A 144,179-nucleotide genomic window follows, 5' to 3' on the forward strand; every position below is an offset into this window, starting at 1 on the left:
TATTTTATCAACTCTGAAAGGATGAAAGTCAAAGTCAACCTCAGCGAAATTTGAACTCAGAATGTAAAGATGGACAAAATGCTGCTAAGCATTCCATCTGCTGTGCTAAGGATTCTGCCAGCTCATTGCCTTATAAATATTATGGCATATTGATTTCAAATTTTTAGCACAAGGCCAGCAGTTTCAGAGGAAGGGGTAAGTTGATTACATCAGCCCCCAGTGCAAAACTGGTATTTATTTCATTGATCCTAAAAGGATGGAAGGAAAAGCCAACCTTGATAGAATTTTGAGCTCAGAATGTAGTGATGGACGAATTACCACTAAACATTTTTTCCAGCTTGCTAATGATTCTGCCATCTTGCCACCTTAATTAATAATAATAATAATAATTCTTTCAACTATAGACACAAGGCTAGTCAATTACATCAACCCCCAGGACTCAAGTGGTACTTATTTTATGAACCCTGAAAGGATGAAAGGTAAAGTTGACCTTGGCAGAATTTGAACTCAGAATGTACAGATGGATGAAATACCACTAAACATTTTGCTCATCATGCTAATGGCTCTGCCAACTCACCGCCCTATTAAATAATAACAATAATAATTCTTTTTGCTATAGGCACAAGGCCTTAAATTTGTGGGGAGGGTACTAGTTGATTACATCAACCCCAGTGTTTCACTGGTACTTAATTTATTGAAAGGATGAAGGTAAAGTTGACCTCGGTGGAATTAGAACTCAGAACATAGCGACAGGTGAAATACTGCTAAGCATTTCATCCAGTATGCTAACAATTCTGCCAGCTCCCTGTCCTATTAAATAATAGTAATAATAATTATTATAATAATAATGGTTTCAAATTTTGCCACAAGGGCAACAATTTTGGGGGAGAGGATGAGTTGATTACATTGACCCTAGTCTTCAACAGGTACTTATTTCATCGACCCCAAAAGGATGAAAAGCAAAGTCGACCTTGGTGGAATTTGAACTCAGAACATAGCAACAGGTAAAATTCCATTAAGCATTTTGTCCAGCATGCTAACAATTCTACCAGCTTGCCGCCTTAAAAATAATAACAACAACATGTTTCTGTGTCCAGTGTAACCATCATCTATTTCTATTTACCTCCAACAAACACACTGCATTTTAATGAAATAAGGCCGAATATGGGCTATAAGCATTCCCAGAATCACCTCACTGAGGCACACACACACAAACACACTAATTGTAGTAGTATTGTTATAATAAGATAATAAATTACTAGAATGTGACTGGTTTATTTATCAACAATCTTGGAAATTTGTTTGTCAAAAAGTGTAAATATCAACCGCTAAGTAAATACTGCTTAATGTCTTGATACAAATATGACAAATATTTGGCAGTCAGAAAAGCCAAATGGAAATACAATAAATAGGAAATGAAACTAATCTTGTTATCTATGCAATTGGGTCTGTTTGAGATCATCTGTGTGTGTGTGTGTGTGTGTGTGTGTGTGTTGTGTGTGTGTGTGTGTGTGTGTGTGTGTGTGTGTGTGTGTGCGCGTGTGTGCACGTGAGGAGGGGTGAAAAACCTGAAATTTAAAGTCAAGTTGACTTGATACAGAAAAGAAAATATTTCAATCAGAAACGGTTCTTATTAGTCTATTATAGGTCATCATTGTTTCCAGAATAGGCATAAGGCCAGAAACAAGAGGGCATGGAAGTTACTTGATGATATTGACCCTAGTAACTAATTGGTACTTTATTATATCGATATCAGAAGGATGGAAGGCCAAGTTAACATTAGTTGAATTTAACCTCAGAATGTAAAGATCTGGAACAACCACAAAGCATTTTGCTCAATTCTCTAATAATTCTGCCAACCCAACACTCTTCTGTTTCTAACATAGGTACAAGGCCTGAAAAGTTTTGGAGGTTGGGAAGTCATCGATTAAATTGGCCCCAGTACTTGACTTTTACTTCATTTTATAAACCCCCACCCAAAAGACTGAAAGTAAAATTGACCTTGGTAACACAACCTTTTAGTGTTTAAATTATTCTGTCAAAAAATTAAAGCTTATTTATTCATATTGTTTTGAATTTGTCATGTATTGTCTCATATCTTTGAGATTTCGATGATGTGATTGTTTATTTTTAGGATGACATTGTAGGGTAGGTGTGAGGAGCTAGACCTGAATAGTTTGAACTTAAACAGGAGGCATATTTGGGTCAGATATGGCTGGATTAAATGCTTAAGGGTTAAAGTTGGAATGTAAAAAGCCAGAAGAAATACCACAATGAACCTGCTAATCTGCTACATTTATAACAATGTGAAAAATGTGAATAATGTGAAAAATGTGCCTGAGACATCACATTTCTGTTGTCTCTCATTTATTTCCATAACTACTGCCAAAGATCATAATAGGATCATACTAGATTTGCAGGTAACTAAAGATTACTATAGCTCTCCATTGTCTCAGCTTGTCTACGATATTATGTTGCTTTGAAGAGACTCTTTTGAATGATTCTTCTCAATTGCCTGAGAAAATTTTGTCATGAGAGAAAGCTGTACAATAGCAAATTTCAGTACTTTGGTGTCTGTTGATATACCTGTCCATTTTATGCTCTTTCTGTATGTAGAGAAGTTTTCAGAATCACTTTTGAACTAAAGCTTATATTTTTTATCATATACAAGCAATCAATGCCCAACTCTAACATCTATTAAAGAAAAACTGAAATCGCAAGCAATTTATAGTTTGAATTTCACTGGAAAGTTAATGGAATTTATTATTCAAAGAATATTTTATCATTTCATGGTAAAGTAAACGATGCCAGCTGAATTTTGTTCTGGTTTCTTTTGTTGACCTTCAACTACTATACATAGAAAAACAAAAATCAGTTGAAGTCCTCAACAACCTCAAATTGTTAGTTATTTTAGTTATTAAGCATGATACTGGTTACTTCTTTCTAACAAGAACAAATTTATAACGTGAGCTAAACTCTATTCCAAAGACCACTTAATGTTTTATTCATTCTGACAGACTTGGAGCTTTTTCACTGCTTCTCATAAATCTTATATTTCAAGCAAATCATAAGCACTAAAATATGTCAATATGGTTTAAGATCATAACTTCATAGTGAAATGAAACTGTAACAATATTGATTTCTAATGTAGACACAAACCTCAAATTTTGGGAAGGTTATATTTGATTAAGATCAATCCAATTCTTAATTGGTTCTAGTTTTATCAACTCCAGAAAGATGAAACTTCAACAAAACTGTAACAATATTAACATAGGAAAACATACCTTAGATAAGAAAAAGAACTAAAACAGAAAATTTTGTTTTGATTCATCATGAAATAAAATCATAGATTTTGAAGGTTAAAAAAAAAATGTGTAGTTTGAATCTTCAGGGAATAAATGATAAATGTGTGTTGGAAAAGACAGAGAAGCAGAGTAACCTTGAGACACCATTAAGTTAATAGGATTATGTGTGTTTACATATCCAACTGATCAGCTCTAGCTGTTTACATTCTTTTTCTGTCAATAAAAAAAATAGTATCAAGAAAAATGGAAACTGGTCTGCTTATTCCTAAAGTTTCCAGAGACTTCAATTTTCTTCCTCTGTACATTTCTTTTTTCCTTTGTTTTTTTTCTTTTATATTCTTTCTCTTGTATTTGTATTAGCTTGTGTGTGTGTGTGTGTGTGTGAGTGTATGTGTGTGCGTGAGAGTGTGTGAGTATGTGAGTGTATGTGTGAGTGTGTGTGAGTGTATGTGTGAGTGTGGTGTGTATGTGTATGCATGAGTGTGAGTGTGTGTGCGTGAGTGTGTGTGAGAGAGTGTGTGTGTGTGTATGTGTGAGTGTATGTGAGAGTGTGGTGTGTGATTGTATGTGTGAGTGTATGTGAGAGTGTGAGAGTGTGTGTGTGAATGCATGTGTGCATATTTATGTGTGTGTGTGTATATATGCACACACATTGAAAATAAACTATTTTACTTTGTCTAGGAATCTCCTTTAGATTTGTAAGCAAACCACTTTAAAGATGCATTGATTTCAAATAATGTTGTCTATTCTCATCAAGGATTTTTAATAACAAGGAACCATAAATACTACTGGGCAAAATTCTTAATAATAATAAAAGGTTGTGTTATTATATTGAAATACTTACAAAGATCATTCGAGAAATTTATGACACATATCTGATTTTAAATTATTTTATAGCAATTAGTCAGTGTGGCTGTGTAGTCTTTTTTGTTCACTCTCTTTTTAGCTACACAACCATGAAGACCTTCTTTTGCCAGTGCCCTGCTAAAAGAATGAACCTGAGTGCTGGAGGTTTAAGTTATATCCAGTAATAGCTGGCAGCTAGATTTGGTCCTGTTTCTCAATGATATCAGCTTTAGATACCTGACATTGTTTTTATTTTGAGGGTCTGTCACATTTTCTATTTTCAGTTCCTTCAGTTTCACATTTCTTCTTGATTTCCTGTATAGCACATTTTGAGATCCCAGCTTTCCTTGATACTTCAGATTAAAATATTCTTTGTTTATGATAAAAGACAACCTTATACATTTTAGAATTGAAATCACAAGCAAGTTCGTGTTTTACCACTTGTGTAGTGCTTTAAAACTCTGAGAAAACAAATTACAGTCCTATTAAATTATATGTAAAAGGTGTCTTGAAATTAATGTGTATGTATACTTTTTTCAATCTCCTGAAACATTAAGAATGCTTGGAGAATTTGGTATTGACAGATATACAAAGTTTACAGCAAAACAAGTCCTGTCAGGAGATATAATTCCCTTGATATCCTGCTACCAATTGATAATCTAGTATTTGTTGATGTAACTTTACAATATTCAACATGAACTTTGACTCATAATGACACTAAACTGAATTATAATGACACTAAATATTATATGAAGTCAATAATATACTCTATAATGCATTATTAGAATTCCTGCTCAAAGTTGGTTAAAAATATTAAAATATTATCTGCCCAAAACTTTTGCACAGTAGAGTGTATTAGCAATATACAAACAATAACAGACTTAATAAAAATGTAATATAAATTGAAATTAACAGTTCAGATACATGGTTATAACAGTTTATTTGAATGGGAGATATTTATAAAACCAGCTAGATTCATTTTATTGGGGAGACTACCTATTTTGACCCGTGCTTCGCTTGGGTTTTGGTGGTGGTGTTGTCTCCTTTTCCCTTTCTTCTTTTGTTCGTCTTCTTTGCCTGGTTCTTTTTATTGCCCTCTTCTTTACTCCCCTTTCTAAAATCCCCCAAATTTTTACACCCACAATTGAAGATAACCACCTCTAGCCCCTGCAGCAACACGAAAAGTCGCCATTATTCAAATAGCGCAACCTGTCTATCCCATAAAACTCTATTTTTTCCCATATTCCTCACCATGGCAACCAAACAGTAGCCCCAAGCGACTTGCAACCCTCCTCACACCATGGCCCACCCCATTTTACTCCCCCCCCCAGTGTAAATTTTGGCACCAATCCGACCCCATCTACCCTTAAACCGTTCCCATCCCAAAATGAGACAAAAAAAAACCAAGAAATCAAACAACCTTTTCGCATTTCAGCTTTATAGATATTGATAGAATCACCATCATCATCATCATCATCATCATCATCCTTTGACATGGTTGAACAACTAATCCCAGCCAGGTGGTTCATCCTTTTGACTGCTGAATACAAATCATGGCTCATGAGATTTCTGTTCAGGTGATTTTTCTGAGTCACCATTACACCCCTTTTATGCCAAGCCATCAGAAGCTTACCCATTTACAGCTGAGTGACCTGGAGCAATGTGAAATGAAGTGTTTTTTCTCTTGAACACTAAGTGCAGTCAGTTTAGGAATCAAAGCCACAATCTCTTGGTTGTGAGTGTAAAACCCTAACCCCTAGGTCACATGCCTTCACTAGAATATTAGTAGGATGCAAGGAAGTTAGATGTCAAAGAATTATCTGAAACAAAAAAGGAGCAGAGAGAGGGGTTAGAAAGATCCTTTGACGTTTTTTAAATTTTGTTGAGATGTTGTTTTGGTCGTATACCGATTTAGTATGTCATTTAGTTAAGAAATATACGGACATATATCCATTATATAAAGCTTTGAAGCTAAAAGGCTCGCTTTGTAACCAGCCATGCGGATCTTGGTTCGTTCCCGCTGTGTAGTACCTTAGATAAGTCCTTCTAACATAGCTTCGAGTTGATCAAACGTCTTGTGAGTAAAATTTAATCGAGAGAAACCATCACCATCGCATACACACACGCGCGTGCACACGAGAGATGCTTTAGAACACATATACCTTGCATTGTATTTGTTCTACCTGAGTTACACGTACACTCATTTGTTGATCTCGCATTGTAACGCAGTAAACGGTTGGAAATCTGTAACTAACGACGCTATTATTCACAAAATACATGATATAAAATTAAATTTTATCTGAATATAACAAATAAAAATTGAGTAATAACAATAATTAAACGCTTTTTATCCATAACCTAGAAAAATTATTCAATTTGTTTCGTGTTCAAACCTAAGCATACGATGACTGCTTTAGTGTTTCTTTGTGGAGGCACTGGAGTGATCTCCCTTGACAGACATCATGTCGGCTCAACCACAAATATCCTGTTTCTTTAATATTTTCGACTGCATTGGCAGGTATGTTTATTATGTAAGATATGGTGCGATTTGAGTAAAATGTGACTGCTATTTTTCTGCAGGTCGAATAAAGGCGTCATTAGCTTGTCGTGCTCTCATAGTTTCTAAAATACATTAGCAACATTAATGAAGTGGAATAGTCATAACCTTAATTGTATTCTTTCGGGACCTAAATAGTATACTTTCTTTGGGAGTTTAACTTCTACCCTTCAGGTTGACACGTTCAAATAGTATTTTTATCGATGTAATAAAATATAGATAACTTACGTTTCACATTAGGCAAAGGGACTAAATTTGTTAGTGAGAGTTATCTCCCATAGCAGCGTACACTTTTAGTTCTGTGATTTTGTGGATGTAGATATTAACACGACAATGTGAGGAAACTGGTACGCTAGTCTTTCTCCCAAACAATAGAAACCCATAAAACTATGTAAGTCAGTCCGCTCACTTAATTCTAATCATATCTATTTAATTAACAACCAATTAATTGCGTCGATTTATTCGATATGAATGGGGTGAAATGCAAGAAAGTAACATAAAGGTAATTTCTGTCGAGCATTGTCAGTGATGATGTGGCTTTGATACCTGACAGGCTTTGAGAAAAGTATAAACTTTGCACTAGATCATTAAAAGCACAAAATATGATCCCTGGGTTGCACTTTTTCAACAAATGATTTGTCTGAAATCGTGTTCTGAGACAATAATAATGGTATCGTGGGTTTCGGTTTGCATCAGAAAATGTAAACAAGGTATCAGCTACCGCAACCAGCAAACTAATGTAACAACTCTCTTCACTCAGATTTCGAGAAAATCTGCAAAGGATCTGAGCATTTCCAAACAGTAGTTTGCAGTGGATGCACTATCTTCCTAGTTACCCCTATCTTATAGTACTTAAGGCTCCAACAACAACAACAGATACAACACTCACCTTCTTCAATAACCAGTTTTTATTTCCCTCTTCAAATCCTCAAATCTAACCTTCTTTTTCTAATACTATCATCACCAGAGTGTGAAATATTAATGATAAAACAAGTTTCCCCACCCCCTCTTTATTCACAATCACTATATCCAGCTTTTGATGTTTAATTTCATGATCACATTAAATCATTACATCTGACAGTATCCTTATCTTGTCATTCTCAATTACTTTTCCCAAAGTCTACCCATTTCGTGGCTTTGTTCTCTACAATCCATACTTGTTATTTCTTATGTGGATCAGCTTCCTACATTTATTCACAATATGCCATACAGACTCACCATTATCACAGCACAACCTACACTTGTTACTTTCAACTGAATTGTCAGTCCTGCATTTTGTGTAATTAGTCCTAAGTGTTTGTTCCTGTACCACACACGTAAGCATTTCTGACAACATGACCAGGTTGAAGATTGCTGCTATTAAAGATTTATTGAAAATGGAATAGTTTGCAGCAGTCACAAACATGTTTTGCACCATGGACTGGTTTCATGCGAGGCAATTTTTTTCACAGACTGGTGGATCATGTGCATAACAAAACACAATAAACTGTATAATAATTTAATTATGACGTATATCATACATGCATGATGCAAAAACACCCTGCAAACTGTAACAGTCAATAAAATAAAATTTTCATAATTCAATTTTTCTGTGAGGACCAGTCAGGCCCATCACCAGACCCCCTGCCTGGGGGTGCTACAGAAAATTCTGGGTGGATTTTTTGGTAAAAATACTAAAGTGGAGTTTTGAAAGAAGTGTATCACTAAATCTAAGGGTACACTATTGAATAGTGAGGGACTGCTACCATCCAGTGCACCTCCTTAACAATGGGCACAGGCCCAACACCAAATGATACACAGCTTGGTAATGATCTGCAATCCAGTGGTTGGTGACCCTTGCTTTAGAGCATAGCTTCTCATATTTTAATTTTTTTTAGTATTAAAGATCAATGAGTAATAAAGTGTCATAATATTTGTATGTTCTATTCTCAGCATCCTTTCTCTTAAGCATTTGTGTCCTTTGTTACAACTATGTAGGATTTGTAAGTATAATTTTTATATCATGCAACTCTTGTTGTGCCTCAGAATGATATTATACAAATGATTCAAAATATTTTCACATAGTTACTTTCACAAGAATTTACATATTTGGTATGTTACTTTAGCTGAGAGCAGGGATCTTTAAAATTCTACCACTTAAATAGGATATATATATATATATATATATATATATATATACAAGGAGGTGCTGAAAAGTTCCTGGCTTTAAGGGTGTCACAAAAAGCCAAGGTGAAGGCCCAACCTTCCAAGTTCTTTTACAAGGCTTAGAAAAATGGAAGGACCACTGCAATAGGTGTGTGAATCTGAGGGGGGAATGTTGAATAAAATTATAATTAACTGATGCTCCTGTATTTTCTTTTACCCAAAGTCAGGAACTTTTCAGCACCCCCTTGTGTGTGTGTATATATATATACACACAAACACACACACATACATGTGTGTAGATATAGGTGTTTGCTTACCAACCAGAGAGTTCTGGGCTCAGTCCCACTATGTGGCACATTGGGTAAGTGTCTTCTGCTTTAGAACCAGGTCAAGCAAAGCCTAGTGATTGTATTTGAAATCAGAAACTGAAAGTTGTCCATTATGTGTGTGTGTGTGTGTTTGTGTGCATGTGTATTACTGTTTTCTTCCTTCAACACTGTATGATAGTTGTAAACAAGTGTCACCATTATGCAAGCAGTGTCCTTCCTTTCCAATATTCTGTGATAACATGTCCGGCCATGAGGGAAAAATACTTTACTTGGAAACATGTGAAGGTCCGCAACAGGAAGGGCATCCAGCCATAGAAAATCTGCCTCAACAAATTCCATCCAGCCCATGCAAGCATGAAAAAGTTGATGTTAAAACAATGTAATGAGTTGGTTTTAGCCTCTGGTGAGTCCTAGCTGTGTTCAACCATTCTTTACAATAAGACATGTATCCTAAGCTTTAAGATTTAGAATAAATGAAATGTTATAAACAATAGTGAAGAATTTATTAAGACTTCTAAATAGAGCATGTTGAATGTAAGCCAGCATTATATAAGCTCAATACTTCAGGACAATAAAAACTGGTAGACCTGCAAAAGTTGTTTTTCCTTGGAAGCAAATCATAACATTACCAAAAAATAGGAATTTTTTTTTACATGGGTAAATAAAATTGTAAATCTTCTGGTTGAAATATAGCCAACCAACTCATCACCATTGACCTCAGAAGAATAAAAGAAAAAAGATTTGAACTCAGAATACACAGGACCAAAACTAAATACTGTAAAACATTTGATGTTCTTTGCCATTTTTGTCATTTCAGTAACTTAAAAGGTTGGAGGGAAAGTTAACATGTATTTTTACATAAAAAAAAACAACTTTATTACACCTTTAAATTGTACATTGTATCAAATTGAAATCCCGTGATTTATATATTTTTTACTGGTTTCAGTCAATAGATTGTGGTCATGCTGGAGCAGCACCGTTCAAGGGTTTCAGTAAATTATATTGATCGCAATACTTAGTACTGTACTTACTTTTATTAATTTCTATTTTCTGAATAACCGAGTTCACTTTGAGTTATGTTCCTTTACCGATGTATCTCCCCTCACCAAATAGTTACTCTCTTTTCTCTCTTTTATTTGTTTCAGTCATTTGACTGTGGCCATGCTGGAGCACCACCTTTAGTCAAGCAAATCGACCCCAAGACTTATTCTTTGGAAGCCTAGTACTTATTCAATTGGTCTTTTCTGCCGAACCACTAAGTTATGGGGACATAAATACCCCAGCATCGATTATCAAGCGATGTTGGGGGGACAAACACACAAACATACATATATACGGCGGGCTTCTCTCAGTTTCTGTCTACCAAATCCACTCACAAGGTTTTGGTCAGCCCGAGGCTATAGTAGCAGACACTTGCCTAAGGTGCCACGCAGTGGGACTGAACCCGGAACCATGTGGTTGATAAGCAAGCTACTTACCACACAGCCACTCCTGTGCCTAAGGATTTCCACTGACAGAAACACACACATACAAGATAGACAATTCATTATTCAGTGACATGCTTGAATAGTAAACAAGTTCAGTTTAGTATGCTAAGACGTTTCTGATCCTCTGGATTGACCTAGCAAATACACATCCATCGGCTGATTATGCAAAGCATTGGATTTTTTTTTTTTATACATTCAATTATGTATGAAAGAACTTTTAATGCAGTACTTGGTTTTTATAGCATATAAGTGACCAAGTTCACAACATTCCTTCTGGAAGGATGCCAGTCCATTGCTGAGTTCAAGGTGAGAAGTTTTGGGGGCAGAGGACAAGTTGAGTACATAGACTTCAGTACTTGACTGGGACTTTATTTTATTGACCTCGAAAGGATGAAAGGTAAAGTTGACCTCAGCAAGATTTGAACTCAACATAAAGAGTTGGAAGAAATGTCCCTAAGCATTTTGTCCTACATGCTAACAATTCTGCCAACTCAGTACTTTGTTCGTGCAATTTATTACCATATCATGATCAACTGGTAAGTACTGGGGTCAGGTAACTTGAGTGGATATACCATTATGTCCCTCTGTTTCGTAGAAATAGCAGAAAGATTGGTAGAGTATTTAGCTGTTCATGTCCCATGGCTATCTACTGACAATTTTTCTCCATCTTATAGGAGCATAACACAAGTATTTTTTTATACACCCCCAGTTAAAATAAATACCTCATTGAAACAAATTAGCATGTTTTACAACATAAAATCCCCAAATACAATGATTAAATGACACCTTTTACTGTCATCACTATGAACTGGAAGATGCAGATGGAACTAAAGAAAATCCTCCTGTTCACAGGCCATATTGCAATAATGAAGCAATACTCTAACCCCGTGTCATGACCTAACAGAATAAAACATTTTGATTGTTAAATTAACAGTATCTTCTGATACTGTTAACAAGGGATTGAATGGTGAGAGCACTGAAACAAAGTGCTTAAAATATGAGACACAAGGCTGGCAGTGTACAGGTGGGATGTTGTGGGCTTGTAGTTAAATCTATGATGTCACACTTGGTTGGCATTTGACTTGAGAAGAATAACAGAAACAGCAATTTGTAAAATACAAAGAATGCTTCATGTAGATATATAGTAGGGATATGTGAAAGAAAGACTAAAGCTGAGAGTGAAAATAAATTCCCAGTAAGAAGTAAAACAAAATAATCATTGGGTGATTGCAGAGGCTCCTAGTTTGGTAAGGTGGTCACATGTGTTACAGGATGAAAGAGCAATATATAACAATAAGGACCAAAATAACCTGGACATTCCCTTGAAGCATCAATGCAACTCAGTACACTTGGAAGAAGACATACTGTTGGACGGTGCCCCAAATCATTTTGGTCTCTAGTGAACAGCTAATGAAGAGAATGTCCTACAATGCAAGCTGCAAGTAAAATATATACAAAAGTATTATACATACATACATACATACATACATACATACATACATACATATATATATACATATATACATATATATATATATATATATATATATTATATATATATATATATGCAATGTGGACTGCCTTCCTGATCTTCGTTCGTGAATCCAAGCCATGATGATGATATATATTTTGTTGAATTTACAATTTAAAAATAGGATAAAATCTTTATAAGAATTTATCAAGTAGTTAGTGTGAAAAACCTTATAAGGGAAAAAATTAATTATTCCCTTCAAATATATTTATTTATATTAAGGGCATTACTATACATAAATGCCTCATGCTAGTAGAGACTCTTAAAGTCAAAACTACCATAATAAACACATTGTACAGTAATAGCAGACAGATTGAGCATTTTACTCTCAGCTATGATATTTAGTTTTTAATTTGGAGATTGATGTCAGTGGGCAGTTTAGCTTAATGCTAGAGTATTCAGCTGTTCATGTCCCATGGCTGTCTGCTGACAACTTTTTCCATCTTGCACTTAATATATATATATATATATATATATATATATATAGACACATGCACGCACACAAAATTTGACTGCGTTTGTATTTCACAAATTGCTGCTTCTGTTATTCCTCTCAAGTCAAATGCTAACCAAGTGTCATCCATTGTTGCGGAATTGCTCATAGTCAATAGAAATATCCATCTTATAGTGGTTATGACTGTTGCATACCAACCATCATATACACCCCTTAACTAGTATCAATACAGTAAAGACAGCAAAGTATGGAAGTAACTCCCCATTCTCTTTTCAAGGCCTATGAAGTAACTTGAACTTAGTACTATAAGCTAGCAGAACATCAGATCAGCCATACATCTTCCTAAGTGGTATTACAAATTAGTGGAGTGTATTCAATGTACTGCTTTAGGGCACTGTACCTAGATGCCAATAATGGTATCAAGTACACTTGTTATCTACTACAGTGAATAGATGACAAGTGTACTTTGGAACTGATAAACTTTATTGCCACTCAAATAAACAATGTTTTTGTAAATTTTGAAAATGAAAAACTTGAATGGATTTCTGAAAATAAACTTCTGCATTAATTTGTAAATTAGGCTAATTTTAGAAATAATTTAGCAAAGATGTCTCACATAAAATTATGGTGGAAGCTTGAAAGATATGAAAACTAATACAAAAGAATTTGTTTTGAGTTTTGGTTGTTTTGGATCCATCCATCCATCTGTCTTCTCTGACCAGCATTCCTGGAAGGTCATGAGGGTTGTGTCCTTCATAGGATCCTATCAGAAGCAACTGTCATTAGACTTTCTGATTTGATTCTCAAAGATGATCAACCGAAACTATGGATATTATCTTACCTTTTCATTCTTGGTCTACCCCTAGGTCTCCTGCTAACTAAATCAAAAGAATGATATATCGAGCAAAGTTCATGTAGCAATTCTTGAATATAGAGGTTCACTTTCACTTTATCAAACTACACCTAGTATTATTTTGCCTGGTAAAGGTGGGGAGCTGGCAGAATCATTAACACACTGGGCAAAATGCTTAGTGGCATTTTGTCCATTTTTATGTTCTAAAGTTCAAATTCTGCTGGAGTCACCTTTACCTTTCATCCTTTTGGGGTTGATAAAATAAGTACCAGATGATCACTGGGGCTGATGTAATCAACTTATCCCCTACCCCAAAATTTGAAATCATTATTTTGCCTGGTAACTTGGGACTAAATAAAGTATTTATTTATTTTTTATTTAATTTGAAGAGAGTTAAAGCAAAATCTATGTAAAAGAAACACAAAAATGAACATGAAAAAATAATTTTATAATAACAAAAATGAAGAGCTCTTTCATTTCACTTTAAATTAAGTAAAGAAAAATTCCCAATAATACATGGTGAAGTGGTTAGAATTCTTGGCTTTCACCCAGGTAACCTGAGTTTGATTTCCAGCATGAGGACATCATACAATTTTTTCTGGTGGGACAATTAAATTAGATATGATCTGGGTCAAAACATTATATGTATTAGTCCCAGATCACCAGCTTCCAAATACCATGAAATGATATGGGCTGCAGTTCAACAAAGTGAAAGTGGGCCCCTATATTCAGGGATTGCCCTGCATATGTGTAAAGAAGCTGCTTTCCCATAAATAATTACAAACTAAATATTGGCTTAAATCAAAAGTTAATACCTACATTAGTTGGGCCTTTGCTGTCACCTTTTTTCTTTTAGTTGCGCAGTTGTCATATCAAAAATAACTGGTTATACTGAAAACTAGCCAGAGTTCTGGTTTAAGCACCCCATAAAATCCCTCATAACTTTCTGTTTTGGGGATTTTTCAGAAATTTTTGCAAATTTGTGTTTTGCATATAGGAATCCATACAATTATACAAAATGAAGTTTTTTTTCAATGTTTTAAAATCTACCCTGTATCCCATAAATCCCCCAAATTTCCACTCTTCTTCCATTTTTTTTTTTCTTTTAATCAAGAATTTAAAATATGGAGAGTCTAAATTTTTTGCTTAAATCCCAGTAATGGCCCACCTTTGGGTGCAGCATCATTCCATCAAATGTTTATGGGCAGAAAAATATTGAAAAACATCAATACATGTCAGAGTGACAAAGAAATGAGAAAGACATAAGATGGTCGTGAAATGGGCTAAAAACAGCAGCTGAATTGCCCTGAAATCAATTTTTTCCTGTGCATAATCGTATGAAGTCCCGTGTGTAGAATTTTCTGAATTCTCGTGTACAAAAATTTTCTGAAAATTCAAAAAAATTAAATTGGTGGAATTCTTCTTTACGCACGGTATATAACCCTCATAACTCATCATTTGATGGGGGGGAATTTTCAGAAATTCTTTACGAATTTATATTCTACACATGGGAATTAACAAGACTATGGGGGGAAAATTGCTTTTAATTTTTCGAATTTTCTTATTAAATCACAGTTTAAAATACGGACAGTCAGAATTTTTGGTTTAAATCCCAGCAATAGACCATTTAATGCGTTTATGGGGTGAAAGATACTGAAAAACATCAACATGTCAGAGTGAAAAACAAACGTACGAGGTGGTCATGAGATGTGCTAAAAATAACAGCTAAATAGCCCTAAATCATGCAGCAACTTTTTTTTTTGCGATGCGTGGTGTGCATAATGGTATGGGTTCCCATGTATAGAATACAAATACGCAAAAAATTTCTGAAAATTCCAAAAAATTCGGAATCTGAAATGTTATTCTTTGCAGCGGTTTTCCACTGCTCAGAGAACGAGAGATTTTACGCTGTCGCTCGACTCGCTAGAAATAGCAGATAAATTTTCACCTCGCCACCCTATCATCTTAAAAAAATAATGAAAAAAGAACACCTTGAATAAAGTAGTGCTAGATATACTGAGTAGAAATAAAAGACGGTATGGTCTAAACATCATTGTTTTCGTGAAGTCCCATGTCAGCCCTAAGCAAGCAGACGTATGATTCGTGATATTCGAGCCGTGATCATCTCGTCTTATGCTCAAAAAAGTATTCTCTGAGTTGCCATTATCCAACTAGTTTTATTTTCAGGCAGAAAGTGTGCTTTGAGGAAGAATTGCTTACTACTTCTAACTTGTCGAGTCATCACGTAGATGTTTCCTCGTTGAAAATTTAGTATCGATGGCAGCAAGAATTGTTAAACTACTCAGTAATTTTACCATGAAAATTTAACATTCTGTACATTGTTCACTCACTTTCTGCAGGTGTGTCGGGCAAGCAGAGCTATTGATTTTGTTCGATTAATTATTGACAAAGGCAGAAGCTTTATGAATGACAAAAAAAAATGCTTCATTAACATAAGAAAATTGAGGCGACCAGCTGTTGTGGACGGCCTTAACTTTTGTTTGTTTCTGATTGGTTAAGATTTCGATATAGTAGCCAATCAAAGAAAGTATTACAGTTTCAAATCAGTCACACCGCTTTCACAATCTTTCCTTTTCCGGTTAGCTTGTCGTGTTGACAACAAGAAGTCTTCCTTTGTAGATAAGTGATCGGGTCCCATCCTCAAGAATAATTCACGCTTTCTCTCAGATCATCGGACATGGGAAGACTATTAAGAAATTTCTTTCTTTTCCTCTTATTGGTATTACCATCAACAATTAACTTCCTGAATACAGGTAAGTTCTTTGATAGGAGTTTTAAGCACTAGTTTGGTATTTGTACATACGTGGCATTCTGTGTCTGGGTCGCTCTTATCACGCCGTACTGTAGCAGAAACAAATACGAAAAGGAGTTTTTTCTTCTTTTTAATGCATGTGTAAAGTAAAGAGTCCTTCACTAAAATGTTTAAAGCATAACAATAATTAGATTTTGTTTTATTATTCCATTAATTTCCTAAATGATTCATATCCTGTATTTTGCGATGTCGGCACTTTTTCTCGATGTCAACTTTGGAAGTGGTTACCGCCTTCTGTATAGCAAGCATGGATCATCTCTAAATTTATCATATTTACCGACATACAATTTCTTAATTATTGATTTTCGTTGTTATTTATTAATTATATTATACGAAATACCTTTCTATAGTTTCATTTTAATCGAAATTACTGGACAAATGCCGGCCGGTTTCGATATAATAGTGTTCACAATATGTCTAGCAGACAGCATTAACTTTCGACTTGTTTAAATTAATTAAATTACAGAGAAGCGTTTCCATTAAAGACGATTCAGTCTTTAATATGTTCTTCTCTGTTTTGTCTGTCGTTTTGCCACGACCTTCACTTGGTAAACTTTTCTTTGGATCTGGATGGAAACAGAATGTGTTTAATGCCTCAGCAATCCATCCAGATATGGCAATTCCCACGAACTTTTCTGTTGGATTCGCACATCACATTGGTGTGCAATAAATATGTTGATCGGTTCTGGTTCTTATGCGAGAAAGACGATAATTTTGTAGTTTTGTTAACCACATTTTCGGTCATTTAAAAAAAAAATTTAATTTTTAATAAATATAAAAAAAAAAGCTTAGAACAAAGTTATATACGATGCTTCTTCCAGTTCAGTTCTTTTAATTTTAAATGTAAGTGAATCAAGCTTAATTATAAATACTCGTATTTAGGAATATTTCCCTGATTGTGTGGTGGGAGTGTGTGGGAGCAGACACATGCCCTAGAAGTTTTGTTTGGTGACTTTACTAAGTCCATTTACTTACACGTAAGCAGAGTGTTCCTTTTGTGCCCCCACCCCTCTCTCGTTCCCAGTATAAAGTTATTTCTGTTACACTCCTTCTTTTTTAGTATATGCATGTGTTTCTCAGCTGAATATCTAATTTTTTTTTTCCTATTCTAATATTTTCTTGGAACTTGACACAATTATTTCATGTTCTGAAAACACCTGCAAACTGGTTCTGGTGGTTTTTAGTTAAGATGTATCGAACGTGTCACATGATTGTTTCATCTTGTTTCAGACACAATTAGCCTTTTCTTTGACAACACGATGGCGATAGTCCCGTTATATTACAATTAAAGTGATATAGCATGGATATATCAGGATTTGTTACGGGAAAACGTATTTAATTTCAGTTACATATTGGATTGAAATAACTGAGAAGGCGGCCATATGGTTGGTTGTTTTACTGTTGATACAGGACAGACCTCGATTAGTTTCATATTTTAGTTTTAAACGATAACTGTCTTAGATTTTTAAAACATATTTCCATCGCTATTTGAGACGAATAAGTTGGTTTGCTTCTGTATAAACTCAGATTTATAGAAAATACAAAGCAATTTTTCGCTTTTAGGAAAGTCTTAAGCAACGAATATTTTCAATAATGAAAGTAAGATTGTGTTCTGCAGGGAACCAGCATCCTGGGTAACGTTCTCAAATATTCTGTGATTACATTAATAATTGTGAACAAAACATAGTTATCAACTAGCTAAAGGAAATACACATTTCTTCATCGCCTTTGATTAAGCTTTGGTGAGGATATGAAGCTCACAGAAGATCCACGAATCTCAGAGATGCATAATTTTTTTAGAATAGCAGTTCCTTTTATCATTGGTAATAAACAAGCACCTTTCCTGTTTTTTATACCCATTTTGACATGGTATAAACACTTTCATGGCGACTCGGAGGCGAAAAGTGCCCATTATTCCATATCTTTAAATTTTTCCTTTCTTTATATTAAAAGAAACTGTATGGAATAGGATTTAATAGAGATTTAACAGCTATTTCTAGCAGCCCGGACAGCCACGTACAGTCTCTCTCCAGCTGTGAAAAACATAAACCACTCCACGTTTTCTATATGCAAATTAATATTTTCTTCTGCATGTGGTGGCCCAATTTTGGTGAACTTTGTAGTCAATCTACAATATTTGGTTTGTTTATTTTTAGCAATTTGTTTTTCTTTTAAGTGTACAACATTTATCTGGATTATCCAAATATCAAATTTCAAAAGAAATTATAAGATATTTGTTTACTTCGTTTTTGGTCATATCTGCTCCGTGTATAGACACCATGTCTAACAGTATTTTTGTGGATAGGCGAAGTGAGATCAGCTGAGCTAGATATTGGAATTTCATCAGGTGCTGAGTGCCCTCTTAGAAATACACCTTATTAATTCCACTATTGCTAAATCCCAACACAGGACTGAAACTAGTCCAACCAATCCCTCTTTTTCTAACCACAAAACTATATACATACAGACAAGGTATTTAAATCTGTCTGTACATAAAAATCTGCATTTATATTCTATTATACCATTTAGCATTGAAATATAATAGAAAATAAGAGTACTGACAGTACTCTAGCATGGCCACAGTTTTAGAGCTGAATCACATAAAAGAATAAAGAGAAAAAACATTACAAAATCTGTATATTTAGAGGTGGAAGTAACAAAAGTCATATACTTTTCAGTATTTTGTAAGATTTCTGGATAGTCTTTATAAAATAATTTTCTTACATGAACACCCACAACACTTTAATTATATAATAAAGAACAACTATGCTGGTATGGGTAAGGTACAGTAAGGTACAAAATTCTTACATTCTCTTGATTGTTTCATTTTGTCATTTTATTTCCATGACTATATTATCCTTCTCTCCTTCTCTTTGTAAGATGGTAGCTTCCTGAGCAGATATATTAGTCTTATACAACATTAAACCTAAAGTTAAGTTAGAGCAGCATGGAAAATAATATGGGTTTCAAATTTTAGTACAAGGCCAGTAATTTGTGGGGAGGGAGTAAGTTGATTACCTCAACCCCAGTGCTCAACTGGTGTTTATTTTATTGACCCTGAAAGGATGAAAAGCAAAGTTGAAAATGATATTGCAAATAATAATGGTTTCAAATTTTGGGCACCAGGCCAGCTATTTCGGGGTAGGGGTAAAGTTGATTACATCAACCCCTGTGTTCAACTGATAATTATTTTATCAACCCTGTAAGGATGAAAGGCAAAGTTGACCTCAGCGGAATTTGAACTCAGAACATAAAGACAGACAAAATGACACTAAGCACCTTATTTGGCATGCTAACAATTCTACCAGCTTACCACCTAATATTGCAAATAATAATGACATAAGAATAGTGTAAATTTCATGTCCTTCTTATAGTTGAGGTTTTTCTAACTCCCAGAAAGAAAATCATGGCAATGCTCTTCATTGTATAAAAGCTAATGTTCATATGACTCTTTGATCCACCTGCTGTGCTTACCTTGGATCGTAGGGTGACCTGCTGTGCTTGAGGAGACCTATTGAGTCAAGTACATCAAAATAAAAATCAAATGGAAACTGTAGTTGTGATACCCGTGCCGGTGGCATGTAAAAGGCACCATCCGAATGTGGCCATTGCCAGCACCGCCTTGACTGGCATCCGTGCCGATGGCATGTAAAAAGCACCAACCGATCGTGGCTGTTGCCAGCCTCCTCTGGCCCCTGTGCCAATGACACATAAAAAGCACCCACTACACTCACAGAATGGTTGGTGTTAGGAAGGGCATCCAGCTGTAGAAACACTGCCAGATCAGACTGGAGCTTGGTGTAGCCTCCTGGCTTCTCAGACCCTGGTCGAACTGTCCAACCCATGCTAGCATGGAAAACGGACGTTAAACGATGATGATGATATATATATATATATATACACACACACACACATACATATATACAATATGGAGCTACAATAGATGGCATGAGGTTCTCTGGGTATCCCTGTTGTTAAGTGGGGACAGGTAAAATTTGTGGAGGATGTGTGTCTTATGGCAGTTGATGCTGTGTTAGTTGGATAACTGAAAGCTGAAGGATGCTCAAATAGATAAGCTCCTTTTGCTGACAAATTTTTCATGCTAATTTTCTTCATAAAGATTGAACTCTATATTGAATAATTTTTTCTTTTCTTTTTTTTATATAAAATATGTGCAAAATATACAGTAGTAGTCACCTATTGTGATCACTTTATGACAGTCTTTTATTATCAATGATTAGCTTACATTAAGTAAAAGATATAACAATCTCTTTCCCTGAACGACTTAAGTAACCATGTATCTCCTCTAAAGCAAAACACCTGTTTTTGTCTCTATCATAGTTTAACTTCTTATCTCCTAGCATGAAGCCACCTCCTTCCATACAACTCCCCCTCTCAGTTGAGGGATCTTTGTCTTGCAAGTTATTTGGTCATCTTGCCAGTGCTGGTGCCATGTAAAAAGTGTCCTGTACATTCTGTAAAGTGGTTGGCATTGGGGAGAGCATCCAGCTATAGAAACCATGCCAACACAGACAGTAGAGCTTGGTGCAATCCTTTGGCTTGCCACTTCTTGTCAAACTGTCCATGCCAGCATGGAAGGAGGATGTTAAATGATGAGAATGAAGAGGAGAAGTATTAAGCCTCACTAATTTTGATGATTATTATTGTGTTTTTATAATAAGTAACTGCCAGTGTATCAATTAAAAGTCACTTCAGTTGTTTTGTTGCTCTGGGTCAGCTTTAACCAAACAAACCTATCACATGCAAGTAGTAAGCCAAATGACTAGGCACACTTCACAGATCTGTTATACTAAACATACCATGTCCTTGCCCCAGCTAAACATGCAGTGATTGTTGGTCTGTATTGGGCTCAGTGTGACCATGTTGTATTCTCTGTCCTGCCTACATTTTTACACACACACACTCCCAAGGACACCTGCAATTAGTTGGGCTGTTATAAGGTATAATAGGAATTTAGGTTATATTTTAAGGAGACTACTTGACCTAATCAGACCAGTAGAACAAGCAGCCAGACAATAAAAATTATGGATCATCACTCATGGTTTACTAAAACTAGTTGTTAAGTTTTTATAACTTAGCAGCATAATTAGTGCTAGGAGTGGCCAGCGATGGAGTGAAGTAGGTGGAAGAGATTTAGGAAACTGGTTAGTAAAAAGAGATATGTGGTGAAGAGTGAAGTCATATGCAGTGTTCTTCTGAAATGTGTTGTATGATAATGGAAGATGAGCAATGAAAATAGGATTTGATGTAACTAGAGTGGAGAATTAAGAATTAAGGAGAAAGTGGCTATTATTAGAAACATTTATGTGATGCATATAGACGAGGACAGCTTAGTAAAGAAGTACTGATCTCTAACTGCAGAGGGAACCTGTGGGTGGAAGAATGAGGCAGTGAAATATGATCTTCGGATGTTGAGTTTCACAGAGATGATGACAAGTGACCAAGACTTACTGTGCTTAGGACACATCAAGTTAAGTGAAATCACAGTCATGACCAGTGATATGTGAGAGACACTAATGCCAGTGACATGTGGGAGGTACCCATGCTGGTGACACATAAAAGGCACCTGTGTCAGTGGCACATAAGACACCCTGTGGAATGGTTGGTATTAGGAAGGGCTTGCCAGCTCCAGTCAAAGCATCTTACCCATACCAGCATGGAAAACGGACACTAAATGATGATAATTTACTTTAATGTATGTGAGGGAGAACTGCAAGTGTTTGGCTATGTAATTCTCCTTATCAAGTCTAGTTTAAATTCTGGTAAATTTTGTTGAACCAAAGCTAGAAAACATTTCTTTGATTCTTCATTGTACTTTATAAGGTCAATATACATGCATGTTTCTTGCATTAGTGAATATCTCCACATGTTTTGAAAAAAAAAAAAAACGTTTTTCATCTGTTGTACCCTTGACCTTCTTCAAATTGTATTTAGTAATGTTCTCAGAATTTGGAACCCTTTGTTAAATCTATGTGAGCAGATTGTTCTCAATTTGTTGTCTATACTAAGGATATTCACCTTATTAGTTATTCTATAAAGCTTGACTGACCCACTAGCTAAGTATATATAGCTTGACTGATCCACTAACTAAACGACTACACTTGACATGTAACACTATATTTACTCAAGTAACACTATTTTATACTTGATTTTAACTGCAAAAACTGGGGTGCAGCTTATACACAGGGCAAAGCTAAAACAATGAAGGGGGAAAAATTTTGTACCAAGATTTAAAATTAGAGTTGTGATTTATACATGAGTAGATATGGTTATTATTGCTGAGATAGTGAATATAAGCATTAAGTGTAGTAGTTTAGCTGGTGAGTATGAGTTCAGTCTCTGGGTTAGTCAATCTACATACATTGAGGTTCAGACAAAATACTACAGGTTGTATCACAAGTACTAGAATAATACAGAGAATATCCCTACTGTTCACAATGAAATGAGTACAATCTATTCTTGTGGATTTAAGAAATGGTTTCTTCCAAATTCCGAGAATATTACCAAACTCAGTACAAAGAAGTCCAAAAGGTATAACAGCCAGAACATGATGCTAACAACCAAGATGAAGATGTTAGACCAAATAAATCAGTGTAATGATATTTCCTTATCTCAGAAATTTAGACAAAATTTGTAAAAACATCTATGTGTATATAAATATTAACCAACTAAAATTTGTTTTCTATAAGATACAAGATGATGATTTATTTTCAAATGCAGAAACGTCGTTAGAACAGCAGAACTGCTGTTCTAACAGTGTTTCTGCATTTGAAAATAAATTATTATCGTATTTGTATCTTGTGAAAACATGTTAGTATTTCAGAAGTGTATATACCAAACAAATATGATTTGATCTGAGATTGTGTGTTGAAACTAAAACAATTATAATATGAAAAATACATATTAGCCATTTGAAAACAAAAGCTGTTTACTAAACTTAAACGTTATTAATTTGACGTCAACATTTTTGTTGCACAACTGCAGCTTGGTCACTGATGCAGTTCCACTGAATCTATCAGTATGCCAGTGTGTAAAATCTTTTTCCCTACATAGGTATTTTCTGAAATTCTGTAGGTAAATGGCAAAGTACAGCCCTAATTTATATACTGGTATAGTTCTTCAGTGGCTTTCTCTCCTCCTCCTCTTATTCCTAATGGACTTTGTATTGCACCAATCTACATACAACAATACAATAACTCCCTGTGTGATGTTGAACAATGTTATTTTACATCTAGCGATACAAAAGGCTAAAATCCAAGGAAATGAGTGATTGTATGAACAAAAAACAGTTGTGTTTAATATAATAATAGTTTCTCAGACTATTAATGTCAGTGTTAGAAATGAAACTTATTTTTATTTGCCTCTTCACTGTATTTCAATCATGAATTACTGATGTAAATATTAAAATGTCTTCATCTCTTAAAGTTGAAGTTAATGGTCCAAAATGTATAAATAGTTTGAACAATAACTCATCTCAGGAATGACATTTAATGCATATAATCAAGAAAATAACTGTACCAATCTTAGCTTATTTTACAAATTTAATGTGTTTTGCTGACCCATCTGCTCATGGTCTGAAGGGAAATAGATAAGATAAACCTAAGGCCTAGCATGCATGTATCATACCATTTATTTATATAATGAATAAATTGTATTTATAGAGTCTTTACAAGTTAATTAGCTCTTCTGTAATCTAATATTTCTTTCAGATGTGAAACATAAAACTTTTGACTAACAAGCTACTGTTTGGGAGTCAGTGTATGTGTTTCAGAGTGTTAAATTATATATAAAGCACCTCCCTATTGGGTTTCTCTAATAGAAAGGGTTAAATTTAGAACCCTTCTTCCAGGAATAGCTTCAGTGAATGATATTGTAAAGCTTCCAGTACAAGTATAGCTCTAAGGCATTTGGCAGAGTGTATACAACATCTTGTCAGTAGAATAAACAAAGTGACTTTTTTTTTTTTTTTTTTTTCCCCCATGGCTAGCAATATGAAAGCTAAATTTAACCATTGGTATCAGTACAGCCACAAGTGCTAATTTATTGTATAAAGCTTTTGGAAGAAGAATATTTGAAAATGAGGAATAAATTGCATATAGAAACAGTAATACTTTTGTACCAATCTGTAGATTAAGACTGGGAATTCAGTTTCTAATCTCAGTGCAAGGTCAGAAATTAGAGGAAAGGTTGCACAGATTTATCATCCTTGGTGAAAATCTAGTTATAATGAAGAAACTTCTTTGGAAACTGCATTATCTTTTAACTTGTTTCAGTCATTAGACTGCAGCTGTCCTGGGATATTGCCTTGAAGGGTTTTACTTAAACAAATCAACCCTAGTACTTTTTTCCTGTTTTGTTAAGCCTGGTACTTTAATTTATCAATCTCTAAGTTATGGGGACATAAACAAACCAACACCAGTTGTCAAAGACGCACATATTTTACATGATGGGCTTCTTTCAGTTTCCATCACAAAGCTTTGATTGACCCAGGGCTATAGTAGCAGATACTTACTCAAAATGCCATGCAGTAGGACTGAACCCAAAACCATGTGGTTGAGAAGCAAGCTTCTTACCACACAGCCACACTTGCACCTATATCAGTATTTCAATTTTACTTGCACCCTCACCAGATTTAGTGTAAGGTCTCACTTCCTAATACCTATAGAGCAAAATTAAATTTGTCTTTATTTTTGAAATTATCAGTTTTTTGTCCATAGATATCATCAATCCACATAATTTATAAATTTATTGTCAGTGGATTTGATATAAAGACACTAAAAAAAGCCCACTATATGTACATGTGTGTGTGTGTGTGTATGCTTGTGTTTCCTTGTCTTTACATCGTGTGATAGCTGTAAATGAGTGACACTGTCATACAAGCAGCCATTCATTTCAGATATTCTGCCACAGCATTATCTTGCTTGGAAACAGATGAAAGGTGACAACAGGGAGGGCATCTGGGTGTTGAGAATTACTCCAATAAACTCTGATTCATGTAAGTATGGAAAAGTGAGCATTATGACACACGCACACACACATGCATTATATATATATCAGGTCATTAAGAATGAAAGGTCTGATTTTCTTATGCACCAAATTTGACAGTCGTTAACTCTAATGTTTTAACCTGACAATTCTTTGTTTTACAATGCTGAAGGGTTACATCATCACTTTTCGAAATGCAATTAATGGTGTCTGATTATATTGTGGGTTTTCTCTTGTAAATCAATTTTTGTGAATCTATGGATAAATCAAAAATTTGTATTGCTTATGAATATGAGTTCCATCATGGAACCAATACATCCCAGACAGCTCGAAACATCAATGACGGAGATGTGAATAAGTGCACTGTATGTCGATGGTTTGAGAAGTTCCAGTCTGGTGTCTTTACTCTTGAAAATTAGCCCTATGGTAGATGTGAGACCAAGGTGGATAATGATGAGCTGGAAACTGTCATGGAAGTGGATACATCTCAAACTATGCGTGAGTTAGCAGCAAGGTTTGATGTTTCGATTCCAACTGTATTGGACCATCTGAAAGAAATCGTTATGATAAAGAAGCTGGACAAGTTAGTACCACACAAACTGAATGAGCATCAAATTACATGTTATCTTGAAACCTACTATTTCACATCATATTGTTACATGTGATGAATATTGGATTCTTTTCAACAATGGCAAGCGTTTTGCATAGTGTTTGAATAGACAAGTTGCCAAAACACAATCCAAAGAAAGCCAGTGATGTCCATTTGGTGGTCCAGCAGATGTATAGATCAACCAGTTGGATGAAATGATGAGCGGACCTGTAATTAAACAACCATGATTGGTTAATAGAGACAGGCCAATTCTCTTGTAAGATAATGCTTGACCATTTATTGCACAAAGAACGCTACTCAAATTACTGGAACTGAACTTGGAAGTACTCTGTCATCCACCATATTCACCAGACCTTGCATCAACTGACTGTCACATTTTTCAGGCAAAATTGTGTTGATAATTTAGGTGTATACTTTGATTAACATCATTGCTTTTTGTTGAGATAAAGTAAAATAAACTTTCGGTTCAGAAATTTCATTCTTAATGACCTGATATATATATATATATATATATAGATAGATAGATAGATCCAGTTATTGGACTGCAGCCATGCTGGGGTATCATCTTGAAGGGTTTAATTGATTAAATGATCCCAGTACTTTTTTTTTTTAAGCCGAATACGTATTCCATCAATCTCTTTTTGATGAACCACTTAGTTGCAGGAACAAATTTAAATACTCACAAACACACACACACACATATATATATATATATATACATACATATTTTACAAACAAGTAAATTTTTAATGCAGCAGCACTGTGAAAACAGCAGAAAGATTACATATTTTATACCCTTTTAAGACAGAAAAACTTGCTCGCAAGCTGTCTTATTACGGTAAAATACCCAGTCTTTCTGCTGTTTTCACAGTTTTACTGTATTCAAAATTTACTTTCTTGTCTGTAAAATACCAAACACACTTGATGCTTCCAAAGTTTGTTAATGTGTGTGTATTTTATTTGACTGGTAGACAGATAATTCTGTTTTCACCATTTTTGTACTAATGTCCTTCCATACATAGTTGTTTTTTTTTATATGGGTTAGGTTACCTAGTTTCTCTATTCCTAATTAGTTTTAAATAGACACTGGAAACAGCCCAGCTAGTAAAATATCATTCCCAGTCAGTATCAGCATCATTTTAATTTTCCCTTTTCCATGCTGACATTGGTTGGACAGAATTTTGTTGAGCTGGATTTTTCTATAGCTGGAAGCCCCATCCTCTTACCAACCCGCACCTGCTTCCAAGTAAGCTAATATTTCCCCATGACCATAAAAGATCAATGAAGGGCACCACTTTGCATGATGGTAACATTTGTTCACAACTATCACATGACATCAAGACAAATAGACAATAACACCACACATACACACATGCAACAGGCTTTGGTCGGCCTGGGGCTATAGCCCAAGGTACCACGCAGTCAGATTGAACCCAGAAGCATGTGGTTGGGAAGCAAGCTTCTTACCACACAGCCATACCTGTGCCAATGATGTGAAAATGTATGAGACTGTAATGTTCACATACAACTATTATGCGTAATAATTCAATGAATGAGTTGAGAAATGAAGTGATTTATCAGCTGATATAATGGGTAGTATGTCTCCTTCTCTCTCTCTCTCTCTCGCCCCACCCCCTTCAAACATGCACATCAAAGGTAATTGGCTGCTTTGATGCTTTCACTATGTATTTCACTAAAGCAGTACTTGACAGCTGCTTTAGTTAGTTGACTACCAAGCAGAAATGTACAGTCTATGTTTAACCATCCGTGTATAAATTGCATATGGCTACCAATATAATTCTACATGTATTTTGTTATTTATTAAATGATATAGAGGTTCATCATCATTATTTTATGCCTGCTTTCCAAGCCAACATGGTTTGGGTTAGTTAGGCTTTTTTTAATTTTTGTTTTGGTCTGCAGCTAGATGTCTTTTCTAACTCCAACCATTTAACAGTGTACTGAGTGCATTTTATTGTACCACCAGCACAAGAGAGGTTGTCATGTCTTCAACAAGTCTGAAGAGTTCTCTCAACTCTACAATGTGTATTTTATTCAATTAATCTCTTTAACCAGTCCAAAGCATTTCCTTAAGTTTATCCAAAATGTCCATGCTTATATTCAGACTTTTAGTTGGCCCTTGTTTTATATGTTCTGAGTTATATAAAGCTTCCTTTCATAAACTCTGAGTTACTCTGGCAGTTGGTTGAAATAAAAATTGTGAGCATCATATATGATGCATAGATACCAGTGAAGTATATCCTGTGTATCACATGTGATACACAGGATAGACAAAGGGGTAGTTATACTTTGCCACAGATAATTGTCTGCAAAACTGAATATTTATTATCTGTAGATTTTCTATAGGTGCCTGCTTGCTTGCTTATGATTTACAAATTTACAAGGCAAGAGTATAGTCACATACATTACCTTCAGTATATTACTACTACTTAGTTTATTTGACTCTAACCGTATTCAAATTCTGAACATATTGGGATAAAACTAACCATACTTATAGTGTATGATCTGTTTCTCTTCCATTTCCACCTTTATTTCCTTTCTGTGCTGCACTGCACATTATTCCATTCTTGGATGGCTCCAGAACCACTTCAGTTTTTTCTTCAAGAAAAGAGGTTGCTAGTTCCTCCTCACTTAATCATGACCCTTCTCATGACACAACTGATTCCAAGAGAGAACAAGAAGAAAAAAAAATCAATCCTAATATTTGACTCATACTTTACCTCTCAACCCAGGAAGAATAAAAGGCAAAGTTGACCTGATATTTGAACTCAAAATGCAGGGAGCTAGAACAAAAACCACAAAGTATTCTACTTAGTACTCTAACAACTCTGCCAATATGCTTCCTTACCATTCATACCACCACTTTTTTTGTAATGGTGAACTTTATAACCTGTTGTTGCAACTGTGATAAATATTGCATCAGCATTTTTTTTCTTTCTTTCCTCATTTTACATCAGTTTTATCTTCAATCTTCACTGCTTGCTAACCACCCACTCATTTATTTATTTATTTTTACTTCATTTTGATCTTAAATAATAATTTAGTCACAGATCTTTATTGGTGTTCTTATTATTCTAACCCAGTGTAAGGTAGCATGCTAGTAAATTTGTTAACATGCCAATTGAAATGCTTGGCATTTCTTTCGACTTTACATTCTGAGTTCAAATTCCACCAAGGTTGACTTTGCCGTTTATCTTTTCTGGGTCAGTAAACACTTAGGTTGATGTAATTGACTAGCCCTAAGACCAAAATTTCAGGCCTTGTATTTCAGCCAAGTGTTTCTCAACCGTTTTTGTTCTATGCCTCACTTCGGTTTTCCAAAATAATGTGTGCCCCACCATGATATATGTATATATAATATCCTCTACTTGTTTCAGACATTGGATTGCAGATATGTTATAGTATCACTTTGTAGTGTTTAGTTGAACAAATCAACCCCAGTATTTATATTTTTCAATCTGATACTTATTCTTTCAGCTTCTTTTTGTCAAATCTCTAAGTTATGAGAATGCAAACAAACCACTACCAGTCGTCAAGTGGTGGTGAACAAATGCACACATGAGCTCCCATGCAGTTTCCATTTACTAAATTCACTTACAAGACTATAGTAGAAGACACTTGCCTAATATGCTGTGCTGTGGGATTGAACTCAAAGCTATATGCTTGTAAAGTGAGCTTCTTAGCCAGAGCCATACCTACACTTGTATTCAAAAGATGCTTTAATTAAAGCTTTATTGCAAGTTTTATTTACTTGTTATTTACTTTCCATTCTGAAGTCTGTGGTTTCAGTTCTTTTTTTGTAGAACCATTTCACTTCATTACTTAAGTAAGCTAAAGCAGGAACCACCACATGGTTGCTTCTCTTCCATTTTAACATGATGCAATTTGTCTTATTAAAAATAGAAGCAACCACTCTCATTCTATGATTATGAAGGACATCCGTCTGTGAAGATAATTCATTGGTTTCACATTTTGGTGCAAAGCCAGCAAGTTAAGGGGGGGTGTAAGTTGATCCTATCAACCCCAGTGTTCAATAGGTACTTATTTTATCGACCCTGAAAGGATAAAAGGCAAAGTCAGCCTCAGCAGAATTTGATCTCAGAACGTAAAGTCAGGTGAAATGCCACTAAGCATTTTGCCCAACATGCTAACAATTCTGCCACTCGCCACCTTATCTGTGAAGATAATTTATTTAAAAAATTAATGTACAAATATCAAAATTAGCAGAACTATTCCACATATATTATTATGGAAAAACAAATGTAAATTTACTTAAATATTCTCTTCCAGTGACCCATGATTCAATTTTTAATCTTTATGGCTCTGTTATTTTCCAGCTCATAACACATATAATAAAGGGGCTCCTTTATGGTCATTCTGCCTGCTAGTAATAACAGCCAAAACTCCCCAACAACCTAAAAGATACATTGGAGAGTATCATTCCTAATGTACAAAAGCAAAAAAAAAACTGGAAAACTTTTGACCATAGACCTGCTCAATCAGAGCTTAGGTTGAGCTGTACAAGTACTTGAATTTGTTTCTTATTGCTGCACTAGACTGCATGTCTCTCAAACTTTGTCATTAACTGCTACAAGAGCAAAGGAGATGCACTAGAGTTAGAAACTACATGAGTGTCAAGTTTATGGACCAGGTTGTGAGAATTAGTGAAAGAGTTACAGCAAAACTGATTAAAAATAAAAGTATCCTTGATGAGATGCAGTATGGGTTTATTCCAGGAATATCCTCTTAATGAAAAAACTGCAGGAAAAGTACTTAACTAAGAGTAAATTACTGTAACTCATATTTGTCAACATAGAAAAGGTCTTTGACAAAGTGTCACACACTAATCTGGTGGTCACTAAAGAAACTAACCATCAATGGTTGTGCAAACCATATACAGTGGTGTACTTAGCAATGTGTACAGCACAACCATGAATTTAGTATGTAGGTAGTGGTCCCTTGAAGCTCAATTTTTTTAGCCTCTTTAGTTTATCACTGTCCTCCAGACCATTACAGAAGAGTTTAAGACTGGTCAACTGTGGGAACTTGTATATGCTGGCAACTTAGTTCTTATAACTGAATCGAAGGTTTAGAGAAGACATTTTAGATATGGAAACAAAACCTAGGATTGGCAGACCCTCTCTTTTATGCTCATTTACAACTTCCTTGGTAAATTTTCTGTAGTAAACCATGGAGGGTTTACTATGAGACTTGTTGCAGGCAGATGATTTGATGTTAATAGCAGAGAGCATGGATTGATTGAAGGGGGAGATGAATAGGCAGAAGGTCTGTATGGCAGTAAAACGTATGAATGTGAATGTTAGAAAAGCGAAGGTGATGGCAAATGATAAAGCAGGTGGTTGAGGTGGCAGAACAGGGAATGTGTGCAGGCAGGTTCTTCAGAGCTGTTGTAGTATGAGGGGATTATTAATGAATAGGTGCAGGAGTGGCTGTGTGGTAAGTAGCTTGCTTACAAACCACATGATTCCGGGTTCAGTCCCACTGTGGCACCTTGGGCAAGTGTCTTCTACTATAGCCTCAGGCCAACCAAAGCCTTGTGAGTGGATTTGGTAGGCAGAAACTGAAAGAAGCCCGTCGTATATATATATATATATATATATATATATGGGGACGTAAACACACCAGCATTGGTTGTCAAACGATGTTGGGGGACAAACACTGACACATAAACATACATATATATATCATCATCATCATCATCACGGACGTTAAACGATGATGATGATGATGATGATGATATATATATGTATGTTTATGTGTCAGTGTTTGTCCCCCAACATCGTTTGACAACCAATGCTGGTGTGTTTACGTCCCCGTAACTTAGCGGTTCGGCAAAAGAGACCAATAGAATAAGTACTAGGCTTACAAAGAATAAGTCCTGGGGTCAATTTCTTCAACTAAAGACGATACTCCAGCATGGCCGCAGTCAAATGACTGAAACAAGTAAAAGAGAATGTGGTAGTTACACTTAAGTATGACATGTCTAAGGTTAGAACCGTAGATGGGAGGGAGGGAATGTGAGTTAGCTCTTGAAAGAACATGAAGATAGAAGGTGTGAAGACATTTTGTTACCTAGGTGATAATTTGAATGAAGAATGTAAATTGAACTTAGTAAAAGTAGCTAGAGTAGATGTGCATGAAAGAAGTTCTAGGAACTGAGAGGTATGATAATGGGAAAGGAAATGTCACTGAAACTGATGAGAAAGTTATATGCTGTATGTATAAGAAGCGTCAAGACTGATAGGAGTAAAGACATCAGTGATGAATATGGAGCAACAGAGGAGAGAAATGAGAATGGTTTAGTGAATGAGTGTTGTTGAGAGGGAGGAGTTTAAGCAATGAATTGCTGAGAGTGATGGAAATAGAGTCACTGATGGATAGAATGAGAAGACTAGGTCGTATACTGAGGAAGGTTAAAGGTGACAGAAATGAATGTGGGAGGATGTAGAGAAAGGGGGAGCAAGACAGATGTGGTTAAAAATAATAGAAGGAGGCTGTCCAAGGGATGTAGAAGTTAGGGCAAAATGACATGTCTAACCTCTGCTTTGGCAGGGAAAATAGCCTTGAAACGTTTGTTTCCAAGGGCATCCTGGCATTAGGAAGGGCATCCAGCTGTAGAAACATTGCCAGATCAGACTGGGCCTGGTGCAGCCTTCTGGCTTCCCAGACCCCAGTTGCACCGTCCAACCCATGCCAGCATGGAAAGCGGACACTAAACGATGATGATGATGAACCCTTTAGCATTCAGATTACTCTGTCAACTGTAATACATATTCATTCACATTGATTTGAATTAATCCTGCATTATCTTTGTAGTTTTGAGATTTCAATGGTGTGCTTGCTTATATTTTGAATGACATTGTTAGGTATAGATGAGAGGCCAGATTTGGCCAGTTTTAACATAAAACAGGTAGAAAATTTGGGGCCAGATATGGCTTGTATGCTAAAAGGTTAAAGGTAAAAAGAATAAAGGATTGAGCTTTTAAGTTTTCTTTTTTTGCATTCTGTGTCAGATTAGACCAAAGATAAAAAAAATTATTTCATGCATTTGTTAAGAGTGAAGAGTGAGAATAACAAGAACTGTTTAGTTTGTGCATGCAGAATGACTTTGCCTTTAACCATGTTGGATTATTAAAATTAAGTTTGTTATATCCTGATTTCAGTTTATTGACTGGGTAACCCTTTCTTACAATTTTTTGATCTTATTTCAACACCAGAAAGGAATATCATATTATATGAAGATGGGGAAAAAATGTTTGTCTTTTTTTTTCTTTTTCTGTAGGAGGTTGCCAGAATGGATTAGCAATGGCAGAAGATGCTGATCCTGTTGAAGGGGAAGAGGAAGAAGCCACTGTAGAAACAGATGATGGAGCAAGCGAAGAAGCAGGGACAGTTGAAACAGAATCTGCTGTATCAGATAAAGTGAGTCATCCCTCTTGAGGTATAGTGGCTGATGATTGTCTTTTTCCATTCACTCCATAAATAGTAAAGTATCAAGTTAAGTCACACAAAAGTTATTAAAGTGTCAAGAAAGCAGTGGATTGGCAGAACCAATTGAGGAACAACCAAAATATGTCTTGCAGTCTTTACTTACATGCTTTTAACATTTTGTGTTAAAATCCTGCTGATATAAACCTTGCTATTCATCCTTCCAGGCTTAAGAAAGAAATAAAATACCAGTCAAGTACTGGGGGCCTCTTATAGTTGACTATACCATGCCTTCACCCAGATGTGTGGACTTGTACCAATGCTAGAAGTCTGATAAAAGATCAGTGTGATCTGGTGATAACTCCATTTCATTCATTAATTTTACTATGATTGTTGCATGCATGCGTATGTATTATGTGCTATTCACATAGTAAAAGTAAAATGCTTAAGTTGATGTGTTAATGATGACCAGCACTTAATACCTGGTATAGGTGTCTTGTCAGTGTCCTATTTAACTGTGGCCTATAGAAACCAGGTTATCTTGTGGCTAATATCAAATGCAATCAACCGACATCTTATTGATGAGGAGATTGATCTCATCTGCTTCAGAAACTATCTTTGAGATCTTTTCGTTTGCAGAGATTTTTTATCATGCTATCTGTATTCCTGTAACTGGGTTTATTAATAAGGAAATATGAAGGTTAACAACTTTTAAAAATTGGAATCCACAGTTAATGAATTTATCAAAGTATCCATTGAAAAGCAATGAGGTTTTGCTTTATAGTTTTGAAATAGGAATTGAAGAAATAGTTTAATAAATGGACAACTTATTCAATTTAAATCTTATTGGTGAGATTCAATTTTGTCACTTTTGATCATTTTTAAGAGTTTCTGCAACTAAAACTTTTGTCTTCTACTTATAAACTATCATGTTTAAATTTATTTGTTTTTACTTCAGGGAGAAGAAGAAGATGATGATGATGAAAAACCATTGAGTGCATCACCTTTTGCTGATACTTACATTCTTTTCATCAAGCCAGTGACATCTACAGGTGAGGATATCTTCAGAGTAATTATTTGAAAATATTCTGCCTTCATGTCAGAAGTTTAGAATCTGATTACTGAGCATATTTAATTATCAATATTAATTAATTTTAGACTTAACCATAAATTATTAATCAATAGATAATCAATACAAAACTTTAGCTATCAAACTGAGCTTACATATTCTGTCACAATTCATAACTCAAGTATATTATATAGTTATAATATTAGTATAATTTCTATATAATGCTTTTGTGGCTTCATAGATAGGCTTTAAATGTTTATATAATTGTTGTGAATATTTGGACTGTAGCTACTAGTTATAAAGTTAAATTTTATAACTATGGACACCTTCTTTACATTTGACGGATATTTGTCAAATGTAAATAACGTACATAATTCCTCATCTCTTAAATATAGAACTGTGTAATACCTTATAATGATTAAGAACTTTCTTGTGCTTAAAAGAGTAGTTAATAATACTGACCTAGTTTTAGGCTCCAGTTAAAATATTTTACTTTTCTCTTGAAGTATTTCTTAGTCTTACCCAGAAACACTAAATACTATAACAGTCCATATATTTTAGCAGACTGGAGAGCCATGGTAATTAGTAGTCAGATGTTGGCTAATATAACTACCCTACTCTCTCTCTCTCTCAGCCACAGAATTTCTGAAAGTAGTGTTAGTTTGTTATGGCCCAACATTTCAAGTGGTAGCACTTTATTTAGTCATTTCATCTATTTCATATATAGAACTGCCAGCTGGAAAGCCTGTTCGGATATTAGTTGGTTTCACGAATATTGGCAAGAATGACTTTACTGTTGACACTATGGAAGCTTCTCTTAGATATCCTCAAGACTTCTCATTTTATATCCAGAATGTAAGTGTCACAATTTCCTGAACTATAATTTATTTGTGTGTGTGGTTATGAGTTTGAATTTTTTTTAAAACCCAATGTCAGATGTCTGTGAGATGTTATATATCTATGTTGGTGATTATATCTGTGAATGATCACACAGGGCTGTGGAGTCAGTGCACAAAACCTTTGACTCTAATTCTTTGATTTATAATTAACCACTGACCCCACCAACTATGCCTTCTCCCTTTTTTTTTAATCAGACTAACCATATTTCTTACAAACACAAATTTGGCTAGTGTGAATCATTAAGGTACTTTTTTATCACCCTAACTTGTTTAAGTTTGGGGTTTAGAGGCATGATGTTGCTTTTTTTAAACATAATTTGATAAGTTAAACTAATTAGAACAAAACATACAAAATTAAAAGAAGCAGTTTTAAGTAATGGATAAAATAAACTATTAAATTCTATGAAAAATACTTTGTGTACTATTTCTAAAATCTAGTGTGCCAAAGTTAAAACTAAAGGAGCTGAACACTTAAAGCAATTTAAGCAATAACCATTTTGAAAGAAATAAACTAAATTAGATTCATAACCCTTTATTTCTGAGAATAAAGCATTCTTTGATTATAAAATTATAATCATGAAATAAAAATTATGTTGTAAAATATTGGAAAGTTTATCCTTACAGAATTTATTATAGAAACATCACCATTTTTATTTTCCAACTCATTTCCAAGTGAGGTTGTAATCTCCCAGTCTATTAAACAAATAAATGTCTGGGCAGGTTTTAAGTGTGGAACTGGAACACCATTTAAAGAGCCTTTGTTTACAAAGGTGGTGAACTGGCAGAAACGTTAACACGCTGGGCGAAATGCTTAGCGGTATTTTGTCTGCCGCTACATTCTCAGTTCAAATTCCACCGAGGTCGACTTTGCCGTTCATCTTTTCGGGGGTCGATTAAATAAGTACCAGTTACACACTGGGGTCGATATAATCGATTTGATCCATTTGTTTGTTCTTGTTTGTCCCCTCTGTGTGAAGCCCCTTGTGAGTAGTAAAGAAATAAGATTGTGTAACATGACATGTAGCCTGGAAACTCTTTCAAAGTGGACTACATACAAGCTAATGGTGCCAACAGGAAGCCATTGTTTACAAACCAGTGAACATAACGGAAACACACACACACACACACATACATGAAAGGCTTCTTTAGTTTCTGTCTACCAAATCTACTTACAAGGCTATAGTAGAAGACACTTACCCAAGGTGCCACTCAGTGGGACTGAAACTGAAGCCATATGGTTGGGAAGCAAATATCTGAACCACACAAGAATACCTGTGCCTACATTACATCAAAGCAACAGCTAAACCAAAATCCAAAATCAACTGATATTATATTCTTAGAAACAGTATTTCTTCTATCAGATCCTTTTAAATAGAAGTTCTCCCATCTAATTTGATTATTTTCAGTGCAGAAATATCAAATTACTATTTGTCAAACTGGAAATTTTGAGACATTATATTACAATTAACATTTAACTAGAGTTCATACAGTTTTACTAACTCCTACCCCAGCAATCCAATAATTGCTTCTGAATCTGATTCCACAGCTTTGTGATCACACAGAATATTTGATTGAATAGTCAGTCTATATTTTAACTTAGATATTCATTTCTTTAATCTCAGACAAGCTTCTGTATAACCAGTTTCTTGTTCAAAGAAATTCTCATCATCTGCACTATTAATGTTTGCTTGTTGATAGATTGACAACATTTTCTGTTGTAAATTAGATCCAGATGCTGGTTTTGCTTCATGCTTTGACCTCTGACTTCTTGGAATAGTTTTGTGGTTAAATTATCAAGTAGAAATATATTTTTTTAAGAAAACCTTATAACAGGTTGAATTGTTTACTGTATTTATTAAAATTCTATTCTAGGAGAGCAAGATGTTCCAAGGTAGGTAATGTTTTTCTGTCTGTGACTGGTTTCATTATTAATAGTTAAGCTTGCTGTATGCTTCTTTGTGTTTGCTACTGCAGCTTTGCTGTAAATTATTGAGACCTAAACCATTAGTTTCCATGAAGTCAGCAGCATCACTATTATACTTGTTACTAAAACTGACGAATGTTGTGTAGAGTGGCATTATTATTGTCAGTTGTGTAAATATCACACAAGAATATTTTACATTAAGTAAGTAAAACATTATTTATCTATTAAACATTAATTTCTTTCAGTTCACCACAGTTCGTTATAACCAAGCTATAGAGCCCAAAAGACAGGCCAGCTTTGAATATGAATTTATCCCAAATGAAGCTTTACATGCTCGACCCTTTGGACTTGTTGTGAATATAAATTACCAGGATGCAGTGAGTTTAAATTTGATAAATAATCTATTCTCAGTACTGTAAAATTGTGGTAAATAGGGGTACAGGAATGTCTTTATCTCCAATTCATTATCATTCATAATGAGTAAATTATTTTCATACTCTTCTTTTTCATTTTTATTAGCTTTTAATCCAGAAAAAAACCTGTTACTATTATCACTATCATATCACTAGTTACATTGTCACTATCATATCTACCATTATCATTATCATTCAATGTATTCGTGTTTTGTAGTCAGAAAGACAACTCTATCCAGTTGTCTTTCCTTACCATAACCTACTGAGGTTAATTAATATTATTGTTATTGGTTTCTTAAAGCAAATTAAATGGTTTAAAACTTTAAATTCAACAATAGCAATAATTATTATTATTATTATTACTATTATTATAATCCTTTCTACTACAGGCACAAAGCCTGTAATTTGGAGATGGAGCTAGTCAATTACCTTGATCCCAGTGTTCAACTGGGACTTACTTTATTAACCCTAAAAGAATAAAAGGCAAAGTCAACCTCAGCAGAATTTGTAGGGGAAGAAGCCAGTCAATTACATAGACCCCACTGCTCAACTGCTGTTTATTTTATCAACCCCAAAAGAATGAAAAGCAAAGCCAACTTTGGTAGCATCTGAATGATAATGATGACAATAATAATGTTAATGTTGAATTTGTTGTTATCATTGATTATTTCTTTAATCCTTCAACATTTATACTGGCTATATCCAACTCAAATATTCTACCTGTTTTATGGTTCAACTTGTCCAGATCCAACTTCTCACACATACCTTAAGGTGTTGTTCTAAAAAATAATCAAATCTTCAAAATGTCAAAGCTACAAGATAATGCATGATTAATTCAAAACTATGTCACCTTTTTTTTTAAGGTGGTAGGAGAGGCTTTGGGGAAAATTTGACTGCTTTTTCTAGCAAGACTTGACTGCCAAAATATTAATTAACTGGCTCAAATGATTTCAGTTTGCTACCCATGCCAGCATGGTAGGTGGATATTAAACAATGATGGTGATGATGTGTTACCAGAATTTTAATAACATTGTATGCATCTGCTACTTGCTTATCCAAAAGTCATAAACAACATTCTGTTGGTATTTCTCCAGTTAGTAAATTTCCTGTCAAATGCTTTTTAACATTACATAAATCACAACATTGCACATTTAGCTATATTTCACTATACAAACACACACACACATTCACTAACCCAAACTCTGAGATCTCACATTCCCCCCTTGTTCATTTTCTCCCCATCCACATTTCTGCCTTTACCCCTATCTTTTGTTTTCTCTTCTCTCTCCCTACCTACTCTCTATATGACCCAATGTGTATCTCCACTTCCAGTCCTACTCCCTTTTCACATTTAGCCTGCAATATAAACAGGTATCATAAATTCAGTATCATTTGTTTCTTTTTCTCTTTCCTTTCTGATTTCACTTCCTTGTCTTTGATAAAAAGTATAACCCAAGCTGTTAAATCCTCTTCTAGTTCTTTTAATGGGCATATTTGTTTCCATTGTACAGTTTTCAATTGTTTCGTTTCATATTTCTTTACTTTTTCTACCATGAATTCACTCATTATTTACTTGTTTGTCTCGCCTGTACCTCATAATATCATTTTGTTTGTGTTATATACCTATCTATCTATGTAGGTATTTAACGAGCTTTAATTCAAACTAAAATGCAAGGATACCTGAGCTTATCTGAAATGCATTTTATGTTCCTTGTTTAACAAATACTTTACAATATACCTAGGCATAAATTGCATCTATTATATCTAATACAAATATCAGTTATGCCAACAGATAATAGAGCTTGGTGCAGTCTTCTGACTTGCCAGTTCCTGTCAATCTCTCCTATCCATGTCAGCATGGCAGATAGATGTTAAACAATGATGATGATGATGACAACCTTTTGATTTTCAGATAGTAAAATGTATTTACAGTGGAATATATGATCACTTGATTAACAAGACATATCTCAGAATATTTGTTGGTCTAACACTGTTTTCCTTCTAGCATTTAGTAGTGAGTAAATTAGAAACAAAAATGTTTTTTAAATAGAAATTGGAAATAACATTTAATGGTCAGCATGAGCAAAGATGATCATCATCATTTAACGTCCGTTTTCCATGCTGACGTGGGTTGGATGGTTTGACTGAAAACTGGTAAGCTGGGGGAGCTGCACCATGTTCCAATCTGATTTGGTATAGTTTCTACAGCTGGATGCCCTTCCTAATGCCAACCACTCCAAGAGTGTATACATGCCATTGGCACAGGTACCAGTTACAAAACACTGGCATTGGCCTCAACTGCAATCTCACTTGGTTTAATAGTATATTGCCAAAGGTCTCAGTCGTTTGTCATTGCCTCTGTGAGGACCAAAGTTCGAAGGTTGCTTTTTACATGCCACTGGCATGGATGCAAATTCTTTTCCTGTGACAAAAATGTCACTTGTACTAATATAGTTGAAATAATTACTCCATTATTTTAGGCAACTAGCCTTTTCAGCACACATTAGTTAGTTTTGTACACCAGTGGTAAACTATATATGTGCAGCGTTGCACAAGCACACAGCTTAGAGAAAATAAGGATCTAACAGACTAGAATTGATTTCTTTTCAGGAAGGTAACTTTTACCAGACTGCTGTATTCAATGAGACTGTCAATATTGTTGAAACTGATGAGGGCCTCGATGGGGAGACGTAAGTAATATGTATTTCTATTCACACACACACACTAGTATTATTTCAGATCTGTCAGGAATATACAGGTACCTGCTTTTTTCAAGAAAGGAAGCAGAAACTCTGTCTAATTAGGTCCATATTCTTACAACAGTGGTTTCCACTAAAGACAATCTCCCATCCAAAAGCAGACATCGTACTATAGGCTTCTTTTCACCTTCTGTCTACCCAAGTTCACTCACAAAGGTACAGCCCAAGGTACAGTATAATGGCATCGAGTAATTATGAAACAAACTTCTTAATTCTATGGGAGACAACCATGTGCACACACTACAACTGCTACTTTCAATTTCTGTCTACCGAATCCACTCGAGGCTTTGGTCAGTTTGATGCTATAGAAGAATACACTTGCCCAAGGTGCCACACAGTGGAACTGAACTTGGAACCATGTGGTTGGAAGCAAACTTCTAACAACACAGCCATGCCCAGACTATATATTGTGTTTGTGGAGCCCCAATAAGTTTTTGACTAGTTGCTACTATATCAAAGAAGGCGTTGGTAGGATTTGAACTCTAAGCATAAAGTGCCAGAACAAATACTACTAGATATTTTGTCCAGTGTTCAAACAATTTTGCCAATCCATGGCCCTAAATCATTATTACCCTAATTGTTGTTTCCAATTTAGGTGCAAAGCTAGCAATTTTTGAGTTGGGTTGTATAGTCAATTACATAACAGTTTATTTTATCAACTTTGGAGGAATGGAAGTCAGGATTGAACTCAGAACATAAAGAGTTGGAAGAAATATTGCAAGGCTTTGTGTCCAGTACTCTAACAATTCTCCCAGTTCACTGCTCTAAATCATGTGTTAAAATATTATTATCAATTTTTGATTTAAAATGTGAAAACTGCCTAAGAGTTGTCTTTTGTTTTTGTATTAATCTTCGTTCCCACATTGTCATCATTTCATACTCGCTTTCCATGCTGGCATGGATTAGGCATTTTGACTGGAACTGATAAGCCAGAGAGCTGCACCAGGTTCCAGTCTTGATTTGGTAAGGTTACTACAGATGGATGCCCTTCCTAATGCCAACCATTCTCAGAGTGTAATGTGTATGTTTTATGTGCCATTTACATGACACCAGCAACAGCCACAACTACAATTTCACTTGTTCTCAAGCACAGCCGATTTTGAAAGGTGTCAGTCACTTGTCATTGCTTCCGTGAGGCCTGACATTCAAAGATCACACAACCAGCAAAGGCCACAATTATGATTTCATGGATTCCATTTACATGGCACTGGTAACGGCCAATTATTTGTAAATTAACATAATCCTTTCAATACTGACCTGAGGCTGTCCTTGGTTTTGTGCTACAAAACCTCCCTTTTGAAAGTGTTCATATTTAAATTAAAACCTTTCATCACAATTTATGTATGAATCTGTTCCTTTTTAGTTATGTGCCAAACACCAGTTTAATAATAACTGTTGTCTTATTAAATCCTTCCAAATACTTATTTTCAACAATAATTAAAAGTTAGGAAAATGGTCACAAAAGAATTAATGTAGTTTATGATTTGTGGATGTAGTTTGATCCTTCTGTTTCACATCTTTATTTAATTAATTAATTTCTTTTCTTTTTTCAGTTTCTTTCTCTATGTTTTCTTGGCTGCTGTCATTGTCTTGATACTCGTTGGAGCCCAGCAACTTCTTGCTTCATTTGGCGTAAGTAGAAATAAAGTCAATTTTCATGATTTTTTTTTTTTTGTATTGCATAATGTCAAGATGAACAAGGTACAGCTTTTCTGGTTGTAGGGTTTAGATTCATATACTAGAGCAAACATTGCTGCCTCTTGTTTCTTGGATCAGAAGTTTTCTGAAAGACTACACTATTACATCATATCAATGGGGCTCTCTCTGACCTGCATTCTAACAACTTTTATGTACCTGAATGTCTCCCACACTCTTTCTGTTCATTAAAGGTAACAACATTCTGTGGTCATTAACAACACCCATTCATATACAGCTGGCACTTTGCTTTACACCTTCTTAAGCTTACACTTCACTCCAAACATACATTAAATAATGAAACTCTTTAAGATTATCTTTCGATTGGAGACATGACAGCTAATCTACACATCACAATACATATCAAAGGAAACAGTCTTTCCCTCACCCTCAATGGTTGTGAACAACAAACATCTAAAACATTAGATACTCAGCTTCACATTCTTCAATAACTGCATCAGGAAGTACTTTGGCCTTGATCTGATCAGTTGCTGACCCTACAAAGCTGATCATTTTGGAGTTCAAATCACACAGTTGACTGTACTACTGCACCCACTTTTAATCTAAGCTGCTTCCAAAAGGTCATTTGGCTGATTGACAAAAATTCTGCAATCACTACAGATGCAGTTTCTTTCAACACTATTACAGTAATCTCTGAACTGTTTTCTCTCTCTCTTATATATATATAGGGAGAATTCACAAAAGACAAAGACAGGTGTTGTACAAAACAAACAGATGTATTAGTATAACGTTTGGGATGTGAAAAAGTCTTTAACGTTTCGAGCCTATGCTCTTCCACAGAAAGGAGTACAGAAAGAAACAAGGAGAGAAAATAAAGAATGTGTAGTGGCTCCTCCTACACCACCACAAATTTTGCATTAAATACTTTGCCTCATCCTTCATTTCTGGAGCTCTACATTTTTTCCAACATAAACCTCATCAAAGGGGGAAGAGCAGTATCCTATCTTATATATAAAGAACTGTACTAAAAATCATCAATTTCAGAAATTATTACTCATTAATTTTTGCCTTGAAAGTGTAGAAATGATTTGCTGAGATACTAATTAACAGAAAGTTTTATTTAAACTTCAGTACATAGCATTTAATGACAAAGTAAAGAAGATAAACTCATTTCGTTTCAGAGAAAGACGAGAACAGTAAAGCCAAGAGTGACTGTAGAACTTGGTACAGAGAAGAACGATGTAGATTACGAATGGCTCCCAAAGGAAATACTTCAAGAAATGAGTAAGTAAATCTTGTTTCAATGTTCTTCAGTTTGATTGCCATTATTTGGTAACTAGATTGTTAAATTTTGTATAGCTTATAAAACAATAACCATCTAATTAAAACCAAGATTAAATTTAATATTAGCAATAATCTTTGAAATAAGTCAATGTAATAGAAGTTTTACATTGATCTCATTAAAAATTCTGGAAATCTGTCAGAAATACAGTTTTCAGTTCAAACTAAACCCTTGGAGGCAATGAAACAATATACAGATTGTGATCTGAATATGAGACTTAAAATGCAGAATATTTGAATTATTCTAAAATGATGTAAATAGCAAATTTTTTATTCAAAGTTTCTGTCTAATTATCCATTAAAACAATGATTCATTTGTTTGTTAGTAACTAACAAAACTATTAATCTCTTATTTCATAATTTTAAGCCTACATATCTCTGAGGCAGGACACAATGAGAGCATCCCTATTTTTATCTCTTAATAAGCAAAATAACTCTTTACTTTCCTTTGGTGTTACTTCATTTTTAATCTTAACTAGTGTAAAATAACATGGTTAATTAGGTTAGGTGAATAAGATAGAAAATAGTCAAAAAAAAAATCATTATTAACATAGTTGAGGTAACCCTGAACTTACTTGCTTATATCCCATCCAGTTTCTTCTGGGTTCAGATTCTAACTGTCATCCCTCTAGTATTGACAACTGTTGAATTTATGATGTTACCATGCACAAAATTGGTCCACAGTCCAGTTTAAAATAAACGTTTAAGTATTTTAGTTACTTCTTAGTTAATAATGTCCATAATCTAGTTATAAATTACTAATTGGGACTGACTTGTTTATGTTATTGTTATGTTCTTAGTTATGAAACATTGTAACTTAGAGCCTTCTGGCTTGCCAGTCCTCACTCAAACCGTCCAACCCATGCCAGCATGGAAAATAGATGTTAAGCGATGATGTAACATCATTGCTTTTTCAAACTTGGAAAGTATTGAAAGCCTCTAATTGTCAAACTGTGCATGTATTATATATATATTTTTTCTTTCTTTCAGACCGATCCCCCCGCAGAGGGACCCCAAAGGTATCACCAAGAAAGCGCCGTCAAAACAAGCGCTTTACAGGAGCTGGAGAAGAATAACCGAGTTGTTGGTTAAACCAAGATTAACAATTCTTAAATTTTCTCCTTGCCATGTTGTTAGGAGAGAAACTTTTCTACTTCTAAAAATAAAATTTATTCCACGAAAAAAGTCCAAGTTCCCTCAAATTATAAGTAGGATTTTCCCTTTGTATGAATGTTGAACTAGAGGAATAAAAGGACTTAATTTCTAACTAAATTCTTCATTTTCATTTTTCTAACCAACTATTTTGTTTACTTCATAAATGTTGTTATCTATGTATCATATGTAATGTATATACTCTGTTGATAGGCCAGCTACTATGGTATTTGTCCTGAAATAACATATCTTGTGGACGTGCAGCATTAAAACACTATATCAGAGGGAGTGAAGGAAAAAATCATCACTGCAGCATATCCATAGGAAAGGCCACAAATTTTCCAAGCATGTGGTTATTTCTTTAATATAATCAAAAGGATTTGAAAGGTTAAGAGCTAAAATCAAACATATTTCCTTGTGCCAAAAGGAAAGAAATTAATTACAATTAAGTAATTAACATTTTCTTAATTTGCTTGTCATTGTCATCATTTTACATTTGCTTTTCCACATTGGTATGCATTAGATGAGTCATCACAGTTCCAGTCAGCTTTTAATCAGTCTTCATGTTGTAAGTTCTATTTTTAACTTGATTTCTATGGTTAGAATCCTTTACTATCACCAGTCACTTTACAGAGTGAATTGGATGCATTTTATTGTGACATTGGTACAAGAGAGATTGATGTGTTCCAGCAAGACTACCTTGCAATTCTGCTCTGCCATTCACCAGCAGATTTTCTCGTGCCAGGCAGATGAAAAGAGTGAGTATTGAAAGACAACCAGAGCAAGTTGATTATAGTAGAAGACTAATTGAATACAACCAAAGAGGAAGTAAAGGTGGGAGAGTGACAGACAGATGAATGGTGATTGCTGATAGGGAGATTTAATAGGAAAGACTCTGACAGCATGATAGAATATTTATTTTAATTGTAAAATAGAAGAACCACTTCTTTGGGCCCATTGCTTGAAGTAGTGTTTCTTAGTCTCCACATTTAGTTCACTCTGCTAATCAAGATTTTTAAATATCATAAAAGTTTAATTTTCATCAACTGTCACCAGTGTTAAGTATATTTTCATTTGAAGGCTCAAGAAGAAAGTCTTTGATATAATCTTTCTGTAGTAAACTGTAAAAAACAAGAACATTATATATTGAACAATACTTTTTTTTCCCTTAAATTTAAATATAAATTAAATAAAAAAGTAGTTTTAATTTTTTTGTAATTAAATAAAAAACAAAAAAAAATTATCTAAATCAAATATAGGGAGGAGTATTGAATAATTAAACTAATATTGAAACTCAATTGAATGTTCTTTTTCATTAGTTTGAATTATATTTCAGTTTACAACAGCGTTTTAATTTTATTGAAATTACAAATCAAAAGTAATAAAAAAAATATTGACATTCAGATTCAAACTAATCTTGTGGTACGATAATTAAAAACTGCTGGTCAAACATTATTTAAAAAAATTCTACACAAACCTTATATTTGGTTGAGTCATTTGAATTGGTAAAAGATCTGGTTCATTCTTAGTGTAGAAAGAAAGAGAGGAAATAATTGTCAGACATGAATTGCTTATTTTCGTAGCTTTGGTTAATGCAACATTTTGGATGTTAAAACCAATACTTATGAGGCAAAAAAGAAAAAAAAATACATTTCAAATTATTCCTCTCAAAGTACACTGCTATTTAGAGAAGTTATAAGGAACTTCATATTGATTAATCTGCTAGAAACGGCAATGAAATTTCCTTCAATCACACAGCCATCTTAAAGGAAGGACATATAGAGGCTACATTATAGTATCAGGGGTGGGGGGAGAATGGTCATTTGTCTGTTCAATGTGCGCTATGTGGGGGTCTACACAACAGCTGCATTTACCTGGAAAATTGCAGGAAGAGGTTTCAAACTTTATCAATAACTTACATTATAGAAATAGGTCAAACTAGTAGAACTTAATTTGAAGGTAGAATTGGTTCAGCATCAGACATAACGCCTTTTTCTTATTTATCACATTTCTGTTAAGGTGGTGAGTTGACAATGCATTTACAAAGAGCCATTTGCACCTCATTAAATAAAATTAACACTCATGACTCTCAGTGGCCTACTGTAAGATGCATGAACAACAAGCTGTTATTTCACTGTTGTTCCAAGTTAGTCATTACAGAACAACTAAGGTAGTATAAAAATACCTTAATAAGAATTATCAAACTTGAACATAGTTCAGGCTTTAAAATATACCTTTGACTTGTTTTAGTCATTAGATTGTGGTGATACTGGGGCACCACCTTGGTACTTTTTTTCTTTTCAAGTACTAGTACTTATTCTATTGGTTTCTTTTATTGAACCACTAAATTATAGGATGTAAACACACCACCATTGGTTGCCAAGCGATAGTGGAAGACACACACATGTACATACAACAGGTTTCTTTCAGTTTTCGTCTACCAAATCCACTTACAAGGCTTTGGTTGACCTGAGGTTATAGTAGAAGACACCTGCCCAAAGTGCCACACAATGGGACTGAACCTGGAATCATGTGGTTGGAAAGTAAGATGTATCTGATGATCTTAATTTATCAAAAAGACCACTATCTAATGAAGTACTCAATACATTTTAAAATGCAGTTTATTTTATTTTGATATTGACTCAAACTACTTGACCTCTGAAGATGTATTACAGAACAAGAAACACCAAATATTTATACATATATACACTAAATTTAGTGTTTCTTGGCCCCTGATACATCTTCAGAGGTCATATAGTTAGATCTTTGAAGATTTAGAAAATATGAAACAGTAAATTTTGTATAAAGTCAAAATAAAATAAATACAAACCTAGCATTTTAAATTGTATTGAGTACTTTATTGGATAGTTGTTTTCTTGATAAATTAAAGATCATCAGATACATATGTGTGCATATATATATATATATGCCGGTGGCACATAAAAAGCACCATCCGACCGTGGCCGTTTGCCAGACTTGTCTGGCACCTGTGCAGGTGGCACGTAAAAAGCACCCACTACACTCATGGAGTGGTTGGCGTTAGGAAGGGCATCCAGCCGTAGAAACATTGCCAGATCAGACTGGGCCTGGTGCAGCCTTCTGGCTTCCCAGACCCCAGTTGCACCGTCCAACCCATGCCAGCATGGAAAGTGGACGCTAAACGATGATGATGTGTGTGTGTGTGATCCAGTCCATGTTAATAGATTGATGAAATTTAACAGAGAAGCAGTGGCAGGGTAATTTCATTATTAAGATGTAAAGAAAGACCTTCAACTCAGGATTGCAAAGTAATGGAACAATAGTTAATTTATACAGGTACGTATTGGTAAGTTGTACTCATTGGTAAACATCATCTGTAAGTTGTACTCATTGTGTTTTTCAAAAAACTTGATGGGATAAGTGACAGTTATGTGAAATGTTGACATAATATCCTTACTTGTAACATGTTACGAAGATCAACTGTAACTCTAAAGTCATAAATTCTCCGATTTGGGACGTATTTAAAATAGCAAAGCAAAAAATTTAAAATTTTTAAATCCCGCTAAATTTTACTTCAGGAGCCTTTACCTTTTTGATACCAACCTGCCTGAGACTGCCTTCAAATCTATGATATAAACATCCTGTTATCTAAATTAAAACTATCCACCAAAATTCTATGTTAAATTATGTTCCAAACACCAGCTTAATAGTGACAGCTATTTTACTAAATTCTACATTATTTTCAAAATCAATTGAGACAAAGGTAATGTGTTTTAACAGAAATATAGTGAAGATCAACTGATTTCATATGTTGAAATTAAATATGTTGTTGGTGTTGTAATTCCATTATGATAAAAGTATTTACTCACCATTTCTCGTGCCATGGCTCGACAACCAAAACATAGGTGATCAGAGATATCAACATCATTGCTAAAACAAAGATAACAGATTTTCTTAATAGTATGCATGGTCAAGATGGAAAGGATAAATCTCATTGAAATATTTTTTAAAAATTGTAATTTAGAAGGGATCTTCTCCAGAAATAATGATTAAAAGAATATGATGGGATTTAACAAATGCTTTTTGCTTTGATAATTTCTTTCAAAATAAAGTACAGGATATCACCATCATTTAACATCCATGTTCCATGTTGACATGAGTTAGATGGTTTGAACATTCGAGCGAGGTCGTTGCCAGTGCCGCTGGACTGGCTCCTGTGCAGGTGGCACATACAAAACACCATTTGAGTGTGGCCGTTACTAATACTGCCTGACTGGCCCTCATGCCGGTAGCACCCACTACACTCTCAGAGTGGTTGACATTACGAAGGGCATCCAGCTGTAGAAACTCTGCCAGATTAGATTGGAGCCTGGTGCAGCCATCTGGTTCACCAGTCCTCAATCAAATCGTCCAACCCATGGTAGCATGGAAAGTGGACGTTAAACGATGATGATGGGTCCAAGGACTGCATTGTGTTTCAGTGTTTCCTTCAGCATGGCTTCTGTGGTTGGATGCCCTTCCTAATGTCAACCACTTGTGTGCTTTCTTCGTGCCACTGGCACTAAGGAGGTCACCATGCAGCTCAAGATTACAAAACAAAGGGAGATGAAGGGCTAAAGTGTGAGAGAAGGTGGGAGCTTGAGTGTAGGTTACACAACCAAGTGGTTCTAGGTTTGATCTCAGTGTGAATCAAACGAAACTGAGTGAAGTTTGGCAGACAGAAACTACACAGAGAAGCCAGCCAAATTCATATGTTTATATCATCATCATCATATATATTATAATCACACACGTATGTAGATTGTATTTAATTCTGTCCCTTGATATTAAGATGTACTTTGCCCTTTTGCTTTTTAGTAACAGAGTATTGAGAGTGGTATAATGAACTAAAACATTCAAATGGTGATGCCCCAGCATGACCATAGTCCAAAAATTGAAACCAATCAAAGAACACACAATTCACCTGACACAGATAGAAGGCCCTGCTCGATCTGTAGAAAAGGCATAGGCAGAAACTCCATAAGATATACCCAGTGTAAGCTATGGACACATAGGAGGTAGAGCAACATCAGAGGAAGATTAACAGGAAAAATAGTTATTGTGTGTGAAATTGCACAGGTACAATTAACACTAAAAATGTACAGGAAACAGACTCCATCAAATGCCATGGGGAAAACTAGAAATAGTCGATAGCTTCTGTTACCTTGGTGACCAAGTCAGTAGTGGAGGTGGATGCTCCAAGAGCATAGCTGCCAGAATAAGAGTAGGCTGGGCAAAGTTCAGAGAGCTACCTCTGCTGATAACAAAGGGCCTCTCTCTCAGAGTGAAAGCAGACTGTATGATGCCTGTGTACAAACAGCCATGCTACACGGCAGTGAAACATGGGTTGTAACTGCTGAAGACATGTGTAGGCTTGTAAGATATGAAGCTAACATGCTTCGCTGGATGTGTAATGTCAGTGTGCATTCACAACAAAGTAAGCATCTTGAGAGAAAAGTTGGGCATGAGGTATCAGTTGTGGTGTGCAAGAGAGATGACTGCGCTGGTATGGTCGTGTGATGCATGTAGATGAGGACAGCTGTGTGAAGATGTGCCACACTCTAAAGATGGAAGAGGTAGACCCAAGAAGATATGGGATGAGGTGTTGAAGCATGATCTTCGAATGTTGGACCTCATGGAGGCAATGACAAGTGACTGAGACCGTTGGTGATATGCTGTGCTTGAGGAGACCCGTCAAGCCAAGTGAGATTGTAGTTGTGGCTGATGCCAGTGACACATAACTGGCATGTAAAAAGCACCCTTCAAACGTTGGGTGATGTGCTGTGCTGAGAAGAATTGTCAAGCTAAGTGAAATCATAGTCATGGCTGATACCAGTGCCGTTTGACTGGCACCCGTGCTGGTAGCATGTAAAAGGCACCATTCAAGCATTGAACCTCACAGTGGCAGTGACAAGTGACTGAGACCTTTGGCGATATACCATGCTTGTGTAAACCTGTCAAGTTAAGTGAGACCATAGTTATGGCCGATGCTGGTGTCACATCAATGGCACCCATTCCAGTGACATGTAAAAAGAACCCACTACACTTTTGAAGTGGTTGGAATTAGGAAAGGCATCCAGCTGTAGAAACCTTGCCAAATCAGATTGGAACCTGGTGCAGCTTACCAATTTTTCAGTCAAACCATTCAACCCATGCTAGCATGGAAAGCAAATGTTAAATGATGATGATGACAAACACAACAGAACTTACAACCCCAGATACTGTGGAAACTAACTAAAACAAAACAATGTAAAGCATCCATCATAATTCATAACCTAATTACTCATTAATGCAGAAATTGCAAGTACTATTCAGATATCTTTTACTTTTTTCCAGTCACTAGACTAAACTGCAGCCATGCTGGAGCACCACCTTGAAAAATTTTAGTCAAACAAATCGACCCCTGTACTTTTTTTTGCTTGTTTATTAAACCTTGTTCTTATTCTATCAGTCTCTCTTGCCAAGCTGTTAAGTTATGGGAATGTAAACACACTAACACTGGTCATCAAGCAGTGGAGGACAAACATAGATACACACACACACTACAGACTTTCAGTTTCCATCTACCAAATCCACTCATAAGGATTTGGTTGGACCAATACAAAAGTAGAAGACACTTGGCCAAAGTTCCATGCAGTGGAACTGAACCTGGAACCATGTGCTTTGGAAGCAAACTTCTTACAACAGAGCCAAAACCTAATTACCATACTGTTAAAAATGTAATTGCTATCATTACCAATTAAACAATTTTGTAAATGTAACTGAATATATATATATATATATATATATATATATATATATACATATCGAAGCAGATGTGTGGCTGTATGGATACATAGTTTGCTAGTAACCATTTGATTTCACATTGTATCCCACTGCCTGGCACTTTGAGTCTTCTATAATCTCAAACTGATGAATGCTTTATAAGTGAAATTGGTAAATGAGATGGAAACTAGTTGTTTGTTTGTGAGTGTGTAGATAGATAAATATGTGAAAGTACATGGCCTAGCAGTTAAGCAATTGCACTTACAATTGAGACTGTAAGTTCAATTCCAAGACTGGCTGCATGTTGTGACTTTGTGCAAAACACTTCACTTTACATTGCTCCAGTCCACTTAACTGTAAATGAATGACCCTGCAATGAACCAGAGGGAATGCTGGCCTGCTCGCCTGGCCAGCAGGGTGGTATCATTCAAAAGTTAAAATGATGCAAAGCGCATTGAGACCAATGATATATAACAACATCCGATAGTCTGATCAATCATGCGATATATAAATATATACATATGTAAGTGATGGTTGTAAATGAACATCAGCATCATATAAGCGAGCAGTTCATCATCATCATCCTCATCATCGTTTAGCGTCCGCTTTCCATGCTGGCATGGCTTGGACGGTTCTACTGGGGTCTGTGAAGCCAGAAGGCTTCATCAGGCCCAGTCAAATCTGGCAGTGTTTCTACGGCTGGATGCCCTTCCTAATGCCAACCACTCCGTGAGTGTAGTGGGTGCTTTTTACGTGCCACCTGCACAGGTGCCAGACAGAGCTGGCAAACGGCCACGAACGGATGGTGCTTTTTATGTGCCACCGGCACGGGGGACAGGCGAGGCTGGCAACAGACACGAACGGATGATGCTTTTTACGTGCCACCGGCACGAGGCCAGTCGGGGCGGCGCTGGTAACGGTCGCGAAACGGAAGGTTCTCTTACATGCCACCGGCACTGGTAACACATCTGCAATTTCCATTGATCGATTTCGATCTTCAGTGAAAAACATGTCTGGCACACAGGAAAATATCACTTTACTCAGAAACAGTGGGGGTTGGTAACAAGAAGGGCACCGACTGTAAAAAATCTGCCTCTTCTTAACCCATGCAATCATGGAAAAATGGACTTTAAAACAATGATTATGATGAAATCATGGTCTGATGGAATGGTAACTTCTCACAGATTGCAACATGCCCACAAAATTTGAGAATATTTAATTTCCTTACAATTAAATACCCTGTGGCATACTGAACTGAATATTCTAACAAGAGACACATCAAACTACAGTAGATATAAACTCACAAACCTCACCATAAACCTTTGTCAGTCAAGAGGTCAAAAAAGTTAAGAACCTCCTTGTTAATATTCTGTAAAGGGAAAATGTCTAAATAAATGTAAACCAAGTTGGGGTTTTAAATTTACCTGTTGCAGTTACCTTCACCATTTACTTGCTGTTCTTGAATGCCATTGGAAAGATTATATGATAAATGGAGGGCGTTGAGAGCAGATGCTTCAAGGACAGCAGTATCTAACCAACCCTGTAACACAAAGCAGAGAAATAATCAAGTAAAACAATTAAGTACAAGATTGTTAAGAGAAGGAAAAATAATTATTATAGAATATCAATATATTTCATCAATTATCAGACTATCTGTAACATTTTTATCCAGCAGTATACATATTTACAATATTTATCTTTTACTTTTTTACTTGTTTCAGTCATTAGACTGTGGCTATGCTGGGGCACTGCTTTGAAGAATTATTTTTAGTCAAATGAATCAACTCCAATTCGTTTTTGTAAAGCCTGGTATTTATTTTATCAATCCTTTTTGCTGAACTGCTAAATTACAGGGACATAAACACACATTGTTTGTTTTTTGCTTTTTTTGCTGAACAGCTGTTATGAGCTGAAACACACACACAGATAGTGGGCTTCTGCACAGTTTCCTCCATCAAATTCATTCCCAAGGCATTGGTTGGCATGGAGTTATAGTAGGAAACACTAATCTAAGGTACTGTGTATTGGGACTGAACCCACTGAACCCCATGGCCGTGCAGTAAACTTCTTGACCTCAAAGTTTTACAATTTATTAAGACCTTTTTTTTTTCAGACACAGATATCTAAAAATAATCCAAGGATAAATTTAGCTTCAACTTTCTATTTACTTTATATCTTTAGAATTTTCTTTGATCCACAGAAGCAATGAAAGACACTTGCAGCATTACTGCAAGTGACCAAGAGAACAAGATACAGCGATGTGCCCTCGTGAGCCTCACCTTAGGCTTTTGTCAGTCTAGAGGTCAAAGACGTTAAGAACTTCATTGTTAGCAAACCAGCTTTTTCAAAAGTCTTGTATGCTATGGGCTGGAATTGTGAAATTCCTTCAATTGGCAATATTTCCATGACTTATTCCATTCAAACACAAATGTAATAGCATTTATTAAATAATTATTGAGATGGACTTGTTTAGTAAGTGAATTCACCTGAGTTGATGAATGTCAACTAAAATAACTGCACTGTGATGTCATGATACATGGATGGATATAGGATTTAGAAGTTTAACAGATAATCAAGAAGATATCTAAAGGATTTTCAATTTTCAGAATTAAAATATACAAATTCAGTCCAGAATGAAATCTAAAAAAAAACATAAATTGTACTCACCTTACAAAGAGTACACTTGGACCGTACTTCATTATTTCGTTGTACATCTAATTTTTCACTTGTCCTGAAGAGTAATAGAATGTAAAACAATTTTTACACAGGAAAAATACAACAGATTTATACATAAGAGTATTAATTTTCTGTTTTATTTTATTTTAAAATGGTACAACACCTGAGATCTTTGAAGAAGCAAGAAATGAGAGCTTGGATATAAAATATAGATATGATATTATTTCTTTTTACTGATATGTTGAAAAAATGACTGTGTGATATTTATGCTTATCTAAAATACATAAACAGTTCAATTGAAGTTAAATTGTTTGAAGTAGGATTCAAAACTGGGTTCACCATTTTTATAAAATGAAAATATTAACCCTTTTGTTACCATATTTCTGTTGAGATGCTCTGTGATTCTTTCAATTAATTTTAAATATAACAAAGAATTTAGTAAAATAACTTAGTTATCATTAAACTAGTGTTAGGAACATAAATTGTGACTAAGGTTTGGTGGAAGATTTTGATTCAGAACTTTTGAAAACAAGACATTTGTACTACAGAGCCAGAGGCGGTTTCATGCGGGTTGGTATCAAAAGGGTTAAAATCTATTTTTGTGATAACATTTCAGATGTTACAACCTCTATCATAAAAGTTGAATAAACTGGACTTCAGTCAAACTTTCCATGTCAAGTTAAATCATCTGATCTAAGCCAGGTAGAAATCATTGATTTAGACCTCAGTCTTTCATAAGCCCTAGGACTCAACAAGCCAGAGTCTAATCCAGTTTTCATAGTGACTGAGATTACAACATTAGGCTGCCAGTCTGTTGCAGGTTTAACTTCCCACCTAATGCTGGAAATCATTCACAACAGAGATGACTGGAGCAACATGAAATGAAGTGCTTTTCTCAAGAATACAATGCACTGCTCAGGCCCAGAACTGAAACCACAATTTTATGATTGTGAGTGCAATACACCTAACCATTAAGGTCATGTATCTTCACAGAAATCATTGAGTGCTGGACTAAATCCTTTAGTGTATTTAATTATTGCTGCCCCTCTCCTGGATTAAAATCCATTCAGATCAATTTTGCCTTTCATCTCTCTAGGGTCAATGACTACCATAACCAGTAATAGACTAAGTAATAGTCAAGTAGACAACCCTTTAGCATTCAGATTTCTCAGTCAAATGCAATGCTTATTTATTCACATTATTTTGAATTAATCATGCACTATTTCATAGCTTTGAGATTTCCATGATGTGATTATTTTTAGAAGGACATTGTAGAGTAGGTGTGAGAGGTTGGATCTGGCTGTTTAAACATAAAACAGGTAGACTATTTGGGTCTGATACGGCTGGTTTGAATGCCCTAGGGTTAATGATGCTTTCTAACATGAACTTAATGACTTAAATACTTTTATGACTTTTTATAGTCTACCTGTATTATTATGTTCAAAGTAACTGGATCAGTCTTCTCACACCTACCCTACAATGTCCTTCTAAAAATTAAACAACCACATCATTGGAATCCCAAAGCTACAATGATTAATTCAAAATAATACATTTGACAGAGAAATTTGGATGCTTAAAAGGTTAATCTTATGAGTAGTATGATAGTAATATTCTCATAAGTTTAAAGACGACTTTTCCATGCTGATATTAATAAAACAGGTCTACAAGACATTTTTATGCAGCACCAACACTTCAAGATAGTGGAAATTGTTAATTTAATCTCCAAATATCATTTTAGTGCCAAGTCTAATAATACAGTACTTGACTGAAACATTAGTGTCTTTAGTTTTAAAGCTGAACTTACCGAGTAATGTTGCAGACTGTTGATGGATATTCAACATGGAGTTCGGTGACAAACTTTTCTGTCAGCCGTTCAATACTTGCATTACAAGAACCCTAAGTTGCAAAATTAAAAAGAGAGTTTGAGCCTAGTATCAGTACTGATGGAAATAAAACTAATTTTTTGGAAAGAAAAAACAAAACAAAGCATTTCAGTAAATTAATAATTAATGGCCATATATATGTCTAAGTTTTAATTTACTTAATATGAATTGTCCTAGATTCATTAGAAGCTATAAATAATAAGATTTTATCTTTTCAAAAATATAATCATAAATATAATAGGCACAGGCATGGCTGTGTGATTCTTGGGCAAGTGTTTTCTACTATAGCTCTGGGCCAACCGAAGCCTTGTGAGAGGATTTGTTACACAGAAACTGAAAGAGTCCTGAGTGTGTGTGTGTGTTACTGTCTCCTTGCCTTGACATCATGTGATAGTTGTAGATTAGTGTCATCATCACAAGCAGTGTTCTTCATTTCTAATCTTCCATGAAAAACATGTCTGGTCATGGGGAAATATTATGATCTCTCTTGGTAATTCAGCACCTATCAATAAGTATGGTTATCTTCCTCATCTTAGGCATGTCCTGTCATGAATGCAAGAACACAAATGTTACTCTATCTATCAGCATACATTCCTTTTATTCTATCTCCCTGGCAGTCACAAACATGAAACTACTATCATACAGAATGGACTGAAGATTTAAAAACAAGCTATGTACACACAAACAACTTGACAGCAGTATATATCTTATTCACTGTAAAACTTGCATTATAATTAAAATATCATCTTCAACATTGTAACAACATAATAATTGATATATAATAAATGGCCATTTTGATAATCAATTAATGCTTATCTTTAACCATTTCTCTAATGCTTCTTCACATTAAATTCTATCATTGCAGATTATTGGATAGATATGTAACAGGCTTCCTTTAGTTTCCGTCTAGCAAATCCACTCACAAAGCTTTGATTGGCCTAGGGTTATAGTAGAAGACATTTGCTTAAGGTTCCATACAGTGGGACTGAACGTGGAACTATATCTTGTTGTTGTTGTAGTTGTTGTTGTTCATATCAAGTTTGACCATGCTTCTGTTGGTGACAGTGACAAAACTAAGATGTATTTTAATCTTGGGGCATTGCTATAGTCAAAACAAAACTTTACATGGTTAATCTACTCAGAACAAATATGAAAGGTTAAAAAAAAATTTTTTTAAGTGTCAAACCTACCATAGTGGTCAAGGAATAGCATACAACAGGTGTAATGTTATTGGTGTTGTTATACATGGCCACCTCTTTACTGGTCAAGTTTCTATACGAAAAGAAAGAATATATATATATATATATACATATGTGTGTGTGTATATTCCCGGTTCTATGTAAAAAGCACCAGTGACGGTGTCACATAAAAAGAACCAGTGATGGTGCCACGCAAAAAACACTCTGTACACTCTGTAAAGCGGTTGGTGTTAGGAAAGGCATCCAGTGATAGAACCAAGCCAAAACAGACTAGTGAATCTGGTGCAGCCCCTCGCCTTGCTAGCTCATGTCAAATCATTCAATCTATGGCAGCATGGAAAACAGACATTAAATGATGATGATGATATATATAGGGAAAGAATTCACAAAAATTAAAAGACGAAGACAGATGGTGTAGACAACAACCAGATGTATTAGTTTAACACCCAGGAAGTGAAAAAGTCTTTAATATTTTGAGCCTACGCTCTTCCACAGAAAGGAACACAGAAAGAAACAAGGAGAGAAAATAAAGAATGTGTAGTGGCTAGCAATCTATCATGGTGAATGCCAGACAGAGGGGTCACACAAGAGAGCTAGGAAGAAGGGGAGATATTAATAGTTTCATACTGTAGAGATATAATAGTTTGGCAGATTTATATAACATGTCATGTATCTTCAAGCAATCTTTCAGGCTCAGTTCATACCGTTAGGCACATGACATATTATATAAATCTGCCAAATTATTGTATCTCTAAATCATGAAACTATTAATAGCACTTTTTTAAAATTCTTTGAATATCAAATGATATTTCTCTCTCACTGGATGGATTACTTTTTGGTTGATCCTACCTATAACAGAATAATAGTAAGATATACATAAATATTTATGAGCAGAATTTAGGCTAGCTGAAATATGTTTGTCCCATATCTCAGCTACTAAAGGCAAATGCACTGCAGTTACCATGGAGAAAAAAATCTCTCTTATGGTAAAAAGGTATGAAAACACCCAGTTTGTTCAGTGTTGCCAGTGGGGTACGAGGTAATCTGGCCATGTGGAAACAGGTGAGGGTTAGCAATAAGTAGGGCATCCAGTTATAGAAAATCTGCCAATAGTTGTTGTAGACAAACAACGGCAGTAATTTTATTCAGCTGAATACACCTCATTGATTGGTTGAAATTACCAAAATACTACAACTTTAATGTGAAATAACTTCCTAAATATAAGCTTTTCTCAAAAACGCTAAGAGTAAAAGATGTTCTGTATGACACATTCTACCAGTGTCCGAAGTTTCAAAGTGTTTAGTTACAAAAAATTATTTTCTAAATCTGCCGGTCAAAAAAGGTAAAGATCCAAACAATCAATACAAATTAAGATTCCACCTCTTTAGAACCAGTAAATATTTCAGCACTAATCAATTGCGGGCTCTCTACAAAGCTCATATATGACCCATGTTAGAGTACGGCTTACATCTATGGGGCAGTACTGCTGCTACACACACACAGCTGCTTGACAATGATTTACTCACCAACAAACAGCTACCATGATTTCTAAAGTTACTTGAGTATTTTTTAGTCTGCCTGCTTCTATCTCTATTACAACAGCTTTAGTTATTCTGGACCTATGATCTACACTAGTGGTTCTCAACTAGGGTCCATATGATCCCTGGAGATCCATATAAGATTTTTGTGGGGTTCACATAAGCAAAATAGTAAAATGGGTCCACAGTATTATTTTAAGGGTCAATGAAAAAATGATGCATTTATTGCAAGAAACAACTAAGTTTCTTTCTTTAATGTTTTACATAGTTCAAACTACAGAAGTAAATTGAGATGAACAAAATAGTAATTTTGAAAGAAGTGCCTCTAAAATTAATTTTTAAACATCAAATGCCTATGCGAGTCCACCAGAATAAAACAGCAAGCAAAGGAGCCCATAGATGAAAAATGGTTGAGAAACACTGATCTACACTGACCAGCTGGACCCTCAGTGTAAAGAACATGGTAAGCAGGGTCTAACTCAGAAATTGAGCAAATTGTCCAAACATGGTTTTAAATGTGCATCATCATCATCATACATTTCCAGTCTTCTGTGAAAAACATTTTCTGGTCATGTGGAAACAGAGGAGGGTTAGCAACAAGTAGGGCATCCAGCTATAGAGAATTTGCCTTAACAAATTCTGTCTGACCCATGCAAGCATAGAAAAGTGGATTTTAAATGATGATGATTTTTTTTGGTTTTTTCAAAACATTATTTGAAAGTTGTGTTCAAGTACTGGGCCACTAGCAATGTGGGCACAAATTCAAATTTCCCTTGAGACACTGTGTTGTGGTCTTCAGCATGACACATAATTATGTCTTGTAAGTGGAAAATAGGCAGAGTTGTCAGAGCATCAGGTGATATACTTTGTGGCATTAATTCTAACCTTTTGTAAATGATCTACTTGAGTAACATCCCTTTAGCATTTCAGCCAGCCATGTCTAACCCAAATACTCCACCTGTTTTTCAATCAAACTGGCCAGATTCAGTCTCTCACACTTACCCTACATTGTCATCCTAAAAATATACAACCACATCTTCAAAATCTCAAAGCTATGAGATAATGCATGATTAATTCAAAATAACGTGAATAAATAAGCATTACATTTGACAGAGTAATCTGAATGTTAAAGGGTTAATTTGTGGCCCAGTTTAACACACACCTAGTCCTTGGGTGATTTTAGCCTGTTCACACTGTGGTGTGCACCCGGGTACCTCTTCAGTTTAAGGACACTGCTTCCCAGATGCCTCAGGGTATATCACTCTTTGCTACCGACTAAAGGATAAGAGGAAAAACCTCTTCTGATTGAAAAGAAAAAAAGTGGGGGTTCATTGCTACTTTATAGTTGAATGGTTAGTAGAAGGAAGGGCATTCAAGCCACCAGCTGTGAAATACAGAACTGAAATTTAATCCACACAAGCATGGAAAACTGGAACATAAAAACCAACTTACTTCAATGGCCGGACTGTCAGAATGTCATCATTTCTGTCATCAGAAAACCCCTGGAAAAAGAAAGAGGGAGCAACATTTACAATATTTTCTTTTTTTAATTCAATACTTATGAAAAAAATTAAAAAGCACTAACAGATTCACAGAGGAATGGGAAACAAGGCCTGTGATATTCATATCTTTGTTTTTGAATGGGATTAGCAGTGAAGTGCATGGCAACGGGAATTGAAGTTAAGTGTACACTTGATTAACTGAAAGCTAGATACGATTACTACCACCACCATCGCCATCACTAAAAACAACAACAACAATAATAATAATGGTTTCAAATTTCAGCACAAGGCCAGAAGGTTTGGGGGAGAAGCTAAGTCAATTAAATCAACTCCAGTGTTCAACTGGTACTTATTTTATCAACCCCAAAAGGATGAAAGGCAAAGTCGACCCTGGTGGAATGATAATAATACCAACACCCATTGTCTATGCTGGCATGGGTTGGATGGTATAACCAGAGCTGGCAAGCCAGGGAGCTGCACCAGACCCCAGTTCAATTTGGCATGGTTTCTACAGCTGGATGCTTTTCCTAATGCCAACCACTTTACAAAATGTGTCAGGTGCTTTTATGTTGCACTGCATAGGCGCTTTTACATGATGCTGCAAGGGTTGCTTTTTATGTGGTGCCACATGAGCACTTTTATGTGGAAACACACGGGTGTTTTTACGTGGAACTGCCATAAGTGCTTTTTACGTGGCACCAGTCCAGGATTCGTGCAGGTCAGTCCTCACCACCAGGGGTACTGGTCTTAACACTTTTGCTGCAGAGTACGGGTCTTCTTGAGTACAGCAAGGTGCCAGGCATCTTGGTTTTCTTTGTCATCCTGCCTGAAAGGTTCAGTATTCTGAGGTGAACATTCAGCATCTTGAGTGAAGAATGACCTCACTTTTAATACTATTAAAAGATATCCTTCATGTATTGAGATATGAGAGAAGTTAGAAAAATACATCAAATATTGTTGCATATATATATATAGCTTTATGTTAATCCTGTCTCTGTGGAAACAAGGATCTGACATAAACAAGTACATTCAGTTTTACAAAAAAAAAAAGAAAAACATGGCTATTGTTAATTTGTAAGATCAAACAATATAAATTAGGGTTATTATATTTCTGTCTCAAGAGACAACATTGTTTTGTGCGATTGTTCAGTGAGAATTTGAGCTGTAGCCCAACATGGGACAACCACCTCACAGGATGCTGACCCCCACTTTTCACAGTGGCACTGAAGTAACTTCTACATGATGTATGGAGATCCTGAGTTTACCCAGGTGCTAGAACCCATCTCCTCTTGGCCTCATTGATGTGGTTCAATGGAGACAGAACTCTGGTTTGGCTGCAGAAGTTGTAGAGAAATTGCTGAGCCATTCTAGAAGTTTCACTTCAGATTTATTGTAAGATATACTTCCTAGCCTTTATCTCACAAAACAGTGAGACTATTTACCAATATCTAGAGATCTCTAACTTAGGACAAAGGCCCATACTAGCTACAGTCAGCTGAAGTCAGTTGAACTTGCGATGTGGCTCGTTGTTAGTCACTCTGAAGTTATGATTAAGGTCGCTATCCAATCCTTAAATGGATTAAACATATTTAATGTTTAGTATTGACTACACAGAAGTGCTGATCACTTAAAGTGGATGGAATTTGTGGAAGTAGGAGACCCAGGAATACATGGGACAAAATATTGAAGGCTGATCTCAAGACACTGAGCCCTACAAAGGAGATGACTAAGGACTGAGATATCTGGCACCTTGCTGTACTCAAGAAGACCCATCCACTGCAGCAAAATTAATACCAGTGCTGGTGCCACATAAAAAGCACTGGTGTTGGTGTCACATAAAAAGCACCCAGTATATTTTGTATAGTGGTTGGTGTTAGGGAAAGCATCCAGCCATGGAAACCATGCCAGAATAGACAATGAAGCCTGGTGTGGCCCCCGTGCCTTACCAGCTCCTGTCAAACCATCCAGCCTATGGCAGTACAGAAAACAGACATTAAATGATGATGATGATGATATTGTCACAGTTTACTAATTTGAAATTATTATGTTAGCAGAGGACTGCAGAATACAGATCACCAGGATTTCTTCTCAATATAATATTGCATCTCCTGCTTCTAAGTACATATCTGAGTAAGATTCCATAGAGATAAAGTAAGAAAACTCACCACATTGAGGGAAATATGAGCACCTCTTCCTTGAGCTATGTCAGCTAACATCAGAATAGCAAGACGGTTTTCACCAGTTCCTACCATTATCATTTTGTTTCCAGTCAGCCTAGCAATTCTGTCTAACAAATCATTACTGGAGAGAAAAATAATAATAATAATAATGAACATTCATGAAGTAAAATATAGGAAATAAATTTTATATCATTATTTCCTCCATAAGAAATATAGCCAAGTAATTCATGTACATGAATTCACAGAAAAGAAAAGTGTTAACTAACCAATCAATGATAAAATGATTTTACAGTTAAATTAAGGTAAATTTCAGTGACTAAATACCCCTAAACAACGTACAATGTTGTATCATTTAAGACATTTTAATCCAGTGATTACTACCTTCAGAGGTTATTAAATTACTATTCAACTAATAAAATTCTAATTTTATTCATTTCTTTTAGCAATTCTCTGAGGACAAATTATAGAAAGAGGTCATCTAAACTCTCAGTCATTTTCTAAAACACTGCTCCACCATCAAGCCATATTGTTCTCTCTATCTCTTTTACTACTGATTATAAATGACACTCCATTGATTACAACAAGAGTTCCAGTTGGTCCACTCAATGGAACAGCCTGCTCATGAAATTAACATGCAAGTGGCTGAGCACTCAACAGATACATATAAACTTGGTGTAGTTCTCAGGGAGATTCTGTGAGATACGGAATGTGACAAGGCTGGCCCTTTGAAATAAATGTACAACTCATTTCTGTCAGCTGAGTGGACAAGACTGGAGCAACATGAAATAAAGTGTCTTGCTTGAGGACACAACATACCGCGGGATATCGAACCCACTGTCATGAGCCAAATGCCCTAACCACTAAAGCTACACACTGCTGACTATACACCACCACCAATACTAGCACCGAAATATACTGGATACACCCACCTCTGCTTTAATCTATCCTGCTGCATCCACAACTAAACACTTTTCACAAATTTAGCTCCTGAACTACAATCCTCTGCAATTCACTTTCTACTTCTTCCGTTCTCTTCCAGCCTTAAATTATTGAAACTCAATCTGAACCATAATGAATTTACCCATTTTTATCTGTCTTCCAGTCAAAAAACACCTTTGAAATAGCTGTGTCTGATGATCCTAATTCTCTTCTTCAGATTAAAATATAAAAGGGAAACAAAAAACAGAAAGATGCATTTTATTATCTCAATCAGATAACCTAATCTCATCTAAAACAAGTATTTACACAACTTAATAGGCACAGGTGTGGCTGTATGGGAAGAAGCATGTTATCTAACGATGTGGTCTTGGGTTCAGTCCCACTGCATGGCACTTTGGGCAAATGTCTTCTACTACAGCCCCAGATTGACTAATGCCTTGTGAATGAATTTTGTAGAAGTAAATTGTGTGGAAGCCTTTCACATGTATACATGTGTGTATGTATCTATCTTTCTTTCTCTCTCTCTCACTGTTTGTCCCTTCCCAACTGCTTAACAGCTGGTGTTGCTTCAGTTACATTACTTCAGGTTTGACAAAAGAGATTAACAGAATAAATACCAAACCTAAAAAAAGTACTGGTGTTAATTTGGTCGACTAAGACCGTTCAAGGAAGTGCCCCAGCATGGCTGCAATCCAATGATTGAAACCAGTAAAAGAAAGCAAAAGAATTCAAATTCAAAAGAAAAGTATGCAACACCAGCTAATTTGGTAAACAGATGTAAGAACAGTCATCATCATTATCACTGCCATCACCTTCGTTATCATCATCATTATTATTTCAATGTAAACATTGCATCTTCTTAATAGGTTCAATTTCAACCCTATCTTCTTTTACCTCAAGTCCAACATTCTTAGATTTTACCCAACCACTTCCTCTACTTCAGGTAACTTCTAACTACCAAACTATAATACTTTTTCACCCAGTTTACATGATCCAATTATGGTACATCACTATACCAGTGTAGATGTTTCTTCTGCAGAAATTGTCTTCTACTTTTGATACCAACCTAATTTCTCAACTCTGCTTAACACACACAAAAGCCAATCAAGCCCTCTTTACATGTGATGGGTCGATCTCAAGACACTGAGCCTTGTGAAGGAGATGACTAAGGACCAAGATATCTGATGCACCGCTGTAGTCAAGAAGACCCATCCACCACAGCAGAACTGATACCGGTGTTGGTGCCACATTAACAGTATTGGTGCTGGAGCCACATAAAATGCACCCAGTACACTCTGTGGAGTGGTTGGTGTTAAGAAGAGCATCAAACCATTAAAAAAAAACCATGTCAGAACAGACAATGGACCCTGGTGTGGCCCCTAATGATACAAGGTCTGGTCAAACCGTCCTACTCATGCCAACATGGAAAATGAATGTTAAATGATAATGATGAATAATATGTAATGTGCATTTTCTTTACAAAAGCAGAAAGTTAATAGTTAGCAATTACGAACTTGACATGAAGAATAAGGTGACTTACCGTAAATGTCTAATAAGTTGTTCCTTAAAAGTAGAACTTTTAGTGTTCCTTATAAGATTTACTAATTTCTCTTCTAATTCAGTGTCTTGTAAGAGTTCTCCCTGACCATTTTTATAAAGCTTCAGCTTAATCTTAGAATTTTCTGGTGGACAGAAAACCTGAAGAAAAAATAGAATAATTTAGCTTGAAATAAAAATTAAATGTGTGTGTGTGTGTATGTGTGCATATACACACATATATAAATGTGTGTATATATATATATATATGATGGGAAGGTTTACGAAAATAAACAAAAGACGAAGGCAGGTGGAGTACAAACAAACAATGTATTAGTATGGCGCTCAGGAATAGAAAAAGTCTTTTACGTTTCGAGCCTACGCTCTTCAGCAGAAAGATACACAGAAAAGAAACAAGGAGAGAAAAAAATTGCGTGTAGGGGCTAACGATCCACACACAAATATATAACTTACATCACACAATAAAGTTTGATCACTCCAAGCTGTGAGTGTACTTATACAACCTGTTCAAAATAACATCAAAGTTTCCCATCCTTAAAACATAGAGACCTTGCACTACAACTCGAAACTCAAAGACAAAATATCACCCAGTAAGGCTGCAATGTTGGAGATTGGAAATGTTAATCATTAGATTTCTTCAGTAAATAACCTTCAATGTCATGGTTTTGTTTAAGGCAAACAAGATGAAAGAACAATAATTTGAATCAACAACTGAAACCAAGGACTTGCTGTTGTTGTTCTTGTTGTTACTAGCACTAAATGTGATTTAAAAAGTATTCTAAATTGTCATTTTTCAATCCTGATCAGTGAGATATATGATCAAAGGTGTTCCAGCAATGACCATCCCATTTTTATATTGTGTCATTTAATTGAGTAATTTATGTTGCCAGTTGGTTTAGTGATTGTTTGATCTGCAAGAAATAGCAGTTGAGTTTCCTTAAATAAGTACAGACATACTAACAATTGTAAACCTACGTAACCCTAAAAAAGAAGGGATGTTATGGCTAGGATATCTTTGATCAGAGATCTGCTAAACAATAATAGTATACTGACTGAAAGCAAGAACTGAACTCATGATCTTGTGGCCAGCAGTCCACTATCTCAATGTCACAGTCACTTTAGCCACTACATCAAACCCACATTTTCATTAACTAAACCATGTAGTCAGAATATGTTGAAATAAGAAGTAAATATTGGGAAATACCTGTTCTAAAGATGTTATGTAATATGGCATTCCCATCCGTTCGCAGAATTCTTTAATTTGAATCAGAATCTCTTGTCGTTGTGCCCAGCTCTGACCAAGAGCTGCTCCCTCTGTAAACAAATAACATCATTTTTCAATATCAAAAAATAACTATATCATTTCAAAGAAAACAATACTTCAGTTAGTTGTTGCTATTTTCCTCATGCTCATCAAAAATTTCTAAGTCAGAAAAGAAAGGTTCTTTTGTCTTTTTTGCAGTTAACATGTCAATGGACATTCTTTCAGCTGTGGTATTCTTTTAATTGGAATAGTTTGACAACAGTCCATCAATGAAGAGTCAACCAAGTCACCATGTTTAGCTTACTTCAGCCTTCACTCAATTATATCAAAACCTTGAACTCCAATGCTTCTATTTCATTGACTCTAGAAGGATGATAGAACATACATATTTGACAGTAACCAGTAGCCTAAATATATCATACAGTGGGTGAGGCATTTTAACACAGCCATTTTGGTGTCACAGAGTCAATGTTGACTTATTTGACATCAAATATTTTAAAGCTTCTCTCTCTCTCTTTCTGACTCCTTCTTTGTTTATGTGTCTGAAGAGAGGGAACATGTGTATGTCAATCATGTTCAATTAGCAAATTGTAATGTTTCTCTCCTATCTATTTGTCTATATTCCAGCACGTGTGTGCAAGTTTGCCTCCAGAACCAACAAGTACTGTCACCAAAACAGGCTGAATGTCCAGTCAGCCATGCCAAATTATCAGTGCACCCAATCATCTCATTCTGTCATAGGATAGGCTAGCATTTTTGTATAAAAACTCATCGCTAAGTTATGCTAACAGAGAAAAGAGATACCAATAGCTAACTAATCTTATCACTTATAGAGGCAAGGTATCTATGATAAACTGATCTTTATACAGCTCTGTCAAATATAGAGACAAGATGACTATGATAAACTTATCTCGTCACATCAATGTTGTACACAGAGACAAAATATACATGATGGGCACAAGGTTAGACTTCTAACTTACCATCAATATAAACGATTTCTGGAATAAATCGAAGTTTCTTGAATTTGCTCAATTCCAATCCCTTAAAAAAAATATGAAAAATGGTTAAATGTCAGAGATTAATGTAAGGAACTAATCTTGTAATACGAAGTAGAAAGGAGAGAAAAAGAAACAAATTTTACTAGGAAGATACTTTTATATTTAAAGAAAATTATTCTCAATAGCTAAGGGAGAAAAATATGTTATTTCTGTAACATTAGCGGAATATTGCTGCATGGGTGAAATCATTAGATGTACAAGCAGAAGGTTAGCAGGTAATAGTGAATTGTTTGATGACAATAGTATTACCTACAACATGCTAGACTATAGAAAATCAGCATTAGCTAACTAGATGGATTATTAAATGATAAACCAGTTAATGAAAATAACATTATCTAATTTACACCAAGAATAACATTTAGACACATAATATCAAACTACTGAATAACTTAAGTCAATCTTTAACAAGGCTGATGTTCTGAGGCAAGTTTTAGATCCAGACTATCAGAGTAAAAAAAATTTTTTTGTTTTTAAATTAATTGTAAGGTAGCAGAAAAATTAAAGTTTATAAGTAAATGTCTGTAGAAACAGTGTTGTTTATAATGAGTTGTAAGACAGAAACAACCTTACATCTTTTACAAGGTGGAGCAACGCTGATGATGAAGGTCCACCAGAATATGCAAGGAGGATACAATCTCTGTCTCTGATGAGTTTAGATTTACCAATGTTTGACCGGAACTTGTGTGTCACATGGGTAAGGAAACAATCTCTGAAAGGAGATAATAAATAGACAGACAGTGTTGGGATACTATAGAATTAGAGATGACAGCAAAAATTGTTTCATCATTAAATTAGATGTCAGTAATAAGAGAATGAGATGAGCAAGTATACGAAAGAGATAGGTAGATAAATATGAACAGTTGTTTACCTGCAAAATGGGTCATTTTGGCGAATAACAAATTTAGCTTCATTTTCTTGACATTTTACACAAAGTCTGACAGAACTGTAAGACAGGAAAGAGAAGATGATTTAGTAAATAATGGAGACTACATTATTTCTACAAATAGCAATATTACATGTTGCAAAGATGGTGAGCTGGTAGAATCATTAGCACATGGGGCAAAATACTTAGCAGCGTTTTGTGTGTCTTTATGTTCTAAATCCAAATCCTGCCAAGGCTGATTTTGCTATTCATCCTGTCAAGGTCAATAAAATAAGAACCAGCTGAGTACTGGGGCCCATGTAATTAACTTACCCTATCTCCTAAAATTTACTGGGCTGATGCCAAAATTTGAAACCAGTATTACATGTTGTATTTGAAAAAGAAAAACATGTTGAAAAACAAGAGTTAAAACTCCATACATGTTATAAGGTTATTATAGCGATAGTAAGCACTATCTCAAGTCCTAGAACTCATAGGGCCAGTTACATGGTTTCTAAGGCATTTATGTGTCTGAGATCACAATATCTCCCCTGAATGGAACACCAGTCCGTTGCAGGGTTACTCATTTACAGGTGAGTGGACTGGAGCAATGTGAAGTGAAGGGTTTTGTTCCAGAACACAATGTACCACACAGTCTGGAAATTGAAATCAGGATCTTTTTTGTTGTGAGTATAACTCCCTAATCACTCAGCCACATGCCTTCACTCTAAGGTCATTAACAAGGTCTAAATAGTATGCCTGATGACTGGAAGAGAAAATTAAGAGTAAATCAGGTGCAGTTAAGAAACCTAATTTGCAATTACATAGTTTCAAGTTGATCTTACTACACAATACCTTCTACTATAGCACTGGGTTGATCAATACTTACCTTGTGAATGGAATTTGTGTGTGTGTGTGTGTGCATATTTTTTGCAGTGAAGAATATATATATATATATATCAGTGAGAAAACTGGAAATCAATGCTTTACAAAACCATCATCTCCAGCATCCATATTCCATGATGTCATGGAATATGGATATTTGTTCTCCATCAAGTTAGATATTATCAACATCAGAAATGTAGTTAGGTGGCAAGCTGGCAGAATCATTAGCATGCCAGGCAAAATGCTTAGCAACATTTTGTCTATCTTTATGTTCTGAGTTCAAATTCTGCCAAGGTCAACTTAGCCTTTCATCTTTCTGGGGTTGATAAAATAAGTTCTAGTTGTGTATTGGGGTCAATATAATCGACTTGGCTTCTCCCCCTTGTGCAGGCCTTGTGTTTCTTTATATATGTATATTCAATATATACCTAGTCTAACTTTGAATTGGTACCTTATCTATTTGTGAATAATCCAGGAAAATTAGCTGAAATTGTTTGGTAATTAACTAAATATGAACTTAATTTAAAATATCAGCCATAATCTCCTTTAAACCATAGCCTATTGCCTTAAAAGAAAAAAACAATAAAATGCATAATACGGTTCTGGATTCCTAACATATAGGAAAAAGACAGGATGGTCATGGCTGAAATGTTCTTGCATCTATTGATTAGTGTTCACTTGGAATTAAAAGAACAATTTAATAAATACAAGTGAGAACTTCAAGTATTACTGAATTCGGTCTATGAATTGAGATCCAGTTACCTCTTTCGCTACTATTTCCATTGAAATCTGCACAAGTAATCAGCTTCACCCAGGCTCTATATTCCCCAATGAGGAAGTGAAAATTTCACTCATTCATTCGACAAAATTTCCGTTAAAGTTGTGATAGGGTAAAATAAAAATCTGTTGGAGGAACAGTGACAGAAAACCTCGATTTTTCCACATATGAAGCAAACTTGTTAGAACTACTTTCAACTTCCCTTAAGGGAGTAAACAGCGATTAGTCTTGAATAAAAGGTAAGCACAGGTGCAGGCATGGGTGTGTGGTAAGAAGCTTGCTTCCCAACCACATGGTTCCGGGTTCAGTCCCACTGCATGGTACCTTGGATGTTTTCTACTAAAGCCTCGTGCTGACCAAAGCCCAATGAGGGGTTTGGAGGCGGAAACCAAAAGAAGCCCATCGTGTATGTATGTACGTGTGTATGTATACGTATGCGCGTGTTTGTCCCCTCCTCCTATACCAATTGACAATTGGTGTTGATGTGTTTATCTCCCTGTAACTTAGCGGTTCGACAAAAGAACCGATACAATAAGTACCAGGCTTTTAAAATGTAAACATTGGGGTCGATTCATTCGGCTAAAAGATTTCTTCGGGGCAGTGCCCCAGTATAGCCGCAGTCCAATGACTGAAACAAGTAAACAAGAGAGAAGATACCGGAGAAGTCAGTTCATGCCACACACCGAACATAACAATTCCCATTTCTGCAAACCAAAGTGAGAATATCGGTTAATATCTAGTTTGACACCTGGCCACCAACACAAAAAAAAAAGTGTAACAGGTGTAAACGAATCTGAAAACCAAAATATGTGCAAACGAACCAGGGGGGTGGGGATAGGACTTTCGGAAAATTTATACGATCCAATTTTTTCCCTCATAACTTTCAGGAAAATGGATATCTTTTAAAGAAATTTTATGTAAATACCTTTCAAACGGCATAGATTACTATTATAAAGAAATTTATGGGGGAAATTTCTTTCCGAAACGGTGGAGAGAGGATACGTTGGACAATCGGAGCACATGGTGCGTTACAGAACATATATTCAGTTAAGATAGCCACATTAATAAATGTCTCAAGATATGGTTAAGATGGAGCAAACCTTACCCATCGTTTTGTAGTTTCAGTTTTCGAATTGGTTCGTCTAAATTCTCATCCTCTCCTTGACGACTGCACATTTTAACACAATTAAAACTCCTGTTGACAACTTCAGCTGATGCAATACTTACTACCTCCCTTTAAGAAGAACGATAAAACGGAAGTTACCTCCCTTAAAGAAGCTATGCAGACGATGGCAGTTCTTCGTGACCGAAGATCATTATGAAAAACGGCAAGTCCTTAAGTGGCTATGTAAGCTGATCCTTAAATCTCAGGTTTTGGCGCACTTGGGGCAAATTTGTCGGCTTTGATCAAATGGAGGTCAAGACGATGACAATTTATCATCCGCCGCAGATGCTCTAGCCTTCTCAAAATTGTAACAGTTTGGATACTTTATCACCACACTTCCCTCTGTGCTGCCACTCCTCTCACTTTGTGGGGTCAATCCCTACCTGAGGGAGCTGATGTTTCAGCTCCGGGCTTTTCTGTCTCTTTTGCTTGCTACAGAGTACGGCCTTCGGCATTCTGGATTAAGCCATGTGTGAGATGTGACCTGCAGATAGTCAGTTAAAAAGCCCTCAAATTATTCCAACTGTCTTTTTAAAAAATGGAATAACGCATTAGATGATGCAATATTGAAATACATTACATTGTCTGAAAGAGATGGAATGTTTTTGCTATTATTATCAAAGACATTAGTACGTTATTTTGGTGGAAATTGCGAAGCATTTGACACTTCTAAAATTTGTCAGTGAGTTTTTCACTGAAATGGCGTGCCCAATTTTTAAAAGAGAGCGGCGAACTGGTAGAGTCGTTAGCACGCCGGGAAAAATGCTTAGCGGCATTTCGTCTATCTTTACGCTCTGAGTTTAAATTCCACCGAGGCATACTTTGCTTTTCATCCTTCCGGGGACGATAAAATAAGTACCAGTTAAGCACTGGAGTCGTTGTAATCGACTTACCCCTTACCAAAATTTGAAATCGTTATTACCAAGGATATTTGATTTAAACTGGGCTATTAACAAGAACTCTACATCATCAACCCCATAGAGACTGGAAGGCAAAGATGATGACTAGAACAAGTTGATTATAGAGAGATTTGCTTGATCAGGAACTGACCTGAAGCTTAACAGCAAATAACTATGCATTTTTTTCATTCTTTGGTTTTAGATCTTCCCTTTCACATAAACGATTAAGATTGCAGATATACTCGTATTCTTATGCAGTTTTTCTTTTAAACTGGTTGTAAAACCGTTGGTCATGAGTCGTCGTGACAGTGATACATGTTCCGGCTCTTTGCATCCTACAGAACTCTACTTTGCCTTTTATCTCTCTGCAGGCGATTAAGTAAAGTACTAGTTAAGTATTGAGATCGAATCTTCTCTCTCTTTATTTTTCCTCCACCTCTCTCTCTCTCTCTCTCTCTCTCTCTCTCTTTCAGTCATTCACATATACTTACACAGAATCGGATGATAGTTGCCTGGTTAATGCCATTCAAATGAGCATGTCAAGAAGTTGGTTGAGCTACGAGCCAGCAATCTCTTCTCATAAAAAGAAAGAAAAAGAAAAAAGAAAAGACAGCTTGCTGTAGAAACCGTCCGAAGAAATCAGGAGAAATCCTTCGTAGCTCCATGGGCAGACATTACGGGCATGGACGAATCGATGCACAGCGAAACCGTGTCAATATTGTGTTACTGTTATTATTGATGTTTTGTGTGATTGAGTCTATAAGTTGGCTGCAATCTTTGTTCCTTTGGGCCTGACATTTGTTAGAAGGGGCTAGTCGATTACATTGACTCCAGTGCTTCTTTTTGGTACTTCTTTTATTGCCTCCTGAAAAGATGAAAGGCAAAGTCGACTACGGCGGAAATTGAACTCAGAACACAAAGTCAGAAGAAACGCCACTAAGAAGTTTGTCCGACGTGCTAACAATTCAACCGGCTGGTTGTCTTGATAATCCTTTCCACTATAGGTATGCAGCTTGAAATTTAGCGTGAGTGGAATAGTCGATTATATCGACCCCAGTGCTCGACTGGTACTCGTTTTATAGACCCCGAAAAGATAAAAGGCGGAGTCAACTTCGGCAGAATTTCAACTCAGAACGTAAAGACATTGCCCGGCGTGATAACGATTTTGCCAGCTCGTCGCCTTAATAACACTGTGTAACGTGACTTTTGTTCTTGGATCGCAACTGTTATTTCCTATTTGCTTAACCCTAGAAAGTATGAAAAATGGTTAATATGTCCTTCAAACTTTGTTTTTGTCACGTTTATTAAAACCCCAAAGAATCCTTCTCAACACATGGCTATGAAGCTCCCTCACAATTCTGTTCATGATCAGAGATGCACATATTGCCAGCCACTACAGGACATGCTCTAACTGACGAGCAAATCTGTGGTATTGAGCAGAATATTTGCTACAGCGATATTTTTGCTTCAGCAATTTAGCGCTGAATTTGTTTGAAATGTAATGGGAAATAGGTCAGTTTCAAAATATTGATGTCCAGGTCACAAAAGCAAAGTTTGAAGGGAATAGTAATCATTTCTTTTGATTTCTAGATAGAAGCAAATAGGAAATAACACTTACTGACCAAAGACAAAAGCAAACAAAAAAATTAAAATTTTGTTGCACAGTGTAATAATAGTGATGGTACTTTGTATTTACCATAAGATCGACGAATGAGTAGATCTCATGGACAGACTGTTACAAAGAAAAAGCGCTGGGACTTGCATTGAATCATACAAGTGAGAGACAAAAAGAAGTGAAAATGAGAGTATACAAAGGAGGTTCACCATCAAAGGTTAATCAAGGAACTGCAGATTCTCGATTATTCTGACTACAAGGAGTAAATTGCCTTTCCTAGCTGTCATTTCCTGTATATAGGCACATAATGAGAGCAGTCTCAATTACTGGAGTTATTTACCACTCTCACAAACTCTCCAACAAATTCACTTGAGAGCAACACGAGCCTCGTCTTCTCCTCCAAGTAGAACATGGAGAGAATGTATCTCACTTCAGTCGTTTCAATTGCATCCACTATACAATCTCTTTTGCTATAATCACCAAATAAAAACTGTCTTCTCTTCGCAGTTAAAGAAAGGTGGCGGAGAGATTTTCTTGATAGCCGGATCCATCGTAAATAGGTTCGATATTACTCCACATGTCAATAATGACCGGAAAGAGTAAAAATGCATGTAGAACGGTTTTCTGTGCATCTTGGACACTTCCTGTGGAGTTCGTCTCGAACCGGTTGTGCCCCTCAACAACACTGTCAGGCTAAGGATTTCTGGAAGTTATTTATATTAGTCTCTAATCTGAAAGTCTTCCTGAACAGATCAGTTATTTTGTCTTCATTAACACCAAGAGTTTCCCCGAGGACATCGTTGCTCTTATTTACTGTTAGTCCTCTACATATATATTGCTTTCAATTTTTGGCACAAGGCGAGCAATTGCGCAGGAGAGGCAAGTCGATTACATCGACTCCAGGGTTCAGCTGGTACTTATTATTTCAACCCCGAAAGGCAAAGTCGACCATGGCAGCATTTGAATGCAGAATGTCGAGTTGAAAGAAATACCGCAAAGCATTTTTTCTTGGTGCGGTAACGATTCTGCCAGCTTGCCGCCCTCCTCTCTCTGCAATATTGGAACTTCCACCGACTGCAATGCCCGACTCTTAGAGAGTTTTGAGCGACTTGCGATATTTTGAATGATAATTGTCTGATTTAGGTACAAGATCAGCCATTTAATAGAGGGCGAGGTTAGTCATTTACATCAGACTCAGATTGGTACTTTATTTTACTGACACCGGAGGAACGAAATATAAAATTGCCTTCGGCAGGATTTGAACTAAAGAACTAATAATAATGGTATTCTCAAGCTGAAGTTGGTACAGGAACTTTCTCTATAGATACACGACTGATAACTGGATCAATTTTACATGCAACAACAATCGTTCGACAAAAATCTTCGACTCAACAATTCTCGGTGTTATGTATTCTCTTGGTTCGTGTTGGGACGATAAACAACTCGTTGAAGGTGTTATTGTGATTCTACGTGTTTATTTACTTGGCATGTTTACAAACTGTACGAGGGACGTTCAATAAGTAATGCCCCTGACCTACTTGCAGTTGTTTGATGTAGCTGAAATTTTTCATGTGCAATTATTTATATCTCTATAGATTAAGTGGAAAATTACAGCTCTGAAATAATTGTGGTTTCTAATTTACAGGTGTTTGAACTGAGTCAAGTGTGAAATGGAGCCTGTTGAGTGTCGAGCAGTGATCCGGTTTTTGTATTTGAAAGGACGCACACCACGGGAGACTTTTGATGAAATGAAAGTAACTTATGGTGATGATGCCCCATCATATGACCTTGTAAAACGCTGGCATCGTGAATTCAAACATGGTCGGAACTCTGTGGAAACAGCTCCCAGATCTGGTCGCCCCACCTTCTGCCATTGATGAGGCATCTGTCCATCAAGTTGAGGCTGCCATTTTGGAAGATCGACGCATAACTATTCGCCAAATAGCCCATGAGGTCAAGATTAGTACCGGGTCTGTAAAACTATCATTCATGACCATTTGCATATGCAAAAGGTGTCTGCCAGATGGATTCCCAGGTTGCTCACACCTTTCCAGAAGCAAGAACGCGTCGAGTGCTTGAGGATGAATTTGGAGATGTGCCAAGAAGATGAGTCAAAATTTTTCAAAAGACTGATTACACAGGATGAAACCTGGGTCCAGAGACCAAAGCCCAGTCAATGCAGTGGAAGCACCGTGACTCACCTCCTCCAAAGAAGGCAAGGGTGCAGCCCTCCGCTGGTAAGGTCATGCTCACAGTCTTCTGGGACCAGGACGGAGTAGTGAGGACAGATTTCCTGGCAAAGGGTACCACAATTACAGGAGCCTATTATGCTTCAATTTTGAGGAAATTAAGAGAAGCTATCAAAATCAAGAGGCGGGGCAAGATCAGCAAAGGCATCCTCCTCCTGCAGGACAACGCTCCGGTCCATAACTCGCGTGTCGCCACATCAGAAGCACATGCGTGCGGCTATGAACTCCTCCCCAATCCCCACTACTCTCCTGACCTTGCACCCTCTGATTTTCACCTCTTCCCAGTCATGAAGTTGTTTTTGAAAGGAAAGCGTTTCCCAGATGATGCAGCCTTGATTTCTGAAGTCACGTCGTGGTTGGAGGACCAGGCTGGGGTCTTCTAGAAAAACGGTCTCCAGAGCTGCATCAAACGATGGGAGAAATGCGTAACTCTGGGTGGTTCCTATGTAGAAAAAGACTAATAACTGTGCTATTGGAAGTGAGTAAGGGGCATTACTTATTGAACGCCCCTCGTATATGTAGAGCAGAGTGATACACACTGTGCGTATTCGCTTTATTCACAGTTCATATTGTTTACTAGATGCGCTTTACAAAATAGTACTAATAATGGAGATGTATTCATATATATGTACACCTATACATACACATAGATATGAACATATAACATTCTTTCTTGAAAAAAAGAACTTTTGGCAATGAAAAAAATAGAAGTAATCTCCCTTACACTAATGGATTGTCAGTGCGAGGGTGACAATCCTGCAACAGAAACTGAGATTATTCTGTCTACGCACGTGTTTTTCTGCTTCCTAATCTAGCAGAACTAGTTATTATTTACTTTTTTTTCCTTTAAAGGTATCGGTGGTAAAATATTTGGTCTCCATCTGGTGGATCTTATGCTCTGTACTGATGTCTGCGATGCGGATAATGTCGATGTGTTGTTGGGCTGCTGATTAGTGGTTGGTACCCGTTGGGGTGATGATTCTGTGGAAGTACGGATTCTATGTGTGCCGTGATCTGCTGTGGGTGTTGTAGTCCTTGTTGGTGTTGTAACTGATGCTGCAGGTGTTGCGCATGTTATCCTCAATAGCTTTGGTGTTTGGGCCGATGTTGGCCATGTTTCGTCTCAGTTGCCTACCAGATTCAGTTTCTATAATATATGATCTTGGAGTTTCGGCTCTACTGACGACTGGGATCCATGTGTTAGTTATCTGATTTTTAGTATGCACATGTTGTCCTCCAAGTATCTCAGGTAAGTATTGTGCATGTTTGTTGTAATATTTCTGTGCTTGTTCTTGAGTGGCTGCTAGCTTTGCCCTTGTCTCTTCCTGGTCAATAGGAGGTTGGATCTTTGTTGGCAGGGTGGGTTTGTATTTCTTGCCATTCAGCATTTCTGCTGGGGACTTCATGTCAGCCCTCAGTGGTGTTGCTCGTAGGGACAGAAGTGCCAGGTGTGGGTCTTCCTTAGTTTCTCGGCATTTGATTAATGTTCTCTTGACTATCTGCACCTGTCTTTCTATGAATCCATGACCTTTGGAGATGAGGTTATAATGTTGAACCCATACTCATTGGCTAGATTTTTGAATTCCTGAGATGTGAACTGGGTTCCATTGTCACATATGATCTGCTCTGGTATTCCTTGCTCTGTTAGAAGTCCTCGAGCCACTGTAGTTATTGTTTTGGCTCTCAGGTCTTTCACTTTTCTCCCACATGGGAATTTTGAGTAGTAGCAGACCATAATCAAGTACCATTCTTGGTTCTCTGTTAACAGATCTACTCCAATAGCTTGCCATGGCCTTCTAGGGATATCATTGGATATCATTTCCTCCTTTTGTTGTGAGTTTCTGTACTTTTGACAGATGTGGCATGTAGAAACCATCTTTTCTGTCTTTGTACATGCCAACCCAATATACAGCTCACTTGGCTCGGAGTTTGCATTTTTCCATTCCCAGATGCCCTTGGTGGATCTTGTCATGAATCTCTTTTTTCATTGATTTGGGTATGATTATTTGGAATCCAGGATTCCGTTCTCTATTGATATGTCCATGGATGGCCCCAATATTCACGAATGCACCTGATGTCTCTTCTCTGGCCACCCCTGAATCACCATCTGAGTAAGGAGCTGGAGTTCTTCATCTCTGCTGGCCTCCTCTTTGATTTGTTCCAGCTTTGTATTTGTCCCATTTACAATGTGGTGGACCTTTACACTGAGTCCTTCTATCTCCTGCTTATCATGTGATGATAGTCTGGAATGAGCATCCACCAATATCAGGTCCTTTCCTGGCTTGTACCTGATATTGTAGTCGTACTTTTGGAGCCTCAACAGTAACCTTTGCAGTCTGGCTGGTGCTTTTGTGGGGTATTTTCTGTCTATTTGTTCTAGAGGGCGATGGTCTGACTTTATATGGAAATGTCTGCCATACAGATATATATGAAACTTTTCACATCCATAGACTACTGTCAGGAGTTCCCTTTCAATATTTGCGTACCTTGTCTCTGTGGTTGACAGAGCTCTCGGGGTATATGCAATAGGCTTACCTGCTTCTATCAATGCTGCGCCAACTCCTCTCTTAGAAGCATCGACTTTGAGTGTTACTGGTTTGCGTCTGTCATAGAACTGCAGAGTTGTCTCCCTGCTGATGAGCTTTTTGATTGTGTTGAAATCCTGTGTGTGAAGTACACCAGTCAAACTCTATGTCATCTTTCATTAGCTCTCAGAGGTTTGCAGTGTGATAGGCCAGGTTGGGTATGAAGGCTCCCATATAGTGGATGAGTCCCAGGAAGCTTTTGAGTTCCTTCTTATCTTTGGATTCTTTGATGTCACTGATGGCTTCCACTTTAGCAAGGTCTGATTTCACTCTCTCTGCAGAGTATATCATTGCAAAGAATTTACACTCTTTTGCTTTGATCACACATTTGTCTGTATTGAGTTTGATACCTGCTTGTTGGGTTTTCTCCATAGCTTCATGTAAATTGTAATTATGTGTGACCTCATCCTTGCCATACACTTGGATATAATCTGCTATCCCGATTGCTCCCTTGCAGCCTTGGTAGGTCTCATCTACTTTGCACTGGAAGACGTCTTGGCTCACCTTCAACCCAAATGGGAGTCCGTTAAATCTGTGTTTGCCAAACGATGTGTTGAAGGTAGTGACCATGGATGATTCTTTGTCTAGCTTTACAATCCAGTACCCATTACTGGCATCCAGTTTGCTAAATATCTTAGATCTAGCTAATGATGGTGTGATTTCTTCGAGAGTTGGAATTGGATAGTACTCTCGTTTTAATGCCTTGTTCAGATCCTTGGGGTCGAGGCATATTTGTAGGGTACCATTGGGTCTTTCTTTAATTATAATTGAATTCACCCAGTCAGTTAGTCATGTCACTTTGGTGATTATTCAGTTGTTTTTCCATTTTGTCCAACTCTGCCTTCAGCTTCTCTCTTAATTCTAGCGGAACACGGCGAGGTGGGTAAACAACTGGTTTGGCATTGTGGTTGCCTCTTATATGGTATCGACATTTCTCAAAACACCCGACTGAATCGTCAAAACATTCTGGGTACATGCTCATCAGTTCATCCTTATTTGTGATTGGTGGTCAGTCTTTGATAGGCATATCTCTGTCAATCCTGTTTGGAGCTGCCTTCACTTCACTGTTGATCGTCACAATGTTGAGCTTTTGACAGGTATTAAGTCCGAGAATTGCGGGTCCTTCTGTTCTTGTGATGTAAAAAGAACGCTTGATTTTTCTTCCTTTGTGTCCTTGTACTAGTTGTTTTGCCCAGTTGTGGAATCCTAGTACCTCCGTACGCAGTTAGGATTCCTTCTTTGACTTTATCCTCTTGTGTCATGTATTCTGGGAACATCTTTTTGTAGAGGTCGACAGGCAAGATATCACTCTGGGCTCCAGTGTCAATCTTTAATCGTTTCTTGCCTGAATTCTTTTAGATTTGCATTGTTGTGTATGCCTCATTTTTTTTTCGGTTGTCATTTCCCATCTCATGTATATTTATTGTGCTGAGTGCCAAGAATTCCTCTTCTGAGGTGTTTTCTTCCTGTTGTTGAGCATGTACATCTCTTTTGCCTTCTCTTTCCACTCCTCTTTGAAAATTGGGGCTTGTATTTGTGAGATTTTGTTAGTCTACACATTTTTTCCAGTGGTTGGGCTTTCCGCAGGACATTTCTTCTGGTCATTGAACTCATACTCTGTACCACAGTACTGGCATGTTCTCTACTTGTGGATGCTTCATCCTATGTCTAGTTACAATATCTACACTGTTGCCTATTGTGTTTGTTTCTAAAGTAAGTGAGGCCATTTGTTTGGTAGTGGATTTGAATGCTCATGCAGTGTCTACTGCTTCTATCAACTGGAGAGCGTCCTTACCTATGAAGGGTCTTTGGACTTCTTTATGAGAACACCACCACATGAGTTGATCAACAATCCTTTCGTCCTTGTCTTTGAATCTGCATTTCTCTGCAACATTCTTTAGTCTGGACAGGAAGTTGTCAATCGTTTCTTGTGGGTCTTGTTTCAGGCCCTGGAATTCGTACCTATGAATTCTGTGGTTTGATCTGGGCTCTAGGTGCCTTTCAAATTTCTCTAAAAGTGTGTCTGGATTACTGCAATCTGATTCTGAAATGTCCCAACTATTGAATAGGTCTAAGCCCTTCTCTCCCACCCATAAAAGGATGTAGCTTACCTTTTCATCGGCAGTTGTACCTTTCAGGAAGCTTTTGAAAGCCAACTGACTTTTATGTTTGAATTTCTTGAACGCTTCCACGATATCATCAGCGTCCCAGTTCATCATCGGATGTAAATTCATCTGTATGGCGACGGGGGCCACCATTTCAGATCCTCATGTGTGTCCGAAGACAAAGTAATATTCAGTTTGTTAAATTCAGGCTTATTATGTTCCCATTTTGTTGTAATGGCATGGTTTTCGTTTAAGTATTTATTGCTGCCATCAAGTTATGTATTCTTTTGGTTCATGTTGGGACAATAAACAACTCATTGAAGGCGTTATTATGATACCACGTGTTTATTTACTTGGCATGTTTACAAATTGTATATGTGGAACGGAGTGATACAAAGTGTGCGTATTCGCTTTATTCATAGTTCATATTGTTTAGTAGATGCGCTTTACAAAATAGTTCTAATAGTGGAGATGTATTCATATATATGTACACCTATGCGGCGATGTTTCGTTTGTTGTAGCACACGTTTCCGTCGATTTCCATAAAAAATGTAAACACTGAATCAGCCATACATACATACATACACACATAAATACACACACACATACATACACACACACATACATGCAGACATACATATACACATACACCGAGTAAAAAATTACACTGAATCGGCCATACATACACACACACATACTTACACACACATACATACACACACACATACATAGATACATACACACACACACATACATATACACATACACCGAGTAAAAAATTTCAGTTATCTCTCTTTCACACATTACTCTCTCTGTCTCTTCGCACACACTAACAGAAGCACTTCACTTACACAACATACTGTCTGTCTCCCACACCCCATCAAACACACACACGGGGACTTCAAAAAGAAATTCCCTCGTCATAAAATCGCTTCCTCTTAGTCTCTTTCGCTCTCATTACTTCAAATATTCCCGCAAAGCCATATGTAAAAAAATAAAAGTTTTTTACGGAAATCGACGGAAACGTGTGCTACGACAACTGAAACTTCGCCACTTATGCATACACATAGATATGAACATGTAACACTCGGATACTCTATGCGCATCTCAGAAAAGCTTGTTTATAGAATATATCTAGAACCGTCACTGCACCCATCCCCTGTAGCACTACTAGGCCAGAGATTCTGGATGTTATCCAGAACTCACCCGGTCCAGACACTGGTAGGATTGACAGATCGATAGCTCTTTCTCGATTCGGTGGGTGGTGGTGTATGGCCTTTCTTAGTTGGTGGAGTGATCCGTCTGGTTGATTCCGATAACGAACGAGACTCCGGCCTGCTAACTAGATGTTATCCATTGCTGAGCAGAGAGATTTCATGAATAGACCATCCGCCCTTCCTCATTACTTATAGAATTCAAGTGTGGAAATTGTGTCGGTTGCATTGCCAACTACTAAAGAGCAGTGAGCATCTAACTACGTTTCGGATATCAGACACCCAGGCTTGGTTTTTGTTTGAATCAGAACTGTAACTCCAACCAAAAGACGAACTGTGTAAAAACGTTCCTATCAAAGGACTATAACCACGCACTATACCCACTCCAGGAACCTCTGCAGTCTCCACAATCCCACCATATTGAAGAGGGTGTTGGACATCACCTTTAGTAGACCGCCTAACCAGTGGAATGTGCTTCTTCCATAAGAAAAGAAAGAATAGACTCTCTCATTTGCTCAGGGAAAAACTGGGGTAGGGCACAACGAAAATATAATGAAATCGATGCATGTATTCACCATCTCTGCATGACCTTTCAAGGACAGCTTTACCTCAGCTCATTTCTGGATGAGGCTGTCACCATGTTTGTAACCTGCTCCCAGTTCCTATCCACCTGGAAGTCTAATCAGACTAGATCTTCTAAAGCAGTGAACTTGCCTCTCCAGCTGTAGTGCTGCAAGCTTACAGACTTGCCTAGATTAATCTTTTCTCCTGTCGCCATTTTGATCCCTTATGGCTCTGACAACCTCGACATTCGCAGTGCCCTACACATTTACAGTAACGTTGCCCAGCACTCCAGTTCAGACGAAATGCCCCTCAAATCCTCCAGTTTCTGCGGCAGTGGTTCAAGAATAATTACATACAGAAGGAATTACAGAGAATATTGTCGATGCGTTGAGCATCTGGTTCGAAACAATTACGATAGCTAACAGTTTAGTCTGACAACCAAGATCCAACAACTGAAAACGGGACTGAAATTGACCATTTTGAAGACAACCGCATAGTAACGATGGCCGACAGTCGGTCCAAATTTATCAGAGCAATACTAAAACCGTATTTATCTCCCAACTCTACGATGTATCGCCTAAGGTGGAAGCTGTTGTAGATAAGTTTTTCCTGAGATCACACAGGTCTTCGCTTTTCTGACAACGCTACGAATGACTAGCACCGATCTTGTCTAAGAGTACGTTAATCAAAATCTTAAAACTTTGGTTTCAGCACTAACTTGTAGAAATTGCAGTTTTCCCATCTTTACCCCTTTCTCCTATCGGCAAGTCTTGCATAATCCTGACATTTGATTAAGGTATCAAATCAATTTTCCCTAGTACTTTAAGTGTGAGACATTGATGACCACTAGTCTGAAGGCACTGCTTTCATTACTGTTCACATTGATTTATCGCCCGTACTTCGAGATCCAAACCATTACAAAATAATACTGCTACCCCACTTCTCTATCTGGAACGATATACGATGCGTAAACTCGTAATTGTTGAAGATGAGCGAGAGTGCGAGCCTTCTGGAAATACTAGTGTCACTGATAACTGCTGTGTACATTTCTATATTCTTCCCCGAGTATAGTCATGTTGGTCCGAAAAATCAAAGAGATGTCGTTCACTTTTGCCTCAAAAGACTGGTAATCTGGACTTCTTGGTGGACAGGGGTTTCTTGAAAGGATCCTCCAAAAATGTCCTGGAACATTTCTACATTACCTACGAATATTCTTCTTAGATTGTTTTTTTGTTCTCAAGAAAACTTTTTCAGCTGCGGCCGGATTTTCTCAAAAAATTCCACCCTATGTAGTTTTGGTCTCCCCACCCCTGGAGCTTATGAACTTTTTTTTTTTTTATTTACAAGTGAAATCAATGAGGGATGGTTATTGAGTTTGGTTACTAGTATTCTTTCAGTGTTCACATATTGTTAATTTTGTGCTAATGGCTGATCGAGAGGCTTTGTTTCCTCATTGAACTAGAGTAGTCTTTCTCTCTCTTCCCAGAAAAGAAAAAAAAGGCAGTGTTCAACAGATTAATCTCAATCTTGTTGCACGGCGAAATTTCGGAATCTGAAGAACAGTTATGTATACCGATGTGTTTTGCTTTCGGTCAACTTTTTGTGTTGAGGAGTGTAAATAATCCTTGTAGTTTGTAATTTTAATCTCTGCTATTGTTGATTTGAGGATCTCTACTGTTGTTGGCTTGTGAGGCTTTTCTGCTCACCAGCTCTTTAACACCACATACCCAAAAGTAGCTATTCTCTTGATAAGAGCTCAGGGTAACAATGGTTTTTAAGTGGTACAAGGCAACAAATTACAGGGAGATAGTTGTAGTTGATTATATCAATTCTCATTACTTAAACTTTAAACCAATAGAAGTTTATATATATTTCATAAAATCATATTCAATCTTAAGTGTTAGTTACATTAACTATAATAAGGTTCTGCTAATTCAGTACCATGGGACTTAGTGCCAGTGAAATGAAACCCAAAAAAGAAAAATTTTATTTTAAAATCAAGTCATTGAATATGTAACTAATTTTCAAGTAGCTTCATTATCTGGCAACATCTCTTTTACCAGCCTTTAGTTTACAAATGGCATGTATACAGCTTAGCATTTACAATGACCTAGGAAGTGATACATTCTTGGATAGTTTTCCACTCAGCACTAATTTTACTTTAACATTGGAAAATACTTTCATGATTGGATGGACAAAAGTAGACGAAGGCGTAAGTGCTGATCAAATTTCTTTACAGACTGAGTATTAACAATGATGTAATGAGGCCGCATCAGAAAAAAAAAATTGAAATGCAAAAGTATGACAGACTATTGGTTCTTTACAGTGGATTTTGTCACTGCAATACTCATATGATCAACAAAGAGTGGTTAATATGAGAAAGACTAATTGAATTTAGGTTTTCTTGTATTTCTAAAGTTTGATTTGTTATGATTAATTTGCAATGAGAAAACCCAGATACTGATTTTTATTACTACACTTAGTGAAAGCAAACATAAAAGAAAAACCCCTAGAAGTACATTAACTTTTCTATCCATGTTGAGGTGTAGATAAAATACATTGGAAAGTGAAACAGCTTTAGAAGAAACGAGATAAAAGCAATAATGTTACAAGTAAAACTTTATTCTTCATATATTAAAAAAAATGAAAGACAAGTAAAATATACAGTTAGAAATTTTAAATGTTTCTTTAGAATATTACTTACAAAAATCAATATGCCACTGAAGTAAAATATTTATTTAGATAATGTAATTATTAGCTGACATAATGAAAAGGGAATTATTACACATTGCTACAATTACCTGTTATGGAGTATCACCTATCCTAAGTAAAAGTCACTAGACAAAAGTATTTAACTGTAGGCTGCACTATGGAAAAGCTGACATAAAATGACAATAATGGAACTATATTTGACTTATTGGGCCTATTTTCCATTGAATACTTAAATTTTGAAATTACTTAATATATTACAGTTTTTCATATTTAACAGGCAACTTACAACAAAAGTACAATGCAAAAAATAGTTTACTTGAAAAAATTACTCGATTTTATTTTTCTTCATTATTTACTTAATAAACTTAATTTAAATCAAACAATGTACCAAATTTATTATTCTACTTTCAATCTCCATCCATCTACTCTTTGCCAAGATATATGAATCATGGTTACTTGACTCCATCAACCTGTTGTCACCACATCCCATTCACTGATGCTTTTTGTGCTCTACATTCTTGTTGTTACCACATGCATCAATCACTCTTTACCACAAGTTCTGAGGTACAGTTGCCCCATTTCCATCTTCTTAACATGACACTTCAGTAAAAATTCTTCTGCTCCATATTCCAACCACAGTCACTCTCTCCCATGTACCAGTTGCCACCACATACCAACCACAATCATTCTCTTCCATGCTCTTCGGATCACATCCTAGTCACAGTTGTTCTCCAAATCTTCCTGTTGCCATTACATGCTTTGCAGTTGCTCCGTTGTCACTGCTGCTCCATGTTGTCTTGGTCACAAAATCTGAAGTCAGTTTTCATATCTCACTTCCTGCTGTCACCATACTTCAGTTGAAGTTAGTTGCTCTATTTGATGTTCCACTCACAGTTGCTACACTATCTTGCTGTTGTCACCATATTCTAGTTGCAATTGCTCTTCTGTTTGCTCCTGTTGTAAACACTTCTATGTCACAGCTACTCTTTCCAATGTCCCTGTTGCCCTGTTCCATGTTCTTGTAGTTTCCATATTCCAGTCATAGTTGCTCTCTCCCATATATCAGTTGTCACCTCATGCCAGTCACAGTTCTTCAAATCTTCTATGCTGCTTTGATCACCACATCTTACTAACAGCTGTTCCCCAAATTTTATTGTTGCCACCACATACGTCACAGTTACTTTCTTCCTGCTGTCACCACTCTAAAGTTACCCTACTTCATGGTCCACATGTCACCACATTCTAGTCAGTTACTATTCTGTCTGTTAATATTGTCAACACATCTTAGAGCTGCTCTTCTCTGGTTGCCAACACAGTTGCTTTTCTTCATGTTCTAGTATCACCAAATCCAAGTCACACTCACTCAGCTTGATGTTCCTGTTGTCACAGTTGCTCTGCACCACGTTCCAGCATGTTTCCATATTCCAGTCATAGTTGCTCTCCCTATATACCAATTGCCACAAGTCACAGTTGTCCTGCTCCATGATTCTGCTACCACCAAATCTTGATTTACACTTCATTTTCTCCATCTTCATGTTTTACCACCTCTCTGTCAGCTGCTTTGCTTCACCTTCCAGCACCTCAACTCAGTTGCTCTCTACCATGTTCTAGACTAAGTTGTTCTCTTCCATGCTGGTCCACTCTAATCTTCTTGTTACCACACTTCAGTTTAAGTTGCTCTGCTCCACGTTTTCCTTGTCACAGTTCTTCTTCAAATCTTCCTGTTGTCACCACATGTCACAGTTGCTCTGCTGCCACCACCTCTATTTTACCAGTTCTGTCATCTTGAGCTCACAAAACCTCAATTCAGTTTCTAACTGCCATCTTCCTGCTGCCTCCATTCTCCAGTTAAAGTTGCTCTGTAGGATGTTCTACTCTGTTGCTCTGTAGGATGTTCTACTCAGTTGCTCTTCTCCATGTTCTTGTTGCCACCATATTCCAGTAAATGTTTATGCTAAGCTCTGCTTTATGTTCCTGCAGTTTCCATATTTCAATCAGAGTTGCTCTCTTCCATGTACCAGTTGTTACCACATGCCAGGCACAGTTGCTCTGCTTCATCCTCCTGTTATCACCACATTCCAGTTTAGGCGTTCCATTCTATGTCACTGCTGCCACCAAATCTCAGTCAGTTGCTCTGCTCCATGTTTATGTTGCCACATCACCTTGATTACACTATTTTCTCCGTCTTCTCATTGCTGCTGCCACCTCTAACAGCTGTTCTGCTTCACTTTCCTGCAGTCTCAGCATCTCAACTCACAGCTGCTCCACTCCAATCTTTTTGCTGCCATCGCATACATCGAGGTTGCTCAATTCCATTATTCTGCTATCACCACATTCTTGTCATAGTTGCTCCATTGCATCTAGCTGTTCTCATCACATTCAGGCCACAGATGTTCTACTCCATGTTCCTGTCAGTCACTTTCTCACATGTACAAGTTGTTCTTCAAATCTTCGTCATCATAGATGTTACTGTTGCACTTCTGTCATCACTGTTCTATGTCATACTGTGGTCATGACATCGCAATTCTCAGTCAATCACCTCCTTCTTCCTGCTGTCATCACCAGTTCAAGGTGCTCTGCTCCATGTTCCACTCTAACTTCTGCTCACTTTTTCTCTTCAGTTTATTCCTCTTGCCAACACATCCATCACAGTTGCTCTCCATCTTCCTTTTGACACCAAATCCAAGTCACATTTGCTCTGCTTTATGTTCCAGTAGCCTCCATATTCCAGTAAAGGTTGCTTTGCACCATGTTCCTGCAGTTTCCATATTTCTAACATTGTTGTTCTGCTCCATGTTTCATGTTCCCTTGGTCACAGTTTTTTACGTCTCTCTTCCTGCTGTCACTACACTCCAGTTAAAGTTGCTCTGCTTGATGTTCCATTCCATCTTGCTGTTGTCACCATATTCTAGTCATAGTTCCTCTTCGGTTTGCTCCTGTTGTGAACACTTCTATGTCATAGCTACTCTTTTCAATGTTCCTGTTGCCATCACAGGTGCCCTGCTCCATGTTCTTGTAGTTTCCATATTCCAGTCAGTTGCTCTCTCCCATGTACCAGTTGTCACCTCATGCCAGTCAGTCATTCTTCTAATCTTCCTGTTGCCAATGCATCCATGACAGTAGCATTTTTTTATTTTCCTGTGGTCACCAAATTCAAGTCACATTTTGATTGTTCTGCTCCATGTTTCTGTATTTTCCAGTCATAGTCACTCTCTCCCATGTACCAGTTGTTGCAGCTGTTCTCCAAACCTTGTTGCCATCACATACATCACAGTTCCTCTGCTTCATCTTCCTGCAATCTCAGCACCTCAACCCACACTTGCTATCATCCATCTTCCTATTGTCACATTCCTTTTATTATTGCTCTCTCCCATGATGCTCTGATCACCATATCCCAGTTGCTCTGCTCCAATCTTTTTGTTGTTATCACATACATCACAGTTGTTCACTTCCTTCTTTTTGCTGTCACCAATTTCATGTTGAAATTGCTCTGCTCCATTCCATCTTGTTTTCATCACATTCAAGTCACAGCTGCTTCTCTGTCCATGTTGTCAACACCTCTATCTCACAGCTGCTCTTCATCTTCCTGATACAAAATCCAAGTTACACTTGGTTTGCTTCATGTTCCTGCAGTTTTCATATTCCATTCACGGTATAGCTGCTCTCTTCCATGTATTCGTTGTCACCATATACCAGATACAGTGGCTCTTTTCCATGCTGCCCTGATCACTACATCCTACAGTTGCTCTACTTCAATCTTTCTGTTGCCATCACATACGTCACTGTTGCTGCTGTCAAAACTTCTATTTCACCACTTTTTATGTCATCTTGTGATCACCCCACTACAATTCAGTTGCTCACTTTCATCTTCCTGCTGTCACCACATTCCAGTCGCAGCCGCTCTTCTGTTTGTCCCTGATGTCAACACATACATGTCACAGCTGCTCTTCCATGTTCTTGTTGCCAACACATCCATCATAGTTGTTCTTCTTCATCTTCCTGTTGTCACCAAATCCAAGCCACCATTGCTCTGCTCCATGTTCTCGTTACCACCACATCTTGATTACACCTCATTTTCTGCCATCTTCCTGCACTTTAACTCATACTTGCTCTCTTCCATGCTGTTTTGATGACCATAGCCCACAGTGGCTCTGCTCAAATATTTTTCTTGCCAAACATTCATTTCCATCTTCCTGCTCCCATCATACACCAGTTAAAATTGCTCTGCTCCATATTCCACTCATCACCACATTCCCGTCAGAGATGCTGCACTCCATCTTGCTGTTTTTATTACATTCTGGTCATAGTTGCTCTTTTGTTTCTTCCTTTTATCAGCACTTCTATGTCACAGCTGCTCCATGTCTGCATATTCCAGTCAGTCTCTACCATATACCAGTCGTCACATGTCATTCAGTTACTCTTTAAATCTTCCTGTTGCCATTACAAACGTCATTGTTGCTTAGCTGTCACCACCTCTATGTCAAATTGGTCATGACACCTCAATTCACAGTTGCTTTGCTCCCTCCCTCTGCTGTAACTACATTCCAGTTGAAGTTGCTCTGTTCTATGTTCCATTCATCATTTTGCTATTGTCACTACATTCTAGTCATAGTTGCTCTTCTGTTTGTTCCTGTTGTCAACAACTTTATCTCACAGTTGCCCCTCTGCATATTCCTGCCGTCATCATAACCACCACAGTTGCTCTGCTCCATGTTTCTCTTTTCAACAAATCCCAGCCATTGCTGCCCTGTTCCATGATGTCGTCATTACCAAATGCAGTTACCCTTTATCATCACCAGTTCTCAAGTAGAGTTGCACTTGTGTATCTTCATATCACTACATGCCAGTCACAGTTGCTCGTCCATCTTCCTGCTGTCCCTTGCTGCACATTCCTGTTGTTACCACACTCCAGTCACTGTTACCCTGCTCCATGTTCCACTCATTTCCACAATTTAATCATAGGTGTTCTACTCCACCTTGCTGTTATCAACACATTCTACTCACAGTTGCTCTTCTCAATGTTCTTGTTGCCATCACATGTCACAGTTGTTCTGCTCCACATTCTTGTTGAAACCAATTCTCAGTCAACTTGCTATACTCCATCTAGTCATCACCACCTGACGGCTGGTCCACTTTATCTTCCTTCTGTAGTATCACCTGAATTCAAAGCTCATCCATATTCCTATTGCCACCACAACCCAGTGACATTTGCTTTGCTTCATGCTCCTGTTGTCAATAAATCCTAGTCACTTCTCTGTCAATGCTGTCACAGTTGCTCATTTTATTCTTCCTGTCACCAGACTCCAGTTGAAGTTGGTCTGCTCTATCTTGCTGTTGCCACCACATTCTGTTACACTTGCTCTTACTTTTGTTTCTACTGTTAAGACCTCTATACCACAGCTGCCCTTTTTCTGCATCAGTCTTCTTGTCACCAAATTGACTTCACAGCAGCTCTGCTCTATGCTTTGTAGTTTACAGATTCCTGTCATAATTGTTCTGCTCCATATTCCTGTTGTCACCACATTCTGGTCATAGTTATCCTGTTCCACTTTGTTGTCATCACCTTCTGGTCGCAGTTGCTTTGCTCCATGTTCTTACTGCCATCAAATCCCAGTCACAGTTGCTCTGCTCCTCTTTGATGTTGTCACCAGCTTCTTGTCATCAAAACCCACACCCAGTTGCTCTGCTAGAACTTGTAGTTGTCACCACATGCTGCTTGCATTGCTCTGCTTCATGTTCAAGTCATAGTTGCTCTGCTCCATGTTCCTGCTGTCACCAAATCCCAGTCACAGTTGCTCTGCTCATCCTCCTCCTTGCTGTTGTCACCACATTCCAATTACAGTTTCTGTGCTCCATGTTCTTGCTATCACCAATACCCCCGTCACAGTTGCTCTGCTCCAACTTGCTGCTGTCACAGGATTCTGGTTGCAGTTGCTCTGCTTCACACTCTTGTTGCCACCAAGTCTAAGTCATAGTTGCTCTGCTCCACTTTGATGTTGTCACCAGCTTCTTGTCATCAAAACCCACACACAGTTGCTCTGCTAGAACTTGTAGTTGTCACCACATTCCAGTCACAGTTTCTGTGCTCCATGTTCATGCTGTTACCAAATCCCAGTCACAGTTGTTCTGCTCCACTTTGTTGTTATCACCATCTTCTGGTCACAGTTGCTTTGCTTCTTGTTCCTGCTGTTATCAAAACCCACACAGTTGCTCTGCCCCAACTTGCTGTTGTCACCACATTCTGGTTGCAGTTGCTCTGCTCTACTTTTTTGGTGTCACCATATTCTGGTCACAGTTGTTTTGCTTCTTGTTCCTGCTGTCACAGAATCTAAGTCATAGTTGCTCTGCTTCATGCTCCTGCTGTTATCAAAACCCACACATAGTTGCTCTGCCCCAACTTGCTGTTGTCACCATATTCTGGTTGCAGTAGCTCTGCTCCACTTTTTTGGTGGCACCATATTCTGGTCACAGTTGTTTTGCTTCTTGTTCCTGCTGTCACAGAATCTAAGTCATAGTTGCTCTGCTTCATGTTTCTGCTGTTATCAAAACCCACACAGTTGCTCTGCCCCAACTTGCTGTTGTCACCACATTCTGGTTGCAGTTGCTCTGCTCTACTTTTTTGGTGTCACCATATTCTGGTCACAGTTGTTTTGCTTCTTGTTCCTGCTGTCACAGAATCTAAGTCATAGTTGCTCTGCTTCATGTTCCTGCTGTTATCAAAACCCACACATAGTTGCTCTGCCCCAACTTGCTGTTGTCACCACATTCTGGTTGCAGTTGCTCTGCTCTACTTTTTTGGTGTCACCATATTCTGGTCACAGTTGTTTTGCTTGCTGTTGTCACCATATTCTGGTTGCAGTAGCTCTGCTCCACTTTTTTGGTGCCACCATATTCTGGTCACAGTTGTTTTGCTTCTTGTTCCTGCTGTCACAGAATCTAAGTCATAGTTGCTCTGCTTCATGCTCCTGCTGTTATCAAAACCCACACGTAGTTGCTCTGCCCCAACTTGCTGTTGTCACCATATTCTGGTTGCAGTAGCTCTGCTCCACTTTTTTGGTGTCACCATATTCTGGTCACAGTTGTTTTGCTTCTTGTTCCTGCTGTCACAGAATCTAAGTCATAGTTGCTCTGCTTCATGTTCCTGCTATTATCAAAACCCACACATAGTTGCTCTGCCCCAACTTGCTGTTGTCACCATATTCTGGTTGCAGTAGCTCTGCTCCACTTTTTTGGTGTCACCATATTCTGGTCACAGTTGCTCTGCTTCATGTTCCTGCTGTCACCAAATCTAAGTAAAAGTAGCTCTGCTCCGTGTTCCTGCTGTCATCAAATCCCAGTCACAGTTGTCCTGTTCCATCTTGCTGTTGTTACAGCATTCCAGTCACAGTTGCTCTGCTTCACACTCCTATTGCCACCAAGTCTAAGTCATAGTTTCTCTGCTCCACTTTGATGTTGTCACCAGCTTCTTGTCATCAAAACCCACACACAGTTGCTCTGCTAGAACTTGTAGTTGTCACCCACATTCCAGTTATAGTTTCTGTGCTCCATGTTCATGCTGTTACCAAATCCCAGTCACAGTTGTTCTGCTCCACTTTGTTGTTGTCACCATCTTCTGGTCACAGTTGCTTGGCTTCTTGTTCCTGCTGTCACAGAATCTAAGTCATAGTTGCTCTGCTTCATGTTCCTGCTGTTATCAAAACCCACACAGTTTCTCTGCCCCAACTTGCTGTTGTCACCACATTCTAGTTGCAGTTGCTCTGCTCTACTTTTTTGGTGTCACCATATTCTGGTCACAGTTGTTTTGCTTGCTGTTGTCACCATATTCTGGTTGCAGTAGCTCTGCTCCACCTTTTTGGTGTCACCATATTCTGGTCACAGTTGTTTTGCTTCTTGTTCCTGCTGTCACAGAATCTAAGTCATAGTTGCTCTGCTTCATGTTCCTGCTGTTATCAAAACCCACACATAGTTGCTCTGCTCCAACTTGCTGTTGTCACCATATTCTGGTTGCAGTAGCTCTGCTCCACTTTTTTGGTGTCACCATATTCTGGTCACAGTTGCTCTGCTTCATGTTCCTGCTGTCACCAAATCTAAGTAAAACTAGCTCTGCTCCGTGTTCCTGCTGTCATCAAATCCCAGTCACAGTTGTCCTGTTCCATCTTGCTGTTGTTACAGCATTCCAGTCACAGTCGCTCTGCTTCACACTCCTATTGCCACCAAGTCTAAGTCATAGTTTCTCTGCTCCACTTTGATGTTGTCACCAGCTTCTTGTCATCAAAACCCACACACAGTTGCTCTGCTAGAACTTGTAGTTGTCACCCACATTCCAGTTATAGTTTCTGTGCTCCATGTTCATGCTGTTACCAAATCCCAGTCACAGTTGTTCTGCTCCACTTTGTTGTTGTCACCATCTTCTGGTCACAGTTGCTTGGCTTCTTGTTCCTGCTGTTATCAAAACCCACACAGTTGCTCTGCCCCAACTTGCTGTTGTCACCACTTTTTTGGTGCCACCATATTCTGGTCACAGTTGTTTTGCTTCTTGTTCCTGCTGTCACAGAATCTAAGTCATAGTTGCTCTGCTTCATGTTCCTGCTGTTATCAAAACCCACACATAGTTGCTCTGCCCCAACTTGCTGTTGTCACCACATTCTGGTTGCACTTGCTCTGCTCTACTTTTTTGGTGTCACCATATTCTGGTCACAGTTGTTTTGCTTGCTGTCGTCACCATATTCTGGTTGCAGTAGCTCTGCTCCACTTTTTTGGTGTCACCATATTCTGGTCACAGTTGTTTTGCTTCTTGTTCCTGCTGTCACAGAATCTAAGTCATAGTTGCTCTGCTTCTTGTTCCTGCTGTTATCAAAACCCACACATAGTTGCTCTGCCCCAACTTGCTGTTGTCACCATATTCTGTTTGCAGTAGCTCTGCTCCACTTTTTTCGTGTCACCATATTCTGGTCACAGTTGCTCTGCTTCATGTTCCTGCAGTCATCAAATCCCAGTCACAGTTGTCCTGTTCCATCTTGCTATTGTTACAGCATTCCAGTCACAGTTGCTCTGCTTCACACTCCTATTGCCACCAAGTCTAAGTCAAAGTTTCTCTGCTCCACTTTGATGTTGTCACCAGCTTCTTGTCATCAAACCCCACACAAAGTTGCTCTGCTAGAACTTGTAGTTGTCACCACATGCTGCTTGCAGTTGCTCTGCTTCATGTTGAAGTCATAGCTGCTCTGCTCCATGTTCCTGCTGTCACCAAATCTCAGTCATAGTTGCCCTGTTCCACCTTGCTGTTGTTACCACATTCCAGTCACTGTTACTCTGCTTCATGTTCTTGTTGCCACCAAGTCTAAGCTATAGTTGCTCTGCTCCATGTTTCTGCTGTCAGCAAATCCCAGACAGTTGCTCTGCTCCATATTGCTGCTGTAACCACATTCAGATCACAGTTGCTTTTGTTTCTTGTTCCTGCTGTCACCAAATCTAATAGTTGCTCTGCTCTATGTTCCTGCTGTTATCAAAACCCACACACAGTTGCTCCGCTTACAACTTGCTGTTGCTCTGCTCCAGGTTTCTGCTGCCACCAAATATAACAGTTGCTCTGCTCCACCTTGCCGTTGTCGCTACATTCTGTTCACAGTTGCTCTGCTCCACTTTGTTGTTGTCACCACCTTCTGGTCACCAAATCTAAGTCGTAGTTGCTCTGCTTCATGTTCCTACTTTCATTAAATCTAATAGTTGCTCTGTTCCATGTTCCTGCTGTCATCAGAATCCACACCCAGTTGCTCTGCTACAACTTGCAATTGTCACCACATTCTGGTTGCAACTTATTTGCTTCATGTTCATAGATGCTCTGCTTCATTTCCTGCTATCATTAAATCCCAATCACATTTGCTCTGCTCCAACTTGCTGTTGTCACCACATTCCAATTACAGTTGCTCTGCTTCATGTTCCTGTTGCCACCAAATCTAAGTCATAGTTGCTCTGCTCCACTTTGTCGTCACCACTTCTGGTCACAGTTGCTCTGCTTCATGTTCCCACTGTCACCAAATCTAAGTCATAGTTTTTCTGCTCCGTTGTACATTTATCACACACTCTTGTTACCACATGCATTAGTCACTTTCTATCATCATCAGTTCTCAGCTACAGTTGCACTCACTTTTCTTTATATCACTATATTCTAGTCTCAGTTACTGAATTCCATATTCCTGCTGTCTCCACACTTCACTTGAAGTTGTTCTGCACCAAATTCCAGTTGCTACTACCACATCTTGTCTGCACTTTATCTTCTGCATCCTCCTGTTGTCATCCCCTCTGATAGTTGCTCTGCTTCACTTTCCTACACCGTCAGCTGCTCTCATCCACCTTCCTGTTGTCAGCACAGCAGAGTCACATTTGCTCTTTTTCATTTCATGCAGTCAAATTCTCTTCGCAGTTGCTTTTCCTGATGTACCAGTTGTTATCACACACCAGATGTGGGTGTTCTCTTCCATGAACCTCTGTCACTGCTATCACAGCTCCTCATTTCTATCTCCCTGTTGCCATCACACTCCAGTTATAGTTGCTCCACTACATCTTGAAGTTGTCCCTAGATTCTCGTCATAGATGCTCTTCTGGTTGCTCCTGTTGTCAACACTTCTATGTCACAATTGCTCGTCTCCATGTTTCTGTTGCCATCACATATGTCTTTGCTTCATGTTCCTCTTGTCACCAAATCCAAGTCACAGTTCACATGCTCCATGTCCCTGTAGTCTCCATATACCAGTCACAGCTGCTCTTTCCCATGTACCAGTTGTCACATGTCAGTCACAGTTACTCTCTTCCTCAGACGTATTGTGTTCCTATTGCCATCATGTCAAGTCACAGAACCTCAAGATTGACTTCAGGTCAAGCCACAGAACCTCGATTATGGATTCTCAACTTCATCTTGTCTGTACATATCATTCTCAAGAAGATTTAACTCTTTCTAGTTGGTGGATGACTATGTAGTGTCTCTTTGGTATCATCATAACTCGACTATCAAGACTGTTCCACTTCGTAACATCAACAAATAGAGTCAAAATATCTAATTGATTTGATGACAATTTCATAATTACATATTTAAACAGAGGTAACAATAGTAGAAAAGTACCCCATGAAGTTGGCACTAATCAATAGATTACAGGATTCATCACAATTGTTTTCTACTGACCTCAGTTTACTGCTTAATGCTGCTTCTTACTGTAGCAAGTTGCAGGTTGAAGATATCATGAGGCTGACATGTTCCATCCAAACTGATGCTCTCTCTCTGGAACATTTCATAAGTCTTCACTCACATATTCTCTATTGAAGTCATCACCAGTGTTTTGTAAAGGTTGTTCCAGCACACAATTACCAATCAATTTATAGATGTTTCATCAAGCAGATGCTATTAATTTCCACTAATGTTCTGTCATGTTATCAATTTCTAATGTATGCTCCATCATCTGTCAATTTCCATTTATGATTCGTAACTCACAAGTTTCCTGTAGATGATCTGTTACCAGCTTGCAATCAGATATGTACAAGCTTCATTTTACAATTGCCAAATGCATATATGCTGTTATTGTACATAACGCCAGTTGACTATTAAAATTATCTTTGAGATTCCTATATAACTGAAAATCAATCAAGCAAAAACTGCTTCTGATTTATGAAAGATAGTACATCTTGTGCTGAACACTGAATGTCTTTATCTCCATTTCACTGTCTCTTATATTGGCCTTGCCTATGCAAGATCATTCAATGTAAACATTAAGAGTCATCATATAAATTCATGATACTACACACTTCCAGGGTTATGTAGAAGACACTGTTCTTACTTTACCACTGTCAAAAGAAGTTCAGAGATACTAATGAAATTGGAAATGAATGTCACCAGCTTCCATTAAACATTTTGTCATATTCATCACTAGCTTCTATTAAATGGTCCATCATAGTTGCCACCACTAGTTGTCATCAGCTTCTGTTTGCAGTATGATAGTTGTCTTGATTTTATGCACAATTACAGTTCTCACCAACTTCAATCAGCTGCTTCACTAGTTTGTCCCCAGTTTCCAGTAGGTATTTCACAACACAGCCACCAATCTTGAGATGATTCGCGAAGACACTTGCTACCAGTTTCTTGTCAACGATGTTCCACCACGTAGTTGTCACCAGCTGTGTCAATTATAGATATCCTCATAAATTCTCTTTCACAATCCATGGATTTTTCTTTTCTTTTCACATCTGAAGTTCAGCAGTTGATAATCATTGTTGTAACACAGTAAACACCTGGTACCAGATACACAAGTTCCCACACCAAGACATGGTATTTGCAAAAGAAAATATCTGAAAAGAAAAAAAAAACTCACCGCTTCTTTCAAGCTTACAAATCAGCACTGATGTGCCACAGTCTCTTTAACATATAAATCTCTCAGATGTTCAAAGCAATCATCAACAATCATTAGACATTGCCATTGTATGTAGAAATACTGTTTTACATATTACAAACTGATTGGCTAAGATCAGTCACATATAGAAAATCAAACAAAACCTACTTCCACTTCTTGTCCCTCAAGTCACCAATGGTAAGCAGCAACCTTAGATACCTCAGGATAGTGTTATTTTCATCAGTTTTCACCAGCTTCCAAAAGATGGTCCACAGATGCCACCAACTTCTTTCATGTTCTGCCAGTTTCCTCAAGTTTCTTGTTAGTTACATACACATTCAATTTTGTAGATACCAATAGCCTGAAAATAAAGTAAAACAAACCTCCGCTTCTTTTTGCTTCACAAGTCACCACTCAGTCACAGGGCTATCATCAGATTCTGCTCTATGCTTCCATAGTCTTCATGCAGTCACAACTTCTCTGCTCCATATTCCATACTTATCTATAGTTGCACATGTTCCACCAATTGAAATAAGCAGCCATTAGATGATATACTATTATCACCAGCCTCCTTGAATGTTCCATCAGTCATCTCTAGTTTGTTAGTCACATGACCAGTCACTTTTGTAAATTCATGGATGCTGAATATTGATCTGGTACCAATAGCATGAAAATGAAGTAAAACAAACTTCCACTTTCATCAGAAGCTCCATTGAGATTTGCTACCAGTTTCCATTACACAACTCACTAACCACCAGTACGTGGTCTGTTTCCCACCAAATGCACCACAATCTTTACTAACTTCCATCAGATGCTCCAATTGAGATTTAGCAGCAGTTTCCATTTCGATTGTCAAAGACTACCAGTTTTCATCTAATATTTCACCACAAATTCTGCCGAGGTCGACTTTGCCGTTCATCTTTTTGGGGGTCGATAAATTAAGTACCAGTTGCATATTGGGGTTGATGTAATCGACTCCCCCACCAATTTTGGGGCTATGTGCCTAGAGCAGAAAATATTTCACCACAATTTTTACCATCTTCTATCAAATGTTTTGTTGCAGTTGGCACTAGCTCTCATTAGACCAGTTGGATTGCTTCATCATATTGTCATCAGTATGAAGATGTTCCACTATTTAGTTTTAACCAATTTTTTGTTGATGTTCTACCACACAGTTGTCACCAGCTTTGTCAATTATTGATGTGACCCACATTTTCACTTTGACTATCATTTCATTTTTTTTTTTCTTCATTTCATTTAGTTTCACCTCACGAGCTGTGGCTATGCTGGGGCACTGCCATATCAGTTGATCTTATTTTTCTATAACTCTCCACATGCATAGTTCATCAGCTGACAGCCACTCTTGCTGCACACTAAACATTTGGTACCAAATACACAAGTTTCCACACAATAACAAGGTATTTATAAAAGTAAATACAAGCGAAAACCCCACCTCTTCTTCCAGTTTCACAAATCATCACCAGCTATCACATATGTTGGACACTTGACATCAGTAGTATGTGGAAAGTCTCTTGTTTTATATATCAATACTTGACTGCTAAGCATTATTCAAATGATAATAAACCTGAAAATGAAACAGAACATACCTCCACTTCTTGTTTCTCAGGTCATCATCAAGCTACAACTGTAGATACCTCAATGCAGGGCCATCATAAGGTTGGTATTCATTTTCAGATGCACATATTTCACCACAATTGTTACCATTTTCCATTTGGTGCATCACAGTCATTAGATGTTTTGTTCTCATCATCAGTTTCATTTGGCTGTTTCATCACAGTTAATTATTTCCAATCACTGTTGTTAATATGTAGCTGCTAATGATCTGATACAAATAACCTGAAAATGAAGCAAAACAAGCCTCCACTTTTGTTTCACAGGTCATCACACAGCCTTAGATAGCACAGTTGTCACCAGCCTCTATCAGATGCTCCATCAGTATAGGACCATTATAAAGCTGGTATTAATCTTTAGTTGCACATATCCCATCCTGCTGAGATGTGTCAAAATTAGATCCTCTATTGTTGTCATCAGCTTCCTTTGGATGTTTCATCAGTCATCTCCAGTTTCTTGTCGATTCCACATTCACTTTCTTTAATGTGTAGATAACCTGAAAATGAAGCAAAAATGTACCTCCAATTGCTTCTGCTGCCAGCTTCCACTAGACATTCCAGCACAGTTCTCATTAGCTTCCATCAGATGTTTTATCTCAGTCAGTACACTGCTTCATCACAAAGTTGCCACCAGTTTTGTCAATTACTGAGATGCCAAAGAGGTCCTTCATGAGTGTAGTAAGTACCTTTCATCATATTCAATCACAATTGCCACCAGCTTCCAATTCCATGTTCAACAGCATCCATTATTTATCACAGGTCGTCCTTAGATTTTCCACCATACAACTGTCACCAGCTTCCATTGAATATACCACTTTGATCACCAGCATATAATAAGATATTCCAGCTCCTTCACACTATAATCAGTAACCAGATCTTCCTTCACAAAGTTGTCACCAGCTTCATTAATTATGGATGTCAACACCTTCACTTTCACCATCTGTCAATTCTGCTGCACACCAAACACCTGGTACTAGACATTTGAGTACCATTCAATGACAGGATAACTGCAACAGAAACTAGCTGAAAAGAAAATCTCACCACCTCTTTCAATCTCACAAATAAGCAATGATGTGCCAGTCTCTTCAATGCAAAAAGGTTGTCTCAAATGTTCAGATCACCAGCCAACATATATGATGTTGAACACTAGACATCACTCTGCTATAAGGAAATTCTTTTGTTTTACATATCTGTTGACTGTCAAATCGTTGCATTACAATAATCCTGAAACTGCAACAAAAAAACCCCATTTCTTGTCTCTCAGGTCACCAGATAGTCGACTGTTATCACCAGATTCCATTAAACGTTCCACTGTTGTCACTGACATGTCATTTGCTTCCTTTGCATGTTGTAGTGTAGTTGTCAGTCACACACACATTCACTTCTGGTAAACAGGGGGATACCAGCAATTGATCAGATAATCTGTAAATGAAGCAAAACATACCTCCACTTTTTGTATCATAGGCCAATCTGTCAGACATCACTTTAAGATATTCCATGACGCTAGTTTCTATTAGATGCTCCATCACAGTTGTTCATAAGAATGTATCAACTTCCCTTGGATGTTCCATCAGTCATCACCAGTTCTGACATGCATCTGTACATTCACTTTTGTTAATAAGAGGGTCCCATGATTGATAAGATGTCAACAACCTGAAAGTGATGCAAATAATACCTCCACATCCGTTTATTGCACAGGCCAGTCTGTTAGACACAACTTTAAAATATTCCACGACACTTGCCACAAGTTTTCTGTAGATGCTCTTCTAAGATTTCACAAGGTTCCACTGGATGGCCTATCACAGTTGCTTTCATTAGATATTCTGTCAAATTAATCACCAGCTTACAATAGACATTCCATCTCAGTTGTCAAGACCTTCCAGATATCCTACCGCAATGTCAACTTTCCAATACAGATGTCACCAGCTTCAATTGCACATTCTAGTAAAGTTCTCATTAGCTTTCATCAGATAATCTGCCATAGCTGTCACCAACTTTCATTCCATACTCCATCACAAGTATCCATTACTTATTGTGTTACACAACTGTCCTCAGAGATGTACATCACAGTTGTGGCCACTTTCCTTTCAGATATGTTCCATCAGTTTTCAATGGCTTCCATTAGGTATACCACCGCATTCATCACCAACTTCTAATAAATATTCTATCCCACTTTTCAACATAGTTGTCAGTTTTGTCAATTACAGATGTCATCCTCATATATTCACAATCAATCCTTTCTCTTTCTCTCACATGTATAGTTCAGCAGTTGACAACCGTTGTTACACAAACATCTGGCACCAGATACATGCAATGACAGGATATCTGCAAAAGAAAAATTCACTTCTTTGAAAATTCCAGGTTTTCCACAACTGTCATCAGCTTCCTTTGGACATCTAATCCATTATTAGCAGTTCTTTTCAGTTGCATGCACATTCACTTTCACTAATATGTGATTGATCAGCTACCAATAACCTGAAGCTGAAGCAAATCATACCTCCACTTCTTCCTCTCAGTCAATTACAACTTTTAGGATACTTAACACAAGTTTCCATTTTTTGTTTCACAAAGTCATCACGTTCATTAGACAGCCTGTTGCATTTGTCACTAGCAACGATTCCATGTCCTTCATATGGCAGTCATTATTTACCATGTAACACAGTTGTCGTCAATGTTCTAAAACAGAGCCATTACATTTTCTTTTCAGATATGTTAAACCAGCTTCCTGTAGATTGCTTCATCATACTGTCATCAGTAGCCAGATATTTCACCAAAAACTGTCACCATTTTCCTTTGAAAGATGTTCCATGTGAATGTCAGTTTCTTCAATTATGTCACTATTAGAATTCCACTTTTCTCTTCTTCTCTCAAATGAATAGTCCAGCAGTTTATGTTTTATACAATACAATAACCACCTGGTACCAGATACAGTCACTGAATAGGAACTTTTGTATCTGTAATAAAAAACATCTAAAAACAAATCTCACTTCTTTCAATCTCCCAAGCCAGTTTCCATTTCATGGTCATCACATTTGCAATCAACTTTCATCAGATGTCCAACCACTGCTGTCAGATCATCAGTTTCTATTAACTGTCCTGCCAGTTGCCACCAACTCTATACCAGATGACCTACCATAACTGTTACTAGTTTCCATTGCACTTATGGACAGACACATTAGATATCAAAGAGCCTAAAAATGAAGCAAAACAAACCACTTCATATCTCCCAGCTCAGCAGTCAGTCAACAACTGTGGATGTCTAAAGACAGAGTCATCATAACTTTGGTAATAATCATCGGTTGCAACAAGCTTTCATTAAATGTTCCATCACACAGTTGTTATCAGTTAATAGTCAATGATAAATGTCATCCTCAGCAAGAAGAGAAAATACATAAAAAGAGCCTGCTAATCTCCAGATGTTCAATCACATTTCTCATCAGTCACCAGATGTTCCATCATGGCCACCATCAAGTCAAGAGATGTTCCATCAGTTGCCACTATCAGTCACGAGATGTTCCATCACTGCCACCATCAGTGTCCAGATGTTCCACCACTGCCACCATCAGTGTCCAGATGTTCCACCACTGCCACCATCAGTGTCCAGATGTTCCACCACTGCCACCATCAGTGTCCAGATGTTCCACCACTGCCACCATCAGTGTCCAGATGTTCCACCACTGCCACCATCAGTGTCCAGATGTTCCACCACTGCCACCATCAGTGTCCAGATGTTCCACCACTGCCACCATCAGTGTCCAGATGTTCCATCACTGCCACCATCAGTGTCCAGATGTTCCATCAGTTGCCACCAGTCTCCTGATGCACCATCACAGTTGCCATATGTTTCATCACTATTGCATTCAGTCTCCAGATGCTGCATTGCAGTTGCCAGCCTCTAGATGCTCAATCATTGTTGGTGCCAGTCTCCAGATACACTACCAGTCTCTAGATGTACCATCACACATCACCAGTTGGTTGTCAATTATAGATGTCATCCTTATCTGCAAAAGAAAATATCTGAAAGCAAGACTCACCAGTTTCCATTAGATGTTTCAATGCTGTTGCCATCAGTCCCTAGATGAACCATCATAGTTGCCACCAGTCTCCAGAAATTCCATCACAGTTGTCACCAATCTTCAGACATTCCATCAGTTGCCACCAGTCTCCAGATGTTCCTTCACAGTTGCCACCAGTCTTCAGACGTTCCATCACAGTTGTCACCAGTCTTCAGATGTTCCATCACAGTTGCCACCAGTCTCCAGATGTTCCATCACAGTTGTCACCAGTCTTCAGACGTTCCATCACAGTTGTCACCAGTCTTCAGACGTTCCATCACAGTTGTCACCAGTCTTCAGATGTTCCATTACAGTTGCCACCAGTCTTCAGACGTTCCATCACAGTTGTCACCAGTCTTCAGACGTTCCATCACAGTTGTCACCAGTCTTCAGATGTTCCATTACAGTTGCCACCAGTCTTCAGACGTTCCATCACAGTTGTCACCAGTCTTCAGACGTTCCATCACAGTTGTCACCAGTCTTCAGATGTTCCATCACAGTTGCCACCAGTCTCCAGATGTTCCATCACAGTTGTCACCAGTCTTCAGATGTTCCATCACAGTTGCCACCAGTCTTCAGACGTTCCATCACAGTTGTCACCAGTCTTCAGATGTTTCATCACAGTTGTCACTAGTCTTCAGACGTTCCATCACAGTTGTCACCAGTCTTCAGATGTTCCATCACAGTTGCACCAGTCTCCAGATGTTCCACCACAGTTGCCACCAGTCTCCAGATGTTCCATCACAGTTCTCCCCAGTCTTCAGATGTTCCATCACATTTGCCACCAGTCTCCAGATGTTCCATCACAGTTGTCACCAGTCTTCAGATGTTCCATCACAGTTGCCACCAGTCTCCAGACGTTCCATCACAGTTGTCACCAGTCTCCAGATGTTCCATCACAGTTGCCACCAGTCTTCAGACATTCCATCAGTTGTCACCAGTCTCCAGATGTTCCATCACAGTTGCCACCAGTCTCCAGATGTTTCATCACAGTTGTCACCAGTCTTCAGACGTTCCATCACAGTTGTCACCAGTGTACAGACGTTCCATCACAGTTGTCACCAGTCTTCAGACGTTCCATCACAGTTGTCACCAGTCTCCAGACATTCCATCACAGTTGCCACCCATTTCCAAACGTTCCATCATGGTTGCCACCAGTCTCCAGATGATCCACACAGTTGCTACTAGTTTCCTTTAGATATAAAAAAGCCTGAAAATGAAGCAAAATGAGCCTTGTCTTTCTTCTGAAGTGACCAGTCCTTTGGATGTTTACAACAGGTTAAATTTGTACCATTCTATCACAATTGCCAACAGTTTTCTTTAGATGTCCTGTCACACATTTTACCAATTTCCAGTCAATGTTCAGTCCACCAGAAGCAGTTTCCATTGTATATTCCATCAGAAAATCATCAAGGAGATTCTACCAAATAGTTATCACCAACTTCTCAGGAATGTTCCATCACACAGGTGTCACCAGTCAATTGTAGATGTCATCCTCATCTGCAAATGAAGAACCTGAAAGAAAGACTTGCTAGTTCTCATTAGATGTTCCATCACAGCTGCCACCAGTTTCCAGATGTTCCTTCACAACTTTCATTTAGCATTCCGGGGATGCCACCAGCTTCCATTGGATCGGCTTGCAACTCGGCACCTAGAGGGGCAAGTCGATGCCTTCGGATAGCGTCATGGGATGTTGGACGGAGGGCCCGGTTAAGCTGCTAGGGGTTTGGTTTGACCTGCATAGTCAAGAACTGGTCTTGGTGGTGGCTATCCTTGAAAGGGTGGGCGGAGGTGGCCAATGTGTTTATCGCATCGGTCATCATTTACTGCCTAACCGTCGTGCCCTGTCCCGCTTTGTGGTTGAGCAAGCTGGAGAGGCAGATCTTCCGCTTTTTGCGGAAGGGCACCACTGCTCTTGTGAGGCGTTCTATCTGCTGCCAGAAGCCGTTGAATGGAGGATTGGGGATGCCTTGGCCGTTGATGCGCAAACATGCACTGAGGTTCAGGCATCTCTGGCTACTCCTGAATGGTGAACAGGTGTGGTCTCCGTTCGTGAAATGGATGTTTCCCAGGTTCACTAGTTTTAGTGGACAAGAAAGCTGGTTCTTTCGTAGATCGAGGTTGGGTATATGGTTTACGGAGTGCCGTAAAGCACTCCTACAGTTCCATCACTCAGGTAATGCTAGCGGTTTTGGTACCACCACATTTTTCTATAGCAGGTTGGTAGAGGCTGGGAACAACGATACTCTAGGTCTTGGAGATAACCAGTTAGACAGTCTGTTCCGAAGGACGTTCGGGCCAGGTTGTTTGGATAATTTCCCAAAATCCCTGGCCTGGCAATGTTACCGAGGAGCCTTACCCATTCGGGATAAGCTCGCACGACATGGTCAAACTACCACTGCCGACTGTCCAAGATGCGGACGGGATAGGAAACTGTCCTGCATGCTATTGTTCAGTGTCCTGGAGTGTCTGAAGTGTGGGCTTATGCAGAACATGTCAGGTTTGGGAAGAGTACAGCTGTCGTCTGAGTCAATTGTAAAAATTGACCTGCCAGATTTCCTCACGAAAGAAAGTAACCAATGTTTTCTCGCTGTAGTAGCAATAGCAAAAGAGGTGGTCTGGAAGTCACGAATGAAAGGTTTAGCGACAGGCAACCTCATCTCCGGTCTCGGGTTGGTGAGATATTTTATCTTCCACTTTAAAAGGAAGTTGAGGCTGGAGAGAAGATGCCATTCAAAGAAAATGTTCAAAGAAAGACGGTTGCATGTTGCGAGGGTGCTGGGAATGAAAGATTCCTCGTGAACATGTCATAAGTCTGCATACAAAAGTTTCAGTAGGAGAATGGGGCTTGTAGGGTTGGAGCGTAAGCCATCTCTTTGCTTCATTTCATGTTTGTATTTCGTCCTTGTTGTATCTCATTCGATTTCATTATATTTTGTAAAATTTTAAAAGTCATATAATCATTGTGTGTCTGACCCCAATCAGGCTGTATTGTCCCCCTCTATGTTTGGGCCCTTGTGGCTAATAAAGAAATTGGATGTTCTACCACAGTTGTCACAAGTCCTCATTTTATGTTTCAGGACAGCTACCACCAGTCCCCAATAGAAGTTTCATCACAGATGACATACACATGTGCAAAAAAAATATCTGAAAAGAATTCCTATTCTTTCAGTCTCACAAATTGGCAATGACATGCTAGTCTTTGATAAATGAATATCTTCCAAATGTCCAAATCAATAGTCATCACAATTCATATCACTGTGCTTTGTGGAGATTTTGTTAACAGCTTTCATCAGGTGTTCTACCACACTTTCAACCAGTCTTTGGTATGTGTTCCATCACAATTGTCACCAGTCTCCAGATGATCCCTTAGTTGCCACCCATGTCTGATTCATTAGGTTATCAAAAAGCCTGAAAATGAAGCAGAATGAGTCACTTCTTTCATCCAATGTCATCAGTCCTGATGATATTTGTAGATGTTTAAGGTAGGTCCATTATAATCATTAGATGCATTCCACTGTAGTTGCATAAAACTTCCATTATATGTCCTGACATCTATTTTTACCAATTTCCAGTAGATAATTTTCTATTAGCTAAGACCAGCTTTCACACTGTTTTCCACGGGACAATTTTCTTTAAGGAGACACAGTCACAATCTTTTCACAATACAATTATCACCAATTTGATGTCAATTATAGATATCATCCTCACCTATAAAAAAAGGACTCAAAGAAACAACTCGCCTCTGGTTTCATAAAATGACTATGATTTGCCACAATCGCTTCAATGTACATAGATCTGCCTGATATGTTGAGATCATCAGCAATCACGTTTTACAATAGACATTAATGTGCTGTGTGCAGATCCATTTGTTAGCAGTTTTTATTAGGCATTTCAGAGCCATCACAGCTGTCATTGTGTATTCAATCAGTTACCACCAATCTCCATTGGAAGGTCCACCACCTGGTTGCTAATCTGCATTAGCTGTTGCCCTAGTTACCAATCTCCATCATAGTTGCCACCAGTCTCCAGATGTTCCATCAAGTCTCTATCATCAATCTCCAAATGATATACCAGCTTCTTGTCAGATTCATTAGATATCTAAAGACCCGAAAATGAAGCAGAATGAGCTACTTTCTGAGTCACCAGTCCTGTCATATTTGCTGATATTTATGGCAAATCAATCATAACACTGGAAATATTCATTAGTTGTATTCCATCACAACTGCCAACAACTTTCATTACATGTTATATCACCCATTTTATCAGTTACCAACAGATAATGTTCAATTAGTCAGCAGCAGCTTCCACATCACCATTACCCTCAGGGGGTTTCCCCACATATACTTGCCACCAATCTGTCAGAAATTTTCCATTACAGTTACCACCAGTTGGTCATCATTACAGATGTCACTTTCAACTGCAAAAGAAGCTACCTGTAAAAATAAATGCACCAGTCTCCATTAGATGCTCTATCACAATTGCCACCAGCCAACTGCTCCAATGACAACTTCCACCAGTCTCCAGATGCTCCACTACAGTTCATTAAGCATTTTAGAGACGTCACCAGCCTTCCTTATGTGTTCTATCAAAATTGACATCAGTCTCCATCTGTTCCATCGCAGTTGCCACCAGATTCCATCAGATGTTGCATCGCAGTTGCCAGCAAATTCCATCAGATGTTGCATTGCAGTTTCAATCATATGTTGCATCACAGTTGCCACCAGTTACCTTCGGATGTTGCATCGCAGTTGCCACCGGCCTTCAGATGATACACCACAGGTGTCACCGGCCTTCAGATGATACACCACAGGTGTCACCAGTTTCATGTTGGACACATTACAGATGTAAAAACAAAAGTCTGAAGATGAATCAACATGCACCATTTCTTTCCTTCTAAGCCACCAGTCTTGGTGACACTTGTAGATGTTCATGTCAGGGCAATCATAACTTTGGTAAGAATTAGTTGCATTCCATCTTAACTACCAACAGTTTTTATTAGATGTTCTGTTGGTCAGCACTAGCTTCCACCAATTTGTCACAATTGCTTCCATCCAACAATTATCGCCTGTCGATTGTCAATTGCAGATGTCATCCCCATCTGCAAAAGAAAAACACTTCTTTCCACCTCACAAATAGCCAGTCTCTTCAATATATAAAGCTGTCTCAGATGTTCACAGATTATCATGTTTCACAATAAACATCACTATGCTTTGCTTTTCTAAGCAAATTACACTAGTCATTTCAGTGCTGTCATCAGCTCCTATTAGATGTTCTACCAGTCTCCATCACAAGTGCCATTACATTTGGCATCAGTAACCAGATGTTCTATCATTTTGTTTCCACCATTTTCCAAATTTCCCATAAACGTAGACAATCCATAACACATGTCATTAGTCGCCATTAGAAGTTTCACCACACATATTATTCTCATAGGCAAAGGAAAGTACATAAAAAGAACTATTCTTTCAGTCACACAAATCAGCAATGACATGCCAGGCTTAACAAAATATAAAGCTGCCTCAGATGTTCAAATCATAGCAGTTATCACATTTCACAACAGATATTAGTGTGTTATGTGCAAATTCTTTTGATTGCAGCTATCATTAGGCTTTCCGGAGCTGTCACCAGGTTCATTAGATGTCCCATCATAGTCGCCACCAGTCTCCACAAGATGTACCATCATAGTTGCCACCAGCCTCCATTAGATGTTCCAACACAGTTGCCACAAGCCTCCATTAGATGTTCCAACACAGTTGCCACAAGCCTCCGTGAAATGTACCATCAGTTTCCACAAGATGTTCTATCACAGTTGTCACCAGTCTCCACAAGCTGTTCCATCGCAGTTGCCAGCCTCCGTGAGATGTACCATCACAGCTGCTACCAGCCTCCATCAGATGTACTATCACCGTTGCTAACAGCCTCCATCATATGTAGCCTTACGGTTGACACCAGTCTCAGTAAGATGTACCATCACAGTTGCCACCAGCCACTGTGAGATGTATCATCAGTTTCCACCAGCCTCCATCAGATGTACAATCAAAGTTGCCACCAGTCTCTGTGAGATGTACCATCATAGTTGCCACCAGCCTCCACAAGATGTTCTATCACAGTCGCCACCAGCCTCCACAAGATGTACCATCACAGTTGCCACCATCCTCCGTGAGATGTACCATCAGTTTCCACCAGCCTCCATCAGATGTTTCATCACAGTAGCCACCAACCTCCGTGATATGTACCATCAAAGTTGCCACCAGCCTCCACCAGATATTCCATCACACATTCCACCAGCCTCCATTAGATGTTCCAACACAATAGCCACCATCCTCCAGGAGATGTACCATCATAGCTGCCATTAGTCTCCACAAGATGTTGCATCACAGTCATCACCAGTCTACATGAGCTGTTCCATCACAATCGCCACCAGCCTCAGTGAGATGTACCATCAGTTACCACCATCCTTCATCAGATGTACCATCAAAGTTGATACAAACCTCTGGGAGATGTAACATCACAGTTGCCACCAGCCACTGTGAAATGTACCATCACAGTTGCCACCAGCCTCTGTGAGATGTACCATCAGCTTCCGTCAGATGTACCATCACAGTTGCCACCAGCCTCTGTGAGATGTACATCACAGCTGCCACCAGCCTCCATCAGATGTTTCATCACAGTAGCCACCAACCTCCGTGAGATGTACCATCAGTTTCCACCAGCCTCCATTAGATGTTCCAACACAGATGCCACCAGCCTACATCAGATGTACCATCAAAGTTGCTACCAGTCTCTGTGAAATGTACCATCACAGTCGCCACCAGCCTCCACCAGATGTTCTTTCACACTTTCCACCAGCCTCCAACAGATGTACCATCAAAGTTGCCACCAGCCTCAATTAGATGTTCCAACACAGTTGCCACCATCCTCCGGGAGATGTACCATCACAATTGCCACCAGCCTCCATCAGATGTACTATCACCGTTGCCAACAGCCCCCATCAGATGTACCATCACAGTTGCCACTAGTCTCCACAAGCTGTTCCATCAGAGTCGACACCAGTCTGCACGAGCTGTTCCATCACAGTCGCCACCACCTCTGTGGGATGTACCATCACAGTTGCCACCAGCCTCCATCAGATGTACCATCACAGTTGCCACCAGCCTCCATCAAATGTTCCAACACAGTTGCCACCATCCTCCGGGAGATATACCATCACAGTTGCCGCCAGTCTCCATGAGATGTTCCACGACACTTGCCACCAGTATCCACGAGATGTTGCATCAGTTGCCACCAGACTCTGCGAGATGTACCAACACAGTTGCCACCAGCGTCTGCAAGATGTACCAACACAGTTGCCACCAGCCTCCATCAGATGTTCCAACTGTCGCCACCAATCCCCACAAGCTGTTTCCATCACAGTCGCCACCCGTTTCCATGAGATGTTTCATCACAGTTACCACTAGAGATTTTCCACCACAGTTGCCACCAGTTTTCATTACATATATAAAAAAAGCCTGAAAATGAAGCAAAACATACCACTTCTTTTCTTTTAAGTCATCAGTCCTGTCAACATTTTTAGGGCAGGACAATTATAACTTTGGTAAGAATTAATTGCATTCCATCAGCATGGCTAGCAGCTTTCATTCGGTGTTCTGTCACATTTTTTGCCAAACCTCCACCATATACCCACTGTCAATTTGTCACAATTCTTCCATCATACAGTTGTCACCAGTGTCATCTCATCTGCAAAAGAAAATATCTGGAGATACTCACCTCTTCTTTCAGTTTCACAAGTTGATAATGATCAGCCACTCTTTTTCAATATATAAATCTCAGAAGTTCAAATTATCACCATCACTATGCTATACTGAGATTCTTTTGTAAGTGGCTTCCATTAAATGTTCTACCAGTTTTCACCAGCTTTCATCATGTCTATCATAGTTGACACCAGTCTCCAGATGGCCTATGATGCTTGCCATATCTCCATCACAGTCCATCCCAGTTGTTAATCTACAGATGTTCCACCACACTTAATCTCATCTACAAAGGAAAATAACTGAAAAGAATCCTTCACCTAGTCTCATAAATCAGTAACAATGTGCCACAGTCACTTCAGTTATGAAGCTGTTTCAAATGTTCAAATCATCACCATTGATCTCATTTTACAATAGACACCACAGTTGCAAATCTCCATCAGAAGTTCCACAATTGCCAGTTTCCATCATCAGAAGTTCTATCAGAGTTGCCAGTCTTCATTATAAGTTCCACCACTGCTGTCATAAGTAACCAGATGTTCCATCAAATGTTGCTTTCTGTTAGTAGATGTTCTATAATTGTTGCTATCAGTTTTCAGATGTGCCAGAGTTGTCACCAGTCTCCAGATGCTCCATCATTGTTGCCAGATGTTCCATCAAAGTCGTCATCACAGTAGCCACCAACCTCCGTGAGATGTACCATCAGTTTCTACCAGCCTCCATTAGATGTTCCAACACAGATGCCACCAGCCTACATCAGATGTACCATCAAAGTTGCCACCAGTCTCTGAGAAATGTACCATCACAGTCGCCACCAGCCTCCACCAGATGTTCTTTCACACTTTCCACCAGCCTCCAACAGATGTACCATCAAAGTTGCCACCAGCCTCAATTAGATGTTCCAACACAGTTGCCACCATCCTCCGGGAGATGTACCATCACAATTGCCACCAGCCTCCATCAGATGTACTATCACCGTTGCCAACAGCCTCCATCAGATGTACCATCACAGTTGCCACTAGTCTCCACAAGCTGTTCCATCACAGTCGTTAGTCTGCACGAGCTGTTCCATCACAGTCGCCACCACCTCTGTGGGATGTACCATCACAGTTGCCACCAGCCTCCATCAGATGTACCATCACAGTTGCCACCAGCCTTCATCAGATGTTCCATCAGTTGCCACCAGCCTCCATCAGATGTTCCAACTGTTGCCACCAATCCCCACAAGCTGTTTCCATCACAGTCGCCACCCGTTTCCACGAGATGTTTCATCACAGTTACCACTAGAGATTTTCCACCTCAGTTGCCACCAGATGTTCTATCACAGTTACCACTAGCCTCCAGATGATCTGTCATAATTGCCACCAGTTTCTTGTCTGATTCATAAGATATTGAAAAACCTGAAAATGAAGCAGAATGAGCAACTTCTTCCCTCCTAAGTCACCAGTCCTATAAATATTTCTAGATGCTTGTGACAGGTCAATCACAAATTTGGAAATATTCATTAGTCTCCAGCAGATGCTCCACAAGAGCTGCCACCAGTTTCCATTAGATGTTCCACCACTTAACCTCATCTACAAAGGAAAATAACTGAAAAGAATCCTTCACCCAGTCTCATAAATCAGCAACAATGTGCCACATTCACTTCATTTATGAAGCTGTCTCAAATGTTCAAATTATCACCACTGATCTCATTTTACAATAGACTTCAGTGCTTTGAGATTTTTTTGTTAGTAGTTTTCATTAGCAATTCCAGGGTTGTTGCCAGCTTCCATTAGATGTACTGCCACAGTTGTCACCAGCCTCCTTCAGATGTTCAATCAGTTGCCACCAGTCTCTTGATGGATCTACCACAGTTGCTACAGCTTCCAGATAATCTACCACAGTTGTCACCAATCTCTTGTCTGAATCATTACATATCAAAAAAACCTGAAAATGAAAAGCCAGTTCTTTTTTCCTGAGATAACTAGCCCTTTCAAGACTTGATTAGGGCAGGTCCATCATAACTTTCGTAATAACAATGAGTTGCATTCCATTCTAACTGCCACCAGCTTTCATCAGATGTCTGGTCACCCGTTTTACCAATTTCCAATAGATAATGTTCATTGGTAGACACTATCTGCCACTGTTTTTTAACAGGCAATTATTCTCAAGGAGATTCCACAATTTGTTATACATCTACTAGAGTTGTCATTCACTGGTTGTCAATTATAAATGTCATCCTTATCTGCAAAAAAAAATACTCAGAAAGAAAACTCACCTCTTCTTTCAGTCTCACAAATCAGCAATGAGCCAGTTTTGACAATACATAAAACTTGTCTCAGAAGTTCACAAATAATCACATGTTTCACAACAGACAACACTACACTCTATGAATATTCTTTTGTAAGCAGCTTTCATCAGACATTTCAGCCATCTGCTTACATAATGTTTCATCGCAGTTGCCATCAGTCTCTAGATGTTCAATAGTAGTTGTCATCAGTCTCTAGATGCTCAATCGCAGTTGCCATCAGTCTCTAGATGTTCAATAGTAGTTGTCATCAGTCTCCAGATACTCCATCACAGTTGCCAAGAATCTTCAGATGCTCCACCAGTTACCACTAGTATCTTGTCTGATTCATAAAGATATCAAATGCCCAAAAATGAAGCAAAATGAACCACTTCTTTCCTCCTAAGTTACCAGTCCTCTCAACATTTGTAGATGATTAGGACAGGATAATCAACTTTGGTGAGAATCATTGTTGCATTCCATCACAATTGCCTTCAGCTTTCATTAAATGTTCCATTTGTCACAAACTTATCTCTTCTTTCAGCCTGAAAAATCAGTAACGACAAGCCAGTCTCTGATATATAAAGCTATCTCAGGTGTTCACAAATCATCACCAACCATTACATTTCACAACAGACACGGCTATGATATGCAGATTCTTTTGTAAGCAGCTTTCATTGGACATTCAGAGCTGTCATCAGCTTCCACAAGTTGTTCTACCACAGTTGTCACCAGTCTCCATCAGATGTTCCATCACAGTTGCCACGTCTCCATCCAGTGTTCAATTGCAGTTGTCACCTGTCTTCATCTGATGTTCCATCACAGTTGCCACTCTCCAATAGATGTTTCACTACAGCTGTCAATTTCTAATCAGAATTATATACACAGCTGCCACCAGTTTCTTGTCTAATTCATTAGATAATAAAAAGCCTGAAATGAAGCAAAATGAGCCAACTCTTTCTCCTAAAGTTACCACTCCTGTCAACATTTGAATGTTATCCTCATCTGCAAAGTAAAGAAAAAGTGACTTGTCTCTAGATATTTTTTCACAGTTGCCACCATTCTTCGTAAGATGTTCCATCACAGTTGCAACCAGCTTCCATCAGATGTACCATCAGAGTTGCTACCAGCCTTCATCAGATGTACCATCAGTTACCACCAGCCTCCATCAGATGAACTGTAACACTTCAAATATTCCATCATAGTTGGCACCAGTCTTCATTAGATGTTCTACAGTTGCCTCCAGTTTCTTGTTTCACCAATTACACATACAAAAAAGCCTGAAAATAAAGGAAATCAAACCACTTTTTCTTCCCAAGACACCAGTTCGGTAAACATTTGCAGATTTTAAAAGTTCTATTAGTAGGCACCATCTTCCACTGCATTATCCATCAGAGGTTCCACCAAAGTCACAAATCTTCCATCATACAACGGTCTCCAGTTGGTTGTCAATTACAGATGTCATGCTTATCTTCAAAAGAAAAACTCACCCACAGCCTCTGCAATATACAAAGTTGTCTTAGACGTTCAAGTCACCACCAGCCATCAAATTTCATAGTAGACATCACCATTGTACTTGGAGACTTGTTTTATGTATCATCCATGCACTGCCTAAACAAGATAAACCTGAAATCAAAAACAAAATGTACCTCCACTTCCATCATGAGCCTGGCAACATCACTATTCACATGTTCCATTACAGCTGTCCAATGTTCCAGTTGCCATCATTCTCCATTAGATGTTCCATCCCAGTCACCACCAGTTTCCAGTAGATGTTCCATCACAATTGTCACTAGTCTATTGTTTGATTACAGTTGCCACTAGTCACCATTAGAAGTTTCTCTCTGTTGCTATCAGTAAACAGATGTCCAATCAGAGTTGCTAGCAGTCACCATTAGAAGTTCCAGCTTGCTTGCCATCAATTGTCAGACGCTCCATCACACTTGCCATTAGTCTCCAGATGTTCCACTGTAATTGCCATTAGATGTTCTCCATTAGATGTTCCATTGCAGCTGCCACCAGTTCTCATTAGATGTTCCATCCAAGTTGTTGTTAGCCTCCATCAGGTGTACCATCATAATTCCAGCCAATTCTTCTTTTGATATACATTCATAGATGCCAACAGCCTCCATCAGATCTTCCATCACAAATGTCTGTCCACAGTTTATCTCACCAATTTACATATACAAAAAAGCCTGAAAATCAAGAAAATCATAGCACTTCTTTTCCAAGTCACCAGTCCTGTTAAATTCATAGATGTTTAAAAGTAGGTCCATCATAACTTTGGTAGTAATCTAAACTTGCATCCCATGAAAATTGCCATCACCCTTTTTACCAATTTCCAGTAAATAAATGTTCTATTAGAAGGCACCATCTTCCACTCTATTTTCCATCAGACAATTTTCCTCATGGAGATTCCACCAATGTCATAAATCTTCCGTCATACAGCTGTCTTGGTTGGTCATAAATTACAGACGTCATACTCATCTACAAAAGAGAACTTTAAAAAGAAAAACTTACCTTTTCTTTCAGTATTGCAAATCAGCAATGATGAACCACAGCCTCTTCAATATACGAAGTTGCCTCAGATGTCCAAATTTTCACCAGCCATCAAGTTTTGTAGAAAATACCACCTTGGTACTTGGAGATTCTCTTGTTTTATTTATTGCCTGCCAGACAATGGTCACATAACAATAAACCTGAAATTAAAACAAATACCTCCACTTCCATCATGAGCTTGGTAAAAATCATTTTTCACATGTTCCGCAGGTGCCACCATTCTCCATTAGACATATCATCACAGCTGCTACACGTCCCCATTAGAAGTTCCATGACGGTTGCCATCATTTTCCAGATGTTCCATCACAGTTGTCACCAGTCTCTTAACCGAATCATTCCATGTCATAAAACCTGAAAATGAACCTCTTCTTTCCTCTTAACTTGCCAGTTCTCTTGGAGTGAGACGTCATTCTCATCTGCTAAAGGCAATTCATGGAGAAAAGTCTCCAAGCATTTATTCAGTTGCCATCAATCATCAGATGTTTCATCGCAGTTGCCACCAGTCTTCATTAGTTGCTCCATCACAGTTGTTACCAGTCTCTATCAGATGTTCCATTACAATTGCTAGTCTTAAATGTTCCATCACAGTTGCCTCCAGTTTCTTGTCTCACCAGTCACAGGGACGAAAAAGCCTGAAGATCAAGGCAATCAAACCACATTTTTCTTCCCAAGTCACCAGTCCTGTTAACATTTGCAGTTGTATATAAACAGGGCCATAACTTTGGTAGTAATCTAAATTTGTATTCTATGAAAACTGCCAACAGCCTTTCTACCATTTTCCAGTGCATAAATGTTCTATTAGTAAGCACCATCTTCCACTGTATTATCCATCAGACAATTTTCCACAAAGAAATTCCAAACAGCTGTCACCAGTTGGTTGTCAATTACAGATGTTATTCTTATCTGCAAAAGAAAACATTTGAAAAGAAAAACTCACCTCTTCTTTTTGTGTCACAAATCAGCAATAATCTATAGTCTCTGCAATATACTAAGTTGTCTCAGATGTTCAAATCACCATCAATTCTCATTAGATGTTCCAGAGTCTCTACCATTTTTTGTTAGACATTCAATCGCAGTTGCCACAAATTTCCATTAGCTGTTCCATTGCAGTTGTCACCACAGATTCAGATCTCCACTAGAAGCTCCAAAGTTGTCACAAGTTTCTTGTCTGACTTGTTAGATTCTAAAAAACCTGAAATTAAGCAAAACAAACCACTTCTTTCCTCCAAAGTCACCAGTCAACATTTGCAGATGTCCAAAGGCATGTCTACAGTAACTTCGATAATAATCACTAGTTGCATTCCATCACAACTGCCACCAACTTTCATTACATGGTCTGTCCGCGTTTTGCCAGTTTCCAGTAGACTGTTCTATCAGTAAGCATAAACTACTGTAGTACATCCTACCAGACAATAATCCTCAAGCAGATTCTACCATATAATCAATTTGTCACAAATATTCCATTAGGGAGTTCTCACCAGCTGGTTGTTAATTACAGATGTTATCCTTATCTGTGGAAGAAAAACTCACCTCTTCTTTCAGTCTCACATGATGAACCACATTCTCTTCAACATATAAAGCTGTCTCAGAAGTTCACAAATCCTCAACCATCTTGTTTCACAATAGACATCACTGTGCCATGTTGAGGTTCACTTGTAAGCAGCTTTCATTAAATATTTCAGAGCTGTCATCAGCTTCCATGAGATGTTCTACAACACTTGCCACTAGTCTTCATGTTCCATCACAGTTGCCAGTCACCATCAGCCTCCAGATGTTCAATAAGTTGGCATCAGTCTCCTGATAATCCACCATAGTCATCACTACTTCCTTGTCCAGTTCATTTGATACAAAAATGTCTTGCAGATGTGATCCTTATCTGCAACAGAAAATATCTCAAAAGCAAAACTAACCTCTTCTTTCAGTCTCACAAATTGGTAAAAGTGACCAGTCTCCAGACGTTTTTCAGTTGTCACTCGTTGTTCTGTTACCATTGCCATTAAAGTCCTCATACTCCATGACCATTGCCACAAGTCTCCATTAGAAGTTTCATGACAGTTGCCTTCAGAAACCAGATGACCCATTACAGTTGCCAGATGTTCTATAACAGCAGCCACCCACATCCATCAGACATTTCATCACTCTCCCAATAGCTTTCCACAGTTGCCATTAGTTGCTCTATCCTGTTGCCACCAGTCCCAATCAGATGCTTCTTCACTTGCCACCGATGTCCACATCTTCCATGACCATTGCCACCAGTTACCATCAGAAACTAGATGTTCCATCAGTTGCCAGATGTTCTATCACAGTATGAACTTTAACCATCAGTTATTCATCACATGTTCTCCATCAGATGTTCCACCACAGTTGTCTCCAGTTTCTTGTCTCACCAATCACATAGATGAAAAAGCCTGAAAATAAAGGGAAGCGAACTACTTCTTTCCTCCCAATCAGTTCTGTGAACATTTGCAGATACTGGTCCATCATAACTCTGGTGGTAAGCTAATTTTCTGCAGATACATTTATTTGTACACACCATTATCCATCAGACGATTTTCCTCATGGGAGATTCCACAAAAGAGTCACCACCAACTTGGAAAAATCTTTCTATCATACAGATGTCATCATCTGCAAAACAAAAAACATCCACAAAGAAAATCTCACCTCTTTTTTCAGTCTTGCAAATTGGCAATATATGAAGTTTTCTCAGATGTTCAAATCATCACCAGCCATCAAGTTTCATAATAAACATTGTTGTAGTACTTGGAAATTTTCTTGTGTTACCATCACTTGTCAACTGCCAATTGGACGCACAAGAATAAGCCTGAAATTCAAAGTGTACCCTGCACATCTATCACAAGCTTGGTAACAGAACTATTCACATTCCCTTACAGCTGTCTTTAAATGTTCCAGTCTCCACCATTTTCTGTTAGATGTTCCATCATAGCTGCCACACAGGCCATTAGATGTTCCTATCACAGTTGATACAAGTGTCCATTGGATGGCCAAGAAGTTCCTAAGTTGTCACCAGTTTCTTCTTTGACTTAAGATAACAAAAATCCTGAAAATGAAGCCAAACAAAGCATTTCTTTCTTCTAAAGTCACCAGTCAACATTTGCAGATGTCCACATGCAAGTCCACCATAACTTCAATAATTAGTTGCATTCTATCACAATTTCCAATAGATTATATTCCATTTGCAGGCATCAGCTTATATAATACATCCTACCAGACAATTATCTTCAAGATTCCATCATGTAGTTACCATCAAATAGTCACAAATATTTCATCCAAAAATTACCACCAGTCCTTTGTCAATTACAGACATCATCTGCAGAAAAAAATACCAGAAGATAAACTCACCTCTTCTTTCAGTCTAACAATTTGGCAATGATGAACCAGTCTCTTCAACATATATAGCAGTCTTAGAAGTTTACACATCATCAACAACCATCAGGTTTCATAATAGACATCACTATGTTGAGGTTCTTTTTCAAGTAGCTCTTATTAGATATTTCAGAGCTGGCACCAGCCTACATAAGATTTTCAACCACACTTGCCAGTCTTCATTGTATTGCCAATCTCCATCAGATGTTCTAAAGTTGCCATTGATCTCCAGATGTCCAACAAGACTTGCTATCAGTCTCCAAATGTTCAATCAGTCAACACTACTCTCCAGATGATCCACCATAGTTACCACTAGTCCCTTGTCCAACTCCTCAAATATGAAAATGTCTGAAAACAAAGCAAAAGAAACCACTTCTTTCCTCCAAATTTACCAGTCTTGTTGACATTTGTAGATGATCAAGTCAGGGCAGTAATAACTTTGGTAAGAATTAGTTGCATTCCATCACAAGTGCAAACAGATTCCATTAGATATTCTACTAGTCAGCACTCGCTTCCTCCAATTCATCATGAATCTTCTATCACATAGTTATCACAAGTTGGTTGTCAATTGTAGATGTGATCCTTATCTGTAACAGAAAATATCTCAAAAGCAAAACTCACCTCCTCTTTCAATCTCACTAATTGGTGATGATGAACCAGTCTCTTCAATACATGAAGCTGTTTCAACGTCTTAAAGCAGACACCATTAAGGTATGCAGTGATTCTTTTCTAAGCAGCTCTCATTAGGCATTCAGACTTGTCATCAGCTTCCATTAGTAGTTCTGCCACATTTGTCACCAGTGTCATGCGTTCCATCACAGTGACATCCATTGTCTGTCAGCTCCTCTCCATTTCCACTGCAATTGCCAATATCTGTTAGACACTCCTTCACAGTTGCCATCAATTTCCAGATGCTCTATCACAGCAGCCATCACTCTTCTTCACAGATACCACCAGCTTCTTGTCTGATTCATTAGATATTCATATGCCTGAAAGTGAAGTAAAATGAGCGACCTCTTTCTTCCTAAGTTATTGGTCTTGTCAACATTTGATGTCGTCTTTATTTGCAAACGAAAATACCTCCACTTCTATCATGAGCTTGGCAACATCACTATTTGCAAATTCCATTACAGCTGTCACTAAATGTTCCACAGTTTCTTCCATTTTCTGTTATGCTATATCACAGCTACCATAGATTCCAGAAGATGTTCTGTCAGTTACCACAAGTGTCCATTGGATGCTCCACCAGATACCAGTCTACATTAGAAATTATCAGTCTCCAGACGTTACATCATGGTTGCTACAAGTCTGCATCGGACGATTACATTACAGTTGACACCAGTCACCATCAGATGTTCCATCAGTTGCCACCAGGCACCCTCAGACGTTATATCACAGCTGCTACTAGTCTCCAGACATTACATCAAGGTTGTTGCCAGTCTCCATCAGATGTTCAATCACAGATGCCACCAGTCACCATCAGATGTTCCATCACAGTTGCCAGTCACCCTCAGATGTTCCATCAGAGTTGCCAGTCACCATCAGATGTTCCATCAGAGTTGCCAGTCACCACCGGATGTTCCATCAGAGTTGCCAGTCACCACCGGATGTTCCATCACAGTTGCCAGTCACCATCGGATGTTCCATCACAGTTGCCAGTCACCATCGGATGTTCCATCACAGTTGCCAGTCACCATCGGATGTTCCATCACAGTTGCCAGTCACCATCGGATGTTCCATCACAGTTGCCAGTCACCATCGGATGTTCCATCACAGTTGCCAGTCATCATGGATGTTCCATCACAGTTGCCAGTCACCATTAGATGTTCTATCACAGTTGCCAGTCATCATCGGATATTCCATCACAGTTGCCAGTCACCATCAGATGTTCCATCACAGTTGCTACCGGTCACCCACAGATGTTCCATCACATTCTATCAAAATTCTCCTCATGAAGATTCTACCTAAGAGTCAACACCAATGTCACAAATCTTCTATCATACTGCTGTCTCCAATTAGTTGTCATCCTTTTCTGCAAAAGAAAACCTCAGAAAAGAAAAACTCACCTCATCATTCAGCCTCACAAATCAGCAATGACGAGCCATTGTCTCTGCAATATACAAAGTTGCCTCAGACGCTCGAATCATCAGACATCAAGTTTCATTGTAAGCATCATTGAGGTACATGGAGTTTCTCTTGTGTTACCATCACTTGTCAACTGTCAAATACTGGACAAAAGCGAATAGGCCTGAAATTCAAACAAAATGTACCTCCACTTCTATCATCAGCTTGGCAACATCACTATTTGCAAATTCCATTACAGCTGTCACTAAATGTTCCACAGCATCTTCCATTGGACGTTCTATGCAGCTACCAAAGATTCCAGATGTTCCGTCACAGTTATCACAAGTGTACATTGGATGCTACACCAGATACCAGTCTCCAGATGCTACACCATGGTTGCCACCAGTCTCCAGATGTTACATCATGGTTGCTGACAGTTTCCATCACACTATTCATTCCATTACAGCTGTCACTAAATCTTCCACAGCATCTTCCATTGGACGTTCTATGCAGCTACCAAAGATTCCAGATGTTCCGTCACAGTTATCACAAGTGTACATTGGATGCTCCACCAGATACCAGTCTCCAGATGCTACACCATGGTTGCCACCAGTCTCCAGATGTTACATCATGGTTGCTGACAGTTTCCATCACACTATTCTATTGCAGTTGCCACCAGTCTATCAAATGTTCCATCACAGATGCCACCAGTCACCATCAGATGTTCCATCACAGATGCCACCAGTCATCCTCAGATGTTCCAAAGTTGCCACCAGTCACCATCAGATGTTCCATTACATTCTATCAAAATTCTCTTCATGAAGATTCTACCTAAGAGTCACCACCGATATCACAAATCTTCTATCAAACTGCTGTCTCTAATTAGTTGTCAATTACAGATGTTATCCTTTTCTGCAAAAAACCTCAGAAAAGAAAAACTCACCTCATTCAGCCTCACAAATCAACAATGATGAACCATAGTCTCGACAATACACAAAGTTGCTTCAGACACTCAAATCATCATCCACCATCAAATTTCACTGTAAACATCGTTGAGGTACCAGGAGTTTCTGTTTCTTCCATTTTCCGTTAGACATTCTATCACAGCTACCAAAGATTCCAGTAGATGTTCCATCACAGTTGCATGCTCCACCAGATACCAGTCCCCATTAGAAGTTATGAAGTTGTCACAAGTTTCTTGTTTGATGTATCAGATATACCAAAAAGCCTGAAAATAAAGCAAACAAAACACTTCTTTCCTCCAAAGTCGCCGATCAACATTTGCTAATGTCCAAACACATGTGCACAGTAACTACGATAATAATTAGTTGAATTCTATCAAATATTTCGTCCAAAAGTTGCAACGAGTTGGTTATCGACTACAGATGTCATCCACATCTAGAGAAAAAAATACTCAAAGAAAAGCTCACCTCTTCTTTCAATCTCACTAATTGGTGATGATGAGCCAGTCTCTTCGATACATGAAGCTGTTTCATTATGTCTTAAAGCAGACACCACTAAGCTATGCAATGATTCTTTTCTAAGCAGCGCTTATTAGGAATTCAGACCTGTCACCATTTCCATTAGTAGTTCTGCCACATTTGTCACCAGTGTGTCATATGTTCCATCACAGTCGCATCCAGTCAGACAGTAATCATTTCCATTAATTGTTCCACTACAATTGCCAATATCTATTAGAAGCTCCTCCACAGATGCCATTGGTAATGTGATGTTCCATCAGTTGCCATCAATTTGCAGATGCTCCATCACTCTTCTTCACAGATACCACCAGCTTCTTGTCTGATTCATTAGGTATTGAAAAGCCTGAAAATGAAGTAAAATGACCGACCTCTCTCTTTCCAAGTTATTGGTCCTGTCAACACTTGATGTCATCCTCATTTGCAAACGAAAATACTTGAAAAAAGAAAGTGATCAGTTTCCAGATGTTACATCACGGTTGGTACCCATCTCTAGACATTACATCATGGTTGCCACCAGTCTCCATAAGATTCTATTACAATTGCCACCAGTGTCCATCAGATGATTCTATTACAGTTGCCACCAGTCACTATCACATGTTCATCTGTTGCTACCAGTCACCATCAGCTGCTCCAGCTTTTGCTACCAGTCACCATCAGCTGCTCCAGCTTTTGCTACCAGTCACCATCAGATGCTCCACCTGTTGCTACTAGTCACCATCAGATGCTCCATCTGTTGCTACCAGTCACCATCAGTTGCTCCATCTGTTGCTACCGCTCACCATCAGATGCTCCATCAGTTGCTACCAGTATTATCTCGAACTCCATGAAAATTGCTAACAGCCTTTTCTACCAATTTCCAGTAAACAAATGTTCTATTAGTAGGCACCATCTTCTACTGTATTATCCTTCAGACTATTTTCTTCATGAAGATTCAACCAAAGAGTCATCACCAATGTCACAAATCTTTTATCATAGAGCTGTCTCCAGTTAGTTGTCAATTATAGATGTCATCATTTTCTGCAAAAGAAAACCTCAGAGAAGAAAAACTCACCTCATCATTCAGCTTCACAAATCAGCATAGTCACTGCAATATACAAAAGTTGCCTCAGACACTCAAATCATCATCAGTCGTCAAGTTTCTTTGCAAGCATCATTGAGGTACTTGGAGTTTCTCTTGTGTTACCACCAGTCACCAACCGTCAAATACTGAACAAATGAGAATAGGCCTGAAATTCAAGCAAAATCTACCTCCACTTCTATCATGAGCTTGGGATCATCACTATTTGCATGTTCCATAACAGCTGTCACTAGATGTTCAACAGCTTCTACCATTTTCTTTTAGATGGTCTATCGCAGCTACCAAAGATTCCAGTAGATGTTCTGTCAGTTGTTACAAGTGTCCATTAGATGCTCCACTAGATACCAGTCTCCATTAGAAGTTATGAAGTCGTCGCAAGTCTCTTGTTTGATGTATTAGATACCAAAAAGCCTAGGAATAAAGCAAAACAAACCACTTCTTTCCTCAAAAGTTGCCAGTCAACATTTGCAGATGTCCAAACACATGTTCACAGTAGCTACCATAATAATCATCAGTTGAATTCCATCGCAAATATTCCATCCAAAAGTTGTCACCAGTTGGCTGTCAATTGCAGATGTCATCCACATCTGCAGAGAAAAAAGATACTCAAAGAAAAACTCACCCCTCTTTCAGCCTCATGATTCAACAATGATGAGCCACATTCTCTTCAACATATAAAGCTATCTCAAAGTTCACAAATCATCATGCTTCACAATGTCCTATCAAAGTTGCCAGTCTCCATCTGATGTGCTAAAGTTGCCATCCATCTCCAAATGTTCAAGACTTGCCATCAGTCTCCAAATGTTCAATCAGTCAACACTACTCTCCAAATGATCCACCATAGTTGACACTTCTTCCTTGTCCAACTTATTAATCATCATGAATCTTCTATCACATAGTTATAACAAGTTGGCTGTCAACTGCAGATGTGATCCTTATCTGCAACAGAAAATATCTCGAAAGCAAATCTCACCTCTTCTTTCAATCTAATTGGTGATGAGCAAGTCTCTTCGATACATGAAGCTGTTGCAGAAGTCCAGATCCTTATGTCTCACGGTAGTCACCTCTAAGCTATGCAGTTATTCTTTTATAAGCAGCTCTAATTAGGTATGCAAACCAGTCACCAGAATCCATTAGTTGCTCTGCCAGTTGATACCAGTCTGTCATATGCTCCATCTCTGTTGTATCCAGTGTCCATCAGATGGTTTGTCACCATTTCCATTAATTGTTCCACTACAACTTCCGATATCCATTAGACACTCCTCCACAGATGCCATTGGTAATCTGATGTTCCATCACAGTTGCCATCAATTTGCAGATGCTCCATCACTCTTCTTCACAGATATCACCAGCTTCTTGCCAATTCATTAGGTATTGAAAAGCCTGAAAATGAAGTAAAATGAGCGACCACTTTCCTCTAATTTATTGGTTCTGTCAACATTTGATGTCATCCTCATTTGCAAACGAAAATACTTGAAAAAAGAAAGTGATCAGTTTCCAGATGTTACATCACGGTTGGTACCCATCTCTAGACATTACATCATGGTGGCCACCAGTCTCCATAAGATTCTATTACAATTGCCACCAGTGCCCATCAGATGATTCTATTAGTTGCCACCAGTCACTATCATATGCTCCATCAGTTGCTACCAGTCACCATCAGATGCTCCATCAGTTGCTACCAGTCACCATCAGCTGCTACATCTGTTGCTACCAGTCACCATCAGATGCTCCATCTGTTGCTACCAGTCACCATCAGATGTTCCATCACAGTTGCTCCCCATCTCCATCAATTGTTCAAAAGATGCATCCAGTTTGTCTCACCAATTACGTAAACAAAATAGCATGAACACGAAAGTAAGCAAACCACTTCTTGCCACCAAACTCATCAGTTCTGGTTGTAATCCGGACTTGCATTCCATCAAAATTGCTAACAGCCTTCTCTACCAATTTCCAGTTAATAAATATTCTATTAGCATGTACCATCTTCTATTGTATTATCCATCAGACTATTTTCGTCATGAAGATTCCATCGGAGTCACCACCAATGTCACAAATCTTCCATCATACAGCTGTCTCCAGTTAGTTGTCAATTACAGTTGTTATCCTTTTCTGCAAAAGAAAACCTCAGAAAAGAAAAACTCACCTCATTCAGCCTCACAAATCAGCAATGATGAGCCATAGTTTCGACAATACACAAAGTTGCTTCAGACACTCAAATCATCATCCACCATCAAATTTCACTGTAAGCATCGGTGAGGTACTTGGGAGTTTCTCTTGTGTTACCATCACTCATCAACCGTCAAATACTGGACAAATGAAAATAGGCCTGAAATTCAAGCAAAATGTACCTCCACTTCTATCATGAGCTTGGCAATATCACCGTTTGCACAATCCATTACAGCTGTCACTAATGTTCCACGATTTTCTGTTAGACATTCTATCGCAGCTTCCAAAGATTCCAGTAGATGTTCCGTCAGTTGCCAAAAGTTTCCATTAGATGCTCCACCAGATACCAGTTTTCACCTAGAAGTTATGAAGTCGTCGCAAGTCTCTTGTTTGATGTATTAGATACCAAAAAGCCTAGGAATGAAGCAAAACAAACCACTTCTTTCCTCCAAAGTTGCCAGTCAACATTTGCAGATGTTCAAACGCATGTTCACAGTAGCTACCATAATAATCATCAGTTGAATTCCATCGCAAATATTCCATCCAAAGTTGTCACCAGTTGGCTGTCAATTGCAGATGTCATCCACATCTACAGAGAAAAAAAATACACAAAGAAAAACTCACCCCTTCTTTCAGCCTCACGATTCAACAATGATGAGCCACATTCTCTTCAACATATAAAGCTATCTCAAAGTTCACAAATCATCATGCTTCACAATGTCCTATCAAAGTTACCAGTCTCCATCAGATGTGCTAAAGTTGCGATCCATCTCCAAATGTTCAAGACTTGCCATCAGTCTCCAAATGTTCAGTCAACACTACTCTCCAGATGATCCACCATAGTTGCCATTTCTTCCTTGTCCAACTTATTAAAGATGAAAATGTCTGAAAACAAAAGAAAAGAAACCACTTCTTTCTTCCTAATGTACCAGTCTTGTTGACATTTGTAGATGATCAAGTCAGGGCAGTAATAACTTTGGTAAGAATTAGTTGCATTCCATCACAAGGGCAAGCAGATTTCATTAGATATTCTACTGGTCCACACTAGCTTCCTCCAATTCATCATGTATCTTCTATCACATAGTTATCACAAGTTGGTTGTCAATTGTAGATGTGATCCTTATCTGCAACAGAAAATATCTCAAAAGCAAAACTCACCTCTTTTTTCAATCTAAGTAATTGGTGATGAGGCAGTCTCTTCGATACATGAAGCTGTTCCAGAAGTCCAGATCATTTTGCCTCATGGTAGTCACCTCTAAGCTATGCAGTGATTCCTTTCTAAGCAGTTCTAGGCATTCAGACCTGTCACCAGAATCCATTAGTTGCTCTGCCAGCCGATACCAGTCTGTCATATGCTCCATCTCTGTTGCATCCAGTGTCCATCAGATGGTTTGTCACCATTTCCATTACTTGTTCCACTACAACTTCCGATATCTATTAGACGCTCCACCACAAATCCCATTGGTAATCTTATGTTCCATCAATTTGCATATGCTCGATCACAGCAGCCATCACTCTTCTTCACAGATACCACCAGCTTCTTGTCTGATTCATTAGGTATTGAAAAGCCTGAAAATGAAGTAAAATGAGCTACCTCTTTCCTCCTAAGTTATTGGTCCTTTCAAAATTTGATGTCATCTTGATTTGCAAACGAAAATACTTGAAAAGAGAAAGTTCAGTCTCCAGATATTACATCACGGTTGGTACCCATCTCTAGACATTACATCATGGTTGCCACCAGTCTCCATAAGGTTCTATTACAATTGCCACCAGTGCCCATCAGATGATTCTATTACAGTTGCCACCAGTCACTATCATATGCTCCATCAGTTGCTACCAGTCACCATTGGATGCTCCATCTGTTGCTACCAGTCACCATGAGATGCTCCATCTGTTGCTACCAGTCACCATGAGATGCTCCATCTGTTGCTACCAGTCACCATCAGATGCTCCATCTGTTGCTACCAGTCACCATCAGATGCTCCATCTGTTGCTACCAGTCACCATCAGATGCTCCATCTGTTGCTACCAGTCACCATCAGATGTTCCATCACAGTTGCTCCCTATCTCCATCAAATGTTCAAAAGATGCATCCAGTTTGTCTCACCAATTACGTAAACAAAATAGCATGAACATGAAAGTAAGCGAACCACTTCTTGCCACCAAACTCATCAGTTCTGGTTGTAATCTGGACTTGCATTCCATCAAAATTACTAACAGCCTTTTCTACCAATTTCCAGTAAATAAATATTCTATTAGCCGGTACCATCTTCTACTGTATTATCCATCAGACTATTTTCTTCATGAAGATTCCATCTGAGTCACCACCAATGTCACAAATCTTCCATCATACAGCTGTCTCCAGTTAGTTGTCAATTACAGAAGTCATCCTTTTCTGCAAAAAAAAACCTCAGAAAAGAAAAACTCACCTCATCATTCAGCCTCACAAATCAGCAATGATGAACCATAGTCTCTGCAATATACAAAGTTGCCTCAGACGCTCGAATCATCGGCCATCAAGTTTCATTGTAAGCATCATTGAGGCACATGGAGTTTCTCTTGTGTTACCATCACTCGTCAACTGTCAAATACTGGACAAAGGCGAATAGGCCTGAAATTCAAACAAAATATACCTCCACTTCTACCATTAGCTTGGCAACATCACTATTTGTAAATTCCATTACAGCTGTCACTAAATGTTCCATAGCTTCTTCCATTTTCCGTTAGACGTTCTATCGCAGCTACCAAAGATTCCAGAAGAATGTTCCGTCACAGTGACCACAAGTGTACATTGGATGCTCCACCAGATACCAGTCTCCAGATGCTACATCATGGTTGCCACCAGTCTCCAGACATTACATCATGGTTGCTGACAGTTTCCATCAGACTATTCTATTGCAGTTGCCACCAGTCTATCAAATGTTCCATCACAGAAGCCACCAGTCACCATCAGATGTTCTATCACAGATGCCACCAGTCACCATCAGATGTTCCATCACAGATGCCACCAGTCATCCTCAGATGTTCCAAAGTTGCCACCAGTCACCATCAGATGTTCCATTACATTCTATCAAAATTCTCTTCATGAAGATTCAACCTAAGAGTCACCACCGATATCACAAATCTTCTATCAAACTGCTGTCTCCAATTAGTTGTCAATTACAGATGTTATCCTTTTCTGCAAAAAACCTCAGAAAAGAAAAACTCACCTCATTCAGCCTCACAAATCAACAATGATGAGCCATAGTCTCGACAATACACAAAGTTGCTTCAGACACTCAAATCATCATCCACCATCAAATTTCACTGTAAACATCGTTGAGGTACCAGGAGTTTCTGTTTCTTCCATTTTCCGTTAGACATTCTATCACAGCTACCAAAGATTCCAGTAGATGTTCCGTCACAGTTGCATGCTCCACCAGATACTAGTCCCCATTAGAAGTTATGAAGTTGTCACAAGTTTCTTGTTTGATGTATCAGATATACCAAAAAGCCTGAAAATAAAGCAAACAAAACACTTCTTTCCTCCAAAGTCGCCGATCAACATTTGCTAATGTCCAAACACATGTGCACAGTAACTACGATAATAATTAGTTGAATTCTATCAAATATTTCGTCCAAAAGTTGCAACGAGTTGGTTATTAACTACAGATGTCATCCACATCTAGAGAAAAAAATACTCAAAGAAAAGCTCACCTCTTCTTTCAATCTCACTAATTGGTGATGATGAGCCAGTCTCTTCGATACATGAAGCTGTTTCATTATGTCTTAAAGCAGACACCACTAAGCTATGCAATGATTCTTTTCTAAGCAGCGCTTATTAGGAATTCAGACCTGTCACCATTTCCATTAGTAGTTCTGCCACATTTGTCACCAGTGTGTCATATGTTCCATCACAGTCGCATCCAGTCAGACAGTAATCATTTCCATTAATTGTTCCACTACAATTGCCAATATCTATTAGAAGCTCCTCCACAGATGCCATTGGTAATGTGATGTTCCATCAGTTGCCATCAATTTGCAGATGCTCCATCACTCTTCTTCACAGATACCACCAGCTTCTTGTCTGATTCATTAGGTATTGAAAAGCCTGAAAATGAAGTAAAATGACCGACCTCTCTCTTTCCAAGTTATTGGTCCTGTCAACACTTGATGTCATCCTCATTTGCAAACGAAAATACTTGAAAAAAGAAAGTGATCAGTTTCCAGATGTTACATCACGGTTGGTACCCATCTCTAGACATTACATCATGGTTGCCACCAGTCTCCATAAGATTCTATTACAATTGCCACCAGTGTCCATCAGATGATTCTATTACAGTTGCCACCAGTCACTATCACATGTTCATCTGTTGCTACCAGTCACCATCAGCTGCTCCAGCTTTTGCTACCAGTCACCATCAGATGCTCCACCTGTTGCTACTAGTCACCATCAGATGCTCCATCTGTTGCTACCAGTCACCATCGGTTGCTCCATCTGTTGCTACCAGTCACCATCAGTTGCTCCATCTGTTGCTACCGCTCACCATCAGATGCTCCATCAGTTGCTACCAGTATTATCTCGAACTCCATGAAAATTGCTAACAGCCTTTTCTACCAATTTCCAGTAAACAAATGTTCTATTAGTAGGCACCATCTTCTACTGTATTATCCTTCAGACTATTTTCTTCATGAAGATTCAACCAAAGAGTCATCACCAATGTCACAAATCTTTTATCATAGAGCTGTCTCCAGTTAGTTGTCAATTATAGATGTCATCATTTTCTGCAAAAGAAAACCTCAGAGAAGAAAAACTCACCTCATCATTCAGCTTCACAAATCAGCATAGTCACTGCAATATACAAAGTTGCCTCAGACACTCAAATCATCATCAGTCGTCAAGTTTCTTTGCAAGCATCATTGAGGTACTTGGAGTTTCTCTTGTGTTACCACCAGTCACCAACCGTCAAATACTGGACAAATGAGAATAGGCCTGAAATTCAAGCAAAATCTACCTCCACTTCTATCATGAGCTTGGGATCATCACTATTTGCATGTTCCATAACAGCTGTCACTAGATGTTCAACAGCTTCTACCATTTTCTTTTAGATGGTCTATCGCAGCTACCAAAGAACCCAGTAGATGTTCTGTCAGTTGTTACAAGTGTCCATTAGATGCTCCACCAGATACCAGTCTCCATTAGAAGTTATGAAGTCGTCGCAAATCTCTTGTTTGATGTATTAAATACCAAAAAGGCTAGATATAAAGCAAAACAAACCACTTCTTTCCTCAAAAGTTGCCCAACATTTGCAGATGTCCAAACGCATGTTCACAGTAGCTACCATAATAATCATCAGTTGAATTCCATCGCAAATATTCCATCCAAGGTTGTCACCAGTTGGCTGTCAATTGCAGATGTCATCCACATCTACAGAGAAAAAAAATACACAAAGAAAAACTCACCCCTTCTTTCAGCCTCACGATTCAACAATGATGAGCCACATTCTCTTCAACATATAAAGCTGTCTCGAAGTTCACAAATCATCATGCTTCACATTGTCCTATCAAAGTTGCCAGTCTCCATCAGATGTGCTAAAGTTGCAATCCATCTCCAAATGTTCAAGACTTGCCATCAGTCTCCAAATGTTCAGTCAACAACTCTCCAGATGATCCACCATAGTTGCCATTTCTTCCTTGTCCAACTTATTAAAGATGAAAATGTCTGAAAACAAAGCAAAAGAAACCACTTCTTTCCTCCAAATTTACCAGTCTTGTTGACATTTGTAGATGATCAAGTCAGGGCAGTAATAACTTTGGTAAGAATTAGTTGCATTCCATCACAAGTGCAAACAGATTCCATTAGATATTCTACTGGTCCACACTAGCTTCCTCCAATTCATCATGAATCTTCTATCACATAGTTATCACAAGTTGGTTGTCAATTGTAGATGTGATCCTTATCTGCAACAGAAAATATATCAAAAGCAAATCTCACTCTCTTCTTTCAACCTAATTGGTGATGAGCAAGTCTCTTCGATACATGAAGCTGTTCCAGAAGTCCAGATCTTATGTCTCACAGTAGTCACCTCTAAGCTATGCAGTTATTCTTTTCTAAGCAGCTCTAATTAGGTATGCAAACCTGTCACCAGAATCCATTAGTTGCTCTGCCAGTTGATACCAGTCTGTCATATGCTCCATCTCTGTTGCATCCAGTGTCCATCAGATGGTTTGTCACCATTTCCATTACTTGTTCCACTACAACTTCCGATATCTATTAGACGCTCCACCACAAATCCCATTGGTAATCTTATGTTCCATCAATTTGCATATGCTCGATCACAGCAGCCATCACTCTTCTTCACAGATACCACCAGCTTCTTGTCTGATTCATTAGGTATTGAAAAGCCTGAAAATGAAGTAAAATGAGCTACCTCTTTCCTCCTAAGTTATTGGTCCTTTCAAAATTTGATGTCATCTTGATTTGCAAACGAAAATACTTGAAAAAAGAAATTGATCAGTTTCCAGATGTTACATCACTCACGGTTGGTACCCATCTCTAGACATTACATCATGGTTGCCACCAGCCTCCATACAATTGCCACCAGTGCCCATCAGATGATTCTATTAGTTGCCACCAGTCACTATCATATGCTCCATCAGTTGCTACCAGTCACCATCAGCTGCTCCATCTGTTGCTACCAGTCACCATCAGATGCTCCATCTGTTGCTACCAGTCACCATCAGATGTTCCATCACAGTTGCTCCCCATCTCCATCAAATGTTCAAAAGATGCATCCAGTTGTCTCAACAATTACTAAACAAAATAGCATGAACATGAAAGTAAGCGAACCACTTCTTGCCACCAAACTCATCAGCTCTGGTTGTAATCTGGACTTGCATTCCATCAAAATTGCTAACAGCCTTTTCTACCAATTTCCAGTTAATAAATATTCTATTAGCATGTACCATCTTCTATTGTATTATCCATCAGACTATTTTCTTCATGAAGATTCCATCGGAGTCACCACCAATGTCACAAATCTTCCATCACACAGCTGTCTCCAGTTAGTTGTCAATTACAGATGTTATCCTTTTCTGCAAAAGAAAACCTCAGAAAAGAAAAACTCACCTCATTCAGCCTCACAAATCAGCAATGATGAGCCATAGTCTCGACAATACACAAAGTTGCTTCAGACACTCAAATAATCATCCACCATCAAATTTCACTGTAAGCATCGTTGAGGTACTTGGGAGTTTCTCTTGTGTTACCATCACTCATCAACCGTCAAATACTGGACAAATGAAAATAGGCCTGAAATTCAAGCAAAATGTACCTCCACTTCTATCATGAGCTTGGCAATATCACCGTTTGCACATTCCATTACAGCTGTCACTAATGTTCCACGATTTTCTGTTAGACATTCTATCGCAGCTTCCAAAGATTCCAGTAGATGTTCTGTCAGTTGTTACAAGTGTCCATTAGATGCTCCACCAGATACCAGTCTCCATTAGAAGTTATGAAGTCGTCGCAAATCTCTTGTTTGATGTATTAGATACCAAAAAGGCTAGATATAAAGCAAAACAAACCACTTCTTTCCTCCAAAGTTGCCCAACATTTGCAGATGTCCAAACGCATGTCCACAGTAGCTACCATAATAATCATCAGTTGAATTCCATCGCAAATATTCCATCCAAAGTTGTCACCAGTTGGCTGTCAATTACAGATGTCATCCACATCTACAGAGAAAAAAAATACACTAAGAAAAACTCACCCCTTCTTTCAGCCTCACGATTCAACAATGATGAGCCACATTCTCTTCAACATATAAAGCTATCTCAAAGTTCACAAATCATCATGCTTCACAATGTCCTATCAAAGTTGCCAGTCTCCATCAGATGTGCTAAAGTTGCCATCCATCTCCAAATGTTCAAGACTTGCTATCAGTCTCCAAATGTTCAATCAGTCAACACCACTCTCCAGATGAAACACCATAGTTGCCATTTCTTCCTTGTCCAACTTATTAAATATGAAAATGTCTGAAAACAAAACAAAAGAAACCACTTCTTTCTTCCTAATTTACCAGTCTTGTTGACATTTGTAGATGATCAAGTCAGGGCAGTAATAACTTTGGTAAGAATTAGTTGCATTCCATTAGATATTCTACTGGTCCACACTAGCTTCCTCCAATTCATCATGGATCTTCTATCACATAGTTATCACAAGTTGGTTGTCAATTGTAGATGTGATCCTTATCTGCAACAGAAAATATCTCAAAAGCAAATCTCACCTCTTCTTTCAATCTAATTGGTGATGAGCAAGTCTCTTCGATACATGAAGCTGTTCCAGAAGTCCAGATCTTTATGTCTCACAGTAGTCACCTCTAAGCTATGCAGTTATTCTTTTCTAAGCAGCTCTAATTATGTATGCAAACCTGTCACCAGAATCCATTAGTTGCTCTGCCAGTTGATACCAGTCTGTCATATGCTCCATCTCTGTTGTATCCAGTGTCCGTCAGATGGTTTGTCACCATTTCCATTAATTGTTCCACTACAACTTCCGATATCTATTAGACGCTCCTCCACTGATGCCATTGGTAATCTGATGTTCCATCACAGTTGCCATCAATTTGCAGATGCTCCATCACTCTTCTTCACAGATACCACCAGCTTCTTGTCTGATTCATTAGGTATTGAAAAGCCTGAAAATGAAGGAAAATAAGCGACCTCTTTCCTCCTAAGTTATTGGTCCTTTCAAAATTTGATGTCATCCTCATTTGCAAACAAAAATACTTGAAAAAAGAAAGTGATCAGTTTCCAGATGTTACATCACGGTTGGTACCCATCTCTAGACATTACATCATGGTGGCCACCAGTCTCCATAAGATTCTATTACAATTGCCACCAGTGCCCATCAGATGATTCTATTAGTTGCCACCAGTCACTATCATATGCTCCATCAGTTGCTACCAGTCACCATCAGCTGCTCCATCAGTTGCTACCAGTCACCATCAGATGCTCCATCTGTTGCTACCAGTCACCATCAGATGTTCCATCACAGTTGCTCCCCATCTCCATCAAATGTTCAAAAGATGCATCCAGTTTGTCTCACCAATTACGTAAACAAAATAGCATGAACATGAAAGTAAGCGAACCACTTCTTGCCACCAAACTCATCAGCTCTGGTTGTAATCTGGACTTGCATTCCATCAAAATTGCTAACAGCCTTTTCTACCAATTTCCAGTTAATAAATATTCTATTAGCATGTACCATCTTCTATTGTATTATCCATCAGACTATTTTCTTCATGAAGATTCCATCGGAGTCACCACCAATGTCACAAATCTTCCATCATACAGCTGTCTCCAGTTAGTTGTCAATTACAGTTGTTATCCTTTTCTGCAAAAGAAAACCTCAGAAAAGAAAAACTCACCTCATTCAGCCTCACAAATCAGCAATGATGAGCCATAGTTTCGACAATACACAAAGTTGCTTCAGACACTCAAATCATCATCCACCATCAAATTTCACTGTAAGCATCGTTGAGGTACTTGGGAGTTTCTCTTGTGTTACCATCACTCATCAACCGTCAAATACTGGACAAATGAAAATAGGCCTGAAATTCAAGCAAAATGTACCTCCACTTCTATCATGAGCTTGGCAATATCACCGTTTGCACAATCCATTACAGCTGTCACTAATGTTCCACGATTTTCTGTTAGACATTCTATCGCAGCTTCCAAAGATTCCAGTAGATGTTCCGTCAGTTGCCACAAGTTTCCATTGGATGCTCCACCAGATACCAGTCTTCACCTAGAAGTTATGAAGTCGTCGCAAGTCTCTTGTTTGATGTATTAGATACCAAAAAGCCTAGGAATGAAGCAAAACAAACCACTTCTTTCCTCCAAAGTTGCCAGTCAACATTTGCAGATGTTCAAACGCATGTTCACAGTAGCTACCATAATAATCATCAGTTGAATTCCATCGCAAATATTCCATCCAAAGTTGTCACCAGTTGGCTGACAATTGCAGATGTCATCCACATCTACAGAGAAAAAAAATACACAAGAAAAAACTCACCCCTTCTTTCAGCCTCACGATTCAACAATGATGAGCCACATTCTCTTCAACATATAAAGCTGTCTCGAAGTTCACAAATCATCATGCTTCACATTGTCCTATCAAAGTTGCCAGTCTCCATCAGATGTGCTAAAGTTGCCAACAGCCTCCAGATGTTTCACGACTTGCCATCAGTCCCCAAATGTTCAATCAGTCGACACTACTCTCCAGATGAAACACCATAGTTGCCACTAGTCCCTTGTCCAACTACTTAAATATGAAAATGTCTGAAAACAAAGCAAAAGAAACCACTTCTTTCCTCCAAATTTACCAGTCTTGTTGACATTTGTAGATGATCAAGTCAGGGCAGTAATAACTTTGGTAAGAATTAGTTGCATTCCATCACAAGTGCAAAGAGATTCCATTAGATATTCTACTGGTCCACACTAGCTTCCTCCAATTCATCATGAATCTTCTATCACATAGTTATCACAAGTTGGTTGTCAATTGTAGATGTGATCCTTATCTGCAACAGAAAATATCTCAAAAGCAAATCTCACCTCTTCTTTCAATCTAATTGGTGATGAGCAAGTCTCTTCGATACATGAAGCTGTTCCAGAAGTCCAGATCTTTATGTCTCACAGTAGTCACCTCTAAGCTATGCAGTTATTCTTTTCTAAGCAGCTCTAATTAGGTATGCAAACCTGTCACCAGAATCCATTAGTTGCTCTGCCAGTTGATACCAGTCTGTCATATGCTCCATCTCTGTTGCATCCAGTGTCCATCAGATGGTTTGTCACCATTTCCATTACTTGTTCCACTACAACTTCCGATATCTATATAGACGCTCCACCACAAATCCCATTGGTAATCTTATGTTCCATCAATTTGCATATGCTCGATCACAGCAGTCATCACTCTTCTTCACAGATACCACCAGCTTCTTGTCTGATTCATTAGGTATTGAAAAGCCTGAAAATGAAGTAAAATGAGCTACCTCTCCTCTTTCCTCCTAAGTTATTGGTCCTTTCAAAATTTGATGTCATCTTGATTTGCAAACGAAAATACTTGAAAAAAGAAATTTATCAGTTTCCAGATGTTACATCACGGTTGGTACCCATCTCTAGACATCACATCATGGTTGCCACCAGCCTCCATACAATTGCCACCAGTGCCCATCAGATGATTCTATAGTTGCCACCAGTCACTATCATATGCTCCATCAGTTGCTACCAGTCACCATCAGATGCTCCATCTGTTGCTACCAGTCACCATTGGATGCTCCATCTGTTGCTACCAGTCACCATGAGATGCTCCATCTGTTGCTACCAGTCACCATGAGATGCTCCATCTGTTGCTACCAGTCACCATCAGCTGCTCCATCTGTTGCTACCAGTCACCATCAGATGCTCCATCTGTTGCTACCAGTCACCATCAGATGTTCCATCACAGTTGCTCCCCATCTCCATCAAATGTTCAAAAGATGCATCCAGTTTGTCTCACCAATTACGTAAACAAAATAGCATGAACATGAAAGTAAGCGAACCACTTCTTGCCACCAAACTCATCAGCTCTGGTTGTAATCTGGACTTGCATTCCATCAAAATTGCTAACAGCCTTCTCTACCAATTTCCACAGTTAATAAATATTCTATTAGCATGTACCATCTTCTATTGTATTATCCATCAGACTATTTTCTTCATGAAGATTCCATCGGAGTCACCACCATGTCACAATCTTCCATCATACAGCTGTCTCCAGTTAGTTGTCAATTACAGATGTTATCCTTTTCTGCAAAAGAAAACCTCAGAAAAGAAAAACTCACCTCATTCAGCCTCACAAATCAGCAATGATGAGCCATAGTCTCGACAATACACAAAGTTGCTTCAGACACTCAAATCATCATCCACCATCAAATTTCACTGTAAACATCGTTGAGGTACTTGGGAGTTTCTCTTGTGTTACCATCACTCATCAACCGTCAAATACTGGACAAATGAAAATAGGCCTGAAATTCAAGCAAAATGTACCTCCACTTCTATCATGAGCTTGGCAATATCACCGTTTGCACATTCCATTACAGCTGTCACTAATGTTCCACGATTTTCTGTTAGACATTCTATCTATCGCAGCTTCCAAAGATTCCAGTAGATGTTCTGTCAGTTGTTACAAGTGTCCATTAGATGGCTCCACCAGATACCAGTCTCCATTAGAAGTTATGAAGTCGTCGCAAATCTCTTGTTTGATGTATTAGATACCAAAAAGGCTAGATATAAAGCAAAACAAACCACTTCTTTCCTCCAAAGTTGCCCAACATTTGCAGATGTCCAAACGCATGTCCACAGTAGCTACCATAATAATCATCAGTTGAATTCCATCGCAAATATTCCATCCAAGGTTGTCACCAGTTGGCTGTCAATTGCAGATGTCATCCACATCTACAGAGAAAAAAATACACAAAGAAAAACTCACCCCTTCTTTCAGCCTCACGATTCAACAATGATGAGCCACATTCTCTTCAACATATAAAGCTATCTCAAAGTTCACAAATCATCATGCTTCACAATGTCCTATCAAAGTTGCCAGTCTCCATCAGATGTGCTAAAGTTGCCATCCATCTCCAAATGTTCAAGACTTGCTATCAGTCTCCAAATGTTCAATCAGTCAACACCACTCTCCAGATGAAACACCATAGTTGCCATTTCTTCCTTGTCCAACTTATTAAATATGAAAATGTCTGAAAACAAAACAAAAGAAACCACTTCTTTCTTCCTAATTTACCAAGTCTTGTTGACATTTGTAGATGATCAAGTCAGGGCAGTAATAACTTTGGTAAGAATTAGTTGCATTCCATTAGATATTCTACTGGTCCACACTAGCTTCCTCCAATTCATCATGGATCTTCTATCACATAGTTATCACAAGTTGGTTGTCAATTGTAGATGTGATCCTTATCTGCAACAGAAAATATCTCAAAAGCAAATCTCACCTCTTCTTTCAATCTAATTGGTGATGAGCAAGTCTCTTCGATACATGAAGCTGTTCCAGAAGTCCAGATCTTTATGTCTCACAGTAGTCACCTCTAAGCTATGCAGTTATTCTTTTCTAAGCAGCTCTAATTAGGTATGCAAACCTGTCACCAGAATCCATTAGTTGCTCTGCCAGTTGATACCAGTCTGTCATATGCTCCATCTCTGTTGTATCCAGTGTCCATCAGATGGTTTGTCACCATTTCCATTAATTGTTCCACTACAACTTCCGATATCTATTAGACGCTCCTCCACTGATGCCATTGGTAATCTGATGTTCCATCACAGTTGCCATCAATTTGCAGATGCTCCATCACTCTTCTTCACAGATACCACCAGCTTCTTGTCTGATTCATTAGGTATTGAAAAGCCTGAAAATGAAGGAAAATAAGCGACCTCTTTCCTCCTAAGTTATTGGTCCTTTCAAAATTTGATGTCATCCTCATTTGCAAACGAAAATACTTGAAAAAAGAAAGTGATCAGTTTCCAGATGTTACATCACGGTTGGTACCCATCTCTAGACATTACATCATGGTGGCCACCAGTCTCCATAAGATTCTATTACAATTGCCACCAGTGCCCATCAGATGATTCTATTAGTTGCCACCAGTCACTATCATATGCTCCATCAGTTGCTACCAGTCACATCAGATGCTCCATCAGTTGCTACCAGTCACCATCAGCTGCTACATCTGTTGCTACCAGTCACCATCAGATGCTCCATCTGTTGCTACCATTCACCAGTCACCATCAGATGTTCCATCACAGTTGCTCCCCATCTCCATCAATTGTTCAAAAGATGCATCCAGTTTGTCTCACCAATCTACGTAAACAAAATAGCATGAACACGAAAGTAAGCAAACCACTTCTTGCCACCAAACTCATCAGTTCTGGTTGTAATCCGGACTTGCATTCCATCAAAATTGCTAACAGCCTTCTCTACCAATTTCCAGTTAATAATATTCTATTAGCATGTACCATCTTCTATTGTATTATCCATCAGACTATTTTCGTCATGAAGATTCCATCGGAGTCACCACCAATGTCACAAATCTTCCATCATACAGCTGTCTCCAGTTAGTTGTCAATTACAGTTGTTATCCTTTTCTGCAAAAGAAAACCTCAGAAAAGAAAAACTCACTCATCATTCAGCCTCACAAATCAGCAATTGAGCCATAGTTTCGACAATACACAAAGTTGCTTCAGACACTCAAATCATCATCCACCATCAAATTTCACTGTAAGCATCGGTGAGGTACTTGGGAGTTTCTCTTGTGTTACCAATCACTCATCAACCGTCAAATACTGGACAAATGAAAATAGGCCTGAAATTCAAGCAAAATGTACCTCCACTTCTATCATGAGCTTGGCAATATCACCGTTTGCACAATCCATTACAGCTGTCACTAATGTTCCACGATTTTCTGTTAGACATTCTATCTAGCAGCTTCCAAAGATTCCAGTAGATGTTCCGTCAGTTGCCAAAAGTTTCCATTAGATGCTCCACCAGATACCAGTTTTCACCTAGAAGTTATGAAGTCGTCGCAAGTCTCGTTTGATGTATTAGATACCAAAAAGCCTAGGAATGAAGCAAAAACAACCACTTCTTTCCTCCAAAGTTGCCAGTCAACATTTGCAGATGTTCAAACGCATGTTCACAGTAGCTACTACATAATAATCATCAGTTGAATTCCATCGCAAATATTCCATCCAAAGTTGTCACCAGTTGGCTGTCAATTGCAGATGTCATCCACATCTACAGAGAAAAAAATACACAAAGAAAAACTCACCCCTTCTTTCAGCCTCACGATTCACAATGATGAGCCACATTCTCTTCAACATATAAAGCTATCTCAAAGTTCACAAATCATGCTTCACAATGTCCTATCAAAGTTACCAGTCTCCATCAGATGTGCTAAAGTTGCGATCCATCTCCAATGTTCAAGACTTGCCATCAGTCTCCAAATGTTCAGTCAACACTACCCTCCAGATGATCCACCATAGTTGCCATTTCTTCCTTGTCCAACTTATTAAAGATGAAAATGTCTGAAAACAAAAGAAAAGAAACCACTTCTTTCTTCCTAATGTACCAGTCTTGTTGACATTTGTAGATGATCAAGTCAGGGCAGTAATAACTTTGGTAAGAATTAGTTGCATTCCATCACAAGGGCAAGCAGATTTCATTAGATATTCTACTGGTCCACACTAGCTTCCTCCAATTCATCATGTATCTTCTATCACATAGTTATCACAAGTTGGTTGTCAATTGTAGATGTGATCCTTATCTGCAACAGAAAATATCTCAAAAGCAAAACTCACCTCTTTTTTCAATCTAAGTAATTGGTGATGAGGCAGTCTCTTCGATACATGAAGCTGTTCCAGAAGTCCAGATCATTTTGCCTCATGGTAGTCACCTCTAAGCTATGCAGTGATTCCTTTCTAAGCAGTTCTAGGCATTCAGACCTGTCACCAGAATCCATTAGTTGCTCTGCCAGCCGATACCAGTCTGTCATATGCTCCATCTCTGTTGTATCCAGTGTCCATCAGATGGTTTGTCACCATTTCCATTACTTGTTCCACTACAACTTCCGATATCTATTAGATCTACCCACACACTCACTCCCATTGGTAATCTTATGTTCCATCAATTTGCATATGCTCGATCACAGCAGCCATCACTCTTCTTCACAGATACCACCAGCTTCTTGTCTGATTCATTAGGTATTGAAAAGCCTGAAAATGAAGTAAAATGAGCTACCTCTTTCCTCCTAAGTTATTGGTCCTTTCAAAATTTGATGTTATCTGATTTGCAAACGAAAATACTTGAAAAGAGAAAGTTCAGTCTCCAGATATTACATCACGGTTGCCACCAGTCTCCATAAGGTTCTATTACAATTGCCACCAGTGCCCATCAGATGATTCTATTACAGTTGCCACCAGTCACTATCATATGCTCCATCAGTTGTACCAGTCACCATCGGATGCTCCATCTGTTGCTACCAGTCACCATGAGATGCTCCATCTGTTGCTACCAGTCACCATTGGATGCTCCATCTGTTGCTACCAGTCACCATGAGATGCTCCATCTGTTGCTACCAGTCACCATGAGATGCTCCATCTGTTGCTACCAGTCACCATGAGATGCTCCATCTGTTCCTACCAGTCACCATCAGATGCTCCATCTGTTGCTACCAGTCACCATCAGATGCTCCATCTGTTGCTACCAGTCACCATCAGATGTTCCATCACAGTTGCTCCCCATCTCCATCAAATGTTCAAAAGATGCATCCAGTTTGTCTCACCAATTACGTAAACAAAATAGCATGAACATGAAAGTAAGCGAACCACTTCTTGCCACCAAACTCATCAGTTCTGGTTGTAATCTGGACTTGCATTCCATCAAAATTGCTAACAGCCTTTTCTACCAATTTCCAGTTAATAAATATTCTATTAGCATGTACCATCTTCTATTGTATTATCCATCAGACTATTTTCTTCATGAAGATTCCATCTGAGTCACCACCAATGTCACAAATCTTCCATCATACAGCTGTCTCCAGTTAGTTGTCAATTACAGAAGTCATCTTTTTCTGCAAAAAAACCTCAGAAAAGAAAAACTCACCTCATCATTCAGCCTCACAAATCAGCAATGATGAACCATAGTCTCTGCAATATACAAAGTTGCCTCAGACGCTCGAATCATCGGCCATCAAGTTTCATTGTAAGCATCATTGAGGCACATGGAGTTCTCTTGTGTTACCATCACTCGTCAACTGTCAATACTGGACAAAGGCGAATAGGCCTGAAATTCAAACAAAATATACCTCCACTTCTACCATTAGCTTGGCAACATCACTCATATTGTAAATTCCATTACAGCTGTCACTAAATGTTCCATAGCTTCTCCATTTTCCGTTAGACATTCTATCGCAGCTACCAAAGATTCCAGAAGAATGTTCCGTCACAGTGACCACAAGTGTACATTGGATGCTGCACCAGATACCAGTCTCCAGATGCTACATCATGGTTGCCACCAGTCTCCAGACATTACATCATGGTTGCTGACAGTTTCCATCAGACTATTCTATTGCAGTTGCCACCAGTCTATCAAATGTTCCATCACAGTTGCCACCAGTCACCATCAGATGTTCCATTACGTTCAATCAAAATTCTCCTCATGAACATTCTACCTTAGAGTCACCACTAATATCACAAATCTTCTATCAAACTGCTGTCTCCAATTAATTGTCAATTACAGATGTTATCTTTTTCTGCAAAAGAAAACCTCAGAAAAGAAAGACTCACCTCATTCAGCCTCAAGTCAACAATGATGAGCCATAGTCTCGACAATACACAAAGTTGCTTCAGACACTCAAATCATCATCCACCATCAAATTTCACCGTAAGCATCTTTGAGGTACTTGGTGTTTCTCTTGTGTTACCATCACTCATCAACCATCAAATACTGGACAAATGAGAATAGGCCTGAAATTCAAGCAAAATATACCTCCACTTCTATTATGATTTTGGCAACATCACTCTTTGCACATTCCATTACAGCAGTTGCTAATGTTCCACAGCTTCTACAAAATTCTGTTAGACGTTCTATCATAGCTACCAAAGATTCTAGATGTTGTCAGTTGCTACAGGTCTCCATTAGATGCTCCACAAGATACCAGTCTATTAGAAGTTATGAAGTCCCAAAAAGCCTGGAAATAAAGCAAAACAAACCACTTCTTTCCTCCAAAGTTGCCAGTCAACATTTGCAGATGTCCAAATGCATGTTCACAGTAGCTACAATAATAATCATCAGTTGAATTCCATCGCAAATATTCCATCCAAAAGTTGTCACCAGTTGGTTGTCAATTACAGATGTCATCCACATCTACATAAAAAAAAAATACTCAAAGAAAAACTCACCCCTTCTTTCAGCCTCACGATTCAACAATGATGAGCCACATTCTCTTAACATATAAAGCTATCTCAAAGTTCACAAATCATCATGCTTCACATTGTCCTATCAAAGTTGCCAGTCTCCATCAGATGTGCTAAAGTTGCCATCTGCCTCCAGATGTTTCAATAATACTTGATATCAGTCTCCAAATGTTCAATCAGTCAACACCACTCTCCAGATGAAACACCATAGTTGCCATTTCTTCCTTGTCCAACTTATTAAATATGAAAATGTCTGAAAACAAAACAAAAGAAACCACTTCTTTCTTCCTAATTTACCAGTCTTGTTGATATTTGTAGATGATCAAGTCAGGGCAGTAATAACTTTGGTAAGAATTAATTGCATTCCATCACAAGTGCAAGCAGATTTCATTAGATATTCTACTGGTCCACACTAGCTTCCTCCAATTCATCATGAATCTTCTATCACATAGTTATCACAAGTTGGTTGTCAATTGTAGATGTGATCCTTATCTGCAACAGAAAATATCT

At 38.1% G+C, this 144,179-nt stretch overlaps 3 protein-coding genes and 1 long non-coding RNA gene across 4 annotated transcripts; 2 read left to right on the forward strand and 2 right to left on the reverse strand.

The window, feature by feature from the left end:
* Positions 1 to 16,087: 16,087 nt before the first annotated feature.
* On the forward strand, positions 16,088 to 44,754 carry LOC115221523 (translocon-associated protein subunit alpha). Its single transcript, XM_029791726.2, has 9 exons — positions 16,088 to 16,281; positions 33,281 to 33,420; positions 34,385 to 34,478; positions 35,223 to 35,350; positions 37,564 to 37,695; positions 40,342 to 40,421; positions 42,044 to 42,122; positions 43,328 to 43,430; positions 44,478 to 44,754. Exons 1-9 carry the CDS (start codon positions 16,206 to 16,208, stop codon positions 44,561 to 44,563), a joined length of 918 nt encoding a protein of 305 aa, XP_029647586.1. The 5' UTR covers positions 16,088 to 16,205; the 3' UTR covers positions 44,564 to 44,754.
* Positions 44,755 to 45,543: 789 nt separating this feature from the next.
* LOC115221521 (cytoplasmic tRNA 2-thiolation protein 2-A) lies at positions 45,544 to 70,972 on the reverse strand. The gene is made up of 15 exons (XM_029791725.2): positions 70,849 to 70,972; positions 68,087 to 68,161; positions 67,789 to 67,927; positions 67,141 to 67,201; positions 66,101 to 66,210; positions 64,880 to 65,037; positions 62,386 to 62,521; positions 60,171 to 60,220; positions 57,172 to 57,253; positions 55,903 to 55,994; positions 54,090 to 54,153; positions 52,847 to 52,962; positions 48,488 to 48,548; positions 46,117 to 46,163; positions 45,544 to 45,760 (listed from the first exon to the last, which is right to left on the reverse strand). Exons 1-15 carry the CDS (start codon positions 70,917 to 70,919, stop codon positions 45,682 to 45,684), a joined length of 1,341 nt encoding a protein of 446 aa, XP_029647585.1. The 5' UTR covers positions 70,920 to 70,972; the 3' UTR covers positions 45,544 to 45,681.
* Positions 70,973 to 85,359: 14,387 nt separating this feature from the next.
* LOC118766889 lies at positions 85,360 to 121,983 on the reverse strand. The gene is made up of 6 exons (XR_005002799.1): positions 121,970 to 121,983; positions 121,812 to 121,817; positions 113,463 to 113,468; positions 94,746 to 94,831; positions 89,060 to 90,484; positions 85,360 to 89,018 (listed from the first exon to the last, which is right to left on the reverse strand). It is a non-coding gene; the product is annotated as an uncharacterized LOC118766889 (long non-coding RNA).
* Positions 104,664 to 106,175, forward strand: LOC118766888. The gene is made up of 2 exons (XM_036510743.1): positions 104,664 to 105,753; positions 106,035 to 106,175. The coding sequence occupies exon 1, from the start codon at positions 104,880 to 104,882 to the stop codon at positions 105,714 to 105,716; it is 837 nt and encodes a 278-aa protein (XP_036366636.1). The 5' UTR covers positions 104,664 to 104,879; the 3' UTR covers positions 105,717 to 105,753; positions 106,035 to 106,175.
* Positions 121,984 to 144,179: the final 22,196 nt, after the last annotated feature.

Source organism: Octopus sinensis, linkage group LG18 (genome assembly GCF_006345805.1).
Source record: "Octopus sinensis linkage group LG18, ASM634580v1, whole genome shotgun sequence".
NCBI classification, from domain to species: domain Eukaryota; kingdom Metazoa; phylum Mollusca; class Cephalopoda; order Octopoda; family Octopodidae; genus Octopus; species Octopus sinensis.

What these genes read in the sequence shown, in the direction of transcription:
- LOC118766888 (XM_036510743.1), top strand. Translation starts at nt 104,880, where the DNA reads ATGCCTTGGCCGTTGATGCGCAAACATGCACTGAGGTTCAGGCATCTC.
- LOC115221521 (XM_029791725.2), bottom strand. Translation starts at nt 70,919, where the DNA reads ATGTGCAGTCGTCAAGGAGAGGATGAGAATTTAGACGAACCAATTCGA. An exon ending in CTGAAACTACAAAACGATGG is followed by an intron (nt 68,162 to 70,848) that starts GTAAGGTTTGCT and finishes CCTGTCTTACAG; the next exon opens with TTCTGTCAGACTTTGTGTAA. An exon ending in ATGACTCAACCAAATATAAG is followed by an intron (nt 45,761 to 46,116) that starts GTTTGTGTAGAA and finishes TGTTTTTTACAG; the next exon opens with TTTACTACAGAAAGATTATA.
- LOC115221523 (XM_029791726.2), top strand. Translation starts at nt 16,206, where the DNA reads ATGGGAAGACTATTAAGAAATTTCTTTCTTTTCCTCTTATTGGTATTA. An exon ending in AATTAACTTCCTGAATACAG is followed by an intron (nt 16,282 to 33,280) that starts GTAAGTTCTTTG and finishes CTTTTTCTGTAG; the next exon opens with GAGGTTGCCAGAATGGATTA. An exon ending in TCTCATTTTATATCCAGAAT is followed by an intron (nt 35,351 to 37,563) that starts GTAAGTGTCACA and finishes AATTTCTTTCAG; the next exon opens with TTCACCACAGTTCGTTATAA.